This window comes from Strix uralensis, chromosome 2, assembly GCF_047716275.1.
Source record: "Strix uralensis isolate ZFMK-TIS-50842 chromosome 2, bStrUra1, whole genome shotgun sequence".
Taxonomy (NCBI): domain Eukaryota; kingdom Metazoa; phylum Chordata; class Aves; order Strigiformes; family Strigidae; genus Strix; species Strix uralensis.
Window position 1 is genome coordinate 87,109,896 of NC_133973.1, and position 144,179 is coordinate 87,254,074.

Here is a 144,179-nt window from a genome sequence, read left to right on the forward strand (position 1 = left end):
TCTTAAAGAGTGCCCAGCCTTCCTGGACCCCTATACCCTTCAGGACCATCTCCCAAGGGATTCTGTCAAGCAGGTGCCTAAACAAGATAAAGTCAGCCCTCTGGAAGTCCAGGATGGCAGCTCTGCTTCCCCCTCTCCTGGCCCCTCTAAGAATAGAGAACTCTATTATTTCATGATCGCTGTGCCCTAGTTGGCCTCCAACCGCCACATCATCCACCAGTCCCTCTCTGTTCACAAAGAGTAGGTCCAGCAGGGCACCTTCTCTGGTCAGTTTACTCACCAGCTGTGTCAGGAAGTTATCTTCCACACATTCCAGGAATGTCCGGGACTGGTCCCGCTCTGCTGTGTTGTATTTCTGGCAGACGTTTGGGAAGTTAAATTCTCCCACAAGAACAAGGGCAAGCGATCGTGAGAATTCTCCTAAGTGCCTATAGAATATTTCATCCACCTCTCTGTCCTGGGTGGGTGGCCTATAGTAGACTCCTACTACAACATCTGCCCTGTTGGCCTTCCACCTGATTCTAATGCAGAGATACTCCACCCTGTCTTCAGTACACTTGTCCTCAAAGCAGTCATAACAGTCCCTAACACACAGCGCCACCCCACCACCTCTCCTTCCTTGTCTCTCCCTTCTAAAGAGCTTGTAGCCATCAACTGGTGCATTCCAGTCATGGGAGACATCCCACCATGTTTCTGTAATTGCCACTGTATCATAATTTTCCTGTTTCATCATGACTTCAAGCTCCTCCTGTTTGTTACCCATGCTATGTGCATTGCTATACATGCACTTCAGATGGGCTGATGTTTTGCCCCCTTCCCCCTTCAAATCTAGTTTAAATCTCTGTCAACGAGCCCAGCTAACTCCTGCCCCAAGATCCTTTTCCCCCTCTGGGACAGGTGCATCCCATCTAATGCTAAATGTTCTGGTGTCCTGTATACTAACCCATGACTGAAAAATCCGAAGCCCTGACGGTAACACCAGTCCCAGAGCCACAAGTTCAAGGCAATAGTACATAGTTAATATTTTTATTCTGTTCACAATGTTATTAACACTAATAGTATAAACCATGTTATTATTATAGAAAAACCTCAGAAATAGTATAATCTGAATTTTTACACATGCATTTTCTAGTATCTATTTGGTTTTTTTGGAGTTATGCACACAATTCACATGCTGCTCTCAGTCCTGAGGTCAATAGGTATAGCCTTCCTCAAGAATAAGACTGTTGGGGAACTTCATATCATCGTCATCCTGAGTTCCTCACCAGAAGAATATGATTTTTGTGTTGAAGTTTTCTTTTTTCTTAATCCAGTCTATGCCTATTTGGGATTACTTGTACGCATTTTTTCTAACACAATCCACTTACTTTTTTTTTCACTGATTTCTCACTGAAGTCTGATTATCTTCACCTATAACATTAGTTTAAAGTTATTAATATAAAGGTTTAATACTCTTTACTTATTGATTGCTATGTTTCTTTGATTTATGTATTCACACAGTCATCTTTAAACTAGTCACCTGGCTAATAGTCACCTGACCACTAGGCAATTTCTATGACAGGCTAAAGTCAGCTCAGGCCAAGAGAAACCCAGAGAAGTCCTGAGACCATGCACTGTCAGGTTAAGACAAAACCTGTGGACTTTCTTAAGTAGTGGCAAAATCATACTTTATGGTCTACAATACAAAAGAGGTTAAAAGCTAGGGGAGGTTCTTGAGGTATGGGGTGTTTTGATTTTTATTATTTTAAGATAAGGAATGTTATTTAATTTCAGCACTAAAGTAATGAAAATAAATGAGGATTAGATGGAACTGATGTAATTAAATTTAATATTGAAATCTAGGAAAATAACACACACAAGCTGGTACTTAGCTGTAGAACACTTGAATTCACTTGATTTACCCTTTCTAAGTATAGTAATGAGACTTCTTTCCAATCACGTCCACTCTTTCCAACCATATCCATAAAGCATCTGAGTGGTCCAACACTCATTGCCATGCAGATTTGTTAGGAATTTTCTGCCCGAGTTCCGAATATCAGGTACTTCACTAAAAGCAGTTGTGTCCATTTTCCCATCTTTGTCATAATAGACTAGTGTTATAATACTTACTGAGAATCCAGGAACAAACAGGAATTACATGAGCATAAGTCCATATGTCCCTTAACAATATATTAAATATGTGCTCTGTTGTAAAATACACTGTATACAATGTCTGGGCTTCAATACAAAAAAGGAAATACAGTAGGAGACAAAGAGAAATAACTAGAACTTATTTCATTTCCTAGAGAAAGGAGATGTCACACTTCAAACATTCTGTATTCTACTTATCTACTGACAGGATTGGGTTTGTAATTTACTTAATATCTGTTTTACATAAAATGAAAGCCAGGTCATACAGTAGGAACTGGAGAAGCACCTGAATGTAGGGTAATATCCAAATATCAACTTTTTAAACCAGAGAAACTTTTTGTTTGTTTGTTTGTTTGTTTTTTGCATCATTAGTTGTATTCAGCAAAGGGGAAAAGTTGTGTTCCTCCTTCCTATGGCCTATAATCTTGAAATTAGGGTGCTGCCTTTTTAGGTGGAAATTGTGGGTATAAGAAGAACAAAGAAACCAGGTGACCCATTTTCTGTCTTTGCTTTGGGATGCTTAAAATATATAATACTGTTTAAAAAGAAGAATAAATTTTATGTAAATTTTTATACAGTACTTATAGGTAATCTAATAGTTGATTTATCTAACTGATAAATGGTTAAGAACACACAAAATATATTCATATTTGTTGTATGTTGTGGCACATATACTGAGCAAAAGGAACCAGTGGACAGGTTTATGTAGCCAATGTGGTTTTTACACTGCTAGTTTGAATTACTTTTCTTACATTACTGTGAAGATCTGCTACCTTTAAAGTGTGTCCTTTCATTTTATCTGTGACTCTTGCACTTTTGCACATCCACACTAGTCATTTGTATCTTCTTGAAAATTATTGTTCAGATATAACACAAAGGTAACCAACAGACATCCAGGATAATCAGACATTTTGTCAAATGAACTAAGATTTCACAGCCACAAAGTTATTCTACAGAAAGAGCTATATACTTCTCACATTATATTTAATAGATTATTTTTTCAGCTAAAGTCAAAGAATAACAGATTAGATATTTATATTTTCTGTATTTGTCTAGGAGGAGGCAAAAAACTGTCAGGATACTTTAACTTTAACAATAGTTGTACATGTGGACAATTTTAATTGTCTTAACAATATTTTAGCAAAGTTTTATTACAGCTTTTATTCACAGAAATTTATCACCTAATTTGATATATGTTATTACTAATGCATATGGTCTGCAAAAGAAATAGGCAGTAGAACAAAGTGTTCATACAAGTCTGTAATAAAATACTGACTTCAGTTTGCAGAAGGCTTCACAAAGTACATCATCACTGTGTTTCTGGAAAAAGTTTTGAAAACATTCAGTAAAAGAAGGATCTTTAAGACAGATACTGGCTTTCTCTCTCTTTTGTTTTTTTTTCCTCCCTTTCCCCTCCCCTCCCACTCATCCCTCCAAATTTGGCTACTCAGCTATAAGAGCCTTAACTGGTGCTCATTTATCATGTAAAATGGACAGATGGATTGGATCTTGTCAAGCAGAGATAAGAGCAAGGAAGATAACAATGGAAACATAGTCAAAGGACATTTCCTTCTACAGATGAGTAAACTCAAAATTACACAGAAACAACACAACTGATTAATTTATGATATACAGCTTTCCTGTCCAATCTATATCTGTTGTTCTTACACTGTTACTGATAATTGTACATGATGATTTATCTTGTATTCTATTATCCAACAAAAAATTAAATTCATTGTATGCATGCAGTTCTAAGCGTATGAGTACACGTGAAGTCAGTGTTTTTATTGTCTTGATACACATCTCTTCATGAACATTTAATGTATATGATGAAATGATTACTTAGCTACTAATCAGTTCTTTATAAAATAACAAATTATTTCTAATTAGTTAGAACTTTGAAAGAAGCAAAATCAAGATCTCCACAGATAGTCTGCTCAGGTATAGCAGAAATTGTCTTTCTGACAGCCACAGTCTCCATGTACTGTAAAAACATTTTTGGTTAGACGTTCACCTTCTTTGACTTCCAGAAAAGTACATGTGAGATATTATTGAGCTTGCTCACATAGCAACCTAGTCTAAAAAAACAGACACCTCACTGATTAGTCCTTTCTTCACAGCATTTGTAATAACAGGAAGACTGCTGAACTCTCCATTAAAGGAAAGCTCTAGGTTTCTTTATACGTATTACAGATTAGATTTTATACTCCTTTAGACAATTACCTGTTAAAACCGAACACAAAACCATCTTTTCTCATTAGGCTTATGTTATATAAGTTAGTGTAAGAGAAATAAATAGCATCTTTTTTTTTTTTTTTTTTTTCTGATGTATTTTTTTGAGCTATCCTTAGACACTGGGCTGCTAAAAATGTTCAAGTATGTCTTAGATATAGTTTTTAATCCCTTAATTTATGTCTTTTGAAAGCTGATGCAAAAACAAACCCCCAAATCTCCTCATATAATCATATAAGCCTTCTATCAGAATTAGGATAAGCTATGGAAGTCGTTCAAAATTTCTAGAGAATCTGGCTGATAAATAGTGAAATAGTACCTGAATACCTTATCCCTTAAAATTTTGTTTTGAGGTTAAAAAATTTTACTTTTTTGGATTTATTTACTTCAGTTATATATGTGCCCATTTTTCCTCAGGTTTCATAGCCTAAATTTCTCTTATATTTGCAGTTAAGAGAGGAACAGCAACGGAATTGATAAAAGAGTCCTCCAGTGCACATACAGACACACATGCACACTGGTAATTATATACTTCTATAAGCTATAGAACACCCCAAAAATAGTACACCAGAGGTGGGATTCACCTCACTGAACTCTACTGTCCTACAGTACAGAAATCCCCATCTGAGCTGACAGTTTAGCCTTCCATTTAATTTGGCCTATTTTAGCTATCTATTTTAAGATGAGATGAACTGAGCCCTAGTATACCCACCTGAAAGCCAGTTACCTTGAAGATTGTATTAGAGGTACACAGGGAAGCAGACATTCAACTGAGGCAACATGACTGAAAATTAGGTAGAGAATAATGAAGAGTTAGTGCATGAATTACCTTCACAGAGCTAGGCTGTTAGGTTGTCACATAGGATGCCTTAGGTAATATCTTTTTAGTTTTACATAAAAATTGGATTAAACATGCCTCCTCCCCCTCTTAAATTTGCATTGTAATGCATACTTATTCATGCTTTTGTATATTTGATTAGGACAGCTGAGTTTTCAGTCTGTATTTTGTACATGTTTGTTTTTCAGAGTATTTTTTAAAAATACACATACTGGGGACAAGTCACAAACTATGTTTGTCCAGGGTAACTGGGGAAGCAATACAGGAGATGTTCTGATATCCCAGAGAAAAGTCTTCAAGGAGCTCTTCTGTCCTGAATTTTTCATCTCAGGAAGATGTTTAATGTCTCTACTTTCCATAGCTGCATGAAGACCTGCCTCCAGCTCCAACCTTTTCATTTGTCTTTGATTCACTGCAAAAAATGAAAAACATTTAATGTCATCTGCATCATGGTGAGAGATGCAACAAAATCCTCAGTACTCAGTCCTATGCAGCAGATCTCTGACACCTAATCCAACAGAAGAACATATATGCTTACTATATATCTGTTTATAAAAGATCTATTCATGAGGATGGATTTGAATAACAAATAAGCATTATCATTTTTGTCTGTCTTCTCTCCTTTTATTAACTGTAGATGTATTTTGTAGCATTTATATCAAAATCCTACCCAAGAGAATATGAATTTAACACAAAACTGGTTATGAAATATTGTTACTGGTGTTCATATACTGCTTATCTTTGGAAAAGTCTCATTTGGGGAGTGGAAGGTTTAGTCTCACATGACTTTAGCTGCTGAAAGGTGGATGTCTTATACAAGTCATTTACAGTGGGTTGAATTACCTTTCAAAGGTGCTTATCTTTCTCTACCAACTATGTAGAGACCTGAAGTGACTTGCATAATGCAGGCTCCTACCTTTTAGTTCATTAAAATTTGTTTCAAATGAGTTTCACAGAAATTGTTCCTACTTATGTTTGTGAAGTGCCGAGCATGTTTTTAATGCAACTGTTGAATGAATTAAATGATGTATTATTTCATTATTATATTTATTATTATTAAAATTAAAAGTAAAGAAATATTTGGAAAAGTTTCAGTAGTACAGAAAATTTATATTTAAATAACCTTGTGTTAAATGATAAGTAAATTTGATGCAAATAAAAAAGTTTAGTTATTAATTATGTATTGTTATTTATTGGTTAATGTACAGGGATTTCACAGCTGATGTATAATTTTATACACAAGAAAGCAAAGACATTTTAACTGGTTATGGTGGTTTAGCCTTGACTAACAGACAAATTCCCACCCAGCCACTCCTTCCCTCCCTCTCCTCAGCATGGCAGGGGGACAAAATAGGATGGGGAAGGTCACGTGCTGACATAAAGACAGGGAGATTGCTTACCAATCACCCTCATTCACAACACAGACTAGACTTGGGGAAAACAAATTTAATTTATTGTCAATTATAATATATTTGGGTAGGGAGAAACAAAGAGAAACGTGATAATAACACCTTTCCTTGCTCTCTTTCCCAGGCTCAATTTCACTCCTTCTCTCCCAACACCTCTCCTGACAGAGGCCACCCCTGCAATCCTCCACTGCCAACACGTTGACATCTGCACCCAGTGTGCTGTTATTTCACTCCCTGTTTTAATTTTTTTCCTATTTTTATTCTTCTCAGTCTAAGAATGGATAAAGAGGGCCTTCTGGCAAATAGGTCCTGATGCTTCTTTTTTAACATGTACAATATAAAGAGTTGTAAATAAAATCTGAAAATAAGAGAAGTAGAAAATCACTTCACTCCTTCTATTCAACATTTCCTGTGCAGCACTGTGAATTTTATGAAGATTAATACTAGCTCCTAACACTGGCTCTGACACGCATGTGCAGCTTTAGGAGATCCTTGCATGGCTACAAGGAAAGATTTATCTCTTGAGAAGGAATAAAAAGGTATAAGTGATATTCCTGTATTTATATTCAAGTGTGAGTGGTATATGGCAAGTTCACTAATGACAACCAGTGCTCTGGATACTATTCTCAGAAGAAATGGGAATGTATTCTGACACTGTGTGCATGGAAAGCAGCATCAGACTGAAACTATTTTCTCACTTCACTCACTTCAGTATTTGTGAGCTGCTGACATTATTTTCCATTAGCCTTATGCATTTTATTTATTTATTGCTCTGATGTTATATGTCATCAGAAATCTTTGTTATTCCCAGGATGCTGATGCAGTAAAGTGAAGATGAAATAAAAGCTCTAAGTCTGTATTCCAAAGTTTAGGCTGATCCAGTAATATAACTTTTATTTATAGAGCTTAAACTCTTACTGCATTTGTCATAAGCATGTTGAGGTTACTTACTTCTGTCAAAAGGTCAGGAGGCCTGACACTCAAATGTCATATTAATTTCCCAGCATGGGTTTAAAGAAACAGAAGGACAACAACAGTCAGTACTATCTCAATTTCAGAAATGATAAATTTCAGCCACAGTTCTTATCAATAGTACTTTCAAATTGAAAACCACGAGTAAATATATTTTTCCATGCTTTACTTCCAGAAATGTCTTAGTAATTGGAGTTATTTAACTGTGAATTCACAGAGTCTGAAGTAGGTTTTGGAGGTGCAAAACACGATGGACCTTCATACGTCATCAATACACACAGAAAAAAAACCCAAACAGTTTAACACAGCAGTTTATATAAAATGTCTCATTATTCTCAATACAACAGTCTGTAAGAGTAATATTTTCCTCCATTTCTGGCTCATTCTAAGTTTTGAGATTTGTCATGTTCTTGTGTCGACTGATGTTACCATGTAATTTCTAGTATTGCAACAGATGATGTTATAGGCATTTTTCTACAGGTTGAAATATTACTCAAGCACAGTAACTTCACAAAGTCTTCTACGTACTCTGTGGTGCCATTTAAAAACATGAAATCTAATTTCCAGGTTTGTGCTAATTCAGCACAAGCTACATCACAGTTAGGTCACAAAGCTATTTCAGTAATGTGATTTCTTAATGTGATTTCTTTTCATGAAAGGTGTAATGTGTCTGATTCTAATCTCACTTATCTCATATTTGCATGTGTTCATTATTTTAAAGAGAGTTTTTCTTTTATCATTGTTCGACATGTATAAGCTTTATAATACTGCAGTGTCATAATTCTAATACACTTCACAGAATTAGTTATTAGTATTTGTGGAAAAAAATTTTCTGCCTAAAATTACACAAAAATATAAGAAAGTATAATTATTGAAATGGTTAATGTTATATCAGAATAATACTGAAAACAGATCAAACATGCAAGGAAATGCAGCTACATTTAAAAGGAGATTGCAAAGAGTCTACCTAGCAGAAATGTCATACAGGCAACCATTTATAAAAATATACTGCTTCAATATGTTATTCAGTTGTGAATGTGTTGAACTGATGTGATGTAGGCTTTCAAGTTCTAACTAAATTTCAATACATTTTTTCTAAATCAAAATCAGGGATAAGAATAAATAAATCACCTTAATATCTTTATAAATGAACTTTTTTTAAAATTCCAAACCTAAAAGGAAGGTATTTTGCACATGACATATTTCTGGAATATTGGATCAGCTAGGGATTTAAGGTAATCCTTATCATTACATACCACATATATTTAGCCTGATTTAAAATTCCCTTTGAAACCAAACTCCCATTAGAGGTAATCAAAATGATGCTTGAGTAAGTTGTTCAGGACTGGGATGATGACAGTTTGCTGCCAGTGGTTTTAAATCGTGCAAGCAGAAGAATGATAAAATACAATCTGTGTCAGAGTAGAAATGTGTGAGTATTCATAAAGAAAGGCTGCTTTCTTTTACCTGTCCCCAAGATAAACCTTCAAATGCAAGGAAAACTGCACAGCTCCCTGGGGGTTGCAAAGAGATATAAGTAAGAAGACTGAACAAGAAAAACAATCAGTTTGAAATACAAAAATTTAAAGATGTTATTATGTCACTCTTCAATGTGGGAATATCATTTGCACATGAAAATAGGGACATACTTGAGACTAAGTTAAGTGTGATAAAATTCACTCAAGTGAACAAGTAGAAAAAACAGCAAGGAGAAACCTCTAGAACCTTTTGCTAGTTATAGTGCAGAAAGAAAAATATATTTTTTTTTAAATAGACTGATGAATATATCTATATTTTACATGACAAGGACCTTGATGCCCCAAGATTAGCTTCCTGAACAGATTCATCTTGCATTCTCACAGCCTGGCTTTATACACTCAAGACACTACCTAGAGTATTTTAAAGTTCTCTTAGGCAAAGATGCTTCACAAATTAACATACTATTGAACATACCCAGATGAACTATCACTAGACAACCCAAAAGTAGTGTACTGATGAGAAGTAGTCATCAATATAGGATGTGATCACAAGGCAGGTGGAAATGCTTGAAATGCTTACTGCTGTTGGTTTGAAAAAAACTATTCGACCTAGCACAACCGTGCACCTACTTCTGAGTTTGCCATAACAGGACATAAACTAATTATATTTGTCACTCTTTGACTTTGAATTTAACTGAAATGGAGCTAAGAGATTTTTTTGTTCCTTTATAAAAGACAGAATTTTGTTTTAAAATTTGTACACAATTAATCTACTGTGCAACAGCATATCATCGGGGTGCAGCGCATCATTGCATACCATCTAGCTGATAATTACATTTGGTACTGTGAAATGCAAAGCTCACATAACATGAAGTGTCATCAGCTGGTGCCTGACTGGCCTAATCACTTTGTCTTCTAAAGAACTTACACTGATTTCTGAAGACACTTTTAAATCCCCCTTTAAGACATATTGTGTTGTTTGTCCTTTGTCGGTTTATGTTATTCCCTGACTCCTTACTATCACTGCTGGAATTTTGGTTGACAGAAGAGATGTGTGTTTCTCATGGACCAACAAGTGGCCCACGAAGCTGCCCCTTAGGTCAAGTCCCCAGTGCTCTTATCATGGTCTAATTTTGGAGCTAATCTAAGAAAAAATTGGTCTCAGTCAAGATTTACTGAAATACTGATCACTGGTTTTTGGTTTACAGTAGTCAGTATTTCAGCAACTTCTTACATTATGATGACATTTTCATAAGAGCACTGAAAAAATGATAATATTTTAAAACTAAGGATAGATGAGATTAATTTCACCTGTTCCTTTAAAAATGAAATATTTATGGAATAATCACCTATCTTCAGTATAAAACTCCCATTAAAATCTGTGATAAATAAACAGCGTACCTGAACTTTAATGAAAACAGAAAGTGTCTTCTATACTGTTTCTCTCTATGGGATATATTATACACCTCAACACTCTGTACTTTTAAGAAAAATATTTCATCATAATCATAATAATAAAAACTGTTTAAAAAGAAGTCAGTGTTATCCTTCTTTGTTTCTCTTCTCTTTCTCTTTTTTTTTTTTTTTTTTTTTTTTTGTTCACTAGCGTACTGGTTTTCACTGGAACAGAGTTAGTTTTCTTTATAGTAGCTTCTATGATGGTGGTTTGGATTTGTGACCAAAACTGTGTTGATAACACAGGAATGTTTTAGCAATTGCTGAGCACTGCTCACAGAGCATCAAAGCCTTTTCTGCTTCTCATACTGGTCTGCCAGTAATTAGGCTGGGGGCGCACAAAAAGCTGTGAAGGGACACAGCTGGCAGAGCTCGCCCCAGCTGACTAAAGGGATATCCCATACCATATGTATGACATCATGCCCAGAAGGAAAAGCTGGGGGAAGAAGGAGGGACATTTGGACTTATGGCATTTGTCTACCCAGATAACTGCTACACGTGATGGAGCCCTGCTTTCCTGGAGATGTCTGAACACTTGCCTGCCAATAGGAAGTGGTGAATGAATTCCTTATTTTGTTTTGCTTGCATGTGCAGCTTTTCTTTTACTTATTAAACTCTCTTTATCTCAACCTACCTATTTTCTCAGTTTTACCCTTCTGATTCTCTCCTCCATCCTGCTGTTGGTCAGTGACTGAGCAGTTTTGTGACGCTTAACTACCCACCAGAGTTAAAACGCAACTAGATAAAGGTTTTGTACAGTTGCCATAAAGGTAGTTGAACACTGGCAAGGCCTAATGAGGCCAAGGATATAATCTTAGTTTCTCTATACTAATAAAATGGAGATATTGATTATTCCTGTAAAGATATACACTCAATTTAGCTGACATGTAATTTCCCAATACATGATCACAGAATCACAGCATCACAGAATCATCTAGGTTGGAAAAGACCTTGGAGATCATCTAGTCCAACCATTAACATAGCACTGACCGTTCTCAAATGCACCATATAGCTAAGTGCTATGTCAACCCAACTCTTAAACACCTCCAGGGATGGGGACTCCACCAACTCCCTGGGCAGCACATTCCAACACCTAACAACCCGTTCTGTAAAGAAATACTTCCTAATATCCAGTCTAAACCTTTCCTGGCACAGCTTGAGGCCATTATCTCTTGTCTTATCGCTTGTTACTTTGTTAAAGAGACTCACCCCCAGCTCTCTGCAACCTCCTTTCAGGTAGCTGTAGAGGGCGATAAGGTCGCCCTCAGCCTCCTCTTCTCAAGACTAAACAACCCCAGTTCCCTCAGCTGCTCCTCATACGACATGTGCTCCAGACCCTTCACCAGCTTCGTTGCCCTTCTCTGGACACGCTCGAGTAATTCAATGTCCTTTTTGTAGTGAGGGGCCCAAAACTGAACACAGGAATCGAGGTGTGGCCTCACCAGTGCCGAGGACAGGGGTAAGATCCCTTCACTGTCCCTGCTGGCCACACTATTTCTGATACAGGCCAGGATGCCATTGGCCTTCTTGGCCACCTGGGCACACTGCTGGCTCATGTTCAGCCGGCTGTCAATCAACACCCCCAGGTCCCTGTCTGACTGGCAGCTCTCCAGACACTCCTCCCCAAGCCTGTAGCCCTGCTGGGGGTTGTTGTGGCCGAAGTGCAACACCCGGCATTTGGCCTTATTGAAACTCATACACTTCGCCTTGGTCCATTGCTCCAGCCTGTCCAGATCTCTCTGCAGAGTCTCCCTACCCTCGAGCAGATCAACACTCCCACCCAACTTGGTGTCATCTGCAAACTTACTGAGGGGGCACTTGATCCCCTCATCTAGATCATCAATAAAGATGTTAAACAAGAGTGGCCCCAAAACCGAGCCCTGGGGGACACCACCTGTAACCGGATGCCAACTGTATTGAACTCCATTCACCACAACTATTTGGGCCCGGCGATCCAGCCAGTTTTTTACCCAGCAAAGCGTGTGCACATCCAAGCCGAGAGCAGCCTGCTTCGCCAGGAGAATGCTGTGGGAAACGGTGTCAAAGGCCTTACTGAACTCAAGGTAAACTACATCCACAGCCTTTCCTCATCCAATAAGCAGGCCTCCCTGTCATAGAAGGAGATCAGGTTTGTCAAGCAGGACCTGCCTTTCATAAACCCATGCTGACTGGACCTAATCATCTGGTTGTCCCGCATGTGTTGTGTGATGGTACTCAGGATGAGCTGCTCCATCAGCTTCCCTGGCACTGAAGTCAAGCTGACAGGCCTGTAATTTCCCAGATCATCCTTTTGACCCTTCTTATATATGGGCGTCACATTGTCCAGTTTCCAATATGTTGGGACCTCCCCAGTCAGCCAGGACTGCTGGTAAATGATGGAAAGCAACTTGGCGAGCACCCCAGCCAGCTTCTTCGGCACCCTCAGGTGTATCCCATCCAGTCCCATAGACTTGTGTATGTCTATGTGATGCAGTAGGTCATTGATTATCTCCTCTTGGATTGCTGGGGCGGTCATTCTCCCAGTCTCTGTCTTCTGGCTGAGGAGGCTGGATTCCCTCAGTGCAACTAGTCTTGTTATTAAAGACTGAGGCAAAGAAGGCATTAAGCACCTCAGCCTTTTCCTCATCACTCGTTGCCATGTTTCCTCCTGCATCTAGCAGGATATGGAGGCTCTCCCTGGTCTTTCTTTTGCTGTTGACGTATTTATAGAAACATTTCTTGTTATCCTTGACTGCTGAGGCCAGATTAATTTCTAGCTGGGATTTAGACCTCCTGATTTCCACCCTGCATAGCCTGACAGCGTCTTTGTGATCATTGTGAGTCGCTAGCCCCTTCTTCCAAAAGCTGTAAACTCTCCTTTTCTCCCTGAGTTGCAGCCAAAGCTCCCTGTTCAGCCAGGGTGGTCTTCTCTGGTGCCAGCTTCTCTTACAGCACCTGGGCATTGCCTGCTCCTGAGCCATCAAGACTTCCTTCTTAAAGAGTGCCCAGCCTTCCTGGACCCCTATACCCTTCAGGACCATCTCCCAAGGGATTCTGTCAAGCAGGTGCCTAAACAAGATAAAGTCAGCCCTCTGGAAGTCCAGGATGGCAGCTCTGCTTCCCCCTCTCCTGGCCCCTCTAAGAATAGAGAACTCTATTATTTCATGATCGCTGTGCCCTAGTTGGCCTTCAACCGCCACATCATCCACCAGTCCCTCTCTGTTCACAAAGAGTAGGTCCAGCAGGGCACCTTCTCTGGTCAGTTTACTCACCAGCTGTGTCAGGAAGTTATCTTCCACACATTCCAGGAATGTCTGGGACTGGTCCCGCTCTGCTGTGTTGTATTTCCGGCAGACGTTTGGGAAGTTAAATTCTCCCACAAGAACAAGGGCAAGCGATCGTGAGAATTCTCCTAAGTGCCTATAGAATATTTTATCCACCTCTCTGTCCTGGGTGGGTGGCCTCTAGTAGACTCCTACTACAACATCTGCCCTGTTGGCCTTCCCCCTGATTCTAATGCAGAGATACTCCAGTAAACTGGAGTTTACCAGTCATCTTTTGCTACCACATGCTTTCCAGAGGCAAATTTCAGTAGATTAAATATTATAGTCAATGTCTGAAGAGGGAGTTAAGTCAATGACCAAGTAACCAATGCTTGCCAGGAGATGTGTAAATGTAATGTCTAAAAGTAGTATGAAGAAGTAAATAACTGTGCCTGGTGATAAGGACCTGAATATAACATGAGGAAGGAATCAGCTACAGAAGACGAAAGAGATAATGACTTGAAATCATTCAAAGTAATATTTTGTTACAAAGCCCACGTAGTTCTCAGACCAAAACAATGGTGATATAAAGCTGTCATTGTAAAACAAAGTTAATGTACGCATTTGTATGTGTGTTTGAGAGAGGGAGAGAGAGAGATGGTGAGACATATGACAGTAGAGGAGGATTATCCAAAAGGTCTGTAAGAACAGGTGCCAGCAGCCTGGCTCCTCTGCAGAGTGATTGTATAAGAGGAGGAAGTCTTACCCCACATGAGGAAGTACTTGAGCCTCATGTGTTCTGTTATTATTTGTTATTATTCTTGTTTAAATGGTATTTTATTCAGTAAAAGTACTTTAATTTTTACTTGGGTTTTTTTTGCTGTGTATTTTTTCTGCAAAATTTGGTGGTCTTCTATGATGGAGTTACGGTACTGGTGGATAAAAGAAGAGTGATTGACATCATCTACCTGGATCTGTGAAAAACATTGGACACTGTCCTGCACAACATCCTTGTCTCTAAAATGGAGAGACAATGATTTGACGGGTGGACTACTCAGTGGATGAGGAATTGGCTGGATGGTCACATTAAAAGAGTTGTGGTCAAGAGCTCAATGTGTGGGTGGAGAACAGTGACAAGTGGTGTTTCTCAAGGGTCTGTATTGGGAAGAGTATTATTTAACATCTTTGTTGGTGACATGGACAGTGGGATTGAGTACACCCTCGGGACCATTTGTGGATGACACCAAGCTGTGTGGTGTGCTTGATACACTGGAGGGAAGGGATGCCATCCAGAGGGACGTTGACAGGATTGAGAGGTGGGCTGTGCAAACCTCATGAAGTTCAACTTGGCCAAGTGCAAGGTCCTGCTCATGGGTTGGGGCAATCCCAAGCACAAATACAGGCTGGGCAATGAGTGGGTTGAGAGCAGCCCCACAGAAAACGACTTGGGTGTATTAATGGATGAAGAACTGAGTATGAGCCAGCAATGTAAGCTCGCAGCCCAGAAAGCCAACCGTCTCCTGGGCTGCACCAAGAGTAGTGTGGCCAGCAGTTCAAGGGAGGTGATTCTTCCCTTCTACTCCACTCTCGTGAGACCCCACCTGGAGTACTGTGTTCAACTCTGGGGCTCCCAACATAAGAAGGACATGGACCTGCTCAAGCAGGTCCAGAGGAAGGCCACTAAGATGATCAGGGGGCTGGAACACCTTCCTTATTGAGGACAGGCTGAGAGAGTTGGGGTTGTTCAGCCTGGAGAAAAGAAGGCTCTAGGCAGAGCTTATAGCAGCCTTCCAGTATTTAAAGGTGGCTTACAGGAAAGATGGGGAGGGACTCTTTTCAGGGAGTGTAGTGACAGGATGAGGGCTTTAAACTGGAAGAGGGTAGGTTTAGATTAGCTATAAGGAAGAAATTCTTTCCTGTGAGGTTAGTGAAGAACTGGAACAGGTTTCCTGGAGAAGTTGTGGATGTCCCCTCCCTGGAAGTGTTCAAGGCCAGGTTGGATGGGGCTTTGAGGAACCTGATCTAGTGGAAGGTGTCCCTGCCCATGGCAGAGGTGTTGGAACTAGATGATCTTTAAGGTCCCTTCCAGCCCAAACCATTCTATTATTCTACTTTATTTTTTACTATTTATTTTAGTTATTATTTTTTAGTTACTATCTTAAGTCAGGGCTCATGTAATTCCCTAGTATAACCACACCCACACTAACTGATTAAATGTCACAGCCCATATGTGATACTCAGTGTATGGGTACAAGGCATTGAAGGTATTGATAGCCCACACCATGGTTATCGTGTGACAAATATGGAACCTACTTTGTCAGAGAAACTGACAACTGTAAATAGGAACAGATGCACTGTAAGTAAATATATCATTTAAGTAAAAGGAGAATAAGAATACAGGTGTGCTTATTCATCAGAGCAGTCTGATGTGTAAACTTAACAAGCTTTAGTTTATAAACACTCAAATGTAATAGCGTAAAACTTTTTCCAGTTTCACTCCATAGTTTAAAAGCTGGAATTTGGTTTTGTTGAAGGAAGACTTTGCCATTTATTAATGAGTCATGAGTGTCAACAAAAAAATTCCAGATTTATCTTTTAAGTTCCCTATATCTTCATCACTTGCTCCATATATTAAGTGACAAGACAGAATCAGCAATAAACATATTTTTCAGACAAATACAGAAATTTGCATCGTGAATTCTGGTTGAATTTTAGTGGCTTTCTTGTCATGGACAGAAGGAAAAACAGTAAGTTATGAAACAAGTAGCTTATGAATCAAGGACTGCTGCTATGCAACTGACTATCGTATCGTTGCTGAAACCTTCTGTAAGTGTAGGATGACAAAGCTCATCACTGACGTAGCAAGGCAGAGCCAGTATTAACGAAAGGGCAGCACAGCCTAACCTGGGAATCTTTAAAAGGATTCCAAAAAGCTACCTACAACTCAAGTGCCTGGTGCAAAGCCTTGTAAAAACCTTTACTGGGTCTTTGTATTAATGTTCCAGGCTATTATACACATACTTTGGGTCATTTAGCAAACCCAGAGTCTACTTATGTTTGTAACTATGGAAAGACACAAGCTCTTCATTTGTTGAACAGTTCTTCAGCTGTCCTGAATCTGCTTTATGGGACAAAGATAGAAGTCAGTTCTCAGGACACACTGGAAAAAAGATATCAATTGCCCGTGTCACTGAAGGGAAGTGGTCAACAGGTCTACCAGCAGAGGGAACCCTGTAAGTTCTGTTCTCTGTACCTATGTTCAACATTTTTAAGCAATCTGAGGCTTTCTAGTTTTAACTACATTTACATTTGTCAGGTGTTCCTACAGCCCTTAATCAAAAGATGAATGTACTTAAGAAGCGTGTGATTCACCTTACAAAAAATGGATATCTAATTAAATGCATAGATCTATGCTGGACACCTTAGACACCATTTGTCCCCCTTTTGAAGCAATTGGATACGCATGAAGCTTCAGTAAATTTTCTATGAAAATTAATTATTTTAGTTTTAAAAGCCTAGCACTAAGCAAAACTGCCTTAACATGACATAAACAGAACGTTCACAATTAGGAACATTTAACCTTGAAATTACTTCTGTATCAGCATATTGTCACAATTCATTGCATGTTTTCTGGTGCTGGTAAGCTTACTTTTCCTTTCCATTTGGCTGTGCTACTTTTCTCTCACATGAGTAATGCAAGTAAGAAAGTGATGAGCCATCTATTTTGGCTCTATACCAAGTCCTGAGAATTTGTTCTTCGTGTCTGACAGCTTTTAATAGAAGCTGGATTTAATCCAATTTTATACACTAAAAAGAAAAATAGAAAACCTTTTTTTGCTAGAGTTAGCACTCACAAAAGCACTGTGTGAGCACTGTGGTTAACATTATTGGCCAGTGACTTCTTAATTTTAGCTATAGATCTAGAAGCAGCAGCAGTTCCAGTTTTGCCATTTGGCCCAGACTCTTTACTCTGGGGAGGAAAAAAAATAGCTCATAAAACTCAGAGGTCTTGAGCTATCTCAGGGGTATTCAGCACACGGTCTCTTTTAAGAAATTGTTAATAAGAATGCTAATTAAAGAATGACTCTGTATCAAAAAGTCAAATAAATTCCAGGTTATGTAACTCCATCAATAACACTTTTTTGCCAACTCCCAAATATTTTAATCTAGAAATTAACTGTGTTGGCTCATCTTTCTCATGGCATCTCACTCTGTGACAAGTGGTTTGTAAGAAAGAAATATGATGTAAGCTCCAGAGAGCAGAAGTGAAGTATTCCTGCACATGATACAGCAAAGTAATAGAATGATGCTATTCTTTCAAACTTCTGTACAACTTCTTTTGATGCAGCCCAGGATACGGCTGGCTTTCTGGGCTGCAAGTGCACATTGTTGGCTCATAGTCAGTTTTCCATCTACTAATACCCTCAAGTCCTTCTCCGCAGGGCTGCTCTCAAGCCACTCATCGCCCAGAATGTATCTGTGCTTGGGATTGCCTTGACCCATGTGCAGGACCTTGCACTTGGCCTTCTTGAACTTTATGAGGTTTTACGGGCCTATCTCTCAAGCCTGTCAAGGTCCCTCTGGATGACATCCCTTCTTTCCAGCGCATTGATCACACCACACAGTTTGGTGTTGTGGTCAAACTTGCTGAGGGTGCACTCAATCCCATCATCCATGTTGTCAACAAAGATGTTAAACAGCAGTGGTCCCAATACCAACCCCTGAGAAATGTCACTCATCACTGCTCTCCACTTATACATCGAGCCATTAGGCTTCCTTTTTATGTCTGAGCTTGTCCAGGATCTCCTTGTTCATATTGCCTTCATTCAAGTGGGTCTTATTTGGATTCATATTATGAAATCTTACAAAAATAATCCACTCCACTATTACACTGTTAGAGGTTTCTTCCCTGTGGTTTTCTTCTATGAGACTTAGCTAACACATAACAGCAACTAGAACAAAAGTCTGTTCTAGCATCAGGCTTGGACATATTTCAGTCCCCTTATCTAGAAAGCACAGTGAAGTTCACAATTCTTTTTATACACACACTAAGTATGGATATAAATGTAAACTATCATACAGGGTATATCAATATTGTATGTGAAGTTCTTTAACTCAGTAACAGCAGACAAGAAATCTCTTACCCTCATCTATATTTTTTTCTGTTATAGCTTTACTTTCCAATACCAAGTGTGTTCCTCTCCATTATTCTGTCCTTTCTCATTATACGCTTTTCTTTTAATTTTCTGCAATTTCCATTTTCCTTCTTTCTTACTAAGTTATACCACAAGATGTGTGAAGAAGAAATTGAAATCATAACTGCTCAGGAATGGCAATTTGTGACTGAGGAGTGATCTGGCACAAAGAAGGGGTTAAGCTGGCTTGCAGCAGGAATGCCAGAGACAGAAGGACTCCCTGTAAATGAAGGAACTTTCACTTGGTGATGAGATAAGGAACAGCCACAACAGAGTCCTGTATCTATCCTGGAATGGGAGTACTCAGGGACCACCTTTGGGCAGTAGAGCTGGTGCTGGAGAATGGACCCAAGGTCAGGCTGAGGCTCCCTGTGCAACACTGGCAGGATCAGTGCTGGTGTAAGTGAATGTAAGGAATTGGCTTGTGACACATCTTTGCAGACTCCTTGTAGAACCGCTTATGGCAGTAGGACTCTGCAATGCACGGGTTTTGTTCTGTTTGTTTTTTCTTTTTAATGTATATTTAAGCATAAATGTGCTTAATTTGCCTCAAGGGGTTCAATAAAAACTCCCCAACATGTATCTTTCTCTATCTCCCTGATTCTTCCCATTTCTTCTCCTCCAGCTGACCTATTCTGAACTAGAATGCTGGAAGTAAATAATAGGTCTCCCATCAAGTTTTCTCAAAGCCTGTGGATGTTCCAAAGTTAACTCCATCTTTGAAAAAGTCTAATTTTAATCACATTGATATAAAAAAATATTTTCCAGAGTGACATTTGAAAGAAAACTTTCCACATAAGGATACAACTTTTCTCCTACAGTTCCCCAGTGGAACATTGGTACCCATTTCCTCAGGAAGGCAAGTGTTATAGAATGATATAGCAAGAGTGCTAGGGGCTACCTGTTTCCTCATCTCTTTTTTCTTTCCTCTCTTTTTTTTTTCCTTTTTCCTTTTTGTATGTATGTATGTGTGTGTGTGTTTGTCTTCTACATTTTTTTTGTGGTGTGTCTATGCATGCTTGATGACAATTTCCTAACCAGTCAGTCATTTTGGAATTAAAATGAACATGTTCTGAAGGTATCCTCATTGGTATTTCTGTCATTCAGAATATAGACTTAGTTTTGGACTATTGCACTTACAAATAGATGAATTTAAATTAATTAAGTTTTCACTGAGTAAACACTGAGTTTAATCCTATTATTTCACAAGCAATAAAAAAAATCCTTAGATATTGCTCATTGTTTGCACAGTGGATAAACCAGAAAGAGCCAACTTTCTAACGTTATGCAAACAATTTAGTTATTTAGTTATAGCAATGTTGTGTAAATGCTAGCAGTAGTTTTATTGTTAACTGCATATATTTATACACTGAATTCTACTACCTTTTCTGCTGAATTCGGTTGTGTCAAGCTTTATCATATTTATTATATTTGTGCTGCCCAATCATGTGTGGACTTCTGTTCAGACCTTCTGAACACTCACAAATTACAAATCAACTTGCCATATGAGAAGCCATGAACTGTGTGGTCTGTGGTTTCTTTCACAGCTGTCTACCCCAAAATAATTCCATACATGAACGTTCAGAACATGTGCTCTTTTTCATATTTTCTTTACTTTCCAGGAAGAGAAGAGAAGAGAAGAGAAGAGAAGAGAAGAGAAGAGAAGAGAAGAGAAGAGAAGAGAAGAGAAGAGAAGAGAAGAGAAGAGAAGAGAAGAGAAGAGAAGAGAAGAGAAGAGAAGAGAAGAGAAGAGAAGAGAAGAGAAGAGAAGAGAAGAGAAGAGAAGAGAAGAGAAGAGAAGAGAAGAGAAGAGAAGAGAAGGGAATATATACTTCCCAGTTTTATATTTTCATCTGAGTTTTAAGGTATTGCAGACAAGAATGTGTTTTCTTAGGGTATTATAACCTTGAATTGGATGGTTTTCTTTGAGTGTCATCTTGATATGTATAACAACAGCACTAACAACAGTAGTTTCATCACCTATTCTGGTGTCACTCATAAATACAACTGTAAAATAATAGTTACATATCTGTTTTACCTTTGGTTACATGCACTAATAATGTCTGGAAGAGCAGAGATTTAGTTTTAATGTTATGAAGTTGGATTAATGAATAATAGTCAATTATGTGGTATTGGTCTTCCTTAAATTCTTAAGGGCATTTAATTCCTTGCAATCATGCAAATGCAGACTTTTGAATGTGTATCTCTTATCACGTTATATATAGTTTATTATGATTTGCTTATGAGGCTGCAGTCCTTGTAGACAACAGAAAAGTAAGGCTTGGTCAATAAAGGGTTCTGCTGCTCATTTAGTGAGTTTGAAACAGTAATTTCAGGCTTACCATTTCTCAGATTCTCCAGCAAATATGATAGATAACAGAGAGTCATACTCAGCAGATTTAGGTTGTATTTTTGATTTAACATTTTAAAACCTTTGTAAATAGCTATGTCATAGCTTCATGAAAAATTCTCTAATTTGCTCTGAATTATAACAGTTAAGGAAAGGACTTTATATCTTACAATGCTATCCAAAAGCTGCATTTGGATTCACAGTAATCTGCCTTGGCATTTTCTAATTTGATAGTTGTAGAGCATTTCTTTTGTGTTGAAATAGTAAAACTGTATGGTAATTGATCATTGTTTGTACTGCTGTACTTAGAAACATTTCACTGCTGCCATCATAATCCTAGTATTTCTAGGGCTGTATAATTTATCCATGAAATTTTGCTTTGGGCTAAAACTCGGCATGCAAATTGTGTGTCCATTTTTAGATTATGTGAGCTTCAAAAAAAAATTACTGTCGTTATACACTTTTTTTTCCCCTTATACTTTGTAACTAAAAATAAGTTAATGCCTGACATTTAGAAAACTGAAATGCAGTTATGGCTCTGGGACCAAATCCCATGAAGGGATGCAAACAGAAACTATATTTGCAAGAGGGCATGCATAAAAACGTGCACTATTTATTATACAGCTCCTGCTGTGTGAAAAATAGACTTAGTCCATGCATGATGCTGCATGCAAATGTGACTGGTAAGTGTATAAAGAGTATTCTGGTTATTTGAAGATCTGAGTCTTCATTTGCAGCGCTCTGTAATACTATATACTGATTTTTAGTACCAGTGCTCTAAAAATGCACAGTAGCAAACAATATCAGCAGGATATTGATGTTAAAAGTCAATTATGGCAGAGTGTTGGAACATAGAAAACCCATATTTTTGTCATATTGCTGTTGAATCTATGACTTCCTAATACCACATAGGTTCTAGGTAGTCTGTTATGTCAAAGTGTTCCAGTTTCTTACAAGAGGTCACAATATCTTCCAAATCCATGTCACAATGAAGAAAGTGGAAAATAAGGAATAGTTTGAATTGCAAAATAAACCATTTGCTAAACTACCACAGAGATTTGTGTGCTGAATTGTCCTCCAAACACCAGTGATCTCAATGCAGGTCTACTCTGTGTCAAAGCCTACAGGTACTTCAGTTCTTGTGCCAAAAACTTTGAAATGCATAAATATACTCGCAGCTGATTAACTTGATATAAATATCACATTAATGGCCAGCTACAAAATAAAGATAGTAAATATAAGCATAAGAGAAAATAAAAAAGACACAGGAATGTGAGCACTTAACAAGTGTTTTTGTAAGTTTATTGGAAGTTTTGTTGTGATTTTCAGTTTCACATTTTCTCTCTCAAAAAACGTATAAATGAGATACATTCATTTTTCCATTAGCCTTTGGAGGTTGGTATATTTATCTCAAAATTAAAGATGAATCAGCAGTTGCAAATCTCAATTTTGTTGTATCAGAATAGTTGTTATCCCGTTCAATGTGATTTGTTAATGTATGTTTAGAAAATAATTTCTAACTTGGGAAAAAGGAGCAAAAGATCAGATTTACCTGTTTAGATAAAATCTTCTAAATAGTCTTGTCTCAAACAGAAACTGTAAACAGATGCCTAAGGAAGAACACTGATGAGGCAAGCATATCATACTGAGTATTCCTCCTGCCTCACATTGTTTTCACCTTATGGGGAGTCCTGAGGCTAATCAGTTGTATCCGTTGAGAAATTCTCATCAGAGCTCTCCTTAAGTACTTATTCAATGCCTTCTTGAACCCATACAAATTTTTTGTATCCACAACATCTTTTGGCAATGAGTTTCTCTCTTGCATGAGTAACGACTTCCTCTATTTCCTGTGCACCTAAATCTTACTAACTTTCTGCACCCTCTAAGAAAAGATAATAAATTTCCATGTCCCCTAGCTTTGTGCCACTCATGATTTTATAAACCTCTGCTACGTTCATACCTATTTTTTTCAGGCAGAAGAGTCCCATTATACTGTCATTCAGAAGCTATTGCCTGGTTTTGGACATTCTTTGTGTTCTTCTCTGAACCTTTGCCAGTTCAAACTGTTGTTTTTGAGGTGAAGAGACAAAAACTGCATCTAGTTCTCTACATGTGAGTAAAGCAGGGCAAGATATTGAGCTGTATTAAAAATTTTGTATTACTGGTCTTCTGTAATAAAATTACTTTGCTTTCTAAAAAGCCTAAAACATTTGATTTGAGGAGAAGCATTGGTGCACCTGTAGGAGAGAACACTTCCTTTCTTCTTCTTTTTTTTTTTCTTTCACCTTTACATAACATTGTTTCCTGTAATGATTTCTACAAAACACTAACAAGTATAATATGTGCAAATCAACTGATACTGCCCCCCACCACATCTTTTTCTCTAAATTGGAGAGACATGGATTTGATGGGTGAACTACTTGGTGGATAAGGAATTGGCGGGATGGTTGCACTCTAAGAGTCAATGGCTCAGTGTCTGGGTGGAGAGCAGTGGTGAATCCCTCACAGGTCCTTATTGGGATGAGTATTATTTAACATCTTTGTTGGTGACATGGACAGTGGGATTGAGTACACCCTCGGGACCATTTGTGGATGACACCAAGCTGTGTGGTGTGCTTGATACACTGGAGGGAAGGGATGCCATCCAGAGGGACGTTGACAGGATTGAGAGGTGGGCTGTGCAAACCTCATGAAGTTCAACTTGGCCAAGTGCAAGGTCCTGCTCATGGGTTGGGGCAATCCCAAGCACAAATACAGGCTGGGCAATGAGTGGGTTGAGAGCAGCCCCACAGAAAACGACTTGGGTGTATTAATGGAAGAAGAACTGACTATGAGCCAGCAATGTAAGCTCGCAGCCCAGAAAGCCAACCGTCTCCTGGGCTGCACCAAGAGTAGTGTGGCCAGCAGTTCAAGGGAGGTGATTCTTCCCTTCTACTCCACTCTCGTGAGACCCCACCTGGAGTACTGTGTTCAACTCTGGGGCTCCCAACATAAGAAGGACATGGACCTGCTCAAGCAGGTCCAGAGGAGGGCCACTAAGATGATCAGGGGGCTGGAACACCTTCCTTATTGAGGACAGGCTGAGAGAGTTGGGGTTGTTCAGCCTGGAGAAAAGAAGGCTCTAGGCAGAGCTTATAGCAGCCTTCCAGTACTTAAAGGTGGCTTACAGGAAAGATGGGGAGAGACTCTTCTCAGGGAGTGTAGTGACAGGATGAGGGCTTTAAACTGGAAGAGGGTAGGTTTAGATTAGCTATAAGGAAGAAATTCTTTCCTGTGAGGTTAGTGAAGAACTGGAACAGGTTTCCTGGAGAAGTTGTGGATGTCCCCTCCCTGGAAGTGTTCAAGGCCAGGTTGGATGGGGCTTTGAGGAACCTGATCTAGTGGAAGGTGTCCCTGCCCATGGCAGAGGTGTTGAAACTAGATGATCTTTAAGGTCCCTTGCAGCCCAAACCATTCTATGTTTCTATGATTCTATGATTATATGTACAACTATGAAGGTATGGGCAATTTTTTAGTTATCTGCTGGATTTCATTTGTCATTTCAGTGAAGTCCTTCAAAGTTACATGGGGACATTTTGTTTAATATCTACTCAGTAATTAGCATGTGCTAGAATTTTTTGCTTTCTTTCTCATATGAAAATTAATCATTTAAATAAATAGCATTAAACTGCTCCAATAACTCAAAATCATATTCTTGAATAAAATACAATTTAAAATTACTGAAGCATCTTATAAGCACTTTTTTTTGAAGTGATTAACTTTAGGGAACAAGTGAGATTTAATTTCATTTTACTGCTTTAAAATTATAGGTGCTATAGTGAAAATTAAAGGATCACAAGTTTGCACAGAATCACAGAATCACCGAATCAAAGAACAGCTGAGGTAGGAAGGAATCTCTGACAGTCACCTTGTCCAAGCCCCCCCTGCTCAAAAAAGGTCACCTAGAACCAGTTGTCCAGGACCATGCCTAGATAGTTTTTTTTAATATTTTCAAGGATGGAGACTCCACAACTTTCTGGGCAACCTGTGCCAGGGCTCAGTTACCTTAACAAATAAACATATTTCCTGATGTTCACAGCGAACTTCCTATGTTTCAGTTTGTGCCCATTGCCTCTGGTCCTGTTACTGGGCACCACAGCCTGGGTCTGTCCACTTTGCACCCTCCTTTCAGGTATTTACAGACATTGATAAGATCCTCCTGTGCCTTTTCTTCTCTAGGCTAAACAGTTGCAACTCTCTCAGCCTTTCCGCACAGGAGAGATGCTCCAGTCCCTTCATCATCTTAGTGACCTTTTGCTGGACTCTCTTGAGTGTGCCCATGTCTCTACTGTACTGAAGAGCCCAGAATTGGATACAGGATTCCAGGTGTGTTCTCAGCAGTGATGAATAAAGGGAAAGGATCACTTCCCTCAACCTGCTGGCAATACTTTGCCTAATTCAGCCTGGGATGCCATTAGCCTTCTTTCCTGCGAGGGCATATTGCTGGTTCACGTTCAACCTGGTGTTCACCAGGACTTCCAGGTCCTCTTCTGCCAAGGTACTTTCCAGTTGGGTGACCCAGAATCACAGAATCACACAATCATCTAAGTTGGAAAAGACCTTGAAGATCATCTAGTCCAACCATTAAGCTAACACTGACAGTTCCCAACTACACCACATACCTAAGCGCTACATCAACCCGACTCTTAAACACCTCCAGGGATGGGGACTCCACCACCTCCCTGGGCAGCACATTCCAATGCCTAACAACCCATTCTGTAAGGAAATATTTCCTAATATCTAGTCTAAACTTTCTCTGGCACAACTTGAGGCCATTACCTCTTGTCCTATCACTTGTTACTTTGTTAAAGAGACTCATCCCCAGCTCTCTGCAGCCTCCTTTCAGGTAGCTGTAGAGGGCGATGAGGTCTCCCCTCAGCCTCCTCTTCTCCAGACTAAACAACCCCAGTTCCCTCAGCCACTCCTCGTATGACATGTGCTCCAGACCCTTCAGCAGCTTTGTTGCCCTTCTCTGGACATGCTCGAGTAATTCAATGTCCTTTTTGTAGTGAGGGGCCCAAAACTGAACACAGGAATTGAGGTGTGGCCTCACCAGTGCTGAGGACAGGGGTAAAATCACTTCCCTGTCCCTGCTGGCCACGCTATTTCTGACCCAAGCCAGCATACCATTGGCCTTCTGGGCCACCTGCTGGCTCATGTTCAGCCAGCTGTCAGTCAGTACCCTCAGGTCCCTCTCTGACTGGCAGCTCTCCAGCCACTCCTCCCCAAGCCTGTAGTGCTGCTGGGGGTTGTTGTGGCCGAAGTGCAGCACCCGGCACTTGGCCTTATTGAAACTCATACAGTTGGCCTTAGCCCATCACTCCAGCCTGTCCAGATCTCTCTGGAGAGCCTCCCTACCCTCGAGCAGATCAACACTCCCACCCAACTTGGTGTCATCTGCAAACTTACTGAGGGTGCACTCGATCCCCTCGTCTAGATCATCAATAAAGATGTTAAATAGGAGTGGCCCCAAAACTGAGCCCTGGGGGACACCACTCATGACTGGCCTCCAACCGGATTTAACTCCATTCACCACAACTCTTTGGGCCCGGCCATCCAGCCAGTTTTTTACCCAGCAAAGCGTGTGCCCATCCAAGCATGAGCAGCCAGTTTCACCAGGATAATGCTGTGTTAAACGGTGCTAAAGGCTTTAATAAAGTCAAGGTAAACAACGTCCACAACCTTTCCCTCATCCAATAAGCAGGCCTCCCTCTCATAGAAGGAGATCAGGTTTGTCAAGCAGGGCCTGCCTTTCATAAACCCATGCTGACTGGGCCTGATCATCTGGTTGTCCCATATGTGTTGTATGATGGTACTCAGGATGAGAATATATAATCATATGTTGGTTCATTGGATTGTTCTTCCTTAGGTGCAGGACTTTGCACTTCTTGTTGATGGAGAGGTTCATGTTCATGAGGTTCCTGTTGGCCTATTTCTCCAGCCTCTTGAGTTCCCTCTGGATGGCCACACAACTCTCTGGCATAGCAGCCACTCCTCCCAGTTTAGTGTCATCTGCAAACCTGATGAGTGTACACCCTTGCCCATCATCCAGATCTTTAATGAAGTGGTTAAACAGGCCTGGACCCAGTACCAACCCCTGAGGTACACCACTAGTTACCGGCCTCCAACTACACTTTGTTCTACTGATTACCACCATCTGGGCCCAGCCATTCAGCCCATTTTCAATGTACCACACTGTATGCTCATCCATCCCATACATCAACACCTTCTCTGCGAGGATCTTATGGGAGTCAGTGTCAAAGGCTTTACTGAAATCCAAGTAGACAATATCCACTGCTCTCCCCTCATCTACGAGGCCAGCCATTTAATCATAGAGGATTATCAAGTTGGTCAAGCATGACTTCCCCTTGGTGAGGCCATGCTGACTACTCCTGATGACTTTCTTGTTCTTAATGTGCCTGGAAATTGTTTCCAGGATTAACTGCTTTATCACCTTCCCAGGGAGTGAGGTGAGGCTGACTGCTCTGTAGTTCCCTGGGTCCTCTTTCTTGCACTTCTTGAAGATACGAGTGGCATTTACTTTATTCCAGTGTTTGGAGACTTTTCCTAGTCACATGATTGATTAAAGATTATTGAGAGTGGCCTCACAGTGACATCTGCCAGCTCCCACAACACTCCCACAACACAAATGTGGGTGCATTTGTATTGGTTTGTGTGGCCCATAAGGGCCCATGGACTTATGTATATTCACAGTGCTTAAGTATTCCCTGACTTGATCCTCTTCCACCAAGGGTACTTTCTCCTTGTTCCAGCATTTCCCTCTGGTCTCTGCAATCTGTGATTCCTGAAGACCAGTCTTGCTAGTAAAGACCAGCAAAGGCGGCATTCAGTACCTCAGCTTTTTCCATGTCCTGTGTAACCAGGTCCCCCATTTCGTTGAACAGTGGACCCACATTTTCCCCAGTCTTCCTTTTCTCACCTATGTACTTATAGAAACCCTCCTTGTTCCTTTATTCCCCTTCAAAAAGAAGTACTCTATTTAACAACTGGTAAAAGGAAAAGAATGAAATATATAGAAGAAATCACTTTGGAATTGAACCGTAATTGCAATTATACTGTCACAATAACATCTAGAACCCCAGTAAGAAATTTAATGTAGGTGATGTTGTTCATACATGAATAAGCCATGCATCTGTGATTATAAGGGATATATTCTAAATATTACTTGCATTTTAACTTCTTTTATTGTGCGGTAAAAACAGTACAGAAGATGAAATTAATAGCTCTTTCTTGATTCTGAATGATGCATGTCATGTATAAGGTGGTGATCAGAGGCTTATCTTGTAAAATTTTTTTTACAATATACTGGAAATACCCAGTATATTATTTCACTGTCAATGCTACCAAAAAAACCCCAAACAAAATAAAAAAAAACAGATCTCATTTTTTTTTTATTAATTTTTATTTTTTGGAAGAGGAGAGTGTTTTGGTTTGTTTGTTTCAATGTTCTTAATGTTTCTTTTAAATCATAAGTGTTAGTAGACAGTGAATGTGAGTTGAACATGCAACATCCATAATTACATAAACTTGTACTATACATCATAACATATTGTAGCTGTAATAATTTTCTTTTATTGCGTCTTCAATGCAACAGACATTTTAAAGACCATTAAGTCGAGGATTTGCCCAACAACCCATGATGATCCATTATTAACAAAATATATATAATCAGGATGCTTTTACAATACAACACAGACTGAGCAAACATATCATTAAGAAGCTATTAATTTCAGCAAGATAGAACCAATGAAGATTTCTGTGCTTAGGCTTTCATATCTAGGCTTTACTAACAAATGATGAGATACACTTCAACAATTGTTCCCAAATGTTATGCACTAAGTTTTGCTAAAAGTCATCCTGACAGTGGATTCAAAATGTTTGTTATTTTCTTTTGCTCATAATTGCATATTCTATGTAGTCCATCTAAAAATAGAGAAAAATTAATTTATGCCTTTCCTGTACTAAAAGACATTCAGTTCAGAGGAGGCCAGCATATTCTTGCTGGTTTATGGGTGAAAATAGTGAATGAACACACAGTTTCCCACTACAGGACCTAACTTCAGGACTTGAACATGAAAATTTCAATCTACTAAAAGCTCTGAATATAGATTCCTATAAAACAGATGGTCCATTTCAACATTAAAGGGGAAATGGGTGATATTACCTGAAAGACAGACTGATCATCTATCTGAACACTCACCTGTTTATTTTAAGCCCATTGGGAGTCTCCTGGAAGCCATAAGTCATGCTGAATGCAAACACAGAAAACTTGCATTAGTAGAGCCTTAATTCACAACTCCTAGACCACGCAACTCATCAAAGGAGATGATAGATTTCTGAACATTACAACATAGTAGATATTTTAAAATTGTTTTATTCTACTTTCAGAGTTTAATTTTTACTATTTTTTCTGTTACTATTATTAATAATTTCTATCTCAATACATACTTACACTCTTTATGTTAAGCCTACTATAATAATACATAAAATATTTGTGAAAGGTGCATCTTATTAACTGTTTCACAGAAATAAAGATATTGAGCTGGCTGTATATTGGCTTAATCACAGGGCTATAAAAATGCAGCTGTATCATTTTCTGGTTACGCTTGGGCTTGGAAGCCCTTTTAGTTATTTTACATTGGACAGGGACCAAGTTATTAAGTTGTGCTGGACCAAAATAATCTCCATGCAAAATTACCTGAAGGCTGAAAAGCATAGTAAGAGTTCTTGCCTTGTGGTCCCCTGTACTTACAGCTATTATCTTGAGAGCAGCACAGTATTAATGCTAGACTGAGTTCATCCTTGTGCCAACATAATGAGCCCTTCTTAGAGGATGCAGTATGGAAACACCTGAACAATTCTGCTTGGTCCAGGCTGTGTTTAAGACAGATTACAAATGTCAACTCAAAGACAGCTACACTAGATCCGTAACTTCAGTCTGTTCACCAGGTTCAGTATTAGCAGGCTGATTTTATTCTGTGGCTATACTTCATACAATGGAGAACTGACCGTATCAAATTGACTTTAAACACAGTTTGCATCTTGTTAGTGAAAATGCAGTCATTCCAGTCTCTTTTAATGCTGCACAATGCTTATAATTTGTGGTGATATTTTATTATGTTAAGTATTTATGGTAAACTGAACGTAAACAATATGCTCGTATTGGAATTGCTATAAAAATTCTTTGCTCATAGTAGAATTAGAAGAATGTAATATCAAATGAAAGTGAATAACATCACAGTAAATAAAACTTTATTCAATATTTAAGTGTATCACCATATATTTGCAGAAATTAGATCTTATTAACACATAAGGTGGGTAATGAAAAGAAGATATCTATTACTCTTTTGTAGTACAGCTCATGCAGAAATCATCCTTTAATTTATTGCTGTAGAAATATAAAGTGAATTGTAAAGCTTAAGTTTTGTAATTCCAGAAAAGCCTGTTTTACAGCTAAAATCAGTTCTGTTTGGCTCTTTATACATCACAGATGTATAACTTTATCTAACAAACCTATACCAAAGAGGCAGTGAAGTAGCTCTTATCAGCTTCAGTAAGATTTGAGTTAGCTCTAAAGTGGAAGTTGTTACTCTTTTTTTCTCTTTATAACCATGAGAAATGATCAGTGCTTAAAGGGATGTTTCATTAGAATTACAGAAAGACAATACAGAAAAGTCAAAAAAAAGTAGAATCTTAATCTTCTACAAAGTTAAAGAAATACAAAAGGTAAGTTAGTGGAGAAAATTCTTTAGAACAGAAACAGAAACTATTTATGCAGAAATAGACAAGATAGAAATGATATATTTAAAAGAGTATCTGACATTCCATCCACCACTGCTGTTGGTCTAATATATCTACTCTAAAGGAAAAATTGAAGAAGATAATATATGGAAAATTATCAGGGCAAGGGATCACTTTCTACAGAACCAGGAATAGGACTAAAGCTTTCAGATCTGCTGCAAATATAGTAAAAAAAATAAAATGTGGAAAAAGCGAAAATAATGAGACAGAATGAAAGCAGTGGAAAAGAAGATGGTGCATCAGAGCAAGACAGAATAAATTACCTAAGTTTTTAAAATATAACTATAAAAAAAATTGTGCACCTACCATACAGCCTCTTTACATGCACATCATTTAACTGGATGCCACAAACTCAGACTGCAAAATGCTGAATCTTATAGTGTTTGTCTGGGGTTCTCATACTTGTTGCATTTTGAGCCCCTTTGCCAGCTGTAGTCACAAGATTTGCATCTTACTTAAATTCCCTAGCCATTGCTCTAGGTGACATCTTCTCACAGTAATAACACAAGAAGCAATTTTGTGAAGGTTAAAGAGGAAGGGCTAGGTGGCACTTTGGGTACCACCCAAAGTGGTGGTACATAAATGGTGATTGGAGGTATGATTTAGAGACTCACTATACAGTGCTATTTTGAGAAATGTTTAAGAAATTAACAGCTCCCAACACAAACTCCTAAATGGGCTTCTGTGCAAATACAAGGTTAGTCACAGCAATATAATCATGTATGAGTCATGTTGCTGCCTCTATGACTCTCTGAGGATAACAGCTAAGTCAGACCTTGTAGGGAGAGGTAATGTGTTTATTATACTAGATAATATACCTGGAAAAAGCAGAGCCGCTTTTCAGTAGCAAGCCCTCCTACAGGTTTTATAAATGTATGATACAGATATAGATATATACCTGAAGCAGGGCTTTTGTCCACGAGAACTTTCTGTTTTCTTATTGGATGAGTTGGTTTAAGAGACAACATCACCTCTCCCTATAAACCTGCCTAATAAAATGACTTACTTCATCACTGAATAAAATGATCTCCTTGTTTATCCTCTGATGCCTGGTAGCCAAAGATGTCTTTCAGAATATCCCTATTACATTCTGTTTTTTCACATATGTTCTATGAGCTACATACAATTTTAAAATGGTTATAGGAACAAGCTCTTTATATTTTAGTAGTCTTCATTTTGATAAACGGCTTTAAGAAAATAGTAGCTAGATTTAACTCCTCCACAGCTTTAGAAAAAGGAGGGCACATTCAAAGGACTATTCCTTTACCTATCATTATCAGTGACTCATATTGCCATCAAAAGCAGAGCCATATGGAAATTATACTGTGCATACTGAAATAAACACATTAGAAATAGAGTGCAGCACTGAAGCAACTAGGCAACAAAAAATTGGGAAGAAAAATAACCCCTGTCTCTGAGAGCAAAGAAAAAGAAGTGTACAACATTGTTACGCAGAGAGTAGCTACAATGCTAAGAACTTCAGTGTGACAGCACAAACAACTGTTGCCTGCTTTTTAAACATTTATATGATGGTGGTTAGTGTTTAACACCTAGTGGTTAACACCTAGTTATTAGAGCTTCAGAAAAAAACGCTTAAATGCTTCATGTCTCCTCTATACCCATAAATGCCACAGAAATAGTCACTGATGAAAAATAGCATGTTGTTTGTTCACTTTCATAAGTGAGCTTTAATGGGTGCTAGACATGAAAATCCATGCATGCTGAAAAGAGAATGTACTCCATGGAGTCACATTCAGGAAATGCAATCCACCTGGCCACAAGCTTTCAAATGTTTGTGGATTTAAAGAAAAGAATGACATCCCTGGAAAACCAATTAACTGTCTTAGTCTTACATACTTTTCTGCCATAAGGATGAGAATAATTTTTAGTGAAGTGTTCTCTAATAAAAAAGAAAGATCTGGAAATTTTAAAAAAACAAACAAGCAAAAAACCCACCAATTTCTGGCTAACCTATGTTTTCATCACTAGATCAAAGCCTATTTAGTGCTTTTGCTTTTTAACTATACATTGAAGAAATGTTACTTCAATGTAACGCCAAACCACTGTCTTCTGATGAGTAAAAAGTAGGATAGAAAGCTGTATTTTATCAGGGTGACAATGGAAGAAAAAAGAAGGGAAAGGAATTTCCACAAGTTTTCCCACTGCTCTCTGTAAGGGTGTGTGAAAAGAAAGTGTCTGCTTCTTCAAGGACATGTTGTCAAAGGAGCCATAAACCAGAACATTCAGAGACAAATGTGACCAAGAAATGATAAGGGAGATCGTGATAAGAACAAACCTGGTCAGATACACTAATTGGTAAAGAAATGTGGAGTGTGAAAATGTTTATGTTTTCAGCTGGGAGGATAAGGAAAGGGAAGGAGACGACCTTCCCTTTCTTAACCTGACCAATTAGCATTAACCAATTAACCAGGAACAAACCTGATCAGTCACACTAGGTGATGGGCTCTCAAGAAACTGCAGACAAACCAGGACTTTGCGACTGAAAAGGATTCTAACATGGAGGTTCAGGAAGGGATTGGTGCGACTGTGCCAACTGATGATGCAATATGCAAGGGAAGGGGGAGCAGAGAGAAACAAAGGAGGAATAGACAGAAAAGGGTATAAAACAGAGCCAGTCAGTACACTTGTCTGGCTGAGCTCTGCACCTGATCACTGCAGTCTGTCCTGTCTTCTTACATGTTCTTACTAAATCTTTTCTCTGTGTATGTGTTTGTGTGTGTGTATGCAAGCTGCAAGGACTCAGTTTCAGCTACTGGAGACACCTGTGTGTGTGTGAGTGAAATTTGGTGCCAGCCATTGGAGAACGGGGGGTGTGGGTGCCCCTGGCCTGTGATGTCAGCTACTTGAGTGAGTAAAGGTCCTAGCATCAGCTACTGGAGTCAGTGGAGGTCTTTCACCCCCAACCACTAGGGCAGGAGCAGTGTGTGTTCCCCAAACCAGCCACGGGGGGACCAGGGTGAGTGAGATGAGTGATGGGCTCAGCTCCAGCAGCTGGAGCAGGACCACGCACCGGTCACAGCCCATGTGCCTGGTGCTGGCTGATGGGGGCAAGTGTCCCCTATGTTCCCCAAACTGGGTGTGCGTGGGGTGTGCCTGTGTATTCACTGGCAAACTCCAAGCTAGACCAGCCAGCAAGTAGGGGCCCAGGTTTGGGAAAGGGTTTCAGTCAGGCAGAGGATCTGTGCTGGTATTTGGAGGGACCCACAAGTGTAGGGTGCTTGTGGGACAAGTGTGTGAGTGCTGCATGTTTACAGAGAGCCTCCAGCTGAATCAGCTGGGGAGTTGGAGACCCATGGGGAGGATAGGAGGGGCCAGGATCTCGGCAAAGGTGATGGGTGAGCAGAGGGACCGTGAGGATGCTCAGAGGATCTGTGAATCTGCGTGTGTTTGTGAACCTGGAGAGTGTGGTGTGTGTGCTGCAGTAGTGACCTTCTGCCTCAGCCAGCCCAAGAGGAGGAGGTGTCTGGGCTTGTGTCTGGTGTGAGTCCTGTACGTGGGTGCTGCTAGAGGCAGCACCTTGTCTGTGGCCATCTGTGTGACCAGCGGTATTGATGTTGTTTGTGTGTGCGTGTGTGCATGAGTCTGTGTCTCTGGGATATGTGCTCAGTTTTGCTGCTGTGGAGGCCTGGGTGCCCAGGCACTGGGCTGGGCTCCTAGCTGGGCAGGAGGGGTCCCAGGCCAGAGCAGCTGAAGGAGGTGGCCTTGTTCTTAACATCCCTTAACACCTCTCTAGGAATGAAGGAAGCACTTTCTCTTGTTTTGGGAAAGCATTTTACTGTATGCTTCTTTATTATCCAGTTCTGCTGATGCCACTGAAAAAAAATTTACATCTTGCTATGTCCTTTCCCCTCCCTGTTTCAATGCATAGAAGGCTTTTGAGGGACATGAATTTGTTAGGTACCTTTTAGACTTGAGTCACAGATGAGGGTCAAGAAAGGTCTTTTCCCCTCTTACCTCTTTAGGCAATTTATGGCTTAAGGACACAATCTGTTAATTTAGCTGAGCCCACCAGACAGGCACAGCTCAGAACTGCCAACTAATGCTTGCAAACACCAGAAGAGAAAGAACATCTCTGAATCAAACATCACACAAACTCAATTTTGTGGCTCTTTTTACCTCACACTTAAGGTTTCTGTCTCTCCCTTGCACCCAGATTTTTACAATACTGACTGTTCAAAAAAGTTGTAAATTCTCTCATGTATTTATTTTTTTATATCCAGCCAGTTCTGAAAACTTCCAGAAACAGAATATAACTTCTTATTAATTAATAATCAGTATTTTTTTGTATAGACAATATATTGGAAATTGACTTGTTGATCTCATGGTAGTATTAACATGATAGTTGCTGAACATACTTGTTCATGAACACCTTCAGCACCTTCCAAACAGATTTGATATTTTTTAAACCACTTTGGAAATGGATTACTTATCTAAATATTTTTGCTCAACCTTCTGGATGCTCTAATGCAAATCAAACACTTAGTTTCCAACATTAAAAAGACTTTCCAGATTTAACACTGTCACAAAGTAAATGCTTCACACTTCAGAACATTGTCTGGCAAACATTTATTTTTTACACCATTAGGATTGAAATTCATTGTTCGTACATAACAGAAAAAAATTAATATCTCTATACATCACTGCTGACTTCTATCTTTCACCAGATTATTTTCAGATTTACTGTTAACTATTTCTAAAACTGTGACGTGGCTTACAGATCTGAATTTAATTTTTTTGAATATTGCTTCCTGGGGCATATAAATGAAAAGATGCCTAAAAACTTCCTTAAGGAAATTCTTGCTACAGTGTCCAAAAAAAAAGAAAAAACAACAGAAAAGAAAAAATTTGTCTGGAGAATTGTGAAAAAACATGCAAAAAGAGCAAGTCTTCTGCTCTATGGCTGTGGTTGAAAGGAAAATACTGTTTAATACCCTCCAGGGTGGCTATACTGCTGCAGATGTGAAACTTTGTCACTAATCAGAAGGTGAGACTGATAACATCATAAAAAAAGCTGCTATATCTAATACAGTATTAAATATAGTATACTTTCAGGAAAAGAGAAATACAGTAATGAAGCACAAGAAAGCAATATGTCCACAAAAACTTTACCACACATACAAAGAATGTACATATTTATTTATCTAGACGTATTGCATACATGCATTAGTCTAATTTGACCTAAAATTATAGTAGTCCAACAAGACTGAGAAGTTGACCAGTCAAAAGGTTTCTGTTTCACTTGATTTTGATTTCCTTTGGAATCTTGTAATTTTTACTGCTTTGATCAGACCTGGACTACGTTCAAGGAAGGCATTAGTTTTCAGGGGGTTTAATACATTCTTAAAATAATCTCTCTATAAAAGGATTTGCTCATTTTCAAATAAAACTCTGTTTCTTGCAGTTTTCACTGAAAGAAAATGGTGGTCTTGTTAAAACAAGGCAGTGCATGATTGCATATAAATGACCTGTCAGATTATAAACTCAACTAATGTGGAATGCTTTGAGTATGCTTTTAAATGCTACATAATGACTGCTTTCTAAATTTGCCAAATAGAAATTAAATACCACCAACTGCCTTCTCAGTGTAAAATATTAAATGTAAAGTTTTTAAGTAATAAAAGGAATTAGTTTTTCCTGTCACCACTTCACCACTGGGATTTTGAAGAAAGTGTGGTTAGGAATAATTGTTGCTAAACTTTACAATCACTGATTTTGCAGGCTCCACTATCCACTAAACAGAGTTATCTACCCCACTGCTTAAATACCAGCACTGTTCATTAAGCTGGATGACTTCCAAAGCCAGGTCTAATCAGACTGCCTGAAGGAAAGCAGGTCAAAGGCGAGTTTACTGAATCTATAAACAACAAATTGATTCGCTGAATGCATAGTGTAATATAATGCCCTATCTGTACATAAGATGATATAGTAAATGCAATAAAACATATTAATAAAACATTAAGATTATAAAGTTATGCACTTAGAAATCAGAAAACACTTCAATGTCAGTTATAATGATGTCATAATAATGTCATCTAATGTGTTTTCTCCACTAAATATATAAATATATATATATATGTAAGTATATAAAACAAACAGCATTTTGTGAAATATGTGTACCATTTAATATACTGGAATTTGGGACATTAGAATAATGTTTTAATATACCCTGAGCGATCATTGTAACACTGTTTTAACTATGCACAACTGTAAGATTTTTTTCCTTGCTGTGACAACCGATTTGGACCAGACTGTAACTTGTAGTGAAGCTGCTATTTGTCTGTTGTCTCCTAGGAAGCAAGTGGATAGGAAGGAAAATGAGAATGGACAGCGAGATGCTAGCCACAACTTTCTTATACTTGCCAGAGAGAATAGCTATGAGAAAACTGGAAGGATAAGCTGTTTAAAAAGGAGAGTGAACTAATTTACAACTGAATCTGAAATGTGATATACAGTATTACAACTCTAAAAGATTAGGATTTTGATTCTGGGAAAAGAAACCAAAATTAAAAGAATAAAACATACAAAACTAAATTGGGAAATATAAGGCATATTTTCCACCTTAGATTTATTTTATCCATCCTCTTTAACGCATCATAAGAAAGAGTTCCTTATTAAAATAGATTTTTTACTTGCCTTCTCAAGTGTTTATTCCCACTGCTTCCCTTTTGCTGGCACTGGTATTCTCAAGGCCCTGCTGGGAGCTGTATCAGGTAAATAATTTGGCTGAAAACTAAACTTGCCCTCCATTGCCTTAAAGGATCAGTTTTTAGCAGCAGCATATATTTACACTGAACTGTGACTGTGGAACCCAGAGACTCATAGCTGAATGCTCACAATCACAGTTTAGCTAACACATTTGCACTGAACAAGTTCAATTTTTTTGCACTACACCATTAAACTCAAATTAAGAAAATCGTCCTCACTTTATCAAGTAAATGTAGTGTGTGGGAGAAATAACACTGGATTATAAAAAGAAAAACTATTAGGCATTACAGCTGACTGCATAAATACATTGCATAAAATAATGTCCTGTTTTTCCATTAGTACCGACACACAAACTCCCTGCAACTTAGTCCTTACAGCTTTTGCTCTTGGTTGACCTGGGCATATATATTATGTCACTGTTTTCAATTTCTCTTTTCAACTCCCTCATCTGCACCAGAAAAATAAAGGAGAAAAAATAAAACCTATTTTATAGTAGAAGGTGTTCTACACACAAAGTGTAGACAGAGCTGAACAGTGAAAATTCAACCATGAAGTTATGAAAATTCTTACCAACAGCTGCTGTTTGTACACACAGAGATCTGGAACAAATAAGGCCTTTCCACAGTTGCTTCTCAACATAGCAGGGGAAAGCATGTAGCACCACAATGAACACAGAGAGAGAGATCAGTTTCTGTGAAGTACCAGTCATCAGAATCAAACCCACTCAGGAAGGGAGCTAGAACACAACTGTAAAATGTTTCTCTAGATTTTCATAGAATCATAGAATGATAGAACGATTTGGGTTGGAAGGGACCTTAAAGTTCCAAGCCCCCTGCCATAGGCAAGGACACCTTCCACTAGATCAGGTTCCTCAAAGCCCCATCCAACCTGGCCTTGAACACTGCCAGGGAGAGGACATCCACAACTTCTCCAGGAAACCTGTTCCAGTTCTTCACCACCCTCACAGGAAAGAATTTCTTCCTTATATCAAATCTAATCCTATCCTCTTCCAGTTTAAAGCCATTACCCCTTGTCCTGTCACTACACTCCCTGAAAAGAGTCCCTCCCCATCTTTCCTGTAGGCCCCCATTAAGTACTGGAAGGCCGCTATAAGGTCTCCCCAGAGCCTTCTTTTCTCCAGGCTGAACAACCCCAACTCTCTCAGCCTGTCCTCATAAGGGAGGTGCTCCAGACCCCTGATCATCTTAGTGGCCTTCTCTGGACCCGCTTGAGCAGGTCCATGTCTTTCTTATGCTGGACGCCTGTCCCGATCCAATGTCAGGGCAGGTTTCGGTATGATCCCAAGAGAGAGATTAAGATACAAACGTGGTCAAATGCTGTATACTCAAAACAGGGTTTTATTATTAAAAAAGTGAAGAGGGGTAGCAATAGGACAGAATGAAAGGAAAAGACAGAAATAAAGCAAGGATGGGGGATAGGGCTGCAAGAATAGTCACCACCATGGATCCAGCGGCGCCCCGTTGGTCCTCAGTCTTCAGTTCTTCGGTGGGGGGTGCACACTGAGCAAAGTTTCTGTTGCCTTTTTAAGTTCATTGTATCTGCTGATTAGCATATCTGCCCACCTTTAGGTTTGTTTTTTCTCTGGTCCAACCGGTTTTGTTGCATCTGGCTTCAGGACAGGAAGGTTTGCCTCTTGTCAGTTCATTAGCAATGCATGCATGGGGTCTGGCCTACACAATAGAGCCACAAACGGCTACAGGATGGGGCCAACTCAGTACAGGTCTGCCCCTTTGAGGCTTATCTAAGGAGTTTGACAATGCAACTGCAAAGGAATGAGGGGGTGCATCCTTCAATACACTCCTGCTTCCCTGGGCAACACTCCCCAGACTAATCCACAGGCTGCAGCAGCTTGTCCCTGAGGTTTGCACAGACACAAGCAGGCTTTGAGACAGTCATATGACATTTCAGTCTCTCACAGCGCCCCAGAACTGGAGACAGTACTCCAGGTGGGTTCTCACAAGAGTGGAGTAGAGTGGGAGAATCGCCTCCCTTGACCTGCTGGTCATGCTTCTCCTGATGCAGCCTAGGATAGGGTTGGCTTTCTGGGCTGCAAGTGCATATTGCTGGTTTATATTCAGTTTTTCCATCCACTAATACGCCCAAGTACTTCTCTGCAGGGTTGATCTTAATCCACTTGATCAACCATTTTCTTCCCTGTTGAATGAGAAGCACAGCAGCAGCAAGTTATAGTGACCTGTGCAAAGAGTTTTGAGCTCCCAGTCCTGGATCACTCCATCGTACCTCTGTTCTGTAACTTTTGAATCCTCAGTCATGGGAGCTTTTATGTGGAACATCTTGTAGCTCTGTCTATGCTAAAGAATGAAAAAAAAAAATAAAAAATCATGTGCGACTACTCTCATAAACTGAGGTCAGCCCTCATGGAATGGTCACTGTTCATGCAATTAGGTTCTCTTAATCTCCAAAACAGGCTGGCAGCATCCAAAACACCTGTTTCAAATGGTCCCTGATGCAGAGATTCTTTGAAAAAATACTAGTTGGCTTTGGCAAAATACATGAGAGGGACTGCTCTAAGAGTTTAACAGTACGTGGTCAAGTTACAGGCCTGGAAATGTCCTCTAGTATCACTTACTTTTCTGGAATATGTATAGCACATAATTTTATCTGCCTGTCTGGAGAAGTGTGGCAGAGCTGAGATTCTTTGGAATTTCAGGAACCCAGATGATGAGCCGGTCTGCAACAGGAACTTAGCTCCCGGTTAACATCATGAAGTCTGTAAGGCCTTGAATATCCCCAGACCCAGGATATTCAGAGTTTTCAGGCTCCAAGATATAGACTTGCTGTAGATCTCCAGAAAAAACACGTGATCTTTTTTTACCAAATATATAAGTAAGGCAGCAGCTCAACTATCTCTTAAAACTAAGTTACAGAAGATAGAAGGACTAGACAATATGCTAGAGAATTAAAGGACACACGACAAATTAGCAAATTTGAAAACTAGTTGTCTGAGCAATAATTTGACATCTCTGTGTTCTTTTCCAAGTGAAACAAGACATCATTTGTATTTCCTCTTTCTACTCTTAGTTCCTTTCTTTCCAAATGAACAGAGATCCCTCCAAGTTTTTTCAAACCTTTCTCCATGTCCTTCCTTTTCACTGAGGAAATGGTGATGACTAAAACTGACAGCAAAATCTGATTATTGGCAGTTAAGACTGACTAACACTTTCCAGTATAGAAAACCTATTTTCAGGTGCTTACAAGTGTGTCAAACTTTCAGGGCTTAGGCTGATTTTTTTTAAATTTCAGATCTTTATTTCTCAAGTTCAGCTGTTTCCAAGAAAAAGGTTTAGGTAAACTACATTGCTTTTCCTATGTTAAAAATTTTGTATAATCACTTTATTGAGAACATTCATCTTACAGACAGAAAAATTAGAAATTGGGTCACCCTCAGGTTAAAAAACAAAGTTTTCTGTCCCTATAAAAATTCTGTCCATGTCCGGCATATATTTTCCCCAAGTTTCTTTTTTTTTTTTTTTCAGTTACTAGGGTCTGACATTAATAACAAGGTCACTGTCCTCATGAATAAGTTCTCCAAAGCTAGAACTGCAATGGTAGGCAGGAAAGGAAGAAAGAACAAGATAGAAAACAATGTATGGTGGGCCAAGGTAATGATATAGTTAACAAATACGGGAAATGCTAGCAAGAGAACAAAACGTGAGAGTGACTGATCTTAACGTACATGTAAGAGGGACACAGAATTCCCCAAAATCTCAAATACAAAGCACAAAATATTATCTAGAATTCTCAATCTGCAGGAAGTAATACTTTAGTTTGGTATGTTTTCTGCTTTGTAGAGTATATTAAATAATAATAAAGAAGATAATTAGTTATATCATTTAATAACTTAAATGAAGCCACAGAGGCTGTCACCTGATGGTGACAGTGGCAAGCATTTAAGCATGGGTCTCAGGAAGAGTGGTTCATCTTTTTTAGTTGTTTAAAATGAGTATCTCTAGTAAAGGTATTTTTCTAGGCTATCTTCATCCTCAAAGGGAAGAAATAGGAGTGTCTAGAAGACAGCTCACCCAATGTCTCGTAGGCATCTATGTTAGGATAAGCTGCATTACACTTTGGAAATACATCTGCTATGGAATGTGGGGGAGATGGAAATCTACACTACAGTTCAGAGGTACAGTAGTATCTTTGGAGATGGGTACTTCACCTAATTGTTGACGTTTAAGGGTGGCAATCTGTATTTGAGTTAGTTATCTTAATGTTCGTGCTTTATAGAGGAGAATGAACATAAAAATGGAGATGTTTATCTGACCTATTTTAATTGTGGTTTTCTGATGAGAAAACCCACTTTTTCTACAAAACTCATTTTTTCCTTGTCAAGGGTTGGCAAATCCTTCAACCTACTAGAGGCCTGGCTGCCACAGTTCCATGCCTCCACATCAAATCAGTAGCAAGTCTGAGCATATATTTCCAACAGACACATATGTAAGCACATGTATATAATATGTATATAAATATGTACAAAGCTGACTATGAAGATAATTTCACACAGAACCATTCAGCACTCAAGGAAAAACAGGCAACACTGACAAATTCATCCTGTTCCCCACTCTGTCTGATCAGAATGAATGTCTATTAGTAAGAAATATATGCATATGTAATTACATAAATATGGATCCTATAATAGCTGACTTTGGACAATAAGTCTATCCAGTAGCTGGCCTTGGATCCTTTCATGTCCAGTTGCCTCATACACAGACACACACATGTAAATATGTTTCTCAGTCAATCCCCAGATCCTACCGTTCCTCTGGAAGTGGATCTGGATTTCCTGGTCCCTCCAGTAGCCAAGTTCTCCATCTGTCTCACTCAGATATACGCACATAACTGGACCCAACCTATGGCTACCTTAATTCATCATTTCCAAGCCATTTATTTTGCTTGCTGACTAGTCCAGTTTGATATTCACTAGCGATCACACATCAACATACGGAACTTCACTTGTTCTAGCTGCCAGCCCTGGAATTACCTGGGACCCTGGGACCCATGGACTGATTCTAGTTACTGGCACTTTGACCTCCATTTGCATGTGCACACGCCCACGCGCGCACACACACACACACACACACACACACACAGAATAGACAATTCTCTCACCAGGAAAATAGGTAGAAATGGAATTTTATAAGAAGTTAGAACAACCTCTGGTAACCAAGCACAGGGCATGACCAGAGAAGTATATTGACTATCAGTCTGTTTACATGCAGCTGACCCCTTCTATTCCCTTGCCCTTCTATTCCCATACTTGTTTTTCCCCCAAACCACCTTGATCCTTTCCTTTACTTGCCCTAAATATACCATACCATATCTTGTGCAATCCAAAGATGATATTCCCCTACATCCCATGAGTTCCATACTCTGATCAGTAACCCTCTTTAGCCTGAAAGGTGATCTAGATGGGTGCTCCTGTTGACTTATCTTAATGGGTTTCATACCCAGATCATGGGAGTGATGGCTTTATGTGGTAGCCATGAGAGTACCTGGGATGGGGTGCTCACTTTTCTGATTAGCTTATTCTGATTCCCCTGCCTGTGACTGTTCTTCTGTGCTCCTTTGCATGTGTGAAGGCAAGCCTTTTATCACGTAATCCAATAATCTTCAGCACACATGCAGAGATTTCTGAATGAATAAATCTATGCAGATGCCCACATTGTTTACATGGTGGATGTCTACTTTTGATAAACTGACTACCATCCTAAACACAGGAAATTAGGCGAGGTTTTCCTGTCTTCTGTTTCTGGAACTTCAGCCTGTAAATCTCACCTAATTGGATTTCAGATGACAAAACTGTTTATAGAATTCCTGCCCATGCAAATTTATTTTGAAATACTCAGCAGAATATGTTCTAGTATTGGCATCCACAATATGTCTAAATGCATAAGGCATTGCATGAGCAGTAAAAGCTGCGATTGCACATTTCAATAAATTTCTTTGAAAATATATCATATTATTACACATTATAAAACAACTGGCTCCAATGACTTTTCACTGTATTTTTCCTGCACCATCATGTTCAAAGAGTTTACTATACCATATTCAATGAAAAAGTTATATTGTCAATTTTCAGTATGTAATTAAAAATGAATGCAGACTTCCCCCTATATATCAGTAAGTGTATTGACTTCTATCTAGAAAATGAATGATTACTGAAAGAAGTTTCATCTACATTGACCATACATAAAGATCAGTAATTGCAAAAAGAAAGCAGTTCACCCATTTTTTTTTCTTTGCTGCAGTCTTTTCTTCAAAAACTCATTGGAACCCAAGAAATTTGGACACAGAAACAGCTCATCAGTTATTGCCATTCCCTCAGTTCTATAAATTTTATATTTCCTGTGACTGAATCTGTTTGAATGCATTTCGTTTTATTTCTGAAAATTAATTGAGATTTAAAACAGAAGTTCTGACAGATCTGAGCAGCAGTAGCTTAATAAGAGCTCTTGATAAAATCGGGTCAAGTAGATTAGAGATGCATATGTTCAGCGGGTCTTTTCTCTAATTTTTCCTGTTTTTCTTTATCATATATGGAAAATGTTAGAAAGGGAGTGTGTGCTCATTAAGTTCCTTCCCTGAGAACAGACATGATGAGCTTAGATCATGCACCTCCAGGACAATAATTTGAATACCTGCACGTAGGTACAAAAACATCCAAATTGAAATATTCACAACCTTCTTGTTTGTAAAGCTGTTGCACATGTGCCACACAGTTCTCGGTGATATGTAAAGAAAAATAAAAAGGATATATTGCACAAGACTTGAAACACTGCAGTAAAACATCCAGACAGAGAAAATGTTATCAGGACTTCAAGGAGCAAAGTGGTAACAGATTCAAAATGCAGAGTGATCAATACTCAAATGAAGAAATAAAAGTGGAGCTGCATACTGATTGTCTTTCCTGTAAGAAATGTGAGAAAAAACCTTCAGAATAACTTAAGGCACAATTTGCTACATCAAGAATCTCACTGTGTCTATAATATGTAAAGGAAAATGGCTTACAAAAGGACTAGGAATTAATATGACATTTATATTTTTACTACAATGAAAAGAATAAAAGAAAGAAGGGACAAACAAGAAAATATTTAAGAAAATATGTCTGTAAGGTGGTCATAACACTGGTCATGGGATTTTCAGTCCCTGAGAAAATTGCATGGATAACAGCTGTGTTATCACTAGATATGGTGTATATTCCAAGCATTAGTAAAACATTATTTTCTTTCATTTTCTTTAAGCAACTACAGGACCAGGTTGTTCTGAATTTCTTTCCAGTAAATGAACAGCCATTATATACAAGACATCATCATTCAGTGATGCAAATATCATCAATCTGAAAACTGGAAATGGAAATTATTCATTATATAAACTGGGCTTTAAATTAGAGTATGCTAAAGCAATAAGAGTCGTGGTTTAACCCCAGCCAACAACTAATCACCACACAGCTGCTTGATCACTCCTTCCCACTCCCAGTGGGATGGGGAGGAGTATCGAAAAAAAGTAAAACTCGCAGGTTGAGATAAGAACAGTTTAATTACTAAAATATAATATAGAGATAAAATAAAATAAAATACAAAACATTTAATAACAACAATAATAATTGTAATGGAAAGGAATATAACAAAAAGAGAGAGAAATAAAAAACAAGAAAAAACAAGTGATGTACAATATAATTGCCACCACCTGCTGACCAATGCCCAAGCATCGATTCGCCCCTCCCAGACAATTCCCCACAGTTTATATACTGAGCATGATGTCTTGTGGTATGGAATATCCCTTTGGCTAGTTCAGGTCAGCTGTCCTGGTTATGCTCCCTCACAACTTCTTGTACCCTTGCTTGCTGGCAGAGCATGGGATACTGAAAAATCCTTGTCTTGGGATAAGCCTTACTTAGCAACAACAAAAGCATTAGTGTGTTATCAACATTATTATCACACTAAATCCAAAACACAGCACTGTACCACCTACTAGGAAGAAAATTAACTCTATCCCAGCTGAAACCAGGACAATGAGTTATTAAGTAATTTAAACCGGTTGAAAATGTCATACTTCTCAGTCTGATGAACATTCTAATTCAGAAATATAGGAACAACTTTTTTGCACAGGTTTTGGAAAAAGATGCAAATAAAAAATACCCCCAAACATGTTTCTAGAACTTCAGTGCTGTAAATCCTTCAGCACAGGAGAGAGACTTATAACTGCCACAAATGGACACAGTTCGAGAAACTTCACTTTGGAGTTGCTGGCTTGGATCTCGGCTATTTGCAGCTCAATTCAGTTGTGAATCATCGGGTCTGTAATGCCTTTTCACACATTCCAGAATAACTGTCTTGGCCTTCTGCAGCTGATCATCTCCTAAAATCTATGTGGTTGTAAGGGAAAAATGAAGCTGTCAGTGTCTTTTCTGCAAGAGAGAAATAGGATTTCGCACTGACACGGAAATAAAGAAGATCCAAGTTGTAGTACCTTGTAATATTTCCACCATCACTGCTCTGATAGCACATCTTAGAAAAAGCAAATTAACCCTCTGTGATCCATGTATATTATTCATACAGAAAGGCAGTGGTATCACCTACCATTAAAAAGTTCTTCAATATGCATGGAGGAAAAGCAGCACATAACAGCTAGGTACTGGCTAGGTACTGTCAATACTGTTCATAGAGAGAACACGCTCTGTGCTTGCCGGTCTGTGTATATGCTGTTCCATAATAAATATTCACACTTTTCTTTACTGTAGTCATGGCTTCACTTCAAGGAGAAAAGAAAATAACGAAAGAATGCAGTTATGACAGTGTATCTTATGTTAATTAATAAAATTAAACATAGAGCCACTGTTAAAAAATCCCACAAAGTACCTTACATACATGGTAATGGCATTCTATACATTATTTTATGTATTTATGTAAATAAATATTTACATATTTATGTACATACATGGTGTTAGATAAGTGATAAGCTATGAGAAAAAGTAAATGCATAACAGACACATTTTGCTACTTTATATATGTCTTTGCAACTGAACAAAGTGAACAATTAGGAAAAGAAACTGCTGAATCTGGATTACTCTTTGTTATGAAATCAGTAGAAGAAAAGTTTCTGGGAGCACTGAACAAATATAATATCATAACTTGAAAAAAACCTTAGAGTACTCCAAAAAGTTTTAGATCAGCTATACTTGGAGCAATTCCAAGTCTTAGAAACTATTTTAAGAGTGAAAATTTGGAAAAATACAGCTTCATTAACACAACAATTTTGTTGTTTTGTTGTTTTGGTTTTTTTTAAGTAAAGGTCATGCCTTACTAATTTGTTGGATTTCAGTGTAAACCAAGCTGCCAGAAGGATGGAGAGGTGCAGTAAACATTGCTTGATAAGATTTTTTAGAGATCCCTTGTGAGGAGTCACATCAAAGACTAATGTTTAATGTGATGAATCATCTTAAAAGAGAAAAAGGGCTGATGAAATGGGGTATATATTAGCTGAAGCACAGGGAAGATACAGTAAATGTAAACTGAAATCTTTTCAGTATACCATAAGAAGTATATCATAAGATTGTCAACATCTAGTTTACAAAAGGGATGCACATTGAAATTAGGCAATATACCGGTAGCTGTGTGGATCTGCATGATGTGATTTCCAGGGGACAAAATCCTTTGGTGCACATACTGCTAAAGTAGCTGAGATCTACCTGCTGCTACCTTCACGGCTTTGCCTCGTTTTGCTTGACCTTGCCATACTGGACCCTGCACAACTCAAGCCTGCTATAATATAATTAGCTTCTCTTCCATTTCTTTTCTTTAAACATGGCACTGCTACTAGTTTTTCCACTGCATCAGGGAGAAAAACTGGAAACCCTGAATAGTTCCCTCTGTTCTACCTAACTCCAACTGCAATATTTCTTCTTTTCCCTGGCAAAATGTTGGAACAAAACAGAGCACTGGGAAATCAGTGTGCAATCAATAGATATTAGGAGCAGAATTAATCTGTACTAGGATAGTGTTTCTCAAACCAAAAGGATTTTCTCTGGGGAGATTTTCATGTTTCTGTGCAATGTCTCCATCAAGAGAGAGTAACAACACTCAGGGGAACTTCCAAGCTCCTATTCTTGATGAAAGATCAAATTATCTCTGCAGAAAAAGAGAAAGCAAGTGAGAGTGTTAGTAAAAAACGGGAAAGACATCTTCCCACTCACAGTATCCTGAATCCTTCTAATTTATTGTATAATAGCTTTTATAGTATTTTGAATTTAGATGGTATCAAGACACCAAAGACTGACTAATATATGAAAGACTTAAAAGATGTTCCTCACTGCAATAAGTATCTTATATACACTAAATGAATAAATTCTGGTGTTAGGCAAAATAGCTGGTGATTGATAAGGACTGATAGAAAAGTTAAATACAGAGACATTTTTTAGTGTTTAGCTATATGGTTCAAATTATGACAGATTATGTAATTGATTTTATGAATGTCACAGAAAAATGCATAACATATCCACTGTGAATGAAATGGAATATGAGAAAGATTTAATCTGTTTTCATAGATTTATTTGTGTATTGCTAAATCAAAGAAGAAAATCTAAGATAATACCATTTAATAATTTATACCACTTAGATTTGAAATATAGGTGCAACGTGTAAAGAAAACAATAGTTTTGTAAGAATTTATGTACTGGTCAATGAGGTGCAATCTCACATTCAACAAAAGCCAGCAATCAGCAAATTTTTTTTGTCCTAGTCTCTGTTTCAAACTAGAATTAAAGTAGAAACCTAACCTTCAGACTGAGTCAAATGGATGTTGTAATAATATGTCTATTGACTCTTCTAAAAGTAGGGATGATTCCTGTTTGAATTCTGCCAGTTCAAAAATTAATTCATCTTTATACCAAAAAATAAGAAAACTTGACTGTAATTGATGATGAGATCTCACAACTGGAACTGAATTACTGAACCATATCGTTGTAGCTTAAACTGAGAAGAGAAAAAAATGAAATTATTTTCCTTAATCTAAAAGATAAAGAAATTCAATTTAATTTGGAAAGCGAGTCATAATTTCTCTGTTATACATAAGTATGTCTTTGTATTTTCAAGTTCAGGTTGTAATTTTTTTTTAATTTAAAAATTGTCATTGAACAAATTTTTCCATGCAGCTTTAAAATTAAGTGATATATTTTCCTTCAAAGGAGAACATACAGACTAGATAATTTAAACCAAAACAAACCAAAACAACAAAAGAGTATATGAGTTTAGGAAAAAGTGATTTGATGCTTGCATGTGTTCTGCAGGAATAAAATAATGCCATAGCCCATTGAGGTGTTAACTACTCATTTAACTACTGCTTAAGTATTCATTTACTACAGGCATATTTTAGTACAAAGATCAGATAATTCAGAGAAATCTTGCCTCCTTAGACCACCATGCAACATGGTCACAGCAGTCCCTTCAGTTCTTATAATGTAAAGTTTATGGAAACAGCAAGTGATAGTAAAAAACTGACCAAATGGGAAAATTATCTGCAGAAGCATTGATAAGGAAAATAATAGCTGATGAAGTGATCAGGATTTGAGTATGATCAGACATGTCATGACTATATAATGGATTGTGGAATCAGTTACTGGAGCTAGATTTTCAAGACAAATGCCCTGGAGTTCCTGGAGTATGCTTGACAGCTTTGTTCTAGTGGACAACTAAAGAACAGAAAACAACAGTAAAACATTGATTTGTCTTTGTTCAGTTATAGTGAATAGGGTTGTAAGCCTGAGTTGAGATCTGAGCCTGAGGTTACAACAATGGATTTTACAGACTGAAAGAGAGAAACACGGGGGGTCAGATGAAAAAAATAAATCTAATTTAGTATTTTGCCTCTAACAGTTGTCATTAAAGAGATGTTTCATAGTGAAATTCAATAAATTCAATGAGTGACAAAAATATAAAATCTCAAAGTTCTGTGATAATGGGTTTAATAAATTTTACTTATTTTATCTTCAAAATATTAATCATTCAGTCTAACACTTCCCAAAGTTGAAAATAAATTAAATCAGGATTGCTAAATTTCACCTTCTTTCACTCTGATAATTACAACTATCAGTATTACATTTCTATTGTTTCCTAGATTTTTTTTTTTTTTTCTGAATTGATACATTACCCCCCATCTACTGGAGACACTTGTAAGCCAAAGTAGTTTCTACTAATGATGTGCTGAGTCTAAGGTTTTTTTATGAAGCCTGAAATAAGGTGGTTCCTGGTTTTGTTTTTATTTTTTAAATATATTTTGGAGTTTCTTTACAACAGTTTCATATAGATGTCACTATTAGCCCTGATGATCAATGATTTTCTTATCCCCTTTGAAGAAGTCCTTGTGGGAATTTATCAGCAGCAATTCAGTAATAATCCATATGATCCTTCAAAGCAATTCTCCCTTTGAAATATGCTTTTTCCTTCAAATTAGCCAACATTTACAAGGACATAAAGTTTCCTTTCTATTTCATACACCAGGATACATATTTGCATCAAATAATGCAGTGAGCTGAAGTCTATATCTGGACTGGTCTCTCTCATTTAAGCTCTTGATTCTGCAAAGTTAACACTGTGTTCTGTAAAAATTAGAGAACTAAGCCATGAAGTTAGCAGCTGAATTATTTGCAGGAAAAAGAGAAGCAAACTTCTTGCCTTGACTACAGAAGTAGTTATGAAATTAAATAGAGCCAGAGCCATAAAAGCAAATGACAGGGCACAGAGCATATCTGTATGTCTGAAATCTGTCCCATAGTGTGTCTCCATCTCCCAAGACTTGCTTAAGCAAACTAGCAATTAAACAGTGCCTACCATCACAGGACAGTCCATGAACCAATTCTGTGACCATGATTCATTTACCAGATGCAAGTCTCCAGGGTATCAAGCACTGAGTACAGTTTTAATAGGTAGCTACTGTATCCTTATCTCACTGTAATTTTGCATGTGAATTAGGTCTTGCTGTTGTGTTACAGTAACATGTGTCCTTTGGATCAGGAATCTTGAAGTAGGCAGACTTTGGACCCATATTTTGTTTTGGGATATTTTGTTTGTTTGTTTGGGGGGGTTGTTTGTTTGTTTGTTTTGTTGTTGTTGTGGTGGTTTTTTCCCCTTTTTTTAAATTTAGAAACTCTTTTAACAAATACAGAATAGTATTTAGCACAGCACAGCAGAGAGGAAACAATCCAGGAGGATAACTTCCTCACACAGCTGGTGAGTGAGCTGACCAGGAAAGGTGCCCTCCAGGAACTGCTTCTTGTGAACAGGGAAGAGCTTATGGGGGAAGTAAAGGTTGGAGGCCATCTAGGGTGCAGTGATCATGAGATGATTGAGTTTTCGATCCTTGGAGAAACAAAGAGAGGGGTTAGCAAAACTGCCACCTTAGACTTTGAAAGGGCTAACAGAGACCTGTTCAAAAGACTAACAAAATCCCTTGGGAGGCTGCCTTGAAGGATATGGGAGTCCAGGAAGGCTGGACAGACTTCAAGAGCAAAGTCTTAAAGGCACAGGAGCAGCCTGTTCCCATGTGCTGAAAAATAAGCAGGCGGGGAAGGAGACTGGCCTGGCTAAACAGGGACCTTTGGCTGGATCTCAAGAACAAAAGGAGAATCTATTGCCTTTAGAAGAGGGGGCAGGTCTCTCATGAAGACTATAAAGATGTAATGAAGCTATGCAAGGAGAACATTAGGAGAGCCAAAGCGCAGCTAGAGCTCAACTAAGCTACAGCTGTTAAGGATAACAAAAAATGTTTCTATAAATTCGTTAACAGCAAAAGGAGGATTAGGGAAAATCTCCCTCCTTTATTGGATGCATAGGGAAACATGGTAACTAAGGATGAGGAAGAGGCTGAGGTGCTGAACGTCTACTTTGCCTCAGTCTTTAGCAGTGGAACTGGCTGTTCCCTGTACACCCAGCGTCATGAGCTGGGAGATGGGGAGGGGAAGGAGAATGAGGTCAGCACAGTTGAAGAGGAGGTGGTCAGAGACCTGCTACACCACTTGAATGCACACAAGTCTGTGGGACCTGATGGGCTACACCCAACGTTGCTGAAAGAGTTCACAGATGTGGAGAGTAGCAAATGTCACACCCATCTAAAGGAAAGGCAGAAAAGACAATCCAGGAAACTATAGAACTGTCAGTCTGAGGTCGGAGCCAGGGAAGGTCATGGAGCAGGTCATCTCGGGTGCCATTAAAAGTCATATAATGGGCAACCAGGGGATCAGGGCCAGTCAGCATGGGTTTATGAAAGGCAGGTCCTGATTGACAAACCTGATCTCCTTCTATGAGAGGGTGACCTGCTTATTGGATGAGGGAAAGGCTGTGGATGTTGTTTACCTTGAATTTAGTAAGGCCATTGACACCATTTCCCACAGCATTCTCCTGGCAAAACTGGCTGCTTGGATGGGCACACGCTTTGCTGGGTAAAAAACTGGCTGGATGGCCGGGCCCAAAGAGTTGTGGTGAATGGAGTTAAATCTGGTTGGAGGCCAGTCACGAGTGGTGTCCCCCAGGGCTCGGTTTTGGGGCCACTCCTGTTTAACATCTTTATTGATGATCTAGACAAGGGAATCGAGTGCACCCCCAGTAAGTTTGCAGATGACACCAAGTTGGGTGGGAGTGCTGATCTACTCGAGGGTAGGGAGGCTCTGCAGAGAGATCTGGACAGGCTGGAGCGATGGGCTGAGGCCAAGTGTATGAGTTTCAATAAGGCCAAATGCTGGGTGTTGCACTTCGGCCACAACAACCCCCAGCAGTGCTACAGGCTTGGGGAGGAGTGTCTGGAGAGCTGCCAGTCAGAGAGGGACCTGGGGGTGTTGATTGACAGCCGGCTGAACATGAGCCAGCAGTGTGCCTAGGTGGCCAAGGAGGCCAATGGTATCCTGGCTTGCATCAGAAATAACATGGCCAGCAGGGACAGGGAAGTGATCAGCACTGGTGAGGCCGCACCTCGATTCCTGTGTTCAGTTTTGGGCCCCTCACTACAAAAAGGACATTGAATTGCTCAAGTGTGTCCAGAGAAGGGCAACGAAGCTGGTGAAGGGTCTGGAGCACATGTCGTACGAGGAGCGGCTGAGGGAACTGGGGTTGTTTGGTCTGGAGAAGAGGAGGCTGAGGGGAGACCTCATTGCCCTCTACAGCTACCTGAAAGGAGGCTGCAGAGAGCTGGGGATGAGTCTCTTTAACCAAGTAATAAGCGATAAGACAAGAGGTAATGGCGTCAAGTTGTGCCGGGGAAGGTTTAGGCTAGATATTAGGAAGCATTTCTTTACAGAATGGGTTGTTAGGCGTTGGAATGGGCTGCCCAGGGAGGTGGTGGAGTCCCCATCCCTGGAGGTGTTTTAGAGTAGTGTCGACATAGCACTGAGGGATATGGTGTAGTTGGGAACTGTCAGTGTTAGGTTAACGGTTGGACTGGATGATCTTCAAGGTCTTTTCCAACATAGACAATTCTGTGATTCTGTGATTAGAATAAAACCTTTAGGTCTTTGTGTCGTAAACCTGTTCAAATGTTCAAAAATTCTAAGAAGCCATCTTCTTTGGACAAAAAAAAATGTAATAGCAATGATTGTTCTTAAAGAACTTACTGTGCATCGAAGATAATTATTGTATGTCTTTATAGGTTTTTTTCATTCTTGAATCTATAACCAACCTTTTAAACATGTGTTAGTTGGGATGCTTCCACTAGAAACAAATCTTTCATGCAAAGCATATTTTTCCATGTTATTCACTGTCATTGTATTATGTTGAATTTCCACCAGATTGCATACAAGATTGTTTTATATGTTTATATATTATGTTTTACATGTAAAACATAAGGAGACCCTGTTTTACAAACGGAAAAGACATATATTAAAATTAAAATCATATTGGTTTTGAGCATTTTTGAACTCTTAAAAAAAGTGTTGAAACAGATCCCAGTGTAGATACATATCATGTTAATTCCTAGTTTTAGAGGGGAAGCAGTGTATGACGCAGAGCATAACTTAGATAATTTTGCCTTTCCAAAATAAGACATATATGTCATCAAGCTGAAATTAACTCTGAAAGTTTTCTGGAACAGAGAAACTAGTTCAACAATAGACAAAAATTTGGTACTCATCATTTTCATTTTCATACTATTTAGTATTTGCTTTTTGAATGTCACTCCACAAGAACAGTGAAATAAATTTTCATAACAGAAGGAATCGCTGAGACACTTTTGAATAGGATGTGCCTCTTTCCTCCTCCCAACCATCCTCCTTGTTTGAATGGATTAAAGCAGGGCGATTAACCCCTTACACATCATTTTCATGAAGAAGATAATATTAACAGCACCCTAGGTCTGCAAAATGTATGGGTACTTAAACAGTTTGATCTAAATCTTGCATCTGTCAATAACCACCTATGCATTGCTCTCCATAATTTTTAAACCAAGATCTACAGGCTTCCTATGTTTCCACATAGATATACAATGAATATCTATGTAATGTTTTCTTCTGTCCTCTCCAACTTGTGCATGTGTTAATGAATAAGATATACCAGATGACATTCATCTACTCAAATGTTTGTGTGTACACTCAGCTCATCCTACTATAAACATCTAAAATTATGATAAATAAAGCATAAAAAAAGTACTTGTTTCTCTCAATTATAGAAGGATTTTAGGATGACTAGATCAAATATAGTTATTTAAAAAAAAAAAATATAAGCTGTAAAACAAAATCCAAACATTCTGATCTCTCCTTCTTTTAACCAGTCATAGGTTATCAATAATATTCTGCAGTTTTTTTGGAAGCATTTTTTACTTATAACAAAAATAAGTAAATAAAAGCCATGAATCATGATCGATGTTTATTTGAAAGTTTACTCTGTCTAGGAACATAACCAGTACATCGTGAATGCATTAAGGAGAAATATATCTCACTTAACTTCAGACACCTACAATTTGTATCTAGACCAAGGTCAATAGTTTCCTTCTAGTAAAGGAATAAGAAAGGAAATTAAAAGAAGAGGGAGACCATCTGTTTTTTAGAGTTGCTACAGGAAATGATAAATTGCCCCCCTGAAGTTTTCTTCCATTTTCTTCAGAGAGATTCTGTATGACTAATTAAATCTAGATGCCCAATTTCTAAGGGATTTAAGTTACTGAAATTACTCCTTTTCCAGGTCGTCTATGTTATGCCTTCATATCATATCTATCATCCAAAATGGACATCTCTATTGCTTTATTTACAGTGTCATGGCAATGAAGAATGGTATAGTTGAAGAAACATACAGTTAAGTAAGTTCGGTGTTGAAATTCCTTATGATGGGCTTAAATATACAAATTTGTTTTTAAGAGCAAGATGACTATTACTAAAACTGTAAAATGAATGCTTTATTTTCAAATTTGGTTTTTCCACTCATTTTTAAAACCAAAATGCATGAAGAGATAAATTCTAGGCGTTGTAAATAGAGGTAAACTAAGTTGAACATCTCCACATTCTTCTTTGAAGATAAGAGTTATTTTTAAAATATACACACCACATTATTGTTCTCTATTGTGGTATAGAGCTATTTAAAGAAATATTAAATTTCTTGATTTTATGGTATGGTCTCCAAATACCTAAAACATACAAAAGTGCTATACGATAATAGCTGTATTGGGTTTGCATGGCAAGGTTTTGGTAGTGGGGAGGCTACAGGGGTGGCTTCTGTGAGAAGCTTCTAGAAGTTTCCCCCATGTCTGATAGAGCCAATGCCAGCCAGCTCCAAGACAGACCCACCACTGGCCGAGGTTGAGACAATCAGCAACAGTGGTAGCACCTCTGTAATAACATATTTAAAGGAAAAAGGTTGCTGCGTAATTAGGCAAGTGTAGCCAAAGAGAGGAGTGAGAATGAGACAAACAAATCTGCAGACACCAAGTTGGTGAGGCAGGCTGTCCACCTGCAGCCCATGAAGGTTAACTGGAGCAGATATCCACCTCACGGAGAACCCCACACCAGAACAGGTGGATATGCCTGACCCCATGGGAAGTCTGTGCTAGAGCAGGCTCATTGGTAGGACCTATGGGCCTGTAGAGACAGAGGAGCCCACACTGGAGCAGGTTTCTTGGTGGGACTTGTGACCCCGCAGGGGACCCATGCTAGAGCAGTTCATGAACAATTGTAGCCAGGGAGAAGAACTCTCTTTGGAGATGTTCATAGAGGACTGTCTTCTGTGGGAGGGACTCCACACTGCAGCAGAAGAGTCTGAGGAGTCCTCTTCCTGAGGAGGAAGGAGCAGCAGAGATGTGTGATGAACTGACTACAACTCCCATTTCCCGTCCCCCTGTGCCGCTTGGGTGGGAGAAGGTAAAGAAAATCAGAAGTAAAGGTAAGTTCAAGAAGAAGGGTGAGAGGAAGGTGTTTTAAGATTTGGTTTTATTTCTCGTTATCCTATTCTGATTAGATTGGTAATGAATTAATCTTCCCAAGTTGAGTCTGTTTTGCCTGTGATGGTAATTGGTGAATGGTCTCTCCCTGTCCTTATCTTGACCTACAAGCCTTTTGTTGTGTTTTCTCTCCACTCTTCAGATGAGGAGCGAGTGATAGAGTGGCTTTTGTGGGCACCCGGCATCACCCAGCACAACAGCATTCCCAGGTAATTAAGTTTTTGCTAAACTAATTTTCCGCTTAAAAAGACAAAAAAGCAAAAGCTGAAAAAGCTAACAAGAAAATAATTTTAAAATCCTTGAAAATTGTTACTTGCAAAATTAACTGCAGTGCCACACCAAGATTTCTATTAAGTGAATACATTGTATATCACTCTGTACAGATATGATTCAGCTAATGACAGAGATGTTGCACAATGTCTATTAGTTTCACACACAAAGGGTTGTAATATTTATGGGTATGTGGGCAAAAGTGGTTGGAACTCCTCATAAGATAAAAAATCCTGTTATATTTGCTGTCATATCCTTCTTCATATACTACTTTTGTGAATATATTTGTGTAGATTTGAATGAATGCATGTTGTGAACTAATAGGCATCTTCATCATAAAGTGACTGGAGGCAAAAAAACGAACACCTTTGTGGAAAGTTGTTAATTATTCTACCAAACTGGACAACATCACAAAACGTATTAATAACAGGAGGAATTCTTTGACTGAAAGCCTAATCCCCAGATTTAAAATATTTCTATTAAATTTGGCCTTACTGGCCCTCATCAGTATTATCTGGGACCTCTGCCCACAGCTGCAATAGTGAAGAGGCTCAGGGTCCCAGATCTTGTCTGAGCTGTATGGTAAATAGTCCAGTTACCAGTTGTGCCTCTATTCCTGTCTTCTGGTGTCCTGACTTGTTGCCTGGACTTCCTGGATGAACCCTGGACTTGACTGGTAACTTCCCCTTGTCTGAAGATGACTAGACCATTGATGGGAACCAGTTTCGTTCAGTACCTTGTGACTGTGTTCCTTACTACTCCAGTCACTACCCTTTCCCTTTATTGTGGTCAGCCTTAGCTACCGGCTCATCTTCCCTTGTGGAGCAGTCCCATTCCTGCTATGTCATCACAAGCCTGTCTCTTCATTTGCCTTATCCTTATGGTCATGTATTAACATCTGTCCAGGATCATATTTCCATCTAGTCTAGAAGCTGGCCTCTCAATACTCCTCATTCAGCACTTACATCCAGACTTCCCGTTATAAATTGCGGGCTTATTTCTTCTCCCCACCTTCACCATCTGAAAACTCACATGATCTTCAGGTTCATCTTCATTTTCACTCCGAACCTTTGAAGACTGGCCCTATGGGAAGCATTAGCATATGCACAGTAGGAATAGATTGCATTTCTCAAGGGTTTTTAATGAAAACACCAGATTTACCATGTCTTGAATTTATCACAGGTTAACAAAGTAGATCTAATTTTAGGTTTTCATTGACATAATCTCTGGAATAACATAGTTGAGATGTATTACAAACATAACTCTAACATGATAATCCTTATACAGCCCACACATTAAATTCTTTGCAACTGTAAAATACAATATTGATGTGGTTGTTTGGAAATAGTTTAAGAATAGAATTGTATAATCCATCCCATTTGAAAACATCTGTAATTGGCAGGGGAGTCTTATGAATATTGGAATATCTAGGTGTTAGAAAGATCTAATATTTGCATTGAAATTTAGTACTGTGTGCAGTGATCTGATCAACATTTTGTAAACTCAAATCTTATGTTGGACTAAGTTAAGGGAATATACTACTGTTTCATTACTCTAGCTCAGAGCTAATATCTTCTCCAACAAATGTATGAGCAGCCTAAAGGTATTATCTCCTTTTTGTTTCCTGCTGGATACTCTTTTCAATATGATTTAGTAAATGAGGTTTACCCTGGACTTTGTAAGGCTTCCACTGAGCAACTATCAGCTCTTCCTGTTTCCTCAACCCAATATTGCTACTGTTATTAGTGTGAAATTACTGTTGCATGGAGTCCTATCTACACAGCAATTCATTTGGTGAATCAAAATCAAATTATTATGGTATTAGATACATATTAATACAAAAAGCTCTTAAAAAATAAGACAATTCAACATGACTTCTGAGGTTCTTAAAACAATTTGTTTTCTTCTTATGGACCATAGCTTTTTTTAATAATTTGATGACTTTCTCAATTTTCAGGCCTTCAACACAGAGGAGAGAAATAAGTTCTTAATGATTCTGTATGAGCTTATTTATAAAAATAGTTTGGTACTGTTTCAGTAAAGTAATGAAACTTAATTCTTCATAGACCTGTATTCCATTAAAACATCATGAAGAAGATTAAGGTAAACATTGAAAGAAATCCCAAAGAAACAGAAAGGGAAATTTAAAAAAACGTAGGGGAGGGCAGGGGGAGAAAATATTATTACTAGTTTAAGAGTAAATATTTTTTTTCAAACCATAGCATGATAAACTTCTTAAAGCTTCAGTGAAATGCAGTTGTATAGTGTAATGCCTATGGTTACAGTTATTTTGGAATATAAACATATAATGAAAAATAGACAGTGATAACAACTAGTTATTCTTTATAGAATGAGCTGTCTAGAGCACAGAAGAATACGGGCTTGCAATAATATTAGGGGGCTCAAAACTCTAGGCATATGATGGTATCAGAGGCCTCAGGGTTATAGCTGTCAATTATAGTCATCAAACAGATGCAAGCTTAGGAGCTAGAGACAGTTTTGGTGAAAATAAGGTGAGGACCAATGAAGATCTGGAGGTGCAGTTCCTGCTGCTGCTGCATAAACCTGTTTTAATATTGCTGCTCTAGGGAAGCTCACAGATATTAAGAAAGGATGTAGGTATTGGACTGAACATTAACATTTGGTTTCAATTTGTACCTACATAGGGAGAAAGATAGTTGCAGTAACTGTGGATACTTAATGTACATCTGCCTCAACTAATGTGTGTGTCTGTGTGCATGTGTGTATGCGTAAAAAGCACATTGGAACTAACTCTCTGTGGGTTAACCAATAATTCTTGGCTAACAGTGTGGACTAGATTGGGATTTCTCTTCCCCTTCTCCCCTTCTCAGCCTTGTTTTGAGTTTTGATAATTTACTCTTTATATTGGATGCACCAACTTGTTAACAAACTTATCTGTAGTAGTGGCATATAATCAAAACTTTATTTAATTTTATCATCCTAAGATTTTTCCTCATATATTACACAAATATAAATGACAAGTACTGCTAGAATGATAATATCAGTAAGTTTAACCTTTCATGGATTTTTTGTTTATTTGTCTAACTCAAAGTTTAGTGGTATTTATGTCAAGAAAAGTATTTGTTAGCGCTGCTTATTTCCTTGACCTACTGTGGGCAGATGGTAGAGGCCGTGCACACGTGATCAACAGAAATTGCAAGAACAGAAGAGAAACCAATGGTGCTGGGAGAATGGCACCCAAGGGGACACTAGACACAAGCCCGGAATTAGAAGAATGATGTTTTCATAACAGCAGCTTGTGCTCGCAATTTTTTTTCTTCCTGGCAACAGTGTTAAAATATTAGCTTTGAAAAAAATCCAAGAAGATTTTGGAACACTAACACACACACACATACAGAGAAATTCTCTCTTTTACTAAATTCATACTTAAAAAAGACTGAAGTGATAATTTACCTATTTTACTCTATTATTTTTCCATTATTTTATATCCAAACTACAGCTCTATGACTGGGAAAAATAAAGGATAAATTAAAGATGATGATAATAAATAATTTATTAAAAGAAATACACAAAGGAGAAAATGTATTGATTTTTGTCAGTAGGACAGATTGTTTATATACCCCTTGCTCAGAGAAAGAGTTGTTAGCTAGAGAGGTAAATATATGCTTTTCTATTTTTTTTTTCTTGTTTAATCATATGTGTAAAAGTATATGTCTGTGAAAGAACATACATAGAGAGGCAAAAAACCAGAAAGACAGACAAAAGAACACCACATTTAATTGCATCTTAGATTATGTTCCCTGTATATTTGCACTACATATGCTGGACGGTGACATTCACATTACTCTTTCCTTTTGTACAACACGCCACACATGATGATGCAATAGTTGTTTTTCTAAATTATACTTTCACAATTTGAATGACCCCTATCTTTATTTTCCCAGTGGAGATAATGCCACTTGAAACATCACCTGTTCAGAGTCAGGATATAACTATTAGAAATATGCCATGTAACAGCTGCTATGTCCAAATTAACTGTAGAAATAGGGATGTAAATTTAATGTTTACTAGATGAGGTAGTGAGAAAGACTGAGGATAAGTTTACTTCTGAGATTAGATATATAAATCTGTTTCTATCCAATAATAAACTATGGTATTAAAAGCACTTCATGTGTTCTTGATAGAGATGTAAAAATAGCATGTTTCCAAGCAGCAGTGCCCTAAGAGACTGAGGGTATGATGGCACCTTTAGCTGGCCCTAAATAGCTAATTGTATTGCTGGATTGTCTGTAGACCAGACCTGTATTTGTTTTATGGCTCTGCTGTGTTATTTGTTTGCTGACAAAGGAAGGGAACTTAATAAGTCAGGAGTAAACTTTTTCAGTATTTTTGACATAGTTTGATAAAACCAATATATTCTAATCACATTTCAAGATTTTTCTATAAGTGAAGCAAGTTTCCTTAAATAATATTATGATAATTTAAATAATAATATGATCATTAAATAATAATATGATTATTAAGATGGATCCTTGTACTTTTTAAAAACTCCACATCCTTGTCAGTTGTGAGAAAAATAAATGCTTTTTTTTGAGAGACGTTTCAATGTGGTATGAATATAGACAGGAAAAGAGTAGCAGGTTACTTGGTTATTTCTGGCACACCTGCTGTTAGATATGGCCAAAATATTTGACTGTGTCAGCTGAGAAGAAGAATCTGCTAAATCTTGCAAGACTGATGATTTTATTCTTTATGGTTGCTTTGTTCATGTTTAGATGGTGTTTGTTTAATTAAAGATTCTTCAAAGGAGATACATAGTGTATCTTGCATGTAGATGTAGTATTTATAAGGAATCAACTGGAAAATGTCTTCAAAACATTTAGTAGTAACTATCAAAGTGTTCAGGTATACAGTTTTCTGGGCTCTGCGTTCTATTTTCTGTGAAATGTTTCATATAGTGTGTTCAGTGTCTGAAGTCAGGCAAAGGAAACCTCTGACGTTATTGCTGTTATTAACACCAGTAAGGTAGAAATATTTCACTGGTAACAGTGGAGAAAAAAAAAACAAATAAAACCCCAAAGGACCCTAAGCTATTACATGTACCAAAGAGTTACTTTAACATTAACAAAATGGCAGGAGTAACTCAGAGTTGTAATTGTCAATAAAAGACAAATCAAGCACCTGGTAAGAGAAATTAAACATGTGAAATAGACAAATTGTTAAAAAGAAAAGAAAATAATCAAGAAAACAAAGAAGTAGCTGAAGTCAAAATATATGATTTTAAATCTGTGAGAAAATATTTCTTAGTGATGGTATTGCCTGCTTGCATAACAAAGACATTATTATTTGTTTAGTAGTTTCCTCACATACAGTACTGTGGAATGGTAGTGATGGACAAAATACTATTAAATTGCAACTCCATGACATGAAATGATAAGAACTAAAGGTGAAGTAAAAAATGTTATCGTTTTCACTGAGATTTATGAAAGAATTATAAACTAAAAACCTTTCACAGACACACCATGCTGAAGAATGGGCTAAAAACAAGCCATATTTGTCCATTTCTTCCAAAGTTTAGATAAAATATGAGTAAATTTTGTCAGAAATATCTATAAGAAGTGAATATGTTGCATGCATTTTCACACAGTTGCCATAAAATCATTATTTCAAGAAAACATACTATTTTGATGTAAAATAATATTTTGATATGTACGGAGAAAACTCAGTACTTTAATACTACTACTTCAGGAGAGAAGACTTTGATCTCTTCACAGATCTGCTTGATAGAGCACCATGGAATAAAGCCCTGGAGGGAAGAGGGACCCAGGAAACCAGGTTAATATTTAAGGATCACCTCCTTCAAGCTCAGGACTAAGGCATCCTGACAAAGAGGAAGTCAGACAAAAACACCAGGAGGACTACATTGATGAATAGAAGGAAACATGGCGATGAGTGATAAGGAGAAGGCTGAGGTACTTAATGCCTTCTTTGCCTCAGTCTTTAATAACAAGACTAGTTGTACTGAGGGAATCCAGCCTCCTCAGCCAGAAGACAGAGACTGGGAGAACGACCCCCCCGCATTCCAGGAGGAGATAGTCAGTGACCTACTGCATCACACAGACACACACAAGTCTATGGGACCAGATAGGATACACTTGAGGGTGCTGAAGGAGCTGGCTGGGGTGCTCGCCAAGTCGCTTTCCATCATTTACCAGCAGTCCTGGCTGACTGGGGAGGTTCTGACAGATTGGAAATCGGCTAACGTGACGCCCATCTATAAGAAGGGTCGGAAGGATGATCCAGGAAATTACAGGCCTGTCAGCTTGACTTAGATGCCCGGGAAGCTGATGGAGCAGCTCATCCTGAGTGCCATCACACAACACATATGGGACAACCAGATGATCAAGCTCAGTCAGCATGGGTTTATGAAAGGCAGGTCCTGCTTGACAAATCTGATCTCCTTCTATGACAGGGTGACCTGATTATTGGGTGAGGGAAAGGCTGTGGATGTTGTTTGCCTTGACTTTAGTAAGGCCTTTGACACCGTTTCCACGGCTTGGATGATTGCACACTTTGCTGGGTAAAAAACTGGCTGGATGGCCGGGCCCAAAGAGTTGTGGTGAATGGAGTTAAATTCAGTCGGTGTCCGGTTACAGGTGGTGTCCCCCAGGGCTCGGTTTTGGGGCCACTCCTGTTTAACATCGTTATTGATGATCTAGATGAGGGGATCAAGTGCCCCCTCAGTAAGTTTGCAGATGACACCAAGTTGGGTGGGAGTGTTTATCTGCTCAAGGGTAGGGAGGCTCTGCAGGGGGATCTGGACAGGCTGGAGCAATGGACCAAGGCGAAGTGTATGAGTTTCAATAAGGCCAAATGCTGGGTGTTGCACTTCGGCCACAACAACCCCCAGCAGCACTACAGGCTTGGGGAGGAGTGGCTGGAGAGCTGCCAGTCAGAGAGGGACCTGGGGGTTTTGATTAATAGCTGGCTGAACATGAGCCAGCAGTGTGCCCAGGTGGACAAGAAGGCCAATGGCATCCTGGCTTGTATCAGAAATAACGTGGCCAGCAGGGACAGGGAAGCGATCTTACCCCTGTCCTCGGCACTGGTGAGGCCGCACCTTGACTCCTGTGTTCAGTTTTGGGCCCCTCACTGATACTGAAAAAGCCGGTTGAAATACACTCTCTAAGACTTAGTTTAAAGTTTTAGAAAGCAGGCATTCTTTATTGCAGCACTGGGTGCATGGGGTATCGCTCCACCTATTGTGCACACCCAAGCCCCTTAGGTTACATCTTAAATGCAGATACCTGAATACATATTCATAGGGTTGCACAATACAAACATACATATACATGACTAAGGTGGGGTTTAGTTCAAAAGGCTTATGTCAGCAGTTCTGGAATATTTACGTCATCTTTGCACCTGTGTATCGCCTCCTAGTGGTCGTCTTTGGGGGTCTTCAGGAGGAAGGCTGGCAGTCTTCCTTGTCACCTTTTCCCCAGTTTTGACATTGTCAAGCCTCAAAACCAGTTTCTTCTGGCTGTCCTGCTTGTTAGCCCCCTTATCTGAGAAATGTTGCACATCCTTCGGCCTCGGCTTAGTCATTTGGGTCATAAAATGCCATTCAAGATCAGGTTTGAATGCCCTTGAGAGGAGAACAAAACACTACTTCTTAGGGTTTAACAAGAACCCAAACTTCTCTATCACTCACCTAACAAGTGAGGCTTCTCAACCTTGAGGAACATCTCAGGGCACTGTCCCGATCCAAGTAACCTCAGCGAGTTTTCTTGGATAGCATCACAACCCAAGGGGAGACTCCTCGACTGCAGCAAGCTGATCCAGGGGGGACTAGCTCAAAATGGCTCTCCCAGGGGACTTCATTTATACCTGAGTCGAATCTGAACTGTGGTCAATAGCGACTCCCATTGACCAAAGGCCCCAACTACCGTGAAGCCTGGAGAACAAGGGACATGGAAAAAGGAGATCAATAGCTGCAACACTTCAGCAGCCAAGAAGCACTACTTTCATTGGGTGGGTGCCCATGTCACAGGGAAGACCAACTGATGCCATCTACCTGGACATGTGCAAAGCATGGGATGTTGTCCCACATGACATCCTTGTCTCTAAGTTGGAGAGACATGTATTTGATGGACGGAAAACTTGTGGATAAGGAATTGTCTGGATGGTCGCACTCAGAATGTTGTGGTCAACAATTCAATGCCCAAGTGGAGAGCAGTGATGAGTGGTGTTCCTCAGGGATGATTCTGGGACCAGTGTTCTTTAACATCTTTGTTGGGGACATGGACAGTGGGATTGATTGCACCCTTACCAACATCTGTCGATGACACCAAGCTGTGTGGTGGGGTCGACATGCTGGAGGGAAGGGATGCCATCCAGAGGGACATTGACAGGATTGAGAGGTGTACCCATTGAAACCTCATGACATTCAAGAAGGTCAAGTGCAAGGTCCTGTACATGGGTCGGGGCAATCCCAAGCACAAATACAGGCTGGGCAATAAGTGGATTGAGAGGAGATCTGCGGAGAAGGATTTGGAGGTATTAGTGGATGAAGAACTGAATGTGAGCCAACAGTACATGCTCACAACCCAGAAAGGCATCCATATCCTGGTCTACATCAAGACAATTGTGGCCAGCAGGTCGAGGGAGGTGATTCTCCCTCTCTACTCTGTTCTCGTGAGACATGACCTGGGGTGCTTTGTTCAGTTCTGGGGTCCCCAACAGAAGAAGGACATGAACCTGTTGGAGTGATTCCACAGGACAGCCATGAAGATAATCAGGGGGCTGGAGCACCTCCCCTATGAGGACAGGTTGAGAGAATTGGTGTGGTTCAACCTGGAGAAGAGAAAACTCTCTGTAAACTTATAGTGGCCTTCCAGTACTTAAAGGGGGCCTACAGGAAAGATGGGGAGCGACTCTTTTCAGGGAGTGTAGTGATAGGACAAGGGGTAATGGTTTTAAACTGGAAGAGGATAGGTTTAGATTTGATATAAGGAAGAAATTCTTTCCTGTGAGGGTGGTGAAGCACTGGAACAGGTTTCCTGGAGAAGTTGTGGATGTCCCCTCCCTGGCAGTGTTCAAGGCCAGGTTGGATGGGGCTTTGAGGAACCTGGTCTAGTGGAAGGTGTCCCTGCCCATGGCAGGGGGCTTGGAACTAGATTATCTTTAAGGTCCCTTCCAACCCAAACCATTGTATAATTCTTTGATTTAATAAGATGCCTCAATGCCATGTAACACATGATGCAAATGTGTCTGAATCAAGCACATTCTCTAAAAGAGAGTTGCACAGTCATTTTGCAGGAAAGTGGTTTGGAACTACCTTTCATTGAGTCAGATATTTATACAAATGTTTAAGTGAACAAACGTACATATAACAAACATATGGCTTCCATTTGAAAAGTTAATTAATTGACTATGTCTTACCACCTGTAAATGGTGAGGATGATACTTCGTTTTACTTTACATTAGTTTGCACTGCCTATTTTGGTTATAAGCTTTTGATACTGGAAGCAATTTCCTAGTAGTATAGTGTGTATAACAAGTATCTAATTTTGGCAACGGTCCCTGGGTTCTACTATAAATTCAATATGATTTTTGGAGGAGAGGAAATGTGTATAGAACAATTTTAAGTATGGCTGAAAAATAAATTAATGTAAATCAAAATATTTCCATAAAAAATGAGGACCACCATATGACCAAGTCTAAGAGAGGTATGTATATTTGTGTTCTTTGCTCTTACACACATGATGTAGATTTTGTTGAAGAGGCAGTGACCAAGATAGTTCATTGCTTCAGAAATTTCAGTTTCTTTTACTTCAACAAAAGCAGTCTAATTGAGCCATCTTGATAATGTTTGAGACCTATAGATCATTTACAATAATTATAACCTTCGTCACTGTGAGAAGTACCCTGATTAAAATAACACTAGCAAAAAGCAAAATCTTCCTGGGAAAAAAGAGGTAATAATTTTACTTTCAAATTCTCATTCTTGAAAGGAATATAGAAACCAGCAAAATTAGCTGTCTGAACTGTCACTGTTAATAAACAAAACTTTTCTGTTCTCTTATGTCTGTTCTGGGACAGTCACTGAAGATCAGCAATACCTATTGGAATGTTTTTCATGACACTGACAGTAATGTCACTTACATGAATAGGAAAAGAAAGAAATATTTAGGTTTGGATTCAGAACTTCTTCTAACTATAATGAGTTTGGCAACTCAAGGATCTTTGATTGATGTCTGATATTTCTTATACACAAAGTATAAACCCTTTCAACACAGGCCAAAGACTTCCACATTAAGGGAACAGTTCTAAAAATAAAAATACTCTTTTTGGTGTCCTCCAAATTCTATTAGGAATATTTTTTTACTTATTTTTGTAACTACTGCTGTTACTAATTGGGTGAATTATATGAAGTTAAAATACATCAAATAACCAAAAAAACAATCAAGAAAATACATAATGAAATATAATATTAAGTGTGGGATCTGAAGAAAAATATTTAAAAAGATATGAAAGTAAATCTGTGATCTTAGAAACACAGAAATATTCAAATATTACTACCCAGTCCAATAAAAGCTATTTACATCTGATCATACTTGTAGATACGCTTCTCTGAATATGTTAAATAGGTTTTGACTGTTCTTTCTAGTATCACTATCAAATGCAAAATATTACTTAACCAATATCAAAAAACATGTCTGTGGTCTTCCAGTTTTATATAACAGACTCTGAGACAATAGATAGTTAATTATCAACCAGGTTTTGGAGAAAAATCTCCACAATTACAAGGTTAGGTGATCTGCCAAGTTTCTGAATAAGTCATTCCTGGCTAAGTATATTACAAAAATTACAAAAAATCCACCCCAACCTGCAGAAAACAGAAAATTTGGGAAATAAACTACAGTTGTATAACTATACACAAATTACAATCCCTGCATCTTAATGAAGTTATAGTTAACTTCATTAAGAAGGCTAAATATCAGGCAAGTCAGCAAACAGAAATTAAGATATCAGTATCTGTATCTATAGGGTAAACTGAAAAGTTGTTCTGACTCGTATGAATGGGCTCAGTGGATCTCCTTGACTTTGTGAGAATTTAGACTTTTGTGTAAACATCTATGTGCAGATGCTTAGACACAAATGCCTCAGTTTAGAGCTGAATACTACTTCTTGTAGGAATACCAAAAGGAAATGGAAGGAGGAGAACAGCCTGAGAGAGTGAAGATTAGGGTGGGGTGATGTGGAATGAGACGATGTAGAGAAATCTTGCATGTCCAAACCCTGAATTTGACAAGGGGAACACTAACAATTTTTTTCCAAATGCCTAGTGGGATTTTACTGGATTTTGTTTTTCTAACATTATCTGACCTGTGATTTTAGGAATACCTTTCAGAATAGTTCTTAAGAAGTTCTATGACAGTAAATCTAACTGAATATTTTCTGCACTGAAAAATCTTTTTAAGAAATTTTAGCCACCCCTCACTTTGCTTTCAGAGCTCCCTGTTTCTACAAATGCACTGACATTTGCTGATGGTGTAACTGTCGAGTCATATTGTAAACCATCTCAGTGAAATGGTCTGCATTATAAAATAAGAAACAAAACATATTTTCATTTCCAGAGGAGAAAATGAATATGAGACTGTATTATCAGTCACATTGTTCCGATGATTGCTCTTTTGTATGTTATCTCTGTGGTATAATGGTAAGAGACAGTACAAAATTCCCTTATAGTGACTTAGTTAAGCAGGCAGCAAATAAAACAAAACATGTTGATCCAAAACTGTATACATTACTAATTAATTTTCTGAGAGAAGGAGTGATCAGGTGAGCAGATCCATTTATTTTTGGGTGTTTAACCTGAATCCAACCTAAATGTGTTTAACCTAACATGGTAACAAGTGATGAGGAGAAGGCTGAGGTCCTTAATGCCTTCTTTGCCTCAGTCTTTAATAGCAAGACTAGTTGTATTGAGGGAATCCAGCCTCCTCAGCCAGAAGACAGAGACTGGGAGAACGACACCCCCCCCCCCCCCCCCCCCAGCAATCCAGGAGGAGATAGTCAGTGACCTACTGCATCACACAGACACACACAAGTCTATGGGACCAGACAGAATACACCTGAGGGTGCTGAAGGAGCTGGCTGGGATGCTCGCCAAGTCGCTTTCCATCATTTACCAGCAGTCCTGGCTGAATGGGGAGGTCCCGACAGATTAGAAACTGGCCAATGTGACACCCATCTATAAGAAGGGTCGGAAGGATGATCTGGGAAATTACAGGCCTGTCAGCTTGACTTCAGTGCCTGGAAAGCTGATGGAGCAGCTCATCCAGAGTACCATCACACAACACATATGGGACAACCAGATGATTAGGTCCAGTCAGCATGGGTTTATGAAAGGCAGGTCCTGCTTGACAAATCTGATCTCCTTCTATGACAGGGTGACCTGCTTATTGGGTGAGGGAAAGGCTGTGTATGTTGTTTACCTTGAGTTCAGTAAGGCCTTTGACACCGTTTCCTACAGCATTCTCCTGGTGAAACTGACTGCTCGTGGCTTGGATGATTGCACACTTTGCTGGGTAAAAAACTGGCTGGATGGCCGGGCCCAAAGAGTTGTGGTGAATGGAGTTAAATTCAGTCGGCATCCGGTTACAGGTGGTGTCCCCCAGGGCTCGGTTTTGGGACCACTCCTGTTTAACATCTTTATTGATGATCTAGACAAGGGAATCGAGTGCACCCCCAGTAAGTTTGCAGATGACACCAAGTTGGGTGGGAGTGCTGATCTGCTCAAGGGTAGGGAGGCTCTGCAGGGGGATCTGGACAGGCTGGAGTGATGGGCTGAGGCTAAGTGTATGAGTTTCAATAAGGCCAAATGCCGGGTGTTGCACTTCGGCCACAACAACCCCCAGCAGCGCTACAGGCTTGGGGAGGAGTGGCTGGAGAGCTGCCAGTCAGAGAGGGACCTGGGGGTGTTGATTGACAGCCGGCTGAACATGAGCCAGCAGTGTGCCCACGTGGCCAAGAAGGCCAATGGTATCCTGGCTTGTGTCAGAAATAGCATAGCCAGCAGGGACAGGGAAGCAATCTTACCCCTGTCCTCGGCACTGGTGAGGCCGCACCTCGACTCCTGTGTTCAGTTTTGGGCCCCTCACTACAAAAAGGACATTGAATTACTCGAGTGTGTCCAGAGAAGGGCAATGAAGCTGGTGAAGGGTCTGGAGCACATGTCATACGGGGAGCGGCTGAGGGAACTGGGGTTGTTTAGTCTTGAGAAGAGGAGGCTGAGGGGAGACCTCATCGCCCTCTACAGCTACCTGAAAGGAAGTTGCAGAGGGATGGGGATGAGTCTCTTTAACCAAGTAATAAGTAATCAGACAAGAGGTAATGGCCTCAAGGTGCACCAGGGAAGGTTTAGATTAGGTATTAGGAAGCATTTGTTTACAGAACGGGTTGTTAGGCGTTGGAATGGGCTGCCCAGGGAGTTGGTGGAGTCCCCATCCCTGGAGGTGTTTAAGAGTTGGGTTGACATAGCACTTAGGGATATGGTGTAGTTGGGAACTGTCAGTGTTAGCTTAATGGTTGGACTAGATGATCTTCAAGGTCCTTTCCAACCTAGATGATTCTGTGATTCTGTGAACCTAAATCAACCATTTCAATGAATTTTATTACAATTAAGCACGTTCACTGAATAGAGTTTATGATCTAAACGGACAGATCAGACACTGGTGTTGGGAAGAGCTTATGTTTTGCTGATTAAGGATACCAGTTAAACTCATACACCTGAGTGAAAAGAGTAGGTGTACTTTACTGGTAATAACCAAGTAATGTAACAGCGTAATACAGAGAACATGCAGTAAGAAGAAGCAGAATAGTGCACTTAAAGCAACAAACAGAGTAAAGCATTAAATCATTACTACACGAGAGAGAGAGAGAATAGTAATTAAGAGAAATACATCACCACTTGCATATATTATCATCATTATCCAGATCCGCAGATGCTGGGGAGCCCCGGTTACAGCGAGGATTTGGAGAGCCTGTCCCGGCAAGTGGGAAATCCTACGCGGTGTGTCCACCCATAGGTGAGGCATCCGGAGTCACTGCAAACGGGCCCAGCCTTATATACCAGAGATCAACAAGCCAGAATAACTGTCACCTTTGTTTTGAGCGGAAAGTTTCTGGTTTCATTCTCCTGTTGGATTCCACCTGAAGCCTGACCAGGGCTCAGGGGGGTAACCAAGGGAGTTTCTAACAAGGCCAAATACTTGGGTTCTCAGCCTTGAACAAGGCTGCGAAAGGAAAGTTGGATACATTCTCTCCCCTCTACTGATTATATTTTGTCTTTCGCTAGCGAGTTTACATATTTTATTAATGACTACATGCTAAGTTAGCAGCTTCAGCTTGGGGCCTGTTGTTCAGGCTGCAGTATTTCAATGCTTTAGCACTTTTTACACCAGCATAAGTGGGTTGTTATAACTTAGTACAATACCTACTAGCACAATGGTTATCAGTTATAAAATATACAGGATTCATCTATAGGTCAACTCTGTCTTCGGCCTGTTGTCCAAGCCTTAGCACTTCATCTTAAAACACAAATATATCAGTAATAGAGATTGGTGGGAAATGGGGAAACAATAAGAAAGTTATAGGTTCAGTGGTAAGAAAAATGAAAAAAGTGATGACATTGAAAACACAAGTGTAATGGGAGGATACAGAAAGAAGAATAAAGAAGCATGGAGTGAAACTGAGATAAAGATGCTGTGAGAGAAGAGGCATGGAAGCAGTGAAGCACACATCACTGGCCAGGGAAGTCCCTACGGCTACAGGCTAGCATGCTCCTCCCAAAGCATGCTTCTCCCTATGCAGCCCAGCGGAGAATCTTGGTTTCCCTAGCTATCCACCTTCTCCCTGTAGCCAGACACAGCAAATCCTTCTCGCATACACTTTGCTTGCCTCATTTGCATTTTCACATGACCTCCAAAAAATGGGGGAAAAAAGCCTCATCCTCTCAACCTGCATTCTCATCTTGTTGAATGGTACTGTTTTGGCACAGCCTGTGAGAGATGAAACAACAGGCCTCAGACAGTGAGAAAAACAGCCTGAGAAAGAGATAAAAGTTGAGGCCCTCTGAGCTAAGGAATGCCTCAAACACTCGCAAGACAATACGTCATGGGGTGGATGGTGTGGAGGTCGAAGCTGATAAGGCTGCCTGAATAACACAGGATGCAGCTGGAGGAGGGAGCCCTGTGGAGACAGGACGGTTCTGCTCTGGTGCACCTGGACAAATTTCAAGGGCCATCTGTCCGGTGAATGACCTTTGCTTCATTATCAGTGAAATGCATATTAAAGTTGATGCCCCTGAATATGCTAATGAAGACTTAACAAGATCATGCTAATTACATTATCCCATGAAACACCTTACCCCTCCCACTACATGGGATAAGTAGGTATGTGGGTTGACCTAGTGGACGGACCCAAGGAAAGTGGGTATAAATCAAGGGGGAGGAAAGGGGGGGTGGGGCAGAGAGTGCAGTGGAGTGAAGAAGACAGATGCCTCCTGGAACCCTCGCTGGTGGGATTGACACAGGAACCCAGACCAGTGATCTCTACTCCCTCTATCTCCCTCCTTTCTTTTTTTCCCCTTTTCCTTCACTATCATTAAGAAACGCCAGGCATACTGTATTGCTTGCCACAACTCGTTATATACTTAGCCAATTATCGTGTGTCCAATTAGTACATTGTGGATAGTTAATAAATGTTTGGACTTTGAGACTTGTCTCACCGTTGTCTGCTCCGTTGGGGATTTACGAATCTGAGTCACTTGTCTCCCTTGTCTGAGCAGGACATGACACAGCCAGTACTTCTGTTGGTGATTCAGGCACAAGTGGATGCAGAAAATCTCATACCCATCCTGTAAAAAAAGCTGCTCAAAGGCGTCTCTAGGTTTAACTACATTGTTGTCATTTTGGTGAAGAAGATCCTTTTCATGTGTGACAAAGATGGAAAGGGATAGGAATAGTGGCAAATGGCTGAAAGCATATATGGAAGTTGTGGAAGGTAATACTTTCTTTGTCCTTTTTTTTTTTTTTTTTTTTTTTTAAGTTAGCTTGCATGTGGCTCAGCTCACTTTTTCTTTTTTTAGGAAAATACAGAAAGGACACAAATCATATAGTGTGATACTACATATACTTAAAATACAGTCTGGTGGGTATTTAAGAATTGATCCAAGATTTACTGATGAACTTCAGACTTAATCAATTAGTGTGACTTTTATAATAGTTGGAGTAGATAAAGATTTTGTACTATGCATACACACTAAGCGGCTATATACCTCTGTCTTTAGTTTTATGAAATTAAGGCTTATATAGCTGCAATTCACTGGAAGTTTTTAATGCTCCAGGTAAAAATAAAAGTGTCTGAATATACTGAAGAATTATTAACTGGGTCTGATTCTCTTAGGGTTTGTATCAGAGAGATCCACTGACTGAGCAAAAAAATCTCTTCTGTCCTATTATGGCACAAAACTTTTTTTCCAGGAATGCACCTTGTAAGATTTACTTACAAAGCTTCCTGCAGCCTGACATACAAGCTAACAATATTTAGAAGGCCCTAAGAACTAGGAAGTAGTCAGTTCTTGTTTAAATTAACTACCTAGTTCTATCATTTTCTTTTAATAGTAATAAAAAGTCATAATTGCTGTTAAAAGCACTGTAAAAAATAACTATATTCTTGTACTGTTTCTTGGCAATAGAAGATCCATTGTGAATTTTTCTTTTTGAAAATTTTTGGTCATTACTGTCTGTGGCATGAAACAACTCAAACAAAATGTCATGTTCAGACTGAGATCATAGCAAATAGCAGCCATTAGTAGGCATTAGCTGAAAGAAAAGAGCTTTGGAACAGGAGGGATGAAAACAAGTCTTTGGTTTCCTTATACTTTATAACCCCAAATTTCTAATCCAGAAACAAAATTTAATTAGTTCTTATACTAGCATAAAATGGAAGAAAAGGAGGCCAAGGAACTTCCTTTTCAGCTTGAATGTGTCAGGGTTGATCATAAAACTTCCTATGAACTTCCTATTTCTCCTTTCTCTACCCTATCATGAAGTGAGGACATGAGGATGTATGACTGCTGCTCATCTACCTCTCAACAAGCATAATACTCTAAGGCAATTATCTGTGCTTTAGTTATCATTAGCAAAAACTAAGTCATGGGAAACTTGCACTCAGTATATTCCTGCAGTTGTAAGGACCTACACAGGGCTCCTTATGAAGCAGTGGGTCTGTAACTCAACAATGTGCTTCATAAATAATAAATGCAAACTTTTGCATAGGGATGCCTACCTTAAGGCAAAAGACAGAGACATCTTAGTGTTTCCTATCTGACATTTCAATCTGTGCTTGCTTTAGCAATCAAAATCTTTCCACTCCTACTGCTATTATGCAGCCACCTCTGCAGTGCTTAGTCATCAGAAGACGTGAGTGGAAGATCTATAAGGGTAGTTTTCTCTAGCTTTAGCACTCCAAATGTGCAGACTTTCCCCTAGTTTTCTGATTTTGCCTTTTCTATGTAGATATGCCAGATCTCAGCATTTTTAATTTCCAACCTTCTTCTGTCATGTTTTTGTCATAAGGCATTCACCCTTCGAAATAAGTTGCAAGCAACACATTCAGAATATTAGAAAGAATAAGCAAACTTTCAGACTTGACAATAATAGCATTTTCTATGACAGGCTTTGATGTCTTCTGTATTCACACTTATCTCTAATAAACACATCTAAGTAACGACTACCAAAATAAATCTTATTCTTTCTTCTACTCATCATATTCTTTTTTGGCAGTCTAATGTCTAATGTTTTGGCAGTCTATACATGCATTCACATTATTTCTCAACCAAGCAAAGTGCACAGGAACAACAAAAACATAGAAGTGCAAGATTTTTTCTATTTTTGAAAAGAAATTTTCTCTTCAGATTTCTATTACTTTCACAAAGTAATAGATCATCTAACTAATGAATCAACATTATGAAACAATGAAAACTAGTGCACATTTTGTTAAAATATGAGAGAATTAACATGAGAAGCACAGATCAATAAATGTCAAAGTGATAATAGCAAATTTGCTGACGTTACTGATATTGCTGCAACGACTCCAAAAATTCTGCAATTAGAATCAATAATCAGTACAAAAATTGTACTTTTTATATTTCTTTAGAGGACTTCACTATTTTCATTTGTGAGAACATACTATCTGCTTTCACTGAATATGGTTATTAGCTATTTACTTCATAGATTTTCTCAGCACGTCTCTCACTTGCACCACAAAATACACTCTTAAAATAAAATATAGCATTGTCTTATTTTCCAGGAAGAAAAAGTGAGACATTTCCTCTAATGATGTTCTTCTCCTTGGAACTAGTTATTGTTAAATGTATGGTGTCTTTCTATGAATTGGGCCACATAGTAGCACTCAGATAAACTCAGAAATGTACGATCTCTTTTAACTTGTATGGGCACTTCACACAGGAACATCCAATAATCCCAAATCATGGGATGGAGAACTCTGCCAACATTATTCAAACCTTGTTGAAGATTGTCTTCTGAGGACACCCTCTTCCATTTTTGTGAGGGAGGGAGCTATTTATGTTGGTGTGAATGTGTCAGACATCCTGTTGAGGAATAGCCAAGAACAGGTTGACTATAAAAGCAGTTCTAAAACTCACTTACTCCTTACCCTTCTCAATCATGTACCATATGGTGCACCTTTAAGTGATATATAATCTAGAAATCAGACTGAAGGAAATTGATAAACCAACAGTAAAAAAGCAAACCTCCTCCATTCAGTGCTGAGAATGAAGCATCTTTATTAATTATAACTATCTATAAAAGAATATGACTACTCTAAGTGTAAACATTTGTAGATACCTACATAAGACCTTATGTCCCTGAGCTCCATTTGCTGCATAAAGGTTTCTAACACCATTTAAGACACTTAGCTAGTCCTCCTAGATTCTCTTCTGCAGCTTGAAAACGGAATGTTCCTGAGTCTTATCTGCCAATCTGAGGCAAATGTTCTAGAGACTATAATGTGGATTAGCAAGCATAACGTGCCTACACTAAGGCAACTGCATTGAGCCTCTATGCTTTTTGTAGTCATGTGATAAGATGTTAACCCCAAAAATGGCCATTTCTCTTTATTTGTAAAAAAAGAAGTCAAGAATGATCAGTTCATACAGAAGACAAACTCTGGTCACATGAATTCCTCTCCCAAACCTTTACTAAACAACTCCAAAGAGATATAAACAATAGAAAAAAATAGTAAATAAAAAAGGTATTTCAATAGCTACAATTATTTTTTAAAAAATGTTTACATACTCATAAATAAAACCAGAACTCCTGCTATTTATAAAATAATGAGTAAAAATGAAATTCATATGAAATGGAAATACAAATGAAATCACAAATATGCAGTTGTCCTTCACTGAAAAATAACAGTCAGCCATAGCCTTAAGGTAACAACACAATTTGTAACGATGTAAGTTTAAAATGCGTTTTGGTGGACTCTCGCTAACACAGAAAATCTCTTCTACTTTCTTCACACATATGTTTATTAAATATTTTTTCTAAATTCATGTTTAGATAAATGATGTGTAATAAATAAAAGTACAGCAGAAAATTATTTAGGTGCAGTGTATATTAACAGAGGTCACCTTGAAACCTTTCAAGAAAAAAACTAGAAAAAACCTTTCTAGTTTTGGTAATAGAAAGATGGTGGCTACTGCAGTTTAGGAAGACATTGAAGGAAAATCTTTGTGTCATAGTCTATTTAAAATTTAGATTCACAGATGGCAAGATATGTGGTGTGACAAGTAGGAATAATCACTCTGTCATATTCACTAAGCCTATTCTTACAGATGTGATGGTCACAATACATTTTTCAGCATTGCAAGAATACAAAGGCATGGGTTACTTTACTACTTACTCTTGAAGAGAACTTTCCATCTGGTTTGCATTACAGATTCATCTTGCATTAAGAACTGAACTTTTCAGCTTCTTCTTGCTATGCCAGTGTTTTATTATTCAAAGAAATTTTTGGGTTTCAGTCTTACAAATATTGCTTTGTCTTAGGTTGCTCCACCAGGGGCTGTCATTCACCAGCAGAAGAGAGACCTTTCCCTCAGACTGGTGACCTCTGTACTTGTACATACTGCACTCAAAACATGTTCTTCACTATTACTTGCAAGACATACATACACACAGAAAGCGTGAGGTTTTTTCCATAATTTCTCTTTCATACCCAGGCAGCAACTTTTTAAAAGCTTCTTAAAGTGTTGCTTTCAGGGACTACACTTTATTTCCATAATTTCTTTCTGAGAGTTGTAACTTTTAATTTTTTCTGAAATTTTAAAATTTTTTCTGAAATCTTGTCTTTCACCAGTACAATTCAACTGCTTCCAGTCATACTAAAACTAATGTAATAATAATTAAAAAATCTTATAATCCATTTGGTACACATTAGTGTTCTATTTAGTGAGGCAAACAGTCTGCTGATACAAGTGGACTAGCTATAATCCAATGTGATATAATAGAACCTAGAGGGAACAAAAACCTTCAAATTCATTAGGAAAGTCAAACGATTAGCAAAACACTCACATTTATTCTATAGTACTCAGATAATTGTGTCATTCTTTGATTTTAGAAAAAGAACAATTTCTTAACATAAATTGTAGATATTTGGAAAGATACACCCAACTTAAATATTTACAGTTCTACAAGTGATTACACTAAGTTTCATAAAAAATAAATAAGCAACTTTCCAAAAAGGTCAGGCAATAACCAAGCATCAGGCAGTGATCAAATCTTCTATGGAGTTGGCCTAACAGACTACAGAGTTCAAGAAATGTTCCTGGTTATTGTTATAATACTTATAGGATATTGCGGTACTGCCAGTCCCCCCCCTGCTCCTTGCTGGGCCACTCGGTGCTTGATGTGATTCCAACCCCCCTTCCTGGGCTGCATACCGACCTAGGGCAGTATAGATGCAGTGGTGGCATCTGGCAGTGGACTAGAGTGTTAAAGCACCCACTTGATGTGCCTGGCTCCTGCTCTCCCTATCACTTGGGAGTGGTAATAACAGTCTATGACCTCCTGACAGCCTGGTACATCAGTACCTGGAACGTGGCTGAAGGAAGGTGATAACAGAACTGCAGATCCAGCAAGTTCCAGGCCTGCACAACTGGTAGAAAATACCAGAATATTTCATCACTTGAGTTGGGCCACAGTGGAAAAGTACCTGATGAAAGTCAGTTATCTTGGATGCTACAAATAGTAACCCTAAGTGAGACCCTTTGAGCTCTCCTGGATGGCAGCGGGCCTGTGACCAGCATCTCCTCTGAGCTGGGACACCTCTCAGGTATCAACTCCTTGACGTACCGTCTGCCATCACAGCTGATGAAGTGCCAGGGCAAAGTTGACCCCCTTGAGTCTCAATTATTGCCCGTTAGAGGAATGCTGATGCATGGTGAGTATTTACTCTAAACTTGAGAAGAGGGAAATTTTAACTGTAGGCTAGCTTCTCTTTCACCCACCTCTCTACCTACCGATGTGTTTGCGTATAGACAATTGTTTTCACGAGTGTGAGTACATACCTATTTCATTGGATCTAAATACTTTTTTCTGTCTGTGTGTTTGTACATCTTGTGTTTATGAATATACACATATATATATAGATTTAGGATACTTTATAGTAAGTTAGTGTGAATCGCGTAGTTTTTAAATCTGTAGTTAAGTTGCTATTTTAATCATAACATATTTTATTGAATTATTTTGTAAATCCTTAAATTGTTTAATGATTAAGTGCTGCTAGTCATTAACTTGATTTGCTACTAAATCATTACTGTGTTAATATTTTAATCTGAGACAGATATATGCAACAAGGAGAAGTTCTAGTCTTTAGCTACTACTCTATACTTTTTAGCTACTCTATAGGAATAGTCAGATGCTACTTCAGTGATTAATATCTAAATAGTCAACAAGTGGAAGAAACTGTCATATGCAAGCAGAAAGACTAATACAGAAGTCTACTTACATTGACTTGCCTGTCCTTGACCAAAGTACCATCCCCCGATCTCCACATTGCAAACACAGATATTCACCATAAGATGTCTTTCCTGTTCATGTTATTATTTGCTATTGTATGTTCACCCAGTAGACTACTACTGACTAGTACTCAATCCTATCATTGTGCAATATGCTAATAAACTATCCTTGTCCATCCACCTCCCATCCGTATATGGAGGCTGTAAGGAGCCCAGAAACATACTAAGAGTACACTGAGACTTTATGTACTGAAAAGTGGTTGTATGTACATACTGGAAAGTAGCATACTGTTATACTTTGTGAGACTCCAATACAGATTATGTATTAACTTCACTGTTTTCATGACAATATATTGTTTTGGAATGAAATCTCTAACTTTTTTTTTACCTTTATTTTTTTTTACCTTTTGTGAAATTTCAGTTCTCAACAGCTATTGCTATTGGAGTTGTACTTTTGACTTGTTATGATCTGTAATGTAACACAATCTAAACTGGTCAATACAATCTGCTTGGTCTGCAGCGTGTTTGATCTTCCTTATTTATAAATAATTCGGCTGCTAATTTCATTCTTTTATTAAAGTCTTGAAGGTGGGTTATATAGATTTCCTTTTAGTCAGGTCATTTCATTGCATCAAAATTCCTGGCTGATTTACTATTATTGATAATTCTTTTTCAAGAATAACATGACATTTTTGCCCCATTTAATTTATGGCTTTTTTATATTAAGATAATATTTATTTCAGTTGTTGTTTTGCAACTATTGAAATGATATCAAAAAGGTCAGATTTATTATCTATAAAATTTCTTGGTTTAAAGACTCTTAACTTTGAAAAAAAACAGAAAATAATTAAGAAAGTCTTTAAGACTAGATATAACTGTATTTCATCATGAATATTACAAAACACAGAGCTGTCAATGGGTCTGGATAAAAAACAATACCAAAGGTATTCATGGTTCAAATCTTGTGTGTAGGAGGAAAGAAGAGAAATGCACTATTTCAGCATAACACCTGAAAATATGTTTTAACGGGAGGAATAACGAATTACTAGAATAGCTTATCTGGAGAGGTTCTGTGGGGTCTGTGGAGAACAAATTTACAGATATCTTTGAGAACATATCAGGCATGACAATGACATATTTGATTCCGTCTCAAGGAAAGGGAAGGAAACATGCATCTCTACAGGAGGATAAAGAAGGAATTGGAAATTGTTCCATGGGAGACCTGGAAGATCTGTGCTCCTGAGTCTAAAGACACATGTCACTCCCACCTAAACTGTATGTCATAGACTGAGATAAATGTGCACCTTCTTCTTCTACCTTTTTCTCAAACATCTAATAGTTTGGAGAATTTAGAAGGCTAAGCCAGTACTCATGATATTTGAGAAGTTGTGGCAGTCCAGGGACTGCAAAAGGGGTAACATAACCTCAATTTTTAAAAAGGAAAAAAGGAATACCCACGGAACAACAGGCCAGTCAGTCTCATCCCTGTGCTCAGCAAGATCATGGGGCGTATCCTCCTGGAAACTATGCTAGGGCACATGGAAAATAAAGAGGTGACTGGGGACAATCAACATGGCTGCACTAAGGGCAAATCATGCCTGACAAATAAAGTGGCCTGCTACAATGGGGTTACAGGACTGGTGGATAAGGGAAGACCAGCTGATGTCATCTACCTGGACTTGTGCAAAGCATTTGACACTGTCCTGCAGAACATCCTGTCTCTAAATTGGAGAGACATGTATTTGACGGATGGACCACTCAGATGATAAGGAATTGGCTGGATGGTATCACTCAAAGAGTTGTGGTCAACAGCTCTGTGCTGGGTTTGTGTGGCAGGGTTTTTGGTAACAGAGGAGGGGGTTACAGAGGTGGTCCTCTGTGAGAAGCTTCTCGAAAGCTCCCCTGACTGCGAGTCAGACCCACCTCTGACCAAGTCTGAGCCAGTTAGTGATGGTCACCATGCCTCTGCAGCCTTCCAGTACTTAAAGGGGACCTACAGGAAAGATGGGGAGGGACTCTTTTCAGGGAGTGTAGTGATAGGACAAAGGGTAATGGCTTTAAACTGAAAGAGGGTAGGTTTAGATTAGATATAAGGAAGAAATGCTTTATTGTGAGGGTGGTGAGACACTACAGCAGTTGCCCAGAGAGGCTGTGGATGACCTGGAAGTGTTCAAAACCAGCTAGGATGGGGTCTTGATAAACCTGATCTAGTGGAATGTGTCCCTGCCCATGGCAGTGGGGGTGGAACTAGATGATCTTTAAGGTCCCTTCCAACTCAAACCATTCTATGTTTGGGAGACATGAAAAGCAGTAGGACTGGGTGTTCCAAGGAAGACACATATTCTGCTAATGGTAATTTTAGATAAAGAATCTGCTTCCAAGAAGACCCCCACCAAAAATATCTGACTGGATTGTTGGAAGACTTTTCTACCCTGAATTTCATACTAAGCTATTATAATGTTCTTGTCTTTTTGCTTCCCAGAATATACATTGAATACATAATTTTCTTTACCGGATACCTGTATGTAGTGTCATTGCCATAGAAGTAGTACTCTACCAGGTTGAAAAAGTGAGTGCACATTGTGACTTACTGAGGTGTGACAATTATCTTTACCGCTGCAAACACATACACTATGCAACTTGTATTGAGGTATGTCATGAGTATTTCCACCAAGAGGATCAGGGAAATTTAGGCAATATGATTATATATTCCCTGATCCATGGTGCAGAAAACAGTGCTTCCCTCTGTATCTGTTGCACCACCAAAAGTTTTCAGAAATCTCAGACTGAATATACAAGGCTACAGGTCAAGTGGTGGAAGTATTAAATAATAAGCATGAGATTACTGCAAGTACTGAAATATGCCAATGGCTTTAGCTTTCTATGGAGGATTTGCATTTTTATTAGCATCCAGTGAGCCAAAATGCACAATGAGTTTGGCAGATATACTGACTTTTGACAGCCAGCCAGTAATTCAGGGGAACAGAAGGCACCTGATGTAATGCTCAAATATTTATTTGAATTTTATATCTACTTGTTTCTTTTCTGGAACATACTGATGTTACGTGTCCTATTGTAAAGGAATGAGGATCAAACAGTGCTTTTAATACAGCCAGAACCAATGTGTGACAGATGCTTCTTTGTGTCTAAAAGAATCTTTTGGTCTAAAGGTTACAGAGAAAGTCTGATTTGAATGACTGGTATTTTCTATTAAAAAGACAAATAGCATTAGTCATATTGGGCATAATTGCCTAAAACTCAGTAAATAATACTATAGAAACAAACAAGTTCAAGACTGTCTAAACACGTAGGTGACTAAACTTATTAAATGTGTGATCGATTATCCTACATCACAAAAGTGTCTATTGTAAGGATACAGGTGCCCATGTCCCACCCTTTGCTTTACAGAAAATTAAGCGTATGTAGATATGTACATGAACTCTGCTGAGGGGTCATGGTGACCTTTTATATAAAGCTGAGTACCTAGGTCACAAAACTATAAAGTGGGAATCTTCCTGTCTTGGTGTCTGTGCTCTCTTTCCTTTCAGAACACCTTGTTCAGATTCATCCAAGTTGATATTAACTTGAACAACAGGACCTCCAGTTTCTGAAGAAACATCTGTAACTACTAAATTGAGATTTTGAAATGAGAGTGATCAATTTAATCTCCTCCAACAAGTTCTTATATTCTAAGGACCTCTGTACAGACAGTGTCCTGAAAGCATGGAAACATCCAGTATTTCTGACTGTTACATTACATAGTCAGTTCAGCAGAGAACATTGTCCACAGACACAGCCATCTGTCTTATATCTTCAATGGGGGAGTATTATTGCCTAAAATAGCTAGATGGGATTGTCCCTGAAATTCGATATATCTGACTACACAACTCACCCACTGCCTCACCTCTATCCTTTTGTGTGGGTAGATATTATTGTCTTCTGGGGTTCTAAGTCTTTATTAATTCCATTCAGTGATTGACTGAGTTAAGCAAACCATATTGTACTCTTCTGATTTTTTTTTATTAAAAGGCATCTACTATGTATCCAAGTATTTTGAGGAAACAACAGAGCTAGCATGTTAATTGCTTTACTTGTGAAACTTAGTATATTATAGTACAACACAATAGATAAACTTTTAAAATGTTCTTCCTTAAGTGACAAGTGATATATATTACTTGGTTTCTTATACTTAAAAAAACCCCAAACAAATTATACTCATAATGTTTAATAATTACAGAGGATCTACATTCAGTCTTACTGCTATTGGTTTCTACTCAAAACTTTTCTAACTTGGCTTTATATTTTTGTACTGCTCCTTATCACTGAAATTCTTACTTTTTTTTTGTCATTAGTCATAGATAAAAGCTACCTTACCACTAGATTTCATGGAATTTTTGGTATTTTTCCTTTTAATGGGTCAAAACTAAGACTGGGGTAGAATTTTACATGGTGGGGTAGATGGCTTACTTTGGAGAACAACAGGAGTAAAAATATTTGGGATCTGAAAGCTGTGAAATAGAAAAACATTTCATGGTAAAAATATGAGTAGATTCTAGATCTGCGTTTGTGTGTTTATCTTTAGCAGACTTTGATAATACTGTGCATAGGTACGAACAAATACAAAACACAGAAAAAAGCACACAAACATATTTAGAACCAAGAAAAGTAAATTGTGAAATAATAAAAAGTAGCAAGGCTCAGAGAAGAGAGAAGAAGAAGAGTTTCACATTAATTTAGGGATTTAGTTTTGCATTTTGCCATAAATTGCAAGCTTATCTGTATTTCTCTGAACCATCTTCAGGATAAAAGCCATTGTTCTGTGAAGAGGGTGATTATGCCAGCAGCCTAGAATATCCTGCTTATACTGGTGTTCAACTCCAGTTCAGACTTCTGTTTCCAAAATCTTTAGTGAATTTTTTGTATCTTTATGTTAACAACTTGCTTCTCAGTGGGCTAGAAAATGCTTGTCTCTCACAGAAGTCTATCATGTGCTTTGCCAAACCATAGGGATACTGACAGTTACCATTTACTGATGAGAGATGAGTACTGATACCATAGTTGCCATGGTGTAAATAGTAAACATGAAACAGTACAATCCTCATCACAATAGGCTAATTGAATAGCTCAGTGCTAATGTGACCGTATTTCCCACAAAGCCTTTGATTTTCATTGTCAGATGCCTGTCATGCCCTTCCAGTTAGGTTTACAAAAACTGTGCTTTCTTCTGACTTTTGGAAACCTGGCCAGGGGTTGGATTTCTGCCACTCTGGGGAGTTGCCAGCCAGTAGAGCAGATGGATCTCACAAGAAACAGGCTCTTCTTTACCAAGCAAGACAATGACTTTATAAGGTAGCAAGACTAATCAATTTACTTGCAAATCCCAGGTCATACAGAGCACAGGGAAACCTTTTGTAGAATCACATCAATGTGTGCACAACGAAGCAGTAAGCAGTCAAGCACAGTGAGCTACAAAAGGAAGCATGTGCCTTATGAAAAACAGGAGAAAGCTAGAACTCTCTAATATGTTGCATTTAGATCATTTAACACAGCTAAACTTTCTAATGCCTCCTTTTATTTTCCTGCCACTTACTTTCCTGGGTTTTAAATTCACACTTATCTTTTCCTCTGTCTTGTCACTTTTGATGTATTGGATTTGATTCTGATTCCCCAAACCTCATTGCTGTTGTCCCTTCCAGAGTCATCTCCATCTGATCCCTAGTCTGAAGCTGAACCTATAGCTTCTTCAACAAAACAATTCTACACTGTGACAAGATGGGAAATTTCACAGTATCACAGACTTAAGGCCAGAAGGAACCATTAGATCATCTGATCTGACCTACATAGCAGAGTTCATTTCATGGTGTAGTATTTTTCTTCTGGGGATATTAGCTTAGTTTGAAAATATTCAACCTTAATTCTTCATGCCTCCATAATAATATTTTTTTTTTTTTTAAATAAGCTTTATCCTATGTAAAATCTTCACACTGGCTATTATATTTCAGTAATATTATCAATAAAAGTGTAAGTGTGGAATTGGCAACCTTTTTATTGTGTTCATTTATCAGTAGAGGTTTCAGAGATTCTGGTAATCTATACTACTCTATGACACCTAAAGGACAAAATCTTAATTGATAGAATCTATCCTTAGATGTTAGTCATAAAGGACATATTGAGAAATAAGTAGAAAGAAATCCAAAGTTTTAAAGACAGGAAGAATAAAGCAGCTAATCACTTTTTTCCTTTCAGTCCAACCCACAAAAGATCTAAAGACAGCTGAAAATGTTGGCTATAATATTAAATGCCTGTAAGCTTTTCAGATCAGTTAAAAAAACCAACTGTGCACAGTAAGGAAGTTTTTTGTAATATTTCTGTCTTTTCTAATGCTACAATATCATTAGTCAAATATTCAGTTAATTGAATTTACTTGAATGCATACTTATGGAAGAAAATATGATTTTGAAATTCTTCATTTTCTGTTTTTGAGTACTTTCTCATAGCACATTAAGTGATAGCACACTGTATGTTTCATGCATTCAGAGTGAGAAGTGTCGTTGTTCTGTAAATTAGTATGTGGTCAGAAATACTTTCATATTAACATTCTAACATATACAATTCAGTTAACTTAAATGAGCATAGTGTTGATGTATTATGAACAGAGAACAAGTAAAAAAACATTAGGTTTTTTCCCAACTGTCAAAATATAATGTATAGAAAACAGTAGCCCAGAAAATATATATGAATTTTCTATAATTAAATCAATATGCATGTATACTATATGTGCATAAAGTGAAGTTCCTAAACACATTTTTATAATAAAGACTATGGGAATATATCTTCTGTAAACACAGAAGTCCACACTTTTATTCTTGAAACAGGAATGGCATCTATCATATAATGAAAATGGTACAAATAATCTTTTATGACATGGTAGCTTTTAGGAATAATATATATTCCTATATTTAGGCAGCAAATCTTGATTTGCAACTGCTTAATTCTCAGTTTTCCACCCTGGTCTGGACAAAAAAGGAACAGACTCTTATTTTGTACACCAGTTACAACAGTTTCAAAATTCTTAAAATGTGAATGATAAAATATACCTAGAGGTTACTGTGATTTTGGTATAAATATTTCTGGAATAGGTCATTATTTTCTTGTCTATACCTGAGCAGTCATCAAAACTCATAATCACATATTACCAAGCAACTGTTTCAAGTCAGTTTTTCAATTTGACTTTACTCTTCTTGCTTTCAAATGAAGGATTTTAAATCAAGGATTCTAAGCCCATGAGTTGTATATCTAGTGTAGTGATTTATTAAATGAGGACTTAAGAAACTGTGTTTTGACCTTTTCACTTCTGCTTTTCTAAATATACTCAGGAATTTAACAGAAATCACACATTTAATAGCCACAGCTTCTGCAAAGCAGGTATTGGTTTCTAAGTAATTTCACATCTTAGTATTTCATGTCTTAGTGTCTTACATTTCACCCCTGGATAATTTGTCCTACCAAGCATTATAAGACAGGAGCAATCATTTTAAATCTGCATCCCATATAGAAAGAATGGAATCCATTTTACTTGGAACTTACATCTGAGATAGTGTTCTGGAGTCCTTTTATGTCAACGAAGAAAACCAGTTTGTTTTGGTGGTTTCTTTTATTGTGTGTGTGTGTTTTGGTTATTGTGTGTGTGTTTTTTGGTGGGGTTTTTTGTTTGTTTTTGTTTGTTTGTTTGTTTGTTTTTCCTAGCTATGTTTCATAGAAGAAACTGGAAATTATTCAGATGAATCTTTGAATTGTTTGTTTTCCTCTGTTTTCTAAGAGGAATCTAAAGGGTTGTTAAATTGTTTACTACTAGTATTCTGAATTTAGCTGAGTGGATTCACCTGTGATTGCTTATTCAGTGATCAGTTTCAAATGCAAATTTAAGATTGGAACGTTAATCCACTCTTGCCTTTATATTTGACAGAGTTGTTGGAATAACTTCATATCAAGCTGATAAGGTTCTACCAATGCAAATAATGCAAGACATAACCATGAACCTGTCTTTCCTTTTTCCTGCATTCATTTGTAGCCATGTAGAACTGGCTCACAGGAACATTACAAGAAAGTTGATCTTTGTATCTGTAAGAATCTGTCAGGATTATACCAATGATCAAGAATTAGAAGGAAAAAAAAGAAAAAAGAACAGGTGCAAGGGAGTAAAAGTCCTATTTCTTTGGACCTGCATTGTTAGGTAACTATAACTGTAACCATACTTCTGAGATAAGCAAATATATGAAGAATTCCAAGGGGTTTTAATGTGTTGAACAGAAGCACACATACATAAACATTTTGATATCTTTCAATACGTGTTGCCTTATGATTAAGGGGGTAAGAAAAGATGCACCCAAACTGGTCACCTAATCCAGAAACTAACTTGATGTCATATGATTATTTTAAAGGTACCTGAGAGAAATTCTAAAGGATACAGACATAGCAAGGAAGAAAAAAAAAATAATAATCAAGGTATAACACAACAAAATAGAACAACTGTTCCATTTTTTTAAAATCTCCATATATTTTTTCTTTTATTTTTCAATCCATTTTAGTAGACATAAAATTTATTGTTATCTTTTAAACAATCAGAAGAAAACTCCTTGCTGATAAATGACTTGATGGACTCAACTTATGTTTTACTAGATATCTACTCATAAGTATCCATGAAAGCAACAAGGGAAAAACATTGCCACAATAGCTTTAGAAAAATACAGCCATAGCAATTTAGGTGACAGGTTATGCAGATGCAAGTGAAAACCAAATCACAGAATTGCAAATGAAGGGTCCTTAGCATTAGGAACATTAAGGCATCTGTGACACTGCAATAATCTACCACACTTCCCCCAGGGCATCACTGTTTTTCAGGCTACTGGCCACAGACACTGTTCTCACAGCACACAGGGTTGCAACCCGGTCTGTCATCCAGGGCAGCTGGCCTACTCTGTAATCTGCTCTAGACTACTTCAGAGGTGAGAGATCACTTTGGATGTAATGCAGGCTTCCTGCTTTTTATGCTGCTACCAATACACAATACATCTATAAACATATAAAGACTAACACTATAGCAGATATAAACAGTATTAAGATAGGATGTAATGCTAAACATAATAGTCAAGAAGCTGACGGCAGCCATCTGACAAAGATGCAATAACAGTGGGAGATGTACATAACGGGAGTTATGTACATTCTGTGTACTAAGTTAGTGGTTGTGCAGATAGTCATTCCATCATGACGGATGACTTGATATGTGGTTGTACACCGCTGCTGAAATTCATTCAGCAACTTCTGTGTCACTTGCCAGACAGAAGAGAATTTTATCCTTGAGTACATGATCCTGTACATCTCCCACTTGTTCAGGAAAGTCCCATTGCATTCTGCTCATAACTGCTGATGGATTCTGTTGTTCTTTATCTTCAGCAAGTATTTGCCACCACTTTACTGGCATTCTCATACTCCATGTCTGGGGCATGCTAAACTTACATTGTCATCTTCCTAGGTGGGCACTGCTCATATGATGCAATTACCATTATTTAACACTGTTGTGGATTATTCTAGCAGGGTTCATATGCATGTTATTACTAAGGCACAGTCCTCATAGTCACACAAATCCTTGAGCTTGACTATGGGTGCATGACACATCCATTGTTGTGCTGACATTTTTCATGCCCTTGATGTCTATTAAATGGTCAGAACTATCTGCCCACTTTCCCACTGGGTGGCTTGTTCACTTCCTAATATAGTATACAAGGTGAAAGAATATATATAAAGTGTTAGACAAAGGTTCAACTCCATATTGTCTTATTTGCTCAGACTATGCATACCACCTTATCTGATCAGAATCTGACATTTCAAAAAAAGAATATTAACCTGATAAAAGAACCCCCAGGGAATAATTTCAGCTACAAATGCAGGCTGGTGTGGGGAGCTCCTGTCTCTTATTTCTCACCTTTTTTTCCTTCCTAGTAGTGATGTCTTCAAGCTATTCTCACATTTTCTGCTTCTCTGTGCATTTTCAATGTCTTGCTTGCATTGACCTCACAGGTTTTATCTACACTAGACAATTAAAGTGCCTTCAGCCATGCCCTTACATCTTAAGGTGAAGCTATTGAGTTTATCTTACTTTTGGCAACAGTACATTATTTATTTGTTGTTTTTCTGTTGATTTTCAATGGCAATCATGAATCATTTTTGTACTTCACAGCATATGCTTTTTTTCCCAACTCCATGCCCTTTGGAATGTCCTTCATATTTCTGATCCCTGGTGAGGAGACGTGTTGAACTTCCTCAAACCTGAGAATATCTTGTGGGAGAAGAGAGACCTTGCTACATGTTTGGAATATGGAGACATGGCTGAGAAGTATGGTCTAGCTACAGGGTCAAGGAGGAGTGAAGGAGGGAGGAAGAGAGGAAAAACAGAGCAGAAGGGGATGAAGGTGTCTTTTCACATCCTGTAATTAAAGAGAGGCTTATTGTTGCTGATACCACATGTAGAAAATGAATCACCCTTACACTTGCAGTGATATGTCAGGACTGACCTCTGAAGTGACAGACTCAGCTATGATAAAGTCACTCTGAAGTTCATTTAACACAAATATGTTGGGGTCATAGGATGTAGCCTCAGACAGAGGTAGTTTACACTAGTTTTTGTTTTTTTCCTAGAAGTCCTTGGAATTCCTCCTTTTGTTGAACCCAGTGGTTCAGTTTGTACAGCATAAAAATGAAATGAGATCAGGAAGAAAGTTGAACAGCAGTGACAAGTAAAAGTCCTTTTAAAAAGCCATGTAATGGAGCCAGACAAGTCAAAGTTGCTATGACACATGAGATAGTCTTGCTGGAATTGCATTAAGACATAAGGGTTGCACAGGACAGAGAAAACGTAGAAGTACTGAATGCCTTCTTTGCCTTCAGGAAACTCAGATCTCAGTGACCAGAGGGTAATGATGGAGCAAGGAAGACATATCCTTGGTGGAAGAGGATTAAGTTGGTGAATACTTAAGCAAACTGAACATAGTAAGTCCATGGACCCTTGATGGCATGCACCTACAGGTGATGAAGGAGTTGACAAATATCTTTGTGAAGCCAGTCAATAATCTTTGGTTGATCATGGTGACTGGGAAAAGTGTTGGAAGACTGGAGGAAAGCAAATACTACTTTTATCTTCAAGTGCAAAAAGAAGGACCAAGGGAACTACAAGTCAATCAGCCTCACCTTGATCCCTGGGAAGGTGGTAAAGCAGCTAATCTTGGAAACCAATTCCAGGCACATTAAGAACAACAAAGACATCAGGGGTAGACATCATGGCTCTATGGATATGTTTGACCAACCTGATAAACTGCTATAATTAAATGGCTGGCCTGGTAAATGAGGGGAGAGCAGTGAATATTGTTTACCCAGATTTCAGTAAGGCCTATGATGCTGTGTCCCATAATATTCTCATAGAGAAGGTGTTGATGTATGGGCTGGAGAAGCAAACAGTGAGGTGGATTGAAAGCTAGCTGAATGGCCAAGTCCAGAGGATAGTGATTGGTACAATTAAGTCTAGTTGGAGGCCAGTAACTAGCGGTGTACCTCAGATGTCTATACTTGGGTCCAGTACTGTTTAGCCTCTTCATTAATGATAGAGATAATGAGGCAGAGTGTGCCTTCAGCAGTTTTGCAGAAGACACCAAACAGTGAGGAGTGGCTGCTATGCCAGAGGGTTGTGCTGCCATCCAGAAGGAACCAGAGAGTCTGGAGAAATGGGCCAACAGGAACTTCATGAAGGTCAACAAGTAGAAGTGCAAAGTCCTGCACCTAGGGAAGAAAAAGCCCATGCACCATTATACACTGAGGCCACACATTTGGAGAGCAGCTTGGCAGAAAAGTACATGGGCGTCCTGGTAGACACCATGTTCGACCATGAGCCAGCAATGTGCCCTTGCAGCAAAGAAGGCTAATGGTATCCTGGGCTGAATCAGGCAAAGTATTGCCAGCAGGTAGGAAAAGTGATCCTCATCCTTTATTCAGCACTGGTAAAGACACACTTGGAGTGCTGTGTCCAGTTCTGGGCTCCTCAGTATGAGAACATGCTGGAGAAAGTCCACCAAAGGGCCACTAATATGATGAAAAGACTGGAGTATCTCTCATTGGAGGAAAGGCTGAGAGAATTAGGACTGTTTATCCTAGAAAAAAGGCGGCTCAGGGGGATCTTATGAATGTACATAAATACCTGATAGAAGGCTGCAAAGAGGACAGAGACAGGCTCTTTCCAATGGTGCCTAGTGACAGGACCAGAGGCAATGTGCACAAACTGAAATGGACCACAGGGTGGTTCATTTGAATATCAGGAAACACCTTTTTTTTACAGTCAGGGTGACCAAGTACTGGCACAGGTTGCCCAGAGAGACTGTGGAGTTTCCCTCATTGAGGGTATTCAAAATCCATCTGGACATGGTCCTGGGCAATTGACTGTAGGTGACCCTTCTTGAGCAGAGAGGGTGGGACCAGGTGACTTCCAGAGATCCCTTCCAACTTAAACTGTTCTGTGATATTTAGATCCCTGTGGCATAATTATTCAATTAGAAATCTAAAGATGTTTGCTTCGAAACTCAAACATTTTGCAGAACCATTAGCAATTTTGAGCTAATTAGCAGTTTCAAGTGAATGACAAAAAACCCAAAAACCACCTTCAATATACAGAAACTTAAATAAAGCATCATGTAATAGGTATTCTTAATTTGACATTTTATTAACTGAGTACTTCAGCACTTGACATTATGTTAGACAGCCTTAAGACAGTTTTCTGAAAGCTCAGATTTGTTTTCTCCATCATCAAATGTTCCAGTCAGTAGCTTTTATTCTTGCTTAATATTTTTATAATTCAGCATTGCATTCCTAATTACAAGTAATATCAAAGCAATCAAAACAAGTGTAGTGGAAGAGTGAACTATGCAAGATATCCTGTCTACTGATAGATCACATCATCTTCAAATAATGAAAGTGACAGTAATCATACCATGAAACTGTCACATACATTTTCGGAGTAACAAAATATTTAGATTGGGTTCAACTTTATACTAATGTATAACGTAAATCTAATGTACAAATACATCAATTCTTGAGACTATTTTTACCCAGAAAGCAGCTATGTGGTTATTTTAGTGAGGGCTGAGTAACAACAGTTGAAATATAGTTCTTCTTTCTTATTGTTTAGTACTTTCATCAGAGGTTCTCAAAAATTTTAACTACTGTTGACTAAGACTCTTTTTAGGAAGTTATTATTTTGTAGATAGGGAAACTATGGTCCAGAGTCCTTTTGCTTTTTTAAGACACAGAAAATCTGTGATAATACTAAGAAGAAAACTCAGATCCTCCTAGCCTTTTGTAGTAAAATGTAAAAATCCTGTAAAGTTTGATTGGATCATAATTTTAAACTCCAACCCCTAAACTTGTGCTTTCACCAAGTTAATATTTTTGTGTAGAAGACTCTTTGTTCTGTTAAAAGACTGTACAAGACTCTCTTTTAAATGTCACATAACATTTTTGGGAAGAAATGGAATGTTAATATGATAAGATTGCTAACAACATAATTCACGTCAGATGCAGATCACAATTCTGATAAAATAATAACTTGAACTGTGCATGCAAAGATATAAGTGCATAATCATTTTAAGGGCACACTTTAAACAGAATCCAGCAGCAGTACACATTCATTGCAGGCCTACAACTAATGAAAAATTTGTTTTAATAAGTACCCTTATGCCTTGCATAAAACAATCTCCTATGGCTTCTTTCCTGATGAGGAAATTTTATAAAAGTAATACAGAAAGTATGTTTGTTAATGAACATTTTTGGGGGTTTACATAGAAATCTCAGGTAAAAATGCAAAACAATCAACTTATTATTGCACCTTCCCCTCAGAAAACCTAGACAGATAGAAAAAGGACAGCTGAAATGGATTTTAGAGATGAATAAAGGGAAAAGTATAGCTTTGTTATTCAATTATTTTGTTATATCTTAACAATGATACCAGTTTGGGATTTTTCAAGGAGATTTGCACTGGCTATTGCTGCAACAAAAAGTTGATGTTATTATAAACTGGAAGACCACATTTATCATTTTCTTGATTCATTTGTTTTATTATGATCTGTAAATGCTTTTATTGAAAGTTAAACACATTCAGCATTAAATATGCAGTTCTCATAATAAAATACAGATCAATAGTGTGTCTTATCTAATACATATTAAATTAATGCCTAAAATGTGAATTTCCACCAAAAATCTATTTGAAAATATTTAACTTTTTGTCTTTATACATCTCTATTTTCTTCTTATTTAAAAAAAAAAAAAAAACCAAAACCCAAAACTTAATGTAAATTAAAAGAAGATATATTGGGAAAACAAAACTTCCCTAATTCTGTAAGCTACAATAATTACATTGTAATTAACAAGAAATCTCTAGATTCCTTGAAATGATGATATGTAATTAAACTATTGCATTGACTTCTATTGACACTAAAAAGGGGGTTTGGAATTGAAAAAACATCTACACTAGCTCTCAAACTGAAACTCTTTGGATTCCCTAGTGATTCAATTCTTAAAGTGGCATTAAAACATCCCGTCAGGACTCAGTCCCTGTGTGGAATGTATTGGAATATACACTTTTAGCTGCAGCAGCAGTGAGAATGCTTGTTTCTCGAAGGAAAAATCTAAAGAAGGATCCGTACTCAGAAGCACTCAAAAATATCAAACAGAATAATAGAAATGATAAGGAAAGGACTTGGAGAACATTGCTATGCCACTGCTCATGTTTGTGTTTAGCAATGTTCTGGCTACTGAGAGCAGACCTGGTCTCTTTCCCCTCTTTCCATAGCTGAAAAATACACATAAGATTTAGAAAAGGTGCATAGAAGATCAGCAAGTATGACCAAGGATTGTGGCAAAGATTAACCAAGAAAGAATGAATGATGGAATAAAAAAAATGGACATCTTTGAAACTGTGCATGGCATGAGGAAGACAGTTGTTTACTGTCTCTCCCAAAATACAAATTAGGAAACATTGAATGAAACTAACAGATGGTAGATACAGAATAAACATAAGGAGATGGTTCTTTATAAAATGCATACTTCAATTGCATAACTTATTGCCACAGCATCCTGAGGAGTTTAAAAAGCTTAGTGGACATTCAAGAGATGATGGACAAGTCTGAGCAAAATAAATCCATCAAGAGATACTATAAACTTAGAAAGACTTTTGTCAAGTTTCTCAGATGCAGATTGTTGGGGGTTGGGAAACTGTTAGTGACAAGTATCACCAAGTGCTTACCTTATCCTTATACTCTGTTCCTATAGGCTGCTATCTCTGTGTTATCCATTTTTGGAGACAGGACTCTAAACTAGACAGACCTTTGGATGGACCTCTTATGTCCAGTCTTCTGCTATGATATTCTTTTCTTTTCTGCTGGGACATTGAGCAATTTGATTGTTCAACAGTCAGACAGAAGGTGGCAACACTAATGACAGGGAACCTAAAAAAGAAGAGTCAGAGTTCTAAACTCTTGTTTTCGGTCATTGTGAGATATATTTTTTAAAGATTTTTAAAACTTTCTTGGAAATAAGTTCATGAAGTTTGGATTTAATTTATGACTTTATTAGTTAAATTCAAGTTTTTAAGAATTAACATTTCCAAAACACTTCATACTGAGATCTCAAAACACCTTTACTAAAATATTTTTTCTGGAAACCATGAAATCCGTCTTGCAATCTAAGAAAAAGACACACAGAAAGTTTGACTTGTATGTGACTACAGAGGAAATACAGCAAAATTAAGAAATGGAAAGCCTGAGCAATTCTACTCCTTTATTGTAATTAAAATAGAGGGTGAAAAAAAAAGTAAATAAATATTTCTAAAAATTTAAAATTAAAACCACAATTTTCCCTGAAGGGTCCAAAATACTGATTCTAGAAAAATGCAAGAGATCACTCTTACAGTGCAAATCAGATTTAGTGGTGTCAATATTGTCACTATTTTAAAGTACTTCAGAATGCTTAAATGTGTAGTGGTAAATGTATGATAATTTTTTAAATTATTGCTGCTATTGAAATAATTATTTTATAAAGGAAAACATATTGAATGTAAATGTTTCTGCAATAAATAGTTGTCCAGCATTTAAAAAAATGCCCCCAACTATTATAAGAATATAAAATCAATAATTGTGCACTTTGGAGGTGCACTTTTATTTCTGGGCTGGTGTATGAAAGTAGACTTTTCTGAATCTTCTGCTGTGTTCCCAGGCTGGCCAGCAAGATTAATTAATAATAGAGTGACAGCCCTGACCCTGTCAGTCCTGGGGGTATTTTAGAGTACAAAGTTCATTTTACTTTAAAAGGATTCTGATTATTTCCATTGTTTATGTTATATTAGAGACTTTTGAAACATAACTTTGGAATGATACGTCAGATATTTTTTTTTATTTTCATATGCTTGTGCATCTCCTAATGGCCATTTTGCTCTCTTTCTGAGGCCCAGAAAGATTTTAGAAAAGACAGAAAGTCTGACAATACTTTTTTTTTTTTTTTTTTGTGATTAACATATAATTCAGTATTCATCACCCAACTTAAATTCCATGAAAGCTGGGCAAATAATATAAAGCACTTCTCTATAATACTAATAGAGTAATTTATACCTTCAGAGTATAATTCAACCTACCTGTCTTAGACACCTATCATCTTAGAAAGACATTAATTGAATTTTGGATGTAATTGCTTGTCTCCATTGGTTATTGGGCAAGCTTGATGTCTAGACATGATGGGTGGTGGAACTAATTTCATTTAACTTTAAGCATCTATACTGTATATATCTACATCTGAGGGAGCCTCTGGAAACTCCTTTGCAGTGAGTGAAGTGTAATAAACACTTTCAGGGGAAGTGCACCAGACAATTTAATCATCTATATCGGTTTTGCCTGGGATAGGGTTAGTTTTCTTCATACCAGTTAGTATGGTGCAAAATTTTAACTTTGTGATGAAAATAGTGTTGATAACACACCCATGTTTTAGTTACTGCTGAGCAGCAATTACACAGCATCACGGCCTTTTCTGCCTCTCACACCACCCCATCAGTGAGTAGGCTGGGGGTGCACAAGAAGTTGTGAGGGAACACAGCTGGGACAGCTGACCTCAACTGACCAAAAAGATATCCCATACCATATGATGTCATGCTCAACAATAAAAGCTGGGGGAAGAAGGAGGAAGGGGCATGTTCAGAGCTATCTGTTTGTCTCCCCAAGTCACCATTACATCTCCTGGAGATGGCTGAACACCTGTCTGCTGATGGGAAGTAGTAAATGAATTCCTTATTTTGCTTTGCTTGTGTGTGTAGCTCTTGCTTTTCCTATTAAACTGTCTTTATTTCAACCCACGAGTTTTCTCACTTTTACTCTTCCGATTCTTTCCACCATCCTGCTGTGGAGGAGTGAGTGAATGGCTGTGTGGGGCTTAGCTGCCTAGCAGGGTTAACACACACACAATCTATTTTAAAATGAGACAAATTTCACCTTACTTCACTTACTATAAACAGATTCTAGATAATCAGCTCAAATGTATATAACTCCACTGTAGATTTAGACATTGATTCTTCTAAAACCTAAATTGGATTATACCATTTCCCCTGTAAGAACTGAATGAAATTCCACCCACATTTTTAGAGTGGTAAACATAATTTTTACTAAAAAGTCCCCAACTAACTCACTCTCAGGTGGATTAAATGTCTCTATGTTGCAAATCTGCCAAATAAATATATTACAGAATTTATGATTTTAAAAAAAAGGGTCTTGTTTTGTGCACTCTGATGTCAGCAGACTTCTTGAGTTCTCCTCCCTCTCACGGACTCATGACAGAACTCTAAACTTCAACCACAGACACCCACTTCCTCTACTCCAGAGCTCTTAGATTTCACTCCCGATGCTTTCTGATTCCTTTCAAACCCATGCAACATTGCCATGCCTCAAATCCATTTTATTCCATCTACTTTTATCCTGGAAATTGCCATTTCTCATTGTATTTTACCACTCCTTTTAGTTCTTTCTAGTGTTTTCTGTTTGGATCTTTTTTTTTTAAAAGAGAGTGGTCCCACTTTTTTCTGACACATTGTTCTCAAAATTTTAGATATTTTTATGATGAAAAGAGAGGACATTTAAAAAAAAAAAACCCAAACAAGATTGTTATATACACCCATACAGTGTAAAATTAATCTCTTAAAAATCTAAGATAGATATTTATGAATTCTTTACAATTTGGGTTCATCACAGGCACACTCACTACATTTAAAACTTGTTTGTAAAGAAGTGGGACTTCTGGCTTCATCACAGAGGAAAAAAAAAGCCCCACCTTTTTTTATTTCCATTTTGAACACAATAGAAAAATGCTTTGCATGCACCTGCACCCACACTAGCTATAGAAAGATGCTAGGAGAGTAGATAGGTAACATAAATGATGATACTCTCATTTTAAAACAGCTAAATTTCAGGAAGAAACCCTCTTATTAAATTCTCCATAAGAACTAAATTAGGAATTAAGTGAAAAATGTCATTTCCTACCTCACATATTTATTCTCATATTTGTTTTTAATCATCTTGAGAGACTTCTAAAGTTTCTTAAATAAGGATTCAATCAATTCCTCTTCAGTATTTTCAGTGCAAACAGATTTGTCATATCATATACTAATTGCATGGCAAGTACTGTAACTGAAGGAAATAACGATGAAATAGATATAGCTAATCTAAAGAAACTATGTTCTTAAAAAGAATGTCTACTCTTTGTTACGTTGTTGTAAAATACATCAAGAAAACTGCAATAAATCTGCAAAAAAATGTTCACTACATTTGCCTGTCATACTATGGTATGCACAGCATATGTCAAAGATAGGGCATTATTTACAGTATAAGGTAAAAATACCCTTGCCATGACATGATCTGTGACTGTTATCAGTCTTCAGTCCTCTAATAGTATGGGTTCAAGGCAAAATATGCATTTAGAATTAGGAAATTCTCTATCTAGAGTGGAAAAAAAGAAAAATAAATCCTGGAGAAAGACAGAATGCTACCTATTAATTATGCATTGTAAAGCTAAATGAAGCTGAGGACACCTGTCCTTTCCCACCTTAATACCACAAAGTCTTCTCAAGTTACAGAGATGAACAAAGACAGAGAGAGACTAGAGGATGATTGAACTCCTTCTCTCAAAAGAGAGAAGAGAATAAAAACTTCCCAGAGGGGGAAAAGGTGAAAATAAAGGATATAGAGGTCCTATTAAGAAGGCTAAGCAATTCTTACTAGATAACTAGAGGAAGATCAGTAAGAAAGAAGAAAGCTGACATTGAAGAAAAGGTGAGATGACACAGCAAAATGAGAAGAGAAGGAAAAGATATGGGAATAAACTTATATTAGATGTGAAAGAAACAGGGTATGTGAGAGAATTCTCCAAGAGAATGCATTCATGCAACTTAGGAGGTTTATGCCGGATGCTAGAATTTATGACGAAAACCAAAAGCATTGAGGCTGAATGCTGGCAAACAAGTTTTTTTGATGGAAGTGTAAGTCCCTAAACACAGTAAACAGCAAAACAAAACAAAATAAATTATGTTTTTGAGAAATGAAATGTTAAAAAAATCTTCAGAAAAAATTCTATATTCAAATCAGTTTACAAAAATAGAGAGAGGGGAACTGACTTGCCAGACATAGAGCATTGAGTTCATTGCTTCTTTCTGTTCTGTGTGTTTATCATCAAAACTGCTAGATGTCCTACTTTTATGAAATGATTCAGCTTTCAGATGAAGGTAAATTATTGTACATCCAGTAGAGAAACAGAATGAATTAAAATGTAAGTAAAAGTTTCATGATGAAATATGCTAAGCTGACTTGAAAATAATTTGCTTATTTTTTCAGGCTTCATTCTTTGTAAGAGTGGTTTATTCTTTTCTGTCTTCAAAACCTGAAGACATAGCAATGTTCAGTTATTCTGAAAGAAATTTTTTTAAACAAAATAGCAATAATCTGCTTCAGAGATTCAGATTATTAACATTTAACTCTTTGTCTTCCTCTCAGTATCTTCTTGAAAGAGAGAAGTTAACATTAGGTTTTTTCCCATAACTTTGAAATTTAATAGTCAACATTTTGCAGACAATGAAGAAGAAGATGCAAATGACATTTCCAGCAATTTCTTGAGTTCCAGATATCATTCTTCCTGTCTGTATTAGGGACAGTATCTTCATCAGTCACCTGGACAATGGAATGGAATGCACCAGCAGCAATTTTGTGAATGATACTAAATCAGGGGGCGATGATGATATGTTGGGGGACAGGGCTGCCATTCAGAGAGACCTCAGCAAATTGTAGGAACAGGACAAAAGACACATCATCACATTCAACCACAAAATATATAAAGTCCTTCCTAAGTCAAAATAACCTCATGACTCAGTATAAGCTCAGAACTGGTTGGATAGAAAGTTTTTTAATGGAAAAAGCCTTGGGAGTCATCAGGTAGAACAAGTTGAACCTGAGCCAGTATACCCTGGCAGCAAGAAGACTAACTGGACTGGCTTAGTAAGAGCTTAGCCAGCAGGTCAAGGAAATTATTATTCTGCTCTATTTGACACTATTGAGATTGCCTCTGGAATACTGTGTCCAGTTTTGGACTCCCCAGTACAAGGAAGATGTCAGTGAATGGGAGAGAGTCCAGCTGAGGGACAGCAAGGTGGTCAGGGGTCTGAAGCATAAGATGTATGAAGAAAGGCTGAGAGAACCGGACTTGTCCAGCCTGAAGAAGAGAGGGCTAGGGCAGGGAACTCACATTATTTTACCACAACGTAAGGGGGTGTTGTAGACCTGATGGAGTCAGACACTTATCATATGTGCAGAGCAAAAGGACAAGAGGCAAAACCCCAAGGTTTCAAGAAAGGAAATTCCTACTGGATACAGACATTCTTCACAGTGAGAGGTTAAGCGCTGGAACAGCTTACTTCAAGAGCTTACAGAATTTCTGTCTTTGGAGATGTTCAGAACTCACCTAGATAAGACCATGAACAACCTGAACTAATACTGAAGTTGCTCCTGCTTTGAGCAAGAGGTGTGACTAGGTGACCTTTGGAGGTCTCTTTCAACTTCCTTTTTTCTATGATTTTATGATTTTTCCATTTTTAGTCTACTTCACCACTTTTTTCATTAAAGTAGCCATTTTGAGAGTCTGTAGGCTCCTGTATATGTGTGTGTACCTATAATTTTATATATGCATATAAATATATATATAAACTTCATAGAGGACAATATCTTAGTTTGAGTCACTGCCAACTCACATAAATCTCATTAAGTCCTTTTCTCCAAATTAATTTGTAATGAATGAATCCTAGATACATGGAGGAGCTTAAATTACATAGGCATTTGGATTATTCATGACTAATTTTCACAAATTCTGTTCTGAAATGGTTATTTACAGTTATACAGGGAGACCATAGAGTACTGAAGTCATCCTTCCCATGAGTGTAGGAACATAAAAACCTTCTACTGGCACATGAAAAATGAGTAATGAAAGTGGCTTTCATCATTAACCAAGGCCAGTACAGGGGTTATTTTCCTTAAGGTGTGATAATATAGTGTGGACTTTTAAGGCACAAATAACTTTATCTAACTCTAGGCACATCAAATTTAGACATACAAATTCAGTTAGCTAAACTTCATTCTAAAAGTGCCTATTTCATTGCATGGGTTAGAAAGTGATTTTAGACACCAAGCATCTAACAACTATCAGATACTTAACACCGCATGAGATTCAGCTCACAGTATGTACTGTTTTATAAATTATAGTGATGGGAGTAATTTGTATTAGAATAAAATAAATTCAATAGCTTAACCAAGTCACTGGAGAAAAAAAAAAAAAAACACAAAACTAAAAAAACAACATAGTATAAAGATTTTTTTGAACATTATTCTATCTTACGTGCAGAGATGTAATAAGAAATTCACTAATTTTCCAGAAAGTTAATGTAAATCTTGTGAAGATAAAAAAAGAATGTGTATAAATTGAAATACTGTTTGCATTAGAGCAGCCATTTAAACTCTTGGGCATGCTATAGTTCTAAACTAAATTCATCTTTCCTCAGATGTTTAGACATAAATCAGATATTTAACATTTAAAACCACCACATGGCTTATAAGCATCTGAAAAGAAGTGAAGGAAACAATATTAATTTTAGGATATTGGACTTCCTTCTCAGACATTTAAATGGTTCTTCAGGAACCAGCTCCGATTTCACAATTAAGTGAAAGCAGAGTTGTAAGGTCAGGAAAACCATAAACAGGATGTGACAATCTTGTTGCTGCTTGAAAACAAGGATAAGTGGTATTATCATTTCATTAACTTTCTACCTGATCATTGCTTGGCTTTCTTTTCATATCAGTTTGCACTGTTGTTTTCCACAAAATATTCCATATATAAAACCGGATGCTAAGAAAGCAGATCTATTTTCTCCAAAATAACCAAAGATATTTCAGAGAATGTGTGAAACTAATTATGAGAATGATTTCAAACAGCATTTGGGAAATCAATTAAATTCAGTATATTTAAAAGAAGTCAGTTGCTTTGAGGAATATGTCTACTTGAATTACACAATATTAATTTAGATCTAGTTTAGTGCCATATAAGTTATAATGTGAGACAGTTCACTGTATGCAATGATTTCATGACTTTTATTAGACTGTGATCAAAAACTACTCTGTAAGGTTCAAAAAAGCTCATATATTTAATTGATGTTTTTCTAAGTTACACCTGTGTTAAATATGTATATATTCTGGACCTCTTTGATTATCTCCACCAATTTCTTGATTGTCTTGTTTGCCACAACTATTAAAAAATACTTAGTCGTGTTTAATAACAAAAAAATTCAAGAGCATATGAATGCGTGTTTATGGAATCTGATAACTTTCAGAGGCATTTAAACTTCTCATCCAGCCAAAAAATCAATATAGTTGAATGTATATATAGTTTACAAGTGCTTCTGACCATCATGATGGGTGCATGCCTTCAAGAAGTTGCAAAAAAACCCACTGCTACCCAACAATGAAAAAGAAAGTTATTTGTTAGTGCTTTTGAAACCTATCAGAAATCATTGTTTATTTCTTCATTTTACCATAGAGCTGAAGAAAAAATCTTAGCAGATTTGAACTTTTTCATGTAACAAGAAATAAGTGTCCAGACTAAACAACTTGCATGCCAAGGCTTTGATGTAATTTCAAATCTCAAGTTATTAATAACCCCTGAGAATAGCAGCTTCTAAAAGAAACTAAGGAAGAACCTGATCTATAGAGCTGCTGACACCATTCTAAAATAACAGCATATCTAGCTGTAAAAGTAATAAAAACTGACCTCATCTGCTTTGCAAGAGAGTTGCTAAGGTGACTTGTTCCTCACAAAACCTTCTTTCTGACTTTTGGTGAAAGAATAATTATTTTTTAACTGTTTTAGTGATTCAGCCTTTTATAGGATCATAAAGGTTAAGTCCTTTACAATCTTCCCCTTGAATTTTGTTCAACTTCCACTAAGTCTCTTTGAAAGAGAGAGAGGTTTTCAGGTCATAGGTCATAAAAGCAGTCAATTCTTGGACATTTCCACCTTAAAAAGAAGAAAACAAGATGAAAATTTTCTTTATGCCTTAGATAACTTATTACACCTCAGTTTTGATAGTGTTCTGTAGCTGTTTCAATGTATTTAATGTAATTTAACTCTTCCAGTTAAAAGATTTTGTCAAGAGACTTAATCCCACAAAGGACTGGTTCCACTATAGCCCAGAAATTAGCACTTTGCCACTAGTTGCTGGAATGTGATCAATATGTTACCACAACAGTTATTCCAATATTCATCATATTTCAATTTTATAACATTCTCTTTTGCTGTTCTTTTTTTGCAGAAGCACTCGGTTTTCACAGGCCTGTGTTTCAGATACATCCCACTTTGTTTTCCTTCTGTTATTTTTTAGGACTGAACCTTCTCTCTTTAATGTCATAGTATTGAAAAACTTTATGATATGATTTACACAGGCCCAAATCAAATATGCATTTAAACACACAGATAATTTTTGGCACTGGTGTAGTCCCACATAAACCTAAGAGATTGCTCACAATGTTAGAGGATTTCTATGATAGGTCTGTGCTTTTTATGATACCTTTCAGCTAGGTTGTTGAAAAATATACAGTGCAGAATTAAACCACTCTGAGGAAATTATTAAAATAGTCAAGCTTTTTAATGCCTTAGATCCCAGATCTGTGAAATATTTTGATACAGACCACATGCCCTGGAGGCTGATGCTCAGTCAGTGTCAGACTTTATTCTGTCAAGGTAATTATCCATTTTCTATACAACGCTGCCTGAGTGTGATTATTGTTACCTGTGGACCATTTTGCCTGGCAATGAGTAAATGCTTTTGTAGCAAAAATGCCAAAGGTTCTGAAAGAAATAGAGTCTAAGGCAATGCAGGCAGAAAAAAAAAAAAAAAAGCAGCAGACTTTTTTGACATATTTCTAGGACTTGTTAGTCAAGCTTGTCTTTACATTCAAAGGACAGTGGGTCTGCTTCCCTTGAGTTACTCAAGGACTTCACAATGCTATAGATACATGTTGTGCTCATGTTACCTGGTCATGTGAAAAATATCAGAAGTTGATCAAGCCCATGTATATTCATATGCAGATGATTTATTAACTCCTGTCCACACTCAGAGGCAAAATAGCTAACAATAAAAAGTTTTGTGAAAAGATCCAAAGTAAGTGAAAAAAAATCAGCTAATACTAAGTGAAATGCACAGAAGTAAGTGTGGAACATGAATGTTGATCACAGCTAATGACAACAAATAAAACAAACAAACAAAATCTTTTCCCCTGCAAATGTGCATGAGTTAACAACTTGGTAGGTACTATTTAATTTTCTCAAGATTTTATACCCATTTAGCAGGCTTTTAGCCAAGCTGTTTCAGAAAAGAAGAAGGAATGGGGCTGCAGACCAGCACATGACAGTCAATGTCAAAAAACAGGTTAACACAGGCACATGCCTCAGGATTCCCCAATCCAGTACGACCATTTAGTTTTCAATCTGCAGTTACTCCAGAGTCAATGGAAGCCGCACCAGAAGAAGGAAAGAAGCTGAAGACCTTCACAGGGTATGCAGTATTTATGCAGGCTAGGTGGTGGATACACCATCCACCTTCAATACATGCAGCTGGAGTACAAACCATCTGCACTGTTCTGCAACAAGCCAAATCAAACAGCAAAGTAGCTATCTGAACAGATTTAAAATGGGTTACTTAAGTGATACTTTTCTAAGCCACAATTTGAGAATGCAATAGTGTATTAGAAATAGTGCTGGGAAATAGTGTTGGGGTAATCAGTGTAGAGTAGATTTCAAGATAAGAAACAAACTGAAAAAGCTGTTTCATTATTTAGTAAAATGGAATTAACCATCAGTTCCACCCAAGAGGACCTGGCCTCAATGGCTGAAGAAGCTGAAACCATAGAAAGTAACTTGTGGTGGGACAGATTGATGTAAAGATCCACAGCACAGAACAACTTACTGTTTCACTTAGTAGGCAGCTATGGGCAGTTAGGATACAGAGTCTGCCAGGAGAACCTTGCTCAGTACCAGTTGCTAGCCTTGAACTATAGGTAGGCATGGATAAATTTTAGACTCAGTTTTTAACAAAGGGACAAATATGTTTCCTTACCATAGAGTGTGTGGGGTGATCTCTTTCATACACAGGAATTTTGAAGTTGACTTTACATGGTACAGTACTGATTTTAGCAATTATAATAGTCTTGTTTTCATGTATTCTACTGAGTACAGAAGTCAAGCACTTAGCAAATCAAGTAATGGTAATACATCACAATAACAGACTCTAGACTACCCTCAGATTTATGTAGGTCAAAGAAAAGGCAAGATCAGGCAGGAAAGAACAAATTTCTCCAGGAAGGTGCTTTGCCCAAACCTGATTAGGAGCTCTGAGTCATAGAATAGTTTGTAACATCCCTGTCAGAAGTGTTACCATGTGCTGTGTGGACTACCCAAAGAGGGGACTGTAGACTTGCAGCCAAGTAAATACAGCATTGTTATTGGTTCTGTGCTGACTCGCAAGGCTCACAAGGCCTCAGAATTGAAGTTTGTCACTCTTATTTTGTCTGACTTTGGCTTAGCTGCCTCGAGCATTGTTTCATGCTGTTTAGCAGCAACAGGAATTTTTCTAAAGACAGTGTCTGCATAACTTGTTTTGCTTATCATATAACTAATTTTTATAGACAGACTAGTAACAAGCAGTTATTTGTTATAGAGCAAAATCTTTAACACTCTAATTTAACAATGTAGCCTAGAGAAATAGGATGGATGATAGCAGGGGTCTTGACAAGTGGAAAGATAATGTTCCCACTATGTTGAGGAGTTTCCACAGTGGAGAGGCTAAAGACACAGGCTGACAATGGAAGCTCTGAGCCTGTAAATAACCTACCAATAGTCAGAGAAGTGCAGACCTAGGAGCTGGGCAGAAAAAATTTGAAGGTAACAGAGTGAAGAAGAAGAATCTAATATATGTAGAATCTACCATATATAAAAGATTTGAAAGTAACATGGACTTGCAGACCAATAAAGATGGAGCAAGGTGCAGAGTAAGTTCATAAACAAGTAAAATGAACCTATGAAGATCCTAGAATGAAAAGAAAGAAACCATCAATATTCTATGCCTCTTGGTGAAGAGTTCAGGATGTAGATGACTCACTGTTCTCACTCTTCAGACTGAAGACAGGGGCAGCAGAAGGATCAGCATAACACCAGGAAAAGGAGTAGATATTAATTAGTATTTTTAAATATTTTTGAATTTTCCTGCAATAAGTAGATATGGACTAATAATATCTTTTTTTAGAAAGTTAATATTACACTAAGAAGAAATTCTTGGTTTTATATGTAAAGTGTGTTGGCTTTTTGTCTATAGCAAGATTTAGACATGCAAGGAGATTTGTTCCTTAATCTCTAAGAGCTCACTTTATATTGCTTAGACTAAACATTTTATAAAGAAACATTGTGCTGAGTTATGGCATAAGTTTTTCAGAGAAAATCAAAGTTTACAGAGAACTTCTTGGGGTTGCAGTGCAGACTTAGTCTGCTCAGTTTGCTTTTCAGTAAAAATGAGCCTTCAAGCTGATGTCTTGATGCCTCATTTGTCAGCATGTGTTCTGATAACAGAAACTGGAGACTGTCTCTAGGACATTTGCTGATGTCAGCATTCTTAATAGATGAAAGTTAGTATTTATTAGAGCGGTATTTGATACTAATTAATGTCAACAAATACACAGAAAGAAGAAACCAAAAGAGCAGATTAGTTTGAGGTACAGCTTTACAAGTGCTCTTGGTTGTTATATCTTCCGTGCAAAAAGAAAGAGGTAAGAGAATCAAGGACTGTCAAGTCTAAAATGAAATATTATAATGAATACTGATGCTTCATTGAGGAGTGACCAGCCATCTATCATGCATCCTGACATTAAAGAATGACTGTGCTTGACAGTTTCATTCTCTGTATATTGTTTAACTCCAGTCCAGGCAAATTCATTACTGTCAGACAGGCAGTCCTACCAAACATTTGGAAAGTCTGGATGTCTTTCTCTTTCTCTTTCTCTGTCCATCATTTGCAAAACTATATCAAAAGTCTAATCAAAAATCTTTAAATAAAGATCTGCTAATTAAAACCTTTTACAGGGAAAAAGAAACAAAAACTATTAATAAGAAAAAAATACCCTAGAATAGTTCACTAATATGATGAAGACAGAGAGAGATTTGTTCTTGTGGCTAAGTTGTAAATAAGTTAATCTGTTACATTTCTTGACTGATTATACCTTTTCTATAAAATGTCCCCAGGGAAGAAAGCCTGTAGTGTGAAATGATGTAAACCTGACAAATTATTCTGAGGGGTTCTCATATGCTAGATTTTATTCCTTGTTACTCGTATTAAACCTGCATTTATACCCAAGGTAAGCAAGGTACCTCTTAAGAAAAGAAGACCTTTTACCACTTGATCTAGATAGAACCAAGAGACTGAAGTTTACTTGATAAATACATTTTTTCTACTGCTTCCTGAATTTTCACTTTTTATAGAATCATAGAATTGTTAGGTTGGAAAAGACCCTTAAGATCATCAAGCCCAACTGTGGACCTAGCACTGCCAAGTCCATCACTAAACCACGTCCCTAAACACCACATCTACATGTCTTTTAAATACTTCCAGGGATGGTGACTCCACCACTTCCCTGGGCAGCCTGTTCCAATGCTTGACAACCCTTTTGGTGAAGAAATTTTTCCTCATATCCAATCTAAACCTTCCCTGGTTCAACTTGAGACCATTTCCTCTCACCCTATTGCTTGTTACTTGGGAGAAGACACCAACGCCCACCTTACTACAACCTCCTTTCAGGTAGTTGTAGAGAGTGAGAAGGTCTCCCTTCAGCTTCCTTTTCTCCAGGCTAAACTCCAGTTCCCTCAGGTGCTCCTCATAAGACTTGTGCTCTGGACCCTTCACCAGCTTCTCTGGACAAGCTCCAGTACCTCAATGTCTTTCTTGTAGTGAAGGGCCCAAAACAGAACACATCATTAAAGGTGCGGCCTCACCAGTGTTGAGTACAGGGGGACGATCACTTCCTTAGTCCTGCTGGCCACACTATTTCTGATACAAGCCAGGATGCTATTGGCCTTCTTGGCCACCTGGGAACACTGACAGCTCAATCTCAGCCAGCTGTTGACCAATAACCCCAGGTCCTTTTCTGCTGGGTAGCTTTCTGGCCACCACTCCTCCCCAGGCTTGTAGTATTGTATGAGGTTGTTTTATCTCCTGTTCTTAGCTTTTCTTAATTCACTCTAAATGGATCTTAATAGAAATGTTCAAATCAAACTTCATAGCAATTATATTTGCTTGAAGATTAGATCAAATTGTACATCTCCACACGGGCCTGAAGTAGTACCCTCCACCCACACTTGTTTTTTGAAAAAGATTTAATCTTATTATTTAGATCAGTTGTTTTTTTTTTTTTAAGCAAAATTCCAGAAAACAACTACTATGTAGAAGTCTGTTAATTATTCCATTTCTTCTCAGTGTTTGTGCTGAAAAGATGGAAGTTGCTTTTTAAAGTCAGAGTGGTGGTCTGTGGCTCTTGAACAGGATGTGTTTCAGAAATAAGTCTAAATCCCTTAGTGAGGCTGTGTCATGTGACTAGCATGGCAACTTGCTGACACAGGTGCATTTAGGGAAATCTGGTAGAGGAAATTAACCTTCAGGGCCTAGTAAAGCTGATGTTGTTGAGTCACTGTCAGATTAAGTCACACATTCAATGCAGCTCTCCTTAAAATAAAAGTGCTGAAGCTTGTGGGGTATACATCTATCTAATTAATCTATCTATCTATCTATCTATCTATCTATCTATCTATCTATCTATCTATCTATCTATCTATCTATCTAAACAGGAATTGATATGGAATCACTCCTTCAGCAGTGGGATTAGGCACACTAATTGTGGGTAGCCCTCTTGATAATAGACTTCCTTTGTAGACAGGCAGTTGGAGCAATTCCAAACAAAGTCAGAAAGGGAGATAGTAATTGAACAGTATGGATGCTGAGAAGTTCAATGATCATATTCTCATCGGGTGTTTTGTACAACAGTAAAGATGCCCCGGAAGCCAGCCTTACCTATCACCCGTCATCCAGGTCCGCAGTTTACCTTTTCTTCAGGTATTTCTGGTCCATGGAGCTTATACAGTGGGGCTCAGTAACCTAAATATTTTTAGCATGTTTTATGGATAAGCATTACTTACCCTTAATTATCTTTCTTTCCTCTAAAAATAAAACTGACCTAACTCAGCTTTGTTACCATTTTAAGCATGATTTTGTTAAAATAAAGCAATATAAGGTTGCAAGATTACATCACTTTCCAATTGTCCCCTTCAGTTAGGTGTAAACCTTCCAGAACAATACCTGGTATTGAAAAATACATGGATTCTAACACTTATGTTCACTTTCCCCCTTACTGGAGAGATATGGTCATGAATACCAATGCCTAAAATGATTCCTAATTTTTTTTTACCCTTACATTACATTTTGTACATGAAGAAAGATTGATATGTGTCCCTTCTCTTCAGAAAGGTCACTTTCAATACAATGAAAAATACCAGAAGAAGGTATAGAGGCTTATGATACTATATTTTGCAACAAAAACGGATGAGAATTTAGCTTTTAGTGTTCTATATTAATGTGATTTTATTCTTATCTATTCATTTATGCCTATAGGAGTAGCAGGAAAAAATGGATTAAAGCAGAATTGTTCAAGAGGCATAAGATGAAGAATCCACCCTCCTATCTGGAATCAATAGAATATATATCTTCCACCAAGTAACAAAAATAAATGATCTGTTTAACTCATAGCAGCACAAACATTATTCACGGAATAGTAATAGGCATTCTTATAAATATAGCACTCCAGAATATACTACAGAGTGGGGAATCAGTGGTGCTTAGTGAAAGATAATATAGTTACAGACAAAGTCAAATGGCACAAGCTAATATAATGAAGCCCATGACTCTAAGAATGAAATCCAACAACTGAGACAGAGGTTTTTAGACTGCAATATGCAACACTGGACAAGGTTGGCCAAATGTTTATGTTAAAGTTGAGTATTTGTATGAATTTATGCCAGTTCAGACAAATACGTAAATGAGTAAATGGATTCCTCAACTAGTTTAAAACAGAGTACCTCTTATAAGGCTCAGAATCAGGCCCTTGTGGGTTTTTAGTCTTTCACATGAAGCCAAGAAAAATTTAAGTGTTTTAACAAAGTTTCACCTGCTTTTTTGATTGTTCAGTCTTGTAAATTCAAATAAAATGACAATGAAGAAATTCATTATGCCAATCAGAATAGCTGAAAAAAATATATCAATATCTATGAACTGAATCCATCATTTTTCTAAAGCAGTGCATTCTGATAAAGTTTAGTCTGCAGTTAAAGTCATGCATTCAGCTGTTCTTGTTAAAGTTGGATCATTTAATTTTAATATTATTCTGAAAAGTGAGGAAAGTGACACTTTGCAATCTGTATTCAATAAATGTATGAACAGAACATATACTACAAGGTCAGCATAATTTTAGATATAGTAACTTGCTAATGAAAAAATACAAATATTAAACGTTAGGTGTATTAAAGGGAGCAACATTCAGAATCATTCTCAGTCTCATTCAAAACATTGCAGTTAGTGTAATAAGTCATAAACCATGTATACGCAACATTTATTTTTCTACTCTCTTTTCCGTTATTCCTGAAACCCATCATCAGAGCTATATTCATTAACTCAGATAGCCCCTTAGCTCCAGTATCAAGATTACACTTCTAGGCATGATATTTTGTTCTCACCATTAGTTATTGTAGGGAAATGAATGCAATTTCCATTTCTGGAATTGAAAATAAGTGGAAACTGAATGCTCAATAATGTAGATAAGGTGTGGTTTTTTTCTTTTTTTTTTCTTTAAACAGATGTCAGAACATAATTGCACAATGTGTGTGAGAAGGTGGTACTTCTGCATGATGCACTAAATGCTGACATATTTGGTTTTGTGCCTGTGGACTGTTTCGATGTATGATAATTTAGAATGTGTGATTAAGAAATAAATTTTCATGTCTAGTTGTTTGAGAAAACCTTTAATAATATGGCACTAAGCTGACATAACATTGGACCCATAAGGATCAAAATTACAAGTCCAACCCATACCATGAAGGACTTGTGCTGCCGCCCAACTTAATTTAAAATACTAGGTGCCTAAACAATTACTCTCATTTCTCCTAAAACCAGTTTGATAACCAAGTCTGCCCCACTCCTTATGAAAGATTGATCACATTCAGACATATTTAGGAAGAAAGGTGCAATGTAGAACTAATGCATGTTTTCCTGGGTATTTTAACCATCTTAGAATAATTCCTGAAACTCTGAAAAAGGTAGAAGTAAGCTATGTAGACACCTAATTGTGAAGTTAGTTAATCACTTGATCTGATAGAGTTTAACTGACTTATAGTATAGAGGATAAGATTAAATCTTTATTTAGAATTCAATTCTCCTGATGGACGATGGTAATAAAAGTCTTCAGATTATTGTTAGAAATTATCTAAATTATGGATTCTATTGATTTTTTAAAATGTAGTTAAAATGTTAGAGTATTGCTTTTCATGACTTGTTGAGGTTTAAAGCTGATATCCAGATTAGCAATGTGATGCCTATGGAAGATCCCCAAATTGCAAAGGAGGCAAGGAGAAACTAGACAAACATTAAAAATTAGGGAGTCATTGAATTGAAGAGAAAACAACTTTCAATATCAGTGAGTGGAGGAAAGCAACATTTTGGATACAAAAGTATTCAACTGTGCCCAGATAGACTGCTCTTGAAGTGTTTGACTGAAGTGATATATTATTGAAACCAAAATGGTTTTTGAAATTAAAATATGCTCTTCTGACCATTTTCAGAATATGAAATTTCAGTGAAGTTTGACATAAATCTTCCAATTCCCTCATGCTCTATAAGAAGGATAAGTAGAATAAATTGTGATACTATCTAAACCACATAACCAGGAAAGTAATGAGCAAATTCTGAAAGTACATTATGTGACACTGAACAAAATTATGTATGATGAACACCTAAAAAAGTGTGTATATTTAAATGTCACCTAAATAACCATGTTCAGCAGAAATTTTCTACTGGCACCAGTACAGTCTTACAACTGACCCACAACTATTATGAACTGGGAAGTCATTATTATCACTTTAAATGTTCCATTCTGAGTAAAATAAAATTGTATTCTATATGTCTCCTTTGTATAGAGCAGTCTATTGTCAGGAAGCCTGTATGTGGTTTCAGTTTTATAGGAATCCCTACACAAGAAAAATTACCTGCTTTGCTTGCATTTTTCAAAATTCTTGCTGCTAAATTGGAGAGATATGGGTTTGATGGATGGGCTGTTAGATGGATAAAGAATTGGCCGGATGGCCATGTCCAAAGAGTTACAGTCAACAACTCTGTGTCCAAGTGGAAACTAGTAACAAGTTGTGTCCCTCAAGGGTCCATACTAGGACCAGTACTATTTAATATCTTTATCAATTACATATACAGTGGGATTGAGTGCACCCTCAGCAAGTTTGCGCATGACACCAAGCTGAGTGCTGCAGCTGATTCACTAGAGGGAATGGGTGCCATCCAGAGGGACCTTGACAGACATGAGGAGTGGGTTCATGTGAATCTCATGAAGTTCAAGGTCCTGCACCTGAGTCAGAGCAATCCTCAGTGTCAGTACAGATTGGAGGATAAATTGCTTGAGAGCAACCTTGGGGGGAAGGACTTAGGGATACTGGTGGATGAAAAGTTGGACATGAGCCAGCAAAGTGTGTTTGCAGCCCAGGAAGCCAACTGTATCCTGGGCTGTATCAAAAGCAGTGTGACCAGGAGGTTGAGGAAGGTGATTATCCCCCTCTACCCCACTCTCATGAGACCCCACCTGGAGTACTTTATCTAGCTCTGGGGTCCCTAGCACAAGAAAGATACGGACCTGTTGGCGTGGATCCAAAGGCCACAAAAATGATCAGAGGGATGGAACACCTCTTCTATGAAGACAGGCTGAGAGAATCGGTGTTGTTCAGCCTAGAGAAAAGAAGGCTCCAGGGAGACCTTCTTGTGACCTTTTGATACTTAAAGAGGGCTTATAAGAGAGACAAACTTTTTAATAGGGCCTTTAATGACAGGACAGGGGGCAATATTTTTAAACTGAAAGAAAGTAGATTTAGATTGGACATACAGAAGACATTTTTTACAACAAGGGTGGTGAAATGCTGGAACAGGTTGCCCAGAGAAGTTGTGGATGCCCATCACTGGAAATGCTTAACCTTCCCAGACCTAGGTACCTTGCTTAGTATTATCATATCATAGCTAAAAATAAATAAATATTTGTTGATATGTTCAGTCTAGGATAAAATAGCATCCCAGAGCAGTTTCTGACATTCTCATAGGAACCACTATGTTTGGGCTGCCTGCAAGGACAGGGAGCCAGATGTTTAGGGAGAGGAAGGTTGGCAAGGCAGTGTCTCACTGACAGATGCAGTCCCAGGGTATCTGACCACAAAAGAAGGGCTGTGATGGAGATGAGAGTTGAGGTCCCACACAGCCTAGTTGTCATCATATGGGTCCGTAGTGATGAGACAGATCTGTGGTGAAGCCAGCTGGTCAGTCCATGGTTAAGGACCAGTGCAGCAGGCAGCCAGCCAGAGGCATAGTTGCAACATATCACAGGCCAGAACAAAGGGTGAGGTTCTGAACTTTGATGCAGCTTTAAAGCAAAGTAGGCAAGACCCTAATGAGCCTTCACACACTTCTTTCCCCATGCCTTGATGTAAGGTTATACAGCTGCATCATATCAAAATTGGTTTTGACCATGGGCAACCTTATGAGAAGGAGAGAGAAAGAGTTTGCAGGGCCTAGTGATGTGCTCAGGGCCCTGACATGTCAGTTCTTCCTTTAACACTGCTTTCTACAATGATACCAGCCTTCCACATTCCATTACTGTATTTTCAAACTATCTTAGGCTTTTATGAAACCCATGAGTGAAAGCCCACCACAACTGTCTAAAAGACTAAAATGTTGAAATCTCTAAGAAAATCACTTTTACAAAAGTGCTCCACACCACTATTACACACTAAATAGTGTGCTCAGCTCACAGCCTATTGGCTTAGCTGCTGGTGTCTCACTAATTCTGATTTGTGTGCATCTTAAGTGATCTATCTCATTTTAAGATTACAATCTTTCTGATCAAGACCAATCCTTTAGATTTCTTATGCCCTACCCCAAAGAATTATTCTTCTACAGCAACGATTTTTTTGAAAGAGTAGGAAATAAACACTACTATATAAGTTGAGGGTAGAAAAATTATATTTCAGAGCAATGTTTGAGACCATAAGCTCAAAAAACAGGGATGCACAAGTCAGGGTTCTGGCTGATATACATCTGGAAATTTCTGGAGTCTCCTTAAGAGTTTAAATTAGAAGTCCTCCTTATGTAGAGTGTTGAGGGGTTTTTTGGAAAAAAAAAAAAATAAAATAAAAAAAGAGCACTTATGTCTCAATATTTTCAACTTTAAAAAAGCTCCCAAATGGCGTGCTTGCAGATTTGCTTAATTAGCTGGACGTATTGAGCTGTCAGATCTGATATAGACTGCTGCTCTGCAGAGATATAATCTGGCAATGACAGAATTACAGGATTGTTCCAGGAAAGGTGAAGAACTAGGAACTACTGCCTTCAGATGTTCTATCTGGATACTGAGTCATCATTTTCACAGACTCAAGGAATGACTGAGTTTGGAATGAACTTCTTTGGAAGGAACTTCTGGAGGTCATCTGGTCCAAACCCCCTGCTCTGGTAGGGTCATCTAGAGCCAGCTGCCCAGGACCATATCTAGATGGCTTTTTAATGTCTCTAAGGTTGGACACTCAACAACTTCTCTGGGCAACCTCTGCCAGTGCTTCGTCACCTTAGCAGTAAAAAAGTGTTTCCTGATGGTCAGATGGAACATCCTGTGTTTCAGTTTGTGTCCATTGCCTCTTGTTCTGTCACTGGGCACCACTGAGAAGAGCCTGGCTCCATCCTCTTTGTACTCTCCCTTAAGGTATTCATATACATTGATAAGATCCCCCTGAGCCTTCCCTTCTCCAGGTGGAACAGTCCCAACTCTCTCAACCTTTCCTCATAGAAGAGATGCTCTAGTCCCTTCATCATACTAGTGGCTCTGTGTTGAGCTTATGTCTCTCTTGTTTTGGTGAGCCCTGAACTGGACACAGCACTCCTGGTGTGACCTTATCAGTGCTGAGTAAAGGGGAAGGGTCACCTCTGTTGACCTACTGACCACACTCCTCCGACATATAAAATTCTGCTATTGCCTCAAGAATGTAGCAACAAAATGGACAGTCATGCCACGTTCTGACAGGTTACAAATGAAAACACATATATAAATGCACATATATATATATATAGTACAATAAAGATCAATGTGAGGGTTTTTTGTTTGCTTGGTTGTTGGATTTGTTTTTCAGAAATTAAATAGAACCTTGGAAATGAGATCCAGCTAAACAGAGCAGATCTTTTCAAACAGTATAAATTGCTGGGCATCAGGGCTGGTTCTCCTGATACCAAAGACATTGGTGTTATCAGCCTTTTTTGTAGAGTATTCATTCACTTATATTCATCAGAGAAGAGTTATAAGAAAGAAAAAAACCACACCAACATATAGGCTATCTTGTACAATCTGGAAGAACCAAGCTTTAGTTAATATCAGAATAGACTCATGATGTGCAAAAGTCTTTATGCAGTTAAAGTTATGCATATTCAGAGTATGTAAATTGAAAGCAATGCAGATCTACAGATTTCCTTTAAGAAAATGCGTGATCTTCTAAGACTCCCTCTATATATAGTTCCATACTGATTGTTATTAGCTCTATGCAGACTATCACAAGAGTAAGATGTCATCAATCAGACTGTCTGATTGTCTTATAGACTTTTAAAATGTTGCCTTTTCTTTAGAATAATCACTCTTGATTAGCAAGTATGTCTCTATTCTAAAAGAAATTGCTTTTAACAGTAAGAGTTGCATCAAGATTAAAGATGAAGAATATCCTACATAACTGAATAGTCAATACTTTATATTCTGTTCTTTATATTTGGTTCTTTATCCAACTGAACAGAATATTTTCACCCAAGGAAGAGAGGCAAGGGGAAGAGAAGAAAATTTTAAATATTAAACGATAAAATTTATTGCAAAAGAGAGTTTTTAGGTTTCATAAGTATTGTATTTCATAGGATTTCCAATGATTTCTTAACTAAGAAGCAAATGTTCAGAGATTCAAAATAACATTTAAAATACTAATCAATTTCTTCACAAAAAATAAAATAAAAAAAAAAGTCCTAAAAGGATTTAATCTCTCCTTACAGTTTCACAGTTTTAAGAATATCCCTGTCACTGTTCTGTACTGTAAGGGGAGAAACGCAACAAAATCCAGGGAATCTGAATCGTGGGTTACATGGTGTACTCTAATGAAAAATCATAAAGCATAATAAATATTGTCGTCATTCAGATTGTAACATTTCAGGAGAACTCAAAGAGACTTATCCTTTATATTCAGAGTATGGGAATGTTTAAAAAACTTAGTCAAAGCAGGGGAAAAAAGGAGACATTTTATATCTTAAGAAAAAAGTAGTTTCCAAATTTGATCCCTTTGAAGAAAATAAGTGTTGAAGCTAAAAAAATTTCTATGTAATGAACACTTAACATTTTAGTATAATGTATTCATACTTGTTTTCATTCACTGGTCAAAAAATATTAATTAAAGTGCATAAAGTCTTCTGAACATGGACAGTTAAACCCAGACCTCATCAGACATAGTGCATCTCCACACTTATTTGTCTTAGATTTGTGATGTCCTATGGAAACATGGTAGAATATGTCTAAAACTACCAGGATCATAGTTTTCTGAAGGAAGAAGGGTACCACCCAAAGCTGCTAGAATTTTTGTTAACTATATGTTCTAAGAATCAGCTTGTCCAAACTCCTACTCAGAAGTGTAGAAATATGAAGAACAATCCCTTATCCAGAATGGGCACAAGAATGTAAAGGGAAAAATAAATACACCCACATACATAAAATATACCTGCAAACATACAAGTGCTTATAGTGATTTAGTGCTTCACTATCTAGGGGAAAAACTTAATCATAACACTGTCAAGAACAATGAATGCTGGCATCATCTCAAAAGTCAGACACAGTCAACTGTCAGTTATCTGTGAGAATTTTCTCTAGGGATTAATTATATAAGTTGTATGCGATCTCCTGCACCCCATGCACTACAATGTATGCACTACATTTGCCAAACCCACTCTGATTGCTTCTGCTTATATTGGTCCATCCCTTTAAAAACCTGTTCATAGTCATAAAAATCAATATAATAGCAATTTTATTACAGTACAACTGACAAATGTTTTGATTATTCATGTTTTGCCTTTGTACAAGCATTTATACACATGCCACTATCCTGAATAATTGTTAATGAAGAATATTTTTAAGTAGGAATAATGTCAAGAAATCATAAATAATCTTATTTCCAGTGAATAATGATTCAGAAAATGAATTCCTCATTTATTTAGCCAAGTAGAGGAACTCTACCCTTAAAGTCTACATAGTAAATTGATTTTTGAAATTCTAAAAGATGTTTTATTTTGTTTTGCTTTGTTCTACCTTCCATGTTGTTATATTTACCTAATATTCTGTGTGTGAAAAAGAAAGCATAAGAAATTTTTGGAATCACATTCTGCAATTCCAAAACTTTCAGAAAATTTAAAGTAAAAAATAAGAAAACATTTTTTTTTCCCCCCCATGTTTGATTGTGTTTTATTTTGAGGCATGGTTTGGAAAAAAGTGAACATTTGGGGTAATGGAAGAGATTAAAGACTTTTTTGCCTCTTGAGGATCTGAAGTACAAGAAGATACAGTGAAAATTCGTAACAGAAGGCTTATTTTCAACTCAGATTTAGACAATGCACAAGAAAATGAGATAAACATTGATTTTAGCTGATTAATCCCTAATTATATTGATTTCATTCTGTGGTTATACAGGTTATTAAATCCTTATAATACATTGTGTTTAAGATGAGTAGCTTTGCATCTGATTCTCTGAATAAGTAGTCCAATATTAAAGAATCTGGTACTTCATGTAAAGTTGCCTAGACTATATTCTGTCATTAATATTCTGCTGCATTAGCAACATTTTAACTAATATATACAGTAATACTATTTCCATTTTATTTAATCATCTTAAACTATTTATTCTTGACTTTTATCTTATATTTGTATTAACTCTCTAATTTTGCTCCTTACAAATCATTGAATAGCTAGACAAGATATGTACGGGGATGCAAGCTCAGTGCATGAAAGATCTGGGTTACAGGAAGGGATAGGCATCACAAGGAGAGGTAACAGGCAAAACTGTTATTGACTTTCATATATGACCCCATCAGACGGCTGGAAGAACCATGAACATGGCCTAGGAAGAAGACTGCCTGGACACCTAAGATTTCCAGTCATACTCCAACTTCTCAGTCACCATAAAGGAGGCCTTAGTAAAGAAATTTTCGTTCAGTGTGGGTATGAAAGAGCTTGCTACGACCTTTGACACAGGCATAGTATTGAACCTTTAATAAATATCTTTGTTTCTCAAGTTGTTGTCCTGATCCAATATCTGGGAGGGTTCTTAAAGGATCCCAAGAGCGAGATTAAGATGCAAACGAGGTCAGATGCTGCACAAACCTTGTAAGCTTTATTTAATGAAATAACTGATAATAGTGATAGGACAGAAAGAAGAAAGGAAAAGTCAGAATACCTAGGCAAGCAAACAAAAGAGACGCAACAATACTAGTTACTATCACCATGAGTCTAGCAGCACCCTGTCAACCTGGTTCCAGTGCAGGCAATTGGGGGGGTTCTTGCAGGCAGTGGGGAATGTCACCACCGCAAGTCTAGCGATGTCCTGTTGGTCTGGTGCCGGTGCAGGCAGGCCATGGAGAGAAAGCTCGGCAGGTGATGGGCAGAAAGCAAGCAAACGAAAAGCTTCAGCAGGCGAGAGCTTCGGCAGGCAAAAAGCTTCAGAAAATGATAGAAAGAAGGCAAGTAAAAAACTACTACAGGCGAGAAAATTAGCCAGGGAGGAGCACGCAGCCCCTTTTATCCAGTCCCCACCACTAGTGGCTCGTTGCCAAAGAGCTCATTTGCATATTCACTGCCCCGTGTTCCCCCATGTGCCTATGCCCAGATGTCCACAGTGGTTGTACCGGGGCGGGGGTGTCAGCCATTGACACCTTCAGCTTCCGCACGTCCCCCTCGTCCCCCGGCCCTGCGCACACACGCAGCTTTCCTAACTCTGGGCAGGTTTTGTCCTCCCGGCAACGGGACTTTGAGGCCTGGCCTAGGAAAGGGCGTGGTGCTGAAACAGACAGCTGCCATTTTACACTACCCTGCAGCTTGGGGGGAGGGGGGCGCGGCGGGGGGGATGGTAATGGCATAACGGCAATGCCGAGATAAAATGGCTGACACAGTCCCCTACAGTTGTGCTTCAAACCTTTGTGAAAGTTCTGATCACTATTTCCTACTGCTTCATGTCTAATATCAGGCAGTCGATGACGTACAGGTTCTCATGGAAGTTCAAGATATCCCGGGAGACTGCTTAATCAGCTTTGTTTCATGTGGAATACTTAAAATTAATCTGTGTAAATAATCTTTCCTCAAGCCAGTTTTCCTGGGGGCAGGACTCCATGTATTTCAGCATCAGGAAGACCCTTGCTGATGACATAGTGTACAACACTAGACAAAGGATCTTGTTCTTGGACATGTATTTTTTCATTTAATCCAACTACTGTTAGGTTTTCTAATAAATTAAAAATATTCTTGCTAGGCAAAGTGTCTATATACACTCACATGATTCAGGTAAACCTGAGAAGCCATAGCTACAGGCAGTGCATCCAAGATCCAGGTGGCACCACTCTGTAATAATAACTATGGGAGCCTGGGAATAGATAGTAGGTGTCACAGACAACAAAGTTAGGAGACCTACAGGAGATCCTCATCAGAATTTGGCAGGTACAGTCACCTTAGGAGAATGATACGGTTGAAGGAAGTCACTGTATAATAACACAGATAAATAAATTTAGACTTTATTAGGAAATAAATATATCTGGACTGGTAAATACATGTACTGAAAAAATATATGTCTCTAGAGATAGAAGAATTTATGATGAAAGGATGTAGAATAGTATTGGTTTATGTCATACAATTCAGAATTGTAGATATCAACATCCTTACAACTTACCAAACCAAAAGTCCATAAACACTACCAAATTCAGATTCTTAAATTCAGATGTCTATTATCTGAAGAAGAATCCCACTCTTTAAGAAAAATGAGGCCAGGAATATAGAGGTTTTTTCCTTTGATTAAATGTTCTATAGATGACTACCATGCAAACAAGAAACACTATCAAATTAAAATAAATTAGATTTAACATTTAAAAAAATAAATGAGATGGGTGTCATAATTGTATTAATAATTTTCTTATTTAAAGTTTTTAAAACTAAATTTTTTCAGTATTCAGAATGTCTATGCTTCATACTGAAGTGATGCAAAATCCAGAAAAATTTCCACTTGAAACAATTATGTCTGAGTGCTCTTGACCTATGAAATATGTTGTTGTTGTTATTATTATTGTTTGTTATTATTATTATTGTTATTATTACTGTAGATTAATATCTGAACCAACTTCTTTATAGACCTCACTGTTAATTTACCATATATCTTCCTTTTAACTCAGCCTGTTCCCATCTGCCAGTGGAGTATAATTTCTGATGTCCAGTTCTTTTGTGAAGCTTAGTTGTTTATGCACCTAATCTCTGCCTGAGACATTGCTGTCTGAACTGCCAGATCACATTATCGTTCATTTTGAAAGCAATCACAAAATATTGGTAATTAATTAGATAATTGATTATTGATCATATACATATATATGAAGCTAAAAAAACAGCCTCTCTTAAACTTAGGGAGTAAGTAAAAATATGCCAGTTTCTTTGAATGTACAATACATAACAGTTCCTGTAATATAATAGCTTCTTCGTATAAATTTTTCGTGAGAAGCAGGTTGAAGGATGAGAGAAAAGGAAGATACATGTAGGATTGGGTGAAGCAAGGGGTTCAGTTACTATGGTGATAATGAGCATATTCAGGCAAAATGTCACCTAAAGAGGTGCTACTGAATGACTGTGTAACATGCAATTCAACAAGTATAAATATCTTTGAATTTTGAAACTAAAATAACACACTTTGAAATGGCTAGCACATAGCTTGAAAGTACTAAAGAAATAATGTTTTTTTTCCTCTTTCTTCAAAGTTTAGTTGAGCTCCATTTACCAACATCTGAGTCCTTGCGATGTCAAAAGGTCATGACAGCACCATTACATTTTGTCTGACCTCTCCTGCTTTTGCTCTCTCACCTCAATTCTGTGCATTGTTCTGCTTGAGCACAGCAAGAATAAACTTAGAAAAGAGCAAGAAATATGTATGTCTTCATATACAACACACTGCAGTGAAGATCAGAGGACAGGGAAAGAGAATCACAGAAACATAGAATCATAAAATCACAGAATAGTTTGGGTTGGAAGGGAACTTTAAAGGTCATCAAATCCACCCCTCCTGCAAGGAGCAGGGACATTTTAACTAGATCAGGGTGCTCAGAGCCCTGTCCAACCTGGCCTTGAACATTTCCAGGGATGGGACATCTACCACCTCTCTGGGAAACCTGTTCCAGTGTTTCACCTCCATCATCATAAAAAATCTCTTCCTTCTATCTAGTCTAAATCTACTCTCTTTTAGTTTAAAACCATTACCCCTTATCTTATTGCAACAGGCCCTGCTAAAAAGTTTGTCCCCATCTTCCTTGTAAGCCCCCTTAAAGTACTGGAAGGATGCTATAAGGTCTTCCTGGAGCCTTCTCTTCTCTCGGCTGAACAACCCCAACTCTCTCAGCCTTTCTTTGTAGGAGAAGTGTTCCAGCCCTCTGATTATTTTTGTGGCCCTCCTCTGGACACGGTCTAATAGGTCCATGTCTTTCCTGTGCTGAGGACTCCAGAGCTGGACACAGCACTCCAGGTGGGTTCTCACAAGAACAGAGTAGAGGAACAGAGTCACCTCCCTTGACCTGCTGGAGACACTTCTTTTGATGCAGCCCAGGATACGGCTGGCTTTCTGGGCTGTGAGTGCACATTGCCAGCTCATATTCAGTTTTCCATCCACCAATACCCCCAAGTCCTTTAGCACAGGGCTGCTCTCAATCGACTCATCACCCAGCCTGTATTTGTGCTTGGGATTACCTTGACCCATGTACAAGACCTTCTACTTGGCCTTGTTTAACTTCATGAGGTTTGCTCAGGCCCATTGTTCAAGACTGTCAAGATCCCTCTGGATGGCATTCCTTCCCTCCAGTGTGTCTACTACACCACACAGCTTGGTGTCTTTGGCAAACTTGCTGAGGGTTCACTGAATCCCACTGTCCATGTAAACCTCACCAGTTCCTGAGAAACGCCACTTGTCACTGCTCTCCACTTTGAGATTGAGTTGTTGACTGCAACACTTTGAGTGTGACCATCCAGTGGTCTGCTGAGTGGTCCATCCATCAAATACATTTATCTCCAATTTAGAGACAAGGATGTCATGTGGGACAGTGTCACATGCTTTGCACAAGTCCAGGTAGATGACATCAGTTGCTTTTCCCTTATCCTCCTATGCTGTAACCTTGTTGTGGAAGACCACCAAATTTGTCAGGTTGCTCCTATGTCTCTATAGAGGGCCTCATCCACTCTGTCTTCCTGACCAGGTGGCCTGTAGCAGACCCCCACTATAATGTCATCTGTCCCTGTCCTTTAATCCTGACCCACAAGGTCTTGGTCAGCTCCTCATCCATCCCCAGATGGACCTCCACGCACTCCAGCTGGTCGTCAACATAGAGGGTGACACCCCGTTCTTGTCTCCCCTGCCTGTCTTTCCTACAGAACCTGTATCCTTCCATTCCAACACTTCAGTCACAGGAGCCATCCCACCATGTCTCTGTGATGTCAATAAGATCATAGCCCTGCAGGCATGTGCATGTGTCTAACTTCTCTTGTTTATTCCACACGCTATGTGTATTTTCATAAAGACATTTAAGTTGGATCCCGATGAAGCTAACTTTCTGGTTGGAGTGTCTGGAATTCCTTTGTGCTGTTCTTCAGGTGCTGTCCTGCTGACCTGTGATCTTTGTCCAGGCTCTGGGCATCTATTGCTGACACTGACATCAAACTGGTAGGAGTGGGATGGATTGAGGCTTCCTCTCCACCAGCAACTTTAGTTTAAAGCCTCTTCACGAACCTGGCAAACCTATGACCAAAGATGCTCTTCCCCTTCTCTGACAGAGAGACATCAGCCCCCAGTAGACCAGGTTTCTTAAAGTGAGTACCATGGTCTAAGTAGCTAAAACCCTGGCTATGGCACCAGTCCCATAGACATTTGTTTATTTGCCAGATTCAACTGGCCCTTTCAGACCCCTTCCCTTTGACTATGAGGGTTGATGGAAAAACTACCTGCACTACAGAGTCTGTTATTGCCACTCCCAGGGCTCTGTAATCCTTCCTGATACTCCTCAGACTACTCTTGGCTGTATCCCTGGTGCCCACGTGAAACAACAGCAGCATATAATAGCCAGTGGACTGTGCGTGGACTGTGCAAGGCTTGGGAGTGTCTTGGTGACATCCCTGATATGAGGCCCCAGTAAGAAGCACACCTCTCTAGAATGCGTCACGCTGGATTACAGCAATTTTCTATTCTGTGGGAGAGATGACACAGTTCAAGAAAGAAGCCAGGGTGGTTAGTGTAGTGATTCCTAACACAACTTCCTTATCCTGTTGAGAAGATGGTGCTGTCCAGGATAAATATTGCTTTTGCTGCTGTTATTCTTGATATACCCAAGCCCACTTGGAACTGCATCTGACAAGGTGCATCTGGAGATCAAAAAAGGTCTTCTACAGGTACATCAGCAGCAAAAGGAAGACCAAGAAAGTGTGAGTCTGTTGCTCAGTGGTGCAGAGTGCATGGTAACAAAGGACATGGAAAAGGCTGAAGTATTCAATGCCTTTTTCATCGTGATTGCTATTGTTAAGACTGACTTTCAACAATACATGCTTCCTGAGACCTGTGGGAAAGTCTGGAGTTGAAAAGATATACTGTTTCATCAAACTGGACACAAAATATATGGGGAAGTACTCATGAGCACTGAGGGAGCTGACACCAGCCAGCTGATATCATTGTGAGTCCACTTGTGAATATCCATGAAAAGTAATGGCAACCTGGAGACTTAATGAGGTAGTTCCAGAGTACTAGAAGAAAGCAAATGTCCCTCCTTGTCGGGGTCACCATTAGCCAGGGTCCTTATTTCTCCATGCGGGAACAGAAACGACACAACACCAATGTGATGATCAGGTCGTCCATCTTTTCTTATTCCAATCCTGGTTACATTTATATTCTACTAAGTTCCGTACACGCACTCATCTATCTTCTAATAGGCTACAGGTCATCTACACGCGCTGTTCACGCGCCTCTACAAGCATTTACATTGGTTAATTGCAATTAGCACGTAAAGCCCAAAACTTGCCAAAACTCCCTTATCTCATACCCTGTTTTGCTCAGACTTGTGTGCTTTTGCTGACCACAGGTGTTTCTCACTTATCTGCTATCTTGTGTGTTTTTGCCAGCCTTATTTTGCTGGCCTTGTCTTCGTCCTTGCATTCTTCTGTCTGCACTAACTTTCTCCCAGTGCGGCCCAGACTCCTACATCTCCTATCTTCCAGACAGGAAAGAAGGAGGATGCAGGGAACTACAGGTGGGTCAGACACATTCCAGAAGCTTATTTTCATGATCTAGGCTTGGAAAACAAAAAAAGAGGTGGGGTTTAGTTCAAGGCTGGGACAACCTTAATATCTATGCTCTAAAGAATGACATTGAGCTCCACAATGTAGAGCCTTAAATTTTGAGGTTTGAACATACTTGTTTACATATGAACTAGGTATCTAAACTTCCATTATAGCTAGTGATCTAGTCAACAGAGTCAATGAAGACTTGAGTAATATTGCTACCTATATCTTCACTGTATTTATACAACTAAGTGTAGGAGTCTAAAATGTGGAACTAAATCTGACACAACACATGATAAGACAGATAAATTATTTCTAGACTTGATGGCTGTTTACAAAGAATCAAGTGTCTAGTTTTGTTGACTAAGTGCTATTTTCTACCTCTAAAATCAATTAAGAACACCATTTACACTGTTAGCACAGTTCTATCAAAGCTAAAATCTCTATAGTAAATGTGTCATATATTAAAAATAATTTACTTTTTTGCATTATGTTTTCCCTTATTCTTCCCTCCTCTTACATTAAACATAACTCTACTAGTTACTCTGGTTATGAATATGCATGTTGTCTGGCAAACAAGCATATTCAATTACCAGCTCCACATCCTGCTACAAACATTTGACTGAACACTAATTGCTTGGAATGCATATGCATGTGGAAAAACAAATACTAAAAGAAGTAAGTATGTTCAAATTGAAAGTGACTGACTTCTTCCATTTTCTTTAAATTTCTACAGGAAAATTGTGTAAATTTAATGTCTCTGAGTGGTCCAATCAGTTAATTGTGACAAGGCACTCTTCTACTTTTAATAATATGTAAAATAATTAAAAACTCAAAATCAGCATTTATCTGTTAGGAGTAACGAGAGTTCTTGTGTCATTTCTGGTGCAGTTACTGAAGTGCATGTACAGAGCATGAAAAATTTACAAAGATTATAATGACCGCCTATTCAGAGGATTAATTTACAAAATATCAATGACCATTTAGCTGTTATTTTGCACATGGAATCCCTACAGATTTCTATGATAAAGCTTGAAATTTGCTTACCAGTGTAACAGCTACAATACAATACCTAAAGGAATGAGGGATTGGCTTTTGAATATTAGAAAGGTCAAGCAATGAGTCATCTACAGGTAAATATTAAAAGACAGTAAGAAAAAAAGGAAAAGGTAGTTCAAAATGTCTATAAAAAGCAACACATTCTTCCAATTTCCTCGTTATAAAATAAGTGATCTGAAGGTATACTAATCAACAAAGTAAATAATTCAGATTAAATAAAAGTTTTTAATATGAATATAGTATTTTCTTTTGTAGGGAAAAGAAGACAAAAAATGGAGAATTAGTGCTGTCAGGTCTTATGGTATTTGTGGGAACTTTTTTTTTCAGAAGAAGAGAATGGAAACTTTTTAAGTCAAGTTAGGATAAAATTAGTGCTATGGAATAAATGATAAAGCTTTTTTGTTTTAAATTTATAGTTTGAAACATTCAAAACAATTTACAAATTTAAGTTGAATCTGTCAAATTACTGTATACAAAATTAAAATAATCAAAGTTATTAAGATGTACTTTATGGTACTTTATATTATTTTATCTTGTACTGGGTCTGGCTGAGCCGGAATTGGTTTTCCCCTGTAGCAGCCCTCATGGTGCTGTGTTTTATGTTGGGAGCTGGCAGGGTGTTGATAGCACACTGGTGGTGTGGCTACTGCTGAGTGGTGCTTACACAGCACCAAGGCTCTGTCACGGGGGGATATTGGACCTGCACAACTCTATGAGAGTCATAACAAGCAAAGCCATTTATTTTTCCAATAGTACATACTTATGTTCTCGCCAAAGCTCTTACTTCATAATTAGCAAATCAGCAAATAGGCAGTTATCAACCTTTTCTCCTATCAGCATAAGACCACTCTAACATGCGCTGTGCAGACCAATCAACTCCTTGTTCACGCGCTGTTCACGGGGTGGTAACTTCTTACAGTTCAGTACTTTTCCACAGTTTAGTGTTGCAGCTGTCCGTTGTTTTCCTCTGCCACCTTAGCACAGCTCAGAAGTCTCTTATCTTTCTCCCAAGGCCTGTTTTTCATCAAAGCCTAGCTGTTTCTCAGAGGCTGTGCAAGGCTGACAGGCCGATGCCTCCCACATCTCCCCCTTCTTTGTTTTATAGCTTCACCTGCAAGACTTGTTTCAGAGCTTTATCAATCAGGGTTTAGAAAAACTTCAAAAAGCATACTTAAAATAGTTTCACAGAAGGCTAGGAACAATACAGCAGTTACAGTTACTAGTTGAAAAGACTAGGACAGTCTTTGACTAAGTATTACAAAATAAAGAAGATACAAAATAGCACACTTACTTAATGGGGTACTAACATTCAGATCCGCAATTGCTGGGGAACCCTGGATGCAGCGAGAATTTAGAGTACCCTTCCTCGCAAACCGGAAATCCTACGCGATGCGTCCATCTGTAGGTGAGGCATCCAAAATCGCTGCAAGCAGGTCCAGCCTCTAAATCAAGAGGCCAAAATAACTGGCAATTTTCTTTGAGCAGAAACATCTGATTTCATCCTCCTGTTGGGTTCCACCCAGAGCCTGGCCACCACTCAAGGGGGAAAACCAAGGGAGTTTCTAATAAGGTTAAACACTTGAGTTCTTAATTCTTAGTATTGTTAAACAAGGAAAGTTGAATACACACATTCTTATAGCATTTCATCCTTATTAATAACTACATTTTGTCTAAGCTACATCTTTCACTAGTGACTAGTAAGCCTATATATTTCATCAAGGAGTTGCAATTACAGTTAACATTTTCTCTTAAAAGAGTTGGCAACCATAGTGTGATTAAGGACAGAGATAGTGTATTTTGTCCTATTGCAGTAGCAGTCATTACACATACATTCTGCTTAAATGATCAGTCGAAGAGATCGTGAACCATCAGCACAGGGGCATCCACAGCACTCACAGCTGGCTCCTGAGTGTCCACCAAAGGCTGCCTTTCACGCCTCAGGTGTGGTCGCACACACCTTGCCAGTAACCACGGGGGACTGTGACCTGTGGAGACACAAGCATAACCTCTTCCCCGGGTTATTAAAGGATATGGTCCTTCCCAGTTACCACTTTCCAGGTTTTTTGCTAACACTTGAGTCTTGCCCTGGACTTCTTGTTGATCTGGTATCTGTGACGAGAAGTGATGCAATATTGATGGAACCTGTGAGGCAGGGGAAATGTTTAAAAAGTTCATGGCATATAATGCCTTATTTAGCCTTTCTTGAGGTGTAGATAGAGATCCTCCATCTCCCCCCTTTTTGTTGTTGCAATAGATGCTTTAGCGTGCCATGCGTACTCTCCACAATGGCCTGTCCGGTCGGTGAGTGGGGAATGCCGGTCAGATGCTTGACTCCCCACTGTATGGCAGGACTCAAACACTGCTCCAGAAAAGGTATCAACAGACACATGTACACATTTTAACATTCCGAATGCAGCAAAGTGAGTGACATCAGATTGCCATAATTCTGAGGAGACGAGTCCCTGAGGGTTGACACCACTCGCTGTTGAAGAGAAGGAGTCCTCTGGTATTCAGGGCAAGTCGCAATGATGTCTTTAGCCTGACGCCTTGATAAAAAACACTGGCTTTGTATTGCTCTGGCGTTTTGGTGGAAAAAATGCATGTGAAAGCCGAGCTTGCTCAAAGACATTTGTATTAGACACTGTAACATGTGCATAGTAACCGGAACAATGATACACACAGGTTCATGTGCTAAATCCTTAAGGTAGCACAGCTTTTCTATTGGCAAGGGCCACTGATCCACCCACACAGGTGATTCTGTTTTCCGGGTTAGTTTCAGGGTGGGTTTCAGGGTGGGTTGTGCTGCAGTGGCAATTAAGACAAATTTGATCCAATTTGAGTTCCCCATCGAGCCATACAGTCACGACCCCATGATGTAATAGGGGTTTCCAATATAAATGGATGAATATTTGCTACCCAGTTTTCTGGGCCCCTTACCTGAACGAGTTATTTGGTTTGAAACATTACAGCATGACAACCAACCCTGAAAAGCACTCGAGTTACCCGAGCTAACAGCCAATCTGCTCACAGATATTACAGTCACATCCGCAGCAGTATCTAAAATGCCTGTCAGTTCAACAGATTCTTCTGCTTTAGTGAGGGTACATTTTATCAGAGGTCGACCTTGTGTCTCTGTCTGAGCCCAAAATATTTGAGGAGTACCTGCTGATCCAAATCCTGAGTCACCCCGGCTTCTCGGCATACTATTAGGGGGAGCCGCAGTAAGATAAACAAGCTGAGCAATTTTTGACCCTTTCGTTACTGAACACAGGGGTACAGGGGTCCAGGCCATAATTCTGATTTCCCCTTCATAATCGGCATCTATGACTCCTAGTAAAATGAACAACCCCTGTAAGGTTGTAGATGATCTGCCCAGTAATAATACACTCTTTTTTTTTTTTTTTTTCTTCCCCATTTCCCAACAGTCTATATACTCCTGTTGGTATCAAGGATACCGTGGTATCTAATGATGTTACTGACTCAGAGGCTGCTAGGTCCACGCCTGATCGGTATTGACTAAATTATTATAAACCACCACTGATTGCAATATTTTATTAGTGTCTTTTTGTTCACATTTGTGCCTGGAGGTCCCCCTATCTTCTTCCAGCGTTTTAAAATACAGCCTAGGGGACTCTTTTTGACTATTCCCCCACTCTGACCGCTTCCCATCTTGTCTACTTTACCTTAAAACGCTACCCGATAAGCTGACAATATCCCCCTCAGGCAGATGGTACAAGGGTGCACTCTCCCCGCAGAGTATGCACCTAAATTCAAGACAACAATTAACACAGAATTACTGCCTCCCGCTAGAGGAGATATTTCACCTATGACACTTAAAACACTTAGCCCGAACAAACAGGCAGCACTGATGACCCAGCGGACGGGCACTAGGGGTCTCTGTACTAAGGAATGTTAACTGGTCCTGCACTACCCCCCCACTGGTACAGAGTCTGCCCTGCACTGCATTCCTCTGCAGCCGCTTCTCTCATGGGATAACGGAACTGCTGGTCAGAGAACTCCGCACTCCACAGCTGCAGCTGGGCTGCGCCTCACACACACAAAACAATCACACAACCACACAAAGAGGCCCCTTACACTTATTATTCACACAACATAAAATGACAAATACTACAAACATCAAAACACCATTAAGAATATATAAAGCCATTGCTAGTTGATTATGTGGTGCGTCCAGAAAATTCCCCCTTCTTTGTTTTTAAACCAAGGCCTTTAGTGTACTGACCATCAGAAAGGTTTAAAGTTAGTCCTTTTAGAATGGACAAGGGACTCCGCATCACAGTGTCAGCACCTTCTGTAAAAACTGCCCCTTTTGGTGTTTGGGGGAGGCGGGACGGACGATTGCACGGTGCCAGATGGCCACAGGCAGTCACTCAGCGGTGGGGGGCTCAGGGAGGCCCGGGGCTGCCGCCGCCAACTCCACGCTTTAAGAGTGTCCAAAACCAACTTCCAAGTGGTCCCTAGCTCACTGACATGCTGATCCCCCTTGGAAATAGTGTCCCACAACTGTTCCCCTATTTCAGCCCATTTTGCTGGTTCAAAGGCTGTGAGGGTATCGGCAGGACAGCCGTGGTTTCTACACCATATAAGTAACCTTCGTACAGAAGTTTCATTATAAGTTATTCCTCTCATAGAGAGTATATGCAGCAGGACTCTGACAGTGGCCGTCTCCTCTGCGCACTTGTTCTGCCTCATGCTGCCCCCGACTGATCACCTCTCCCAGGTGAGTTTTCCATTGATCGACTGTTCTCCTACCTCCCTGTCACAGTCCCGCTGTAGACAGTACCTCCAATCGGGGATCTTCCCGAGGCATCTTCCGCACTCCGTCCTGGAACATCGAGGTCACCATTTGTCGCGAGAGGATATTGGACCTGCACAACTCTATGAGAGTCATAACAAGCAAAGCCGTTTATTTTTCCAATAGTACACGCTTATGCTATGGTTAAAGCTCTTACTTCATAATTAGCAAATCAGCAAATAGGCAGTTATCAACCTTTTCTCCTATCAGCATAAGACCACTCTAACATGCGCTGTGCAGACCAATCAACTTCTTGTTCATGCGCTGTTCACGGGGTGGTAACTTCTCACAGTTCAGTACTTTTCCACAGTTTTAGTGTTGCAGCTGTCCGTTGTTTTCCTCTGCCACCTTAGCACAGCTCAGAAGTCTCTTGTCTTTCTCCCAAGGCCTGTTTTTCTTCAAAGCCTAGCTGTTTCTCAGAGGCTGTGCAAGGCTGACAGGCCGATGCCTCCCACAAGGCTCTTTCCAACATTTTTCCCCCCACAGTGGGACGGGTGGGCAAGATCTTGGGAGGGGACACAACCAGGACAGCTGACCCGAACTGACCAAAGGGATGTTCCATACCATACAACGTCCGCTCAGTATAAAGCCGGGAGAAAGGAGGAAGGGGGTGGGGTCACCCTTGGTCCTCCGAGGCAACCACTACGCGTATTGGAGCCCTGCTTCCTGAGAAGGCCCGACATCGCCTGTTCATGGGAAGTAGAGAATAAATCTGTTTTGCTTCCGCGCGCAGACCTTTGCTTTGCTTTGCTTATATTAAAACTGCTTTTGTTTTACCCACAAGGGTGGGTTTTTTCCTATCTTATTTTCTTTCCCCTCTTTGTCCTGTTGAGAAAAAAGGAGGAAGGGGGGGGAAGTGATAGAGCGACTTGGTGGGTACCTGGCATTTAGCCAAGGTCAAACCATCACATATCTTTATAAAGATATTTTCAAAATGTTTTGAACAGATATTTAATAATAAGAGCAAAAATAAAGTTGTAATATGCTCAAGGAAAGTAAGGTCTAAGGAAGATTTTGGAAAAATTTGATGCCACTTCCATTTAGTTCAAAACCCCATGATCAGGGTCAGTCTCTGGTGTGTAGGAAACCATTGGGTTTCAGGTTCATTTTCCATTCCAGCTAACTGAAATCATCGTTCTTACTGAGCATTGAATATGACACCAGCTGGCAAAATATTCTGAAGTGCATGACCTTCAATCATATCTTGAAAGCTCTTTTCTTTTGTAAAAGTAATCATTTACTAATTAACGTAAGGACCAGAACCAAATGATAGGGCTCCTCTCACTTAGACCTTTGTAATGTAAGTCTCTACAGGTGAGCTAGTCACTCTGTGCTCCTTCTTTACTCAGTGAAGAGAAATAAGCCCTTCTAGAACATGATTCATTTTGTTCTAAAGCAGATATCAAAAATAGGTCAGGTGAATTTCTTCCTGAAAAGTGCTTCTTTTTCTCTATTGACTACAAAGAGAACCCAGGGTGACTAGCTCATCTGTAGAAGTCTGTATGGTAGACAACTAAAATTAGATAAAATTGATGCTACCCTGGATGTGTCAGCAAGTAATACTCCAAGAGTTCAGATATCCAGCAATGAATGACCCAGCTTATGGTTACACTTAGGGACTAGGACCCTATTTTTCTGCATCACTACTATCCTGTTCTTGCTTTACCCTCTTTTCAGGAAGAAAGAGAACTAATTCTGAACAAGACTTGAGCAACCCTCTATTAGACTTGAATTATCCAGTATCTCAGTTGCGTATCTTTTAATGGAAATTATATGCAGAACTGCTTTTCATATTACTTTCACTATTCTGCCATGATCTGTAACACAGTGAGAAAAAGAATTAAATGTTAATCAGAAGATAAATGATGAAAATGTGAAAGGTTTGTATCTTAAAGCACATGTAAAAGTCTCTTGAATAGCAGCAAATATTGAAAGATTGGCATGGCTGAAGTATAGAAGCCTTATTATTAATAAAACCTCTTTCAAATAACATTCTGATAAATACTTATGAAAAACTACTTCTGCATAAATCTTACATAATATATATTCATCAAGCTTATGAAGAACAACTTCAAGTTAGATCTATACTTGATATTTCACTTTTTCTGCATTGTGGAATCTATCTGCACATGCAATAAATCTAATCCTTGGGATTTTCTGAACATGTACAGACCATTTGCCTGGCCATTGTAAAATTAGTCCAACATATCCTGCATCAGATCTACTATACATATACACCTGACCTATGCATGTTTAGTAAGTTCATTGTGAAGTTGGGTACTAAGATTTCTGATCAAGAGAAGATCAGTTGTCTTTGCTAAAACAGATTTGATCCAGATCATATTGGATCTACAGGTCATAAACCTTCTGACATCAGTTTGTCTAACTTAACTTCTAACTTCAGAGCTAAATAAAACTGCTGACTCCTGTCTTGACGGTATGATTTTATGAGTTAAATTTTGAGCTAAAGTAAAAATTTGGCTAAACTAATATTTCAGATATGTAAATCCCTAAGGCAATATCAAGGTTTGGGAGGGAAAAAAAAAAAAAAAAAAAGCTGCCCATCCTGTCAAATCTGCACAGGGATTAGGCAAACTAAATTATGTCTAAATCACCATACTAAGGTCACTACTTTTACATAGTATCTCACCATCTCTTTAATAAATAGTCAAAAAATTGGTCTCTTTTAAATGTAGGAAATTAAAAGTTACCCTTGTACACCATTACCTCAGAGTACCATTCAATACTTTAGTTATCAGCTGGTGATCCCCCCTCGTACTTAGTCATTTCAGATCCCTTTTCTTTCTTGGATCTCTGCCTATAGCATTAAAAAACCAAGCATTTGCTCTGCCTTCCTATATGATGCTCATGCTGAGCTGTGAAATCATCCAGCAGAGATTTACTCGCTCACCAGCTTTACAGCGAGCTAAAGAGGAAGCTTTAAAGATATTCTGTAACCTTCTGGCTGCAGCATACCTCTGCTTTCTGCCAATAAAAGGTAGTGACAGAGAAAAAAATATGTCTCCAATTTGATCTTTTCCTTAAAGAATATAGTGGGAGAAAATCTGCCTGTCTCCTGCAGTTTTAGTTCCTCTGTAACCCAGGATTTCTTTTGGCATAAGTTTTAGAGATGAATGTTTATGTTCTCCTTATCTGCGTTTCTTAGATAGGCTTGCTACAAGAATAAGATCTCTGTTTGCTAGGTACATAACACTATTGCAATGCAGTGCTTTTGTACAGTAGAGGCAGATTGGCAAAAGGCAGATTACAGTGGGAAAAATAAAGCGTTGTTTCCATTTCAGAAATTAACACTGACTCTTACTGTAAATGACCCATTAGCCTCAGGAGGACTGAGTGTTTGTACTTGACTGATTTGAGAGTCTCCTCTTTTCATATCTGGATTTTTAAATCAAATTATGACTTTTAAGGTACTAAATTATAACTGTAGCTGCAAACTCAACAGAATGAGAGAAGAAAGACATTATTAAGCTTTTGATTTACTATCCATTGCTGACACTACCTCCTTACTACAGTCTTGAACAAAAACTATAACAAATCAAAGACTTATTAAGGAGGCTTTCCATGTTAAAAATCCACGGAATCCAAGGAATATGTAAAATAGGACAATTCAGTGTCTCAAAAGGATCTAGGACAGAGATTTAAATAGAGGACTGAGCCATTTGAAACTAAATGGTTAGGGAGCTTTTGGACTTCACAGTTTGGGAAGTGTTTTTTGTCAACAGATGCCTATTTACATCATCCACTCTATTATAAAAAGGAGAAAGTTAATCTAATAAATGGATTATGACATAATTCTATGAAAAAAATGAAAGGAGCTCTTACCCTTCACATGCCTATGTTAGAATCTTCTACACAGTACTTTTATATGAAGCTTCTTAAATCTTAATGTTCTGAAACAAGCCAGAGGCCAGAGAGTGGGACCTAGATTGGGACCCAGCACATCAAACAGTGGTGTCAAGTTGTTGCAAATATGAAATAGACTGCATTCAGTAGTAATGTTAATGAAATTCCTTTATTCTGGAATAAAAAGGGTTCAAAAAAGATATTCAGAGTCAAAAGTTCTGAATGTTTTCTAAAGTGTGACATCTGTGAACTTCTACTTCTACTGGACCCGTAGTTTTATTACCTGAGTATAGAGTAATTTTAACAGTTATGCAGCTTTCAAAGTAAGCTTGAATGCGATCAACTTGAAGTACAGAGAGAACTAATGTACATCTGTACCCATCTGTAGACATACCCTAGAAAAGTCAGTATATCCTTGAAAGAGTAATTAAATAGCACATTGATCCACTGTATGCACACACTGTACAAACAAGAACAAGACCAAACTAAACAACACAAGGAGTCACAAGGTACTTCAAAACTGTTTAACTTCTCAGACTGCTCAAAACATTTGGTAAGACTCATCAGCTCTAAGTACCTTTAGAGTATCAAAAAATGATGAAATCTCAAAGAGAGATATTCTAGCTATATATGATATCTCAGTCAAAAGTATTATCTTAAGAGCTACCCAGACAAAAGTAATCACAGAAAATTGTGTAGTGTGTGCTCTGATGTTCTGTGTTCTCATTGTGACAAACTACTCATAGAGGTAGGCAGTGTATCAAATGCTTGCCATAAATTCATATTAGGTTTGAGATTTGCCTCTTCAACTTTGTTACCTAGCCTAGCTTTTAGTCTCACTTTCTAGTTTGCTTCAAATTCTTAGTCCCTGACTGTACACATTGGATGAATGCTAATTCATATCAGGAGTCTCTTCTGGAGAAATGCCCTTTGTTCCTTCAAAGAGGAAACTCAGGCACACCTGAAAGGAATGTCTCCACTGAAAAAATAGAAAAGTACTCTGTTGACAAAGTATAGCTCCATCTTCCCAGCACAGTCAACAAACAATAATCCAGAGGGTCTTGGTCATTCAAACATCCCTACTTGCTCTTATGCCATGCCATGTTATGTAATATATACCTTTAGGGTCACTCTGGTAGATGTTAGCACAGTTACACTATTGAGTCTTTTTGAACTGAAAAAAACCCAAAGAATAGAAACATCTCCTCTCCACAGATAATAATTGTGCCTGAAAACTATAGGTTTATCACTTGGGAATCAGAGAAAAGACTTGTATGAAAAGTCATGAAGCGAAAATGTCATCAGCTTACTCTATAGAGTAATGATCTCTGCAGCAGTATCAATAGCCAAACAAAAGGGTAGACAAAGAGTGGGTATTTCTATCTCATTTTGAGATGAGAAAGACATCAGTAGTCAAAGGTAGCTTTATTTGGAAAGCAACATGTGAACAAGACCACATTGAAAGGCATGTTGTTTTCAGAAATAAAGATATCTTTGGCCACAAATTCATATCTGACAATCTGGTATTAGAAGTGATTCTAAAAGAATCCCCTGTGATTTCGGAAGAAGTAACAAGTGCCAACTTGATTCTGGGAGATGGTACAATATCTGTTGTTTCTGCCAGTTTCTTTACCTCCACAACATATTTCCTTCTTGCATAGTGTACTGGGTCTGTGTGGCAGGGTTTTTGGTAGCGGGAGAGAGGACTACAGTGGTGGTTCCCTTTGAGAAGTTTCTCGAAAGCTCCCCCACCTCCAAGCTGGACCCAACTCTGGCCAAGGCCAAGCCAATTAGTGATGGTGGCCATGCCTCTGCCATAGTGTATTTAAGAAGGGGAGGAGGATTGGGACTTTGAGGATGAGTTATGAGAAGGACATCTATGCAAACACCGCGATCAGTGGAAGGAAGGAGAAGGAAGGTGGGAAGGTGCACCGGAGCAGAGAGTCCCACTGTATCCCATGGTAAGACAGCAGGGTTGCCCTCCCTGCAACTCATGGGGGTCACTGAAGGAGCAGGGGTTCGCCTGTGGCCTGTGAAGGACCCCTGAGACTCTGTGGGAAGAAAACGCTTCTTCTGTCATATTTCAGAGCTGGGAGGACTGCAACACGTGGAGGTGACCCATGCTGGAGCAACTCAAGAAGAATGCATCCCAAGGGGAGGAGTCACATCAGAGAAAGTTCATGGAAGACTGTCTCATGTGAGAAGGATGTCACATAGAGCAGGGGGAAGAATGCAGGAAGTGCTTCCTCCCCTGCCTTGCAGGAAGAAGCGCTGGACTAACTGCACCACCCACCCCCTGGCACTGTGCCACTGTGAAAGGAGGTGGAGATATTGGGAACAAAACTGAGCCTGGGAAGAGGCATGGGTGGGGGGAGGTGTTTGTTTTAAGATATGGTAACTCTTCTCACTGTCCCATTCTGTCTGTTAAATGTCATTGTTAGTGTTTTGAATTAAAGTGATGGGTTTTTTTCTTCCCCTAACAAGACTGTTTTTTGCCTGTGACCATAATGGGTGAGCTACCCCTCCCTGTCCCTATCTCGATTCCTGAAACTTTTGATTCATTTTCTCCTTCCCAGCACTGGGGGGAAATGGTGAGTGAACAGCTGTGTGGTGCTCAGTTGTCCTCTGAGCTGAAACCACAACACATATACTGAATATGAGCCTACTGTTCTTTTCTGGAAAGCAGACTTGAATACTGAGTAAGGAATTTTATTTCAGTGTCATAAGGACACAATAAGGACACATTTATCTTTGTCTTGTCAGCTACTGTAGTGATATTAGCACATATCCCCCTAGTAGTTCTCTATATGCTCCATGAATATATTGGTTAACATGGCTTTGGCAAGCTGCTCCCTTAAGATCAGGAAGGAAATCTTTTTTTATTCCTACTTTTGTAAGGAAAGAAAGATGGTAAAGACTTAAAAGGCACCTATCAGAAGGTGGATGAATGAATGCAGACATAGGTTTCATTCTATCCACATCTCCCACGATCTATTTAATACATCCACATTTGTATCATGAACTGCAGCCTAGAAATTTCTTAACATTGATTATAAATGGAGCTGATGGTCACATGTTTTTGCTCATATCTACAAACAGATTAATCATATTTGTGTTACTGTGAAATCAAGAAATTCCCTTGGATTTGTCTGCATGATACAAAGACCATATACTAGGGTATAATTTTCTTACAGAGAAAGCAGCCAAATTTTAATATGTAGCAACAACAAATCATAGACGGAGGTGAAGATGCGTGACGAACCAACAGCAACAGAAGAGAAAATTCAGGACAGCAATGAATACAATTTATAAGTTTTGTATTCTTTTTATTAGAGGTATAAACAAAGAGATTAAATACCAGTCTCTGCTGACTATTTGCTTCATGGCTAGTATTGGTTACAGATGAAAATACATCTAATAACAGTAAAATCTGCAACAGAAGCGAAGGCTTCCTCATGTGCCTCTTTTTAATTCATGCAGACATAGAGAACCTGTGAAAGGATGTTATGGTTTCCGCAAAGGGTGCACAGGTTTCCAACATCCTTGTCATTGAGAAGATCTGTATGAGTGTTAAAAACTAATGAATTGTACAGAGATATTAGTGCTGTACAATGACTAAACACTGAATTCCTGTCCTACCTTTTGATGCCATCAAGATAGGAACACTCTGGTCAAAGAGAGGCCAAAAATATGAATGTGTTTACATAAGTATGTAATCAAGATTTAATAATCAATGGTTGTTAAACCCAGAGTTCCACATGAAATCTTTGCTCAGAAAATTCCCAAGCTTCTGATTGATGGAAATTAGGATGATAGGGCATCAGAAAGATCCCTCTATTTTTTTTTTTTTATTCTATCCTTCTCTCAGCATCTACTGTTGCCTATTATTGGGGCTGCATATTCCAACATAGCTTTTTGATCTCTCCCATTTTAATAATTTTTATAGTAACAAATCATGTTCCTTGGCATTTTTTCCATTCTCTGACACAGTGCCAAAGTATTCAGTCCATTGTCCTTAAGTTCAGCTGCTACTAGGTTGTACATGTGGTGTCCTTGAGAGCTTTAATTTGAATGTAATTCTGTGTCCAGTAAGAAATTCTTATCAAATTATATGGTTTCTGCATAAATACTTCTATCTCACTAGAGTGAGCCTTCCAGCTTTAAAATCAACATGTCATACAGTATAAAGGCAAAGAGATGAAACAGAAACAGGCTAGATGTGTTGTACACTGGCAGCACACAAAGTAAGTATTTTGCTCTGAGAACATATTCTTTTGAAACTGTTCTTTGTGAACATCTGAAAAGTGCTTGAGCATTTCTCTCTTGCCTGCTTCTGATTTAGAATTAATGCTGAACCTTTTCCTAAGTCAGATTCAGGGAAGAGCTGACAGATTGAGGAAGAAAAGTAAATATGACAAAACACAATTCCATTGTTTCAGATATAGATACTGTTTATGGTAGAATGGTGTCTTAAAGTTGTCATGACGTAAAAGCATACACAAACTTCACAACTTCTTATGATTACACCTATAACCATGTGTGGTGGTTTAGCCCCTGTCGGGGTCTGAGACCACACGGCCGCTACCCCTCCCCCACAAAGGGAGTGAAATACAAAGCCCCAAGACTGAAATAAGGAAAGGTTTAATACAACAATGCAATAGCAACACAACAAACCACAACAATAACAATAACAGTAATAGTGATAGCAATGAACAGAGCAAAATAGCTACCAAATACAGCAGTGAGAGGAGCAGATGTACAAAACCACGAGTGCACCGCGCTCCCGCGCCAGGAAATGTGACCTGCCAGGATGTGACGTCCGCATGGTATCTGAATAACCCGGCTAGAGCTCCCCCCCCACTGCTGGGGAAACTTAACCCTATCCTGGTTAAACCAGGACACCATGACATGCTGATATGATACAGAGATATTGAGTATGATTTGGACATGAAACGCTTCCCTTAACTCTTGAAGTTTAGTTCAGACAAATCAGTTGAAAAAATAAGTCAAAGAGCCAAAAGTCTTGACAAGGAGATCTGACTCTTCTTTATTCTGTCTCCTTGCTCCTACTCAAAACAATTCTCACCCACATACAGTAATATGAAAAGAGAAGTGGAAATAGGTGGTGTTTTGAGACAATGGTAGAGGGCTGAAAAACACAATGTCTGTTTTTCTAAGTAGCAGTTGGACAAAAGACAGGATGTCCTAATGTATCACTTGTAGCAGTGGACACCTATGCTTTGGCAACTGAATCAAGCTACTAGCTAAGTTTAGATGTCTGTACTTCGGAACTGAATGCCATCACCAGAATCCTCTTAATACTGCACAGTTAATATTGTATTGTTTTTATAGGTTTCACTATTAGCCTCCTTATTTGGATTCTGAACATTTAATTTAAGCTATTCATATGATTTTGGCAGGCTATATGTTATACTACTCTGATAAGTCTACCGTCTTAAATGGAGCATCCAGGAGAGGAGAGAAAGGACTAAACTAACTATGGAAAAGAGAAAATGAAGCTGCAACTGAGAAAAATGTCTGGAGAAAGAATCACACAGAAATATCTGGACTCTTTCATCAAATTCTTTATCTGAAATATTTCAGTGATTAAAGGTGAGTACATGCTATTTTTCTTTGGAACTGATAACAATGACAATATTCCTATTTAAAAACATGGGAATATTAACAGGTTTTTTTGATTTTCTTAATGCTGTCTAGGCTGGTTCTGGGTCCTGCCTGACATGCTTCTCCCTAACTATATAATTTTGTGGGGTTTTGTAGGATATTTGAAAGTTTTCATTATTTTACCATACTGATTTTTTTTTTTCATTTCTTCAGATTCAACCTTAATTCTAAATGTATAAAAGTTGGTTTTAACTCTTTAGTCAAAATCAAGAGTCTTTGTCTTTTTTCTACAAGTGATATTATCAGACTTAGTGAGATGCATTTCCTGACTGAACACAAACACTAGAACAGTTGCATAAAGACTTATGAAATTTATTAGGTGCTCTCTCTGAATCCAGGTAATTTTGCCGATAAGGGTTGGTCGGTAATATTCTGGAGCACTGCAATATACAGCAGCATTTATTAGTCACAGATGAAGACCCTGCTTATAGAAACTTGAAAAATCTCTTTATGGGAAATTTCAATCTTGTATCAATAATCTATTAGGTAAGAATGCTAATTTTTGCTTTCATTGGTATAGCAAGTGTCAGATGGGGAGGAAAAATGAATTGTGGGTTTTTTTTAGATTTGTTGGCCCTGATCAGAGTGTCAGATATCAGCTAGACACGTTGCAGGTGGTATGATAAGTGAAGTAACCATTTGAATTTTGAGGTAGGGAGACAGTCACTTCCTTTAAGGTTTACTGTTAAATACTTATGCGAGTCAGTTTATGATGATCTGATTCAATGCTGAATGAGGTCAGGTAAAAGAATTTAACAGACTTTAAAAAGCTTTGAAACTTATTCTATATATATAATAAAATAACATCTGAATCAAATGGTGTTTCAGAAATAAATTTACTAGAAGTGAAATCTAATAAAGAGTATATGACCTCGTATTTAAACAGTACTAGGTGCACAACAGACATAGGCCTACCTAAATAGAAAAGAATGCCAAAGTACTGTTTATTGCAAAAAGTATTTTGAAGATAATATATAAGTGTACTACAAGCTTAGGTTTATAAGTCTAAGGGTAAATTGACTAGATTTTGAAATCTCTGTCTCTAAATGACTGTATAGCTACTTCAACTTGGACTTGGATTCTTATTAGCACTGTAGTCACTACAGGGTCATACTGGCTTTTTGATTTTCTGAAGTTATTAATTTCTAGCTAATAGCTCTGTGAATCAGATAAAATATATATGTCACACATCTCTCCTGTTCTCTGTAATTATAATGTTAGGGTTACATTGCAGTAAGAAGTGCCCTAGACCACCTTTCAGAGCTACTTCTGAAATTCCTATTGTATTTTTTGAGTGCAGCATTTTAGCTCACATTCAGTGCTGGGCAATGTTTCTTCATTTACAGAGAGAATTCTTCCTGAATCGGGAAATTAACTTGGTACGAAAAACTGCACTTATGTTAAGTTTCTTAAATGTAGTGGGTGTTTGCTTTCCCCAGTCCTTTTTGGAAGTTATTTTAGTGTAATTTTTTTAGGTGCTAGAGATGGATATATTGTACATTATAGGAAGCAAAATTTATTAGGATAGTTACATAAACCAGGCACTTAATTAATGCATATGGAAGATAAATACAGATGTTACATAGTAGGATGGCATTTTATCTATGTGTTAAACATGTAAATATTTCAGGCAGTCATTTAACAAGAATGTTAGTAATATTTCTTTATATGAGAAGTTTGGCCCAGCCAAGATACTCACATGACCATTCATATGAGTGTCAGTGAGACTGCTTACTAAGTATTATTCATATGTAACATTTTAAATAACTGAATCACTAGATATTTCATTGCTATGTTGCAGAACCATTACGAATAATTATCACATGAGTAGCATAAATTAAATCAATGCATATAAACTCATGTGAATATCTGGTTGCCATTTTCAATCAGGGATTCATAATCTGGTCCTTAGTGTGTAGCAGCTTTCTAGAGTTACTTTGAAATTAGAAAATATTCAGTTTTATAATTAATACATATGTTTATATTTTTACCTACAAATTAAATTATGGGGAAAATAACATTTTTTATATAGACAGAAATGAGAATTAACGTGTAAATGCAAATGTGTACATGTAACCGTAAACAATATTGAGTCACAGATATGTATATTTTCATGTCTTTGTGGATGAGACACAGGATGATGCATGCAACTTGGAATCTGCATATGTGCGTTATGCATATGTATATATGTGTACATTTCTATATGTATACTTGTACAATTTAGATAATATTGAAATATTTTCCACATATACCATACATATATGTCTGTCAACATTATTTTTGCTGGAGGATAAAGCTAAGAGAAATGTGAGAAGAAGGGAGAAATGACCTGAGTTTAGTCTTTCTTTTTGTGTTAATCCATCTTGAACAGCTTAATGGAAAAGTATAACCAACCTTTTACAAAGATGTTGATGCCTCATTTTTTTTCAGTGTATATTATGACTCATTCTTCGTAAGTGTACTTACATATTTGTCCTTTCAAAGCTGGCAGCACTACTCAGTTCTAGCCATGGGGAAAAGAAGGGGAGCAAGTTCCAGGTTTGAGCATCCCTCAAGGAGGAAGGCTTACACTTGCTGTGGAGCTCTAGCTCAAAGACCACAGCTGATCCCACTGTGACAGAGTAGCTTAAGTGTGAAAAAATTAACTCAGACAAAAAAGGTCCCACATATTACAACTCTTCAAATGTTGAACTACAACCAAAATCTTGTCAGGAATCAGCACCATTTCCTAAGAATTACTACTTTATATGCCATTTACACAAAGATGCTATTCAACTGTTAGACTGATACATTCACTTGTATCAGGTGTAAATGCCTCAGTGTGTAACCCCATTAAGCCTCCAGGTAAAAAACAGCAAAGAAGACAGAAGCAACAACTATATTGTTCCAATCTTCTAGCCAGACACAAATAAGAAATGCTTTTTGGCTACAGCTGCTAAATAATGTTCCAAAAATATTTGCATGATGGAAAGTTTCAGTGCTCTTAACCTAAGAAAAAAAGTTTGCTATGAGTCAAAGGATCTTATATAGCAGATGATGAAGTTACAGTAGTTTAGAAAGGGATACATGCGTTGGATAATTAATCTTATTCTGTTTAGATTCTTATTGCATTTTTTGTGCCATGGATATTTTTTTAACTTTAATTTTATTTCTCTGTACTCTTTTCTGTCTGGATATTTTACCAGCTTGCTTTTCAGCCATCTATCTTGCATTCATTCCTCTGTTATATTTTTTGCTGTCTCTCTTAAGTGTAATACACTCAGGTTAAACCAAAACTTTTGATCTCCAAAAACTCAGATGTAGTGAAGTGTATGAGTTATTCACAAACAGTTGCAGGACATGTGGCACATCCCAGGGCAGAGAGAAATGTGACTTTGAGACATGTTTGTTGTACTTTGATCCTTGACCAGGATTCAACAATACAACGTCTCCACATATGTTGGAGCATCCTAATAGCTGCTTTGTATTACACAGCAACTAGTAGTCCTGAGCTTCTGATATGACAGGAAGTTTTGCTGGAAAGATGTATCTAAAGCTCATTTCATAAACCCTACATTAGTTACAGAAGAAGGACTACTCCAAATCTTTGCTGAACCACTGAGAAAGCTCCTTGAAAAGTTATTAATATTCTGGCCTTATAGTCTGTCTTTGCAATGGTTAGAAGAATTCAGATGGAATGCAAAGGTAAATGATGGACCATTCTTCTCTAGCAAGAATTAAAGTAGTATATACTTGTACATAATACTGCAGACTGAAAAGTAAAATAAAAATAAATCTCATTTGCTTCAGCATATTTTTAATTCCTTAAAGTAAAAATGCTATTTTTCTAAATAAAAAAGCTGAGTTCTGACTCAGATAGATGACCAACAGTATTGATTCATTCCCCACCATCATTTTTATAAGAATTTAGGGTGAAAATTAATGCAGATGGAAAATAAAACAAAACAAAAATTGAGACAGAAGCCTCTATTTCTTTAGATAGCATTCTGTTGCTGCATTATCTTTTACATAGCAAAAAAAAACCCAACTAAGCAAAATAAAAAAATCTCAGTCATTTACAAATACATTTCTGCTCACTATTATTGTCAAGAACAAATGGGCAAAACTGCTAGTGAGTATTTTAGAGTTTGTATTTTGAAGGAACTCACATGACTAAGATTTCCAGAAACACTTCTAGGGTATCCTAACCATCTGCACATCCATAGTACAGCTTCTGAACATATTTAGAAGCTCCTTGGTCTTGTGACAAAGGCACCTTACTTGTGTTTCTTGAAAGGCTGATCTGTTAATCCTATGTTGACTACCACAGTTGATCTAGTAATTTTCAGTACATCTACTAGTAAGGTAGCAACAGGCAGCTCCAGTTTTTGTAGAACATCATAGCAGTGAAAACATTTTTCCCCATAATGATATACTGTTGGTGCCTCTACCTTT